General features: G+C 40.1%; 3 protein-coding genes and 1 pseudogene across 3 annotated transcripts; 3 read left to right on the forward strand and 1 right to left on the reverse strand.

Annotated features, from left to right (window-relative positions):
• Window positions 1–298: 298 nt before the first annotated feature.
• LOC119914244 (transcription factor 7-like 1-A) lies at window positions 299–21,635 on the reverse strand. Its single transcript, XM_038733404.1, has 13 exons — window positions 21,169–21,635; window positions 20,765–20,967; window positions 20,563–20,632; window positions 18,677–18,813; window positions 8,854–8,931; window positions 7,042–7,159; window positions 6,844–6,928; window positions 6,669–6,743; window positions 5,288–5,404; window positions 3,749–3,914; window positions 2,717–2,824; window positions 2,547–2,595; window positions 299–1,117 (listed from the first exon to the last, which is right to left on the reverse strand). The coding sequence occupies exons 2-13, from the start codon at window positions 20,939–20,941 to the stop codon at window positions 528–530; spliced, it is 1,770 nt and encodes a 589-aa protein (XP_038589332.1). The 5' UTR covers window positions 20,942–20,967; window positions 21,169–21,635; the 3' UTR covers window positions 299–527.
• A 17,369-nt stretch (window positions 21,636–39,004) lies between these two features.
• Window positions 39,005–51,668, forward strand: LOC119914790 (annotated as a pseudogene).
• Window positions 51,669–52,182: 514 nt separating this feature from the next.
• Window positions 52,183–55,539, forward strand: LOC119914791 (cytochrome c oxidase subunit 5B, mitochondrial-like). The gene is made up of 4 exons (XM_038734313.1): window positions 52,183–52,306; window positions 53,931–54,001; window positions 54,508–54,607; window positions 55,284–55,539. The coding sequence occupies exons 1-4, from the start codon at window positions 52,210–52,212 to the stop codon at window positions 55,394–55,396; spliced, it is 381 nt and encodes a 126-aa protein (XP_038590241.1). The 5' UTR covers window positions 52,183–52,209; the 3' UTR covers window positions 55,397–55,539.
• Window positions 55,540–57,968: 2,429 nt separating this feature from the next.
• On the forward strand, window positions 57,969–61,764 carry LOC119914917 (cytochrome c oxidase subunit 5B, mitochondrial-like). Its single transcript, XM_038734460.1, has 4 exons — window positions 57,969–58,123; window positions 59,297–59,367; window positions 60,358–60,457; window positions 61,504–61,764. Exons 1-4 carry the CDS (start codon window positions 58,027–58,029, stop codon window positions 61,614–61,616), a joined length of 381 nt encoding a protein of 126 aa, XP_038590388.1. The 5' UTR covers window positions 57,969–58,026; the 3' UTR covers window positions 61,617–61,764.
• The last annotated feature ends 51,584 nt before the right edge of the window (window positions 61,765–113,348 follow it).

Here is a 113,348-nt window from a genome sequence, read left to right on the forward strand (position 1 = left end):
GTTGGTGAGCGGGGACAAAAGACAAACCAACCTCACACACCTTCAGCTCTCTCCCTGTCAAAGCTTCTGTTGTAACCGACAGTTTCAAAGACACCAACACCACGCAGACAGCCATGAACTCAGTGAATATTTATTAACACAGAGGAGGAACCAGAAAATAGATTTACACTCAACTACTAACAGGTGAAAAAAAGAAGCATTATAAACAAACAAACAACCCCCCCCCCCCCCCCCCGTGCCACGCTTTGCTTTCAATTACAACAAGTTGATCATTCATAAAAACTAATTAGAAAAAGTGAACAAAAAAAAAAAAAAAAACCCTTTCATGAAGATAGAGAAGCAGTCAAATATTGACCAATTATGTCCTTTTCATACTCGTATAAAACGTGATACATCCATTAAAAAAGTTTAAAAAAAGAAAGCTTATCTACAGCCTTTAAAAAGAGGTACAAATCAGGTTTAGCTGTACGTGATTTCTGTTGTTTTTTTTATTTGATTTCATGAATTCACAAAGTAAAAACGGCCCCTCACAGCTGATTGGTTCTTCTGAGTGAGAACGGCTGAGTTAAGGCACCGTGGGAGCTCGCTGCTGATTGGTGGGCAGAGGTATGAGGCGGGGCGAGGAAGGGCTGAGAGAGCAGAGGAGGAGGAGGAGGAGGAGGGGGTGAACACCTGGAAGAGGCCATGTGGGGTGAGGAGATGGGCGTGTCGCAGGAGGACGACGGCGTGGAGGGTCCTGGAGTGACGGCGTGTCGGCTCAGAGGGTGGGCGGTCCTGTGAGGTTTGGTGGTGAGGGACAGCGGCTGCAGCTGCTCGGCGTACGGCGACGTGTGTCCACTGTGGCTGTAGGAGGAGTGTGTGTGCTCGGTGTGCGTTGGAGCCGGCGCCGCCGGCGAGGCCAGCGCGGTGGTCGGCGTCGCCGGGGAGTCCAGGGAGGAGGCGGGGCTGGCCTGGGACAGGTGTGTGTGCGTCAGGTGGGAGACGGTGTGCGGCTGTGTCAGGTGGGAGCGGGGGTGTGCGTGCGCAGTCTGTGTGAGCTGAGCGTGAGCGTGAGGCGCCTCCTCGGACGGCACACGAGGTCTCTTCAGCTGCGGGGGGAAGTCCTCTTCAGGCGGAACTGAGAAACAAACACAAACATACCGATCACTTTCAACTTCGGTCGTTTTAGACGCCCTTACTGTTCCTGTACAGCTGGTACGCCTCTGTCCACTATTACGATCATTAAAAAGCAGAATAAATAAAGAGAATAAATCGTTCGTCTCCTTTCAGCCTCTCTGGGTAGCGACTGTAACTAATACAAGATGCCTCAGGAACAGCGTTTGACCTGATCTTGGAAAAATACAGCCAAAGAAAACTAGAAAACGACTCTTTTTGCATTAGAGTCAAAGGAGCGCAGCCACGAAAATGTCCGACCTCAGTTAGCGCGAGGCCTATACTGCGCTGTGATTGGCCAGCTGTGTGTTTGGGGCGTGGCTTAGTGAAGGGTCAATTGGTCTGTGAGTTTCCTGAGACGCTAAACCAGTACAGTAAAATAGAAACGCTCTGTCACAAGGTGGTAATTCTCAATGAACCGGCTGTGGGTCGGGGGCCTGGAGAGGACAGGGTGGCTGGGTCGGGATCTGGATCCCAGGTCTGCCAATTAGTGACCTCTGCTCTAAAGCAAACGCTGCTTTGTTGTCTATTTTACAAGTGGGCTTTCACACCTGCCTCATGTAGTTCGGCTGAATCGCACTGGAGTTTGTTTCCCACCTCAGTGCGGTTCGTTTGGGCAGGTGTGAATGCAGCAATCGCACTCCCCCTTGAAGAGGTGGTCTCAGTACAACACGCCTCCTGTTTCTACGTCATTATGTCGTCGAATTGCAGTCTAATAATACTTGTAATAATAATAATAATGTTTTTGTTCTTTGTGATACACATCAGAGGCATTAAAGGGCTGCGTAAACTTCTGTCAGTCACTAGAATTTGATTTCCACACGTGGGTCCTGATGAATCTCCACAGCTGTCCAATCAGTGAGTTACCCGTCAGTCTGTGCAACTCCATGTTTCCATCTCTTAGTTTGTTTGTAAAAAAAACAAAAACCAAAACCATAAAATCTTTAGTTAAGTTTTTAGTGAGGTTATAAATCAAGTAAGAAGCAGCCTCATTTTCTCAGACCTCTAAAACAAGCCGACTTCTTTTTGCAACCAGTGGAGTCGCCCCCTGCCGGCCGTTTGAAATAATGCAGGTTTCAGATTTGGCTTCACTTTTCACACAACAGCTGTGCTGAAGCGTTCACACCACACAGCCTCCGACCCGCATTCTGCCGTCATTAGGTGCGTTTTCATTCACCTGTTTTTATGCACATTTTAAATGTGACCATTGAAAAGCTGGAATTGGGACATTTAAACCATTGGAGATTGGAGATATTCTATGTTTTTCCCATTAAAAGGCTGAAAGCAGCAATGAAATGTAGACTCCTGGAGACTTGAGGAATTTCTACAACCTGCAAACTAAATCAGGTCCATTATTGATCGAAGACTCTCTGACTGTGGCAGCATCGTCTTACCTTCAGGCTGAGTTTCACTCTTAGCCCTCTTCCTCTTCTTCTTTTTACCCTGCACAAAAAACAAAACACATGAAACTTTCCATCAGCTGTAAACGACACTGGGAGCAGTAATGCGGCGCGGCGGCGTGAACACACAGCTGTTTGAGTTGGACGTGAGCAGCTGTACTCACGTAGTTGTCTCTGGCCGACCACCCGGGGTACAGCTTGGAGTGGAGGAGTCTCTCTTTGCGAGCCAGTTCGTAATATTTGGCCTGTTCCTCTTTGGACAACGAATGCCACTGTGCGCAGAAAACGAAACACCGTCACACACACAAACTTGTTCCACTATACCTGTGGGGACATCTCACTGACTTAATGCATTCCCTAGGCGACTAACCCTGACTTTAACTTTAACCCCTAACCTGTCACCTGAACGCTAAGATTTATCTTAACCCTCAAACAGCAGTCTCTACCCGTCGGGACCTAATTATTGTCCCCATCAGTTGGTGTGCGTTCAGGATCTAAAAACATGAAACACACACACACACGCAAAGACAGATGCATAAATATTAACAAAGAAAAAGAAAATGTTTTACACAAACTGTTGTGACTTCTTTCTCTTGAATTTTACAACTTTATACAGAAACCTTGTCCTTGAAATATTATTACTTTATGATCAAACTATGATTTTTTTTTTTTGCCTCCTAAATTTTAAACTTTCTTCTCAAAGTATTTTGACATTTTTCGTGTATATTTTAAACTTTATTTTCAAAATATTACAACTTTTTTTTCTCCTGGCAAAATTTTAACTTAATTCTCAGAATATTAAGATTATTTCCTATTAAATCTATCTATTAATTTACCATAGAAGTATTAAAACCCAGGAACTTGAAATAGTACGACTTTCTGATAAAATATCATGACATGATATAATGAATATAAACAATTCTGAAAAAAATAATTACGATTTCTTGGACTGATATTGCGATTCTAGGGGACAATGATCATTTTTTACATAATTATTTTCATATAAAAACACATTTAACGATGATTATGGTCTGATTTTTGAAGGGATCTGCACCAAATAAAGATGTTTTTCTTAAGTTTGTAGAATATGATGTGTGAATTGTGACACACATTTTCCTTCAGATTAATTGTTCAGCCTTAAGAAATATTAATTATTTGAGGGCAGATCTTCGACTTGCACAAGTTGACACACTAACCCTCTGTCCTAGTATTTGGTTGATGGTCGCGCTCTCTTTAACTTTGCACTGAGCGACCACTTGGGGCCTCTCCTCCCTCATGTACAGCATGAAAGCATTCAGCGGCTTCTTGATATGAGGCTTCCTATCGTCTTCTTTCTCTGGCGGGGGTTCAGGCATCGACTTCCTGCAGGGACAGGGAAACAGACAGAGTAGAAGCGCACGTTACAGACACAGTAGGACGAGCTTAAGTTCCTGTTCATGCAGGCATCTTGGTAGAAAAACCTTTAATCAAACGACTTCCGCTAGAGAAGACACATATGGTATTTGTGATCTGATTAAAGGGATACGATTCTTATCCAATACGCTTTTTGTTAAATTCGGCAAATATTTCCTTATGGGTCGGTAGCTCTCTGTTTTTTGTGTGCTCTGACAGCCCCGGGTCTGTAAATTGAGCACAAACAAAGCTGCTCTGAGCGAGCAGCAGGTGGCGGTGGCGCGCTCGAAGCAGTGGGAGAGAGAATGTAAACAAACAGCGGTACGTTCGAACATGCTGGACTCATTACGGGACTTTAGCTGTGAAGATAACTGAGAAACAGCCACAGAGGGAAAGGTCTGAGGAACTGTGAGACAACTTATATGACCAGGCGAGGGGAAGACCTGCGTTAACATCTGTGAAGGGTTTCAATGCTGGATAAATCTACCAGATTTGAAAGGAATGAAAACCGATGCTGAGGTTGCTCAGTTTCTGCTGGACAGGTGAGGAAAGTTAGCTTTGCTGTTCCACATAAACAACAGCTTCAGTGTTACAGTCTTGTCTGTCTGTTGTCATGTTTGTGATGATCCCAGCTGGTTAGCTTTGTTAGCGTGTGTGAATAGAGGGAAACGGGTCAGCACCTTGTTCAGCAGTAAATGTACAGTAGAAGTTACAGAGGCCAGTGAATAAAGACTGCAGCTTGTCAGGACTAAAGAGGAGCTCCTGTGTGTTGCTGCTAACTGTTGAATAAAGAGTGAAGGAGGTTAGTCCCACAGTTCGCTTTGACTTCGGCTCTGGAGATAAACAGTCGCTCCTGTGCTTCCCAGCTCTTTTCAGTCACTGTATTTTTGTAAAAACTATTTCAAATAACTCGCAAGTTTTTTTACTCTGTTGTGTTTTGGATTCTGCGTTTGTGAGCTTACACACATTGTTCGATTCATGATGTTTGTTCACTAATTGTAACTTCCTCGATAATCCTACTGATAAATAAACTAGACTCCGTGTCATAGATTTAGGCTTAGAAAAGTATTTTGCTTCAGTACATATTTAAATATTGTCTACAGTGCTGCTAGAACGCGCCCTCTTATTGAGGCCAACGTGCTCTCGGGCAGCAGACGCTGTAGATTCTGCTATATTTCAGCAGAGTAGGGCTGGTTACCATGGCAATGTGCGTTCATGAGTTTGTTTATCAACAAACTCTCTGCAGAACCGCATAGCATCCCTTTAAGTGTGTGGTTTCTTTCTGCGTTGGAGGCATCAATAAATGAAGGAATATAGGAGTTAAGTGATTTAGATTTCGTTACCCAGGCTGGCTGCTGCATCCAGGCTCCTGCTTGATCCCCGTGGGGACGATGGCGGGATGGGGAATGGACGACTGGGGGGTCGGCACCAAACGAGGAGAGAAGCCGCTCGACACCAGGCTGCACACACACACGAAACGCTCATTTGATACCACAGATCAGGAGCCAGTCCCCATAAAGCAAACATCAGTAAACTACATTTATATTTATTTCTACACCGTGCAGCTACCTGCACAACATCAATCACCTCTGTGTATAAAAGGTGCGTATGTGTACACATAGCTCATCTATTCTGTTTTTATTTACTGTGTATATTCTAATCTGCTTTGTTGTATCTGTAGCTGCTGTAACAGGTGAATTTCCCCAGTGTGGGATCAATAAAGTCTCATCTTACGTATTCACCGAAGATGGAAAAAAATAAATACTACTAATAAACTTTACTTGAAAAGCCTGCACATCATATGAAATTATAATACAGTAACGTCATACGATTAATATATTTTTTATACTAACAGTATACTATTAAATGAACATTATACTTTTAATTTAATGTTTCAATATTATACTAATACACTAATTTAAAACTAGTTCCTCCTCCAGGTTGTGGATAGAGACAGATGTAGATTTAGCCAGAGTCAAGAAGTCATTGTGACAATAAGTTCTCCTTCTAGCCGCCTCCTCCTGAGCAACACGCTCCCCCTGTTCTGTTTTTATTAATTAAAGTAATTGTAATAAATATTGTTCAATAATTTACATTAAGTGTGGTGTGCACAAGGAGCACACACACACACACACACACACACACACAGCAATAAATTGTTACGTGAACAGGCCTAAATTTCTTTGTGCTTTCAGGGGAAAAGAAAAATGTTAAATAATATCGCTAAAAATCATGATGACTATTTAATAGCAGATTAATGGACACAAGTCAAAATATTTCAAAACAAAAGTTTTACGAGAAAATGTCATAATATTTTGAAATAAAGCTGGACAGTTAAGAGACACAAAGTTATGATATTTTGAGAACAAAGTTGTAATATTTTTAGAGTAAATTTACAATATTTGGGAAACAGTTTTAAGTATAAAGCTGAAAATGTATGAGAATAAACAATGGTCTATAAATTGTCAGGTGCTTTTATTTGAGAATGTTTTCATGGTGGTTTTCGGGATATGGCCCAAGTAGTTTCAACGGGCAACAAGTCAGTGAAATCATTTGAAGAAAGGCCATTAAAAGCATTTAAAAAAGTAAATCAGAAGACTAAAATGTAAAACTATATAAATCAACAGGAAACACAACTGGACAAGGTTCTTGAATCGAGCTACAGATCTGTATAAAAAATTACACCGAGATTTAAAACGACTTTAGAGCAAAACACACTCTCACCTCGACATGGAAGCGTTCATAGCGAGGGCCGCAGGAGAGAAGCTCCCTGCGATGGGATACATCGACTGTCCCTGCCTGCACGGACCAAAACACAAAGAGGCCGTCAAACGTCCTGCCACACGTAAAAATCAAGACAGCTGTTTGTTTACATTTACAGTATGTGTGTTTTACTCACAGCCATCCAAGAGGGTGCGGGATCTGAGCCATGCCTCCGGGAGAGACGGGGTAGCAGGCCGCGTGGGGGGTCCTCGACATACCAGCTGCACGGACAGCAGCACAGGTGAGACTCACACAGGTACGAGTTATATTCACCAGTGTGTGCGCTCCGACGCACGCTCGGAAACATTTAGGATTTTGAAACTACACTGCTTACCTGCGTCAGGGGAGAAGCCAGGAGAGGCCCGCTGAGGGGAGAAGGCCTCTGGGCTGTAGGACAGCAGAGGATGGAGGTGGGTCATGTGAGGGTGCTGCACCACCGGCACATTGTTAGACTAGAGAGAGACACAGCAGGTGATTAGTGGAGACGCAGTGGTGTCATCTGTCCACCAGGGGTCAGAACTTCCCCTAACAATTTCTCACAAACTGAAATACATTTTTCACGAACACGACAGATATATTGTCGTTGTTTTCACATGTTTCAGCAACAAGTTAAAAAGTTTGTGTTCCACTTGAAGTTCCCGACAAGACGTGAATGGCTTTATAAAAATGAAGACAAAGAAGACTTTTTTTTTTAACAGTTTTATTTTCAAGTATAAGTTTATTTTTATATTTGCTATTTTTATTTTATTTTTAAGCTTTAATTTATAACACACACTTACTGTTTTATTTTATTTATTTATATATTAATTTTTTAATATAATTTTTTTCCCCCCACACTTACTGTTTTATTTATGAATTGTATTAAATGAATTGTTCTTTTCTATTATATTTTGAGCTCTGGCAATATTGTTGTTTAACATTCATGCCAATAAAGCTGAGCTGAATTTACCTGAAGACCACGTAGCTTTACTGCTGCACTATTATTCCAACTCTGGAGTTTTTAACGTGAAAGGAAGTGTATCAGCAGATGCTTTTTAATACACTTTTAAAATATTTATGAAGAAGCATCAGTATGTCTGTTTACATCATTTCTTTTTAAAGATGATTTTAATGTAAGAGGAAACAGGTGATAAGTTTGTGAATGTCACGTTCTCTAAATGCACAAACTACATGATGCCTTTTCCCAGCGACTGTGATGTTCTTACATATTTTCTTTTTTTCTCCATTTATGACAAGAGATGCAAAGACAATAACTTAATTATTACTGCAAGATATTGCTGTCAGTAAAGACGGGAGCATCATGACTGAAAGGCTTCTGTTTAGTTTCTTAACTGTAGCAAGAAAGTATTAATGTTTTATTTACCTCCATCAGTTCATTTTGTGCTTCTTTTTCCCCAGAGGAATATGATGCTGCGGCAAAATATAATCATTCTAACCACAGAAAGTTATCAGGAAACAAAGGCAGGTGTAATTTATAGTAAGGGTGGGGTAGTTTTAAAATGCGAGGTTTTATTTACATCTACTTGTGTTTTTTTTTTTTTTAAAGGAAGTAAAAATATTCCAGGAAATCCCTGTTTGATGAAAAGCCACAATATCATCCGATAACATTCACTACTGCTCATTTCAGGATTCCCGAGACGTTTATCTCTCAGATCGGTGGTGTGTTTTTTTTAATCCACAGTTTGCTTTTTGACAGTTTAATTCAAATGTTATTTTTTTGAAGCACCATCTCATACAAAAGCAGATCCAAGTGATTTACATAAAAACAGCGAAAAGATAAATGATCTGTATCACAACAACAACAACTGCAAGAACTGAAGGAGCTGGAACTGGTCCTGGTCTGCAGGGGAGGCCAAACCTTTTTGATCGTGGGTCAGAAACAGAAAAGTAAAAAAGTAACGGGCCCAATTCTGAAATCCGTCTTTTTGGTTCTGGTTATCAACTGGAGGTAAAATGTTTTCATCGACTAGTAATCCATCCTCGCCGACAGTCGAATCAATCAAAACTATTCAACGACGTATCAAACAGTCAAAATCTGATTACTGATCAGCTGCATAGACGCACAGATTCATTCACTGCACTTCATTGATATCATGATGTACAGGAAGTACTGCATGTATGTCATAGCGTGTGTGGTTAATCTTACCAGGTGTGTCGGAGTAGCAGAGTCTCTGATAGATGATCTTCCTGGTACGTCTAGCAGAGGCCACTGAAAGGGCAGATACTGCAGACAGACAGACAGAGAGAGATTGATTAAAAACACACACAAACCAAAAATCCTCTTGCATGCACACATCATTTATTTTTTACTTGAGCACAGCGGGGGCGGAGCTTCATCCTGCTACAAAGTCATATTAACCAAGTTTACATGACCCCAGACTCACTCTGAAAGTCCACAGAGTCTGTCTGCTTCTCTGCTGCCAGAGCTGATCGCAGCCATTCTACTAAATGTTTGTGCTCAAACCAGAAGCGCTGCAGTGCGTCCCAGAAGAGTCCCAGCGCCCAGCAGCACAGAGCAGATGAACCGAGCAGGAAGTCAGACACAGAAACGGCAGAGGATTCGGTCAACTTTCAAAATAAAATACCTGTTACAAGACTTCCGTCCTGTTTATCAACAATAAAAACAGCTAAATCAGACAAAAAAGAAACAATTCAACTACGTAGCCAACTTAATCATAGAAGCACAAAAAGCACCAATCACCAAATCAACAAAATCTAAACATGTCGGCAAAATCAGGCGCTCTTATTCGAAATGCTCCCTGTGGTAGTTGCACCCGTCAAGGCGAGAAACGAAAGCGGGCTAGATGCTCCCCTGCTGAAACACCGAGAGGCTTCCTGTGGACTTTGACACCGTAAATAAACCGCTGCGAACACGCAGCCTACGCCCCTCCCTCAGAATTCCCATGATGCACGACGGTGAAGGGAGTTTTGTTAAAATGTGCTAATAAGTTTGCCATTTATTTGAAATACTTTATGATATATGTTTATTAAAAGGTGTCTCTAGTGTGTTTGTTGGTAATTGTCACTCTTGTGGTGGTTTACCATTGAAACCATGAGTGAGGAGACGGTTTCATTTGATAAGAGCTGCTGAATTCTCCAGATATAGCGCAGCGTCATGTACCGCTGGTGTTTGTTCATGTCCACAACAATCAATAGAGCTAAACTTAGTCCACCCACGCACCCACGCACCCACGCTACATCCGCTTATGGAGCACAGAATACATTTTCACACGCAGTACTGGATTCAAGAGACTGCAAGTTATAGAGTTAATCCGCTTGTGTGACAGGAGGAAGTAGATACGGTGCAGAATTTTACACAATTTAGTCTATTGAAATGAGTCATTCTGGAGTTTCGTGTTGAGTTCCTTCTTCTTCGTTGGTGTAGGCTACTACAAAGCATCCGATTCGGATTCTAATTTTACTTTTCGAATCTGTTTATCGAATCTCGGTTCTGATTAATTCACAACAGATCTCTTCAGCGCTCGGTGACCTTCACCCTCTTCCTCCTGCCTCATCTTCCCCTTCATGGCTAAAGTGAAAGAAGTCTCTGTACCAGAGGGGCGTCTCTGGACAGAAAAATATATATTGAATCATTTCACATCATTCGTTTCCCTTCAGTATAAAAAGGTGAACGTCAGCTCACCTGTGTTTTGTACTGTGTGCTGCTACTGTTAGCGTTAGCTGGGGAGAACGAGACACGTTGAACACGGCGCGTTCCTTCAGATTCGTGCTGAAGTAAACGCTTCGTCATGTTGGAGCTGCTTCCTCCCTCGCACCAAACCTCCTTACTGCGGCTGTTGCATTTTGCTCTGTCGTTCTCTTTTTTTAGTGAAGCTAAGCCAAACTTTGGAGCGTTTGCCGCCACGGTCCAGCACTGGAAACAGAAGGACTCTCTTCTTCATGCTTTGTTGACGTAACAAATGATGTGACGTTAGGTCGGCGTAGCGGCTCCTGGCAGATAAGGGACAATTTTACTGACTGTAAAATGCTCACTGCAGTTCAATCAGGAGCTGAAATATGCAGAAATTTAGGAACCGAGAAGCAGAATTCAAACGCACGGGTCTTATCAAAGCCACTTTTCCTGGAAATTTGGTAAATGTTCCAACTTTGAACCGGTTCTCGATACCAAACCCATGTCAGGACCAATCTCTGAGTGTGCAGGAAGATGTAGTTACTGCTGAGCCACACACACATCACTACCTTTGACACCAGGTGAGATTACGCAGTTCAACGTTGTTTATCACCCCCATGTTTACGTTCTTTCTGCTGTCAACCCCGACACACTTCAATGAGCAAAACGACTTACACAAGAGAAAAAAGAAGTTACGGACAAGGAGCTCTGTTGGGCTGAAAGTCAACTGGAAAACGTTACGTTTGGACAGACAGTATGTGTGTGGAAGCTGTGAGTCTCGAGTTAGACAAAGAAGAGTCCAATAAGTTGGCCTCGGCCCCACCCCCCATCTTTACGGACATATACACCCCACCAGCCCCCCGCACCACTGGGCTCCCACTGTTGATCGAGCCGTCTGAATCTGGGAGACCCCCCTGAACGATCACCTCCCACCCCAGATACAGACGGACACACACAGAGCCCCACAGAAAGAAAAAAAGAGGCCTTTGGTGATCATTCAACTGTGAGCGACGTCCAAAGACTCACTGTGACCTTTGACCCTAAACAAGAGGAGAGAATCCAAAAGGAGGAGACAGGAGGACTGAGGCTCTAATACCTCCCCTGACTACCAAGTAGGGTTTTAAGTGTATTTGGGATTATTAATTTTTCTATTAAGATATTTATATTGTTGAGAAAAAGGGACTTATAATAATTACTCATAATTGTTTTTAAATGTTCTTCCTCAGATTTGTGAAGTGATCCACTGTTTGGCATCAATGTTAGTTCTGACCATAAAGAAAAGTTTAACCATCCGATTTCTTTCTTACTTTCACTCAGGAGCAAAAAAAAAAAAAAAAAATCAGCCTTTAAACTTTAAAGAAATGATGATTTGACATTTATCCTGATAATTATCAATATTGAATGATAAGAAATTATTATTATGAAGACATTTCAAAATGTAGACTTACAGAAGCTACTTAGGGACACTTTTAGTCTAACTTTTTACAATAACATACACAACATCCGCTATGTGTAATGATCACAGCCAAACTGATCTCTTTTCAGAAACACGTAACATAAAAAGGTACAAGTTAGGTTTATTTGTCACATTACAGCGGGTTGTAAAGTGAGATTGAGTTTGTAACTCCCTTCTGCCACGTAGCAATAATATAATAATCAAAAGCAATCATAAAAATGTTAAAACAGAATTAAACTATATTCAACGGAGCAGTGGTGAGGATGAATTTGAGTTTAAAAGTCTGATAGCTTGGGGGGAAAAGCTGCTCTGGTGCAGCAGCAGAAACTTCTCTCTCTCTCTTCCCAGCAGGCAGCAGGGTGAACACAGATTATCCCTAACATTTGTCACGTGTAGTTATGCGAGCTTAACCAAGATAACATGATGCAGTTTAAAAATGAACTCTCTTTATGGTTATAAATAAACAAACGCACAGCTGTGTTTTGTGGTGTTGCCAACAGGGAAGCTGCAGAGTGCCCTCTGGTGGACAAAATATGCAACAACACTCATGATTGAAGGTCTATCTTTTTTTAACTGTCATTTATGGGCCGTTATAAACAAACACAGATCCCGATTTATCTGCAATTAGCACATAATGATCAAAAACTCATTTAAGTACATGCAAATGCACCGATTATTTAACGGGGAAACAATACACGTCTCCAGTCAGCACAACAAGGAAGCGAGCATGTCTCCTCATAGTCAACTCTTATCTCCAGCTCATCTCATTTTGCTCCAGACCGTGATGCAAACATGCATCTGCACGCGGTTTAAAACCCCCTGACATTTACTAACCCCAGCCTGGAGACACACACACACACACACACACACTGCAGCCTCATCCCATCCCCCCATTCAGAGGCTCGAGGAAGCTCTGGCTGAGAGCGCTAACTGGATCCAGCTGTTGGAAATACCAGGAAACTCTCTCACTCACTCACTCACACTCCTGCACAATCAGAGTCTATTACTGATGGAAGTATAAAATCACCGTGTGACTAGAGGGGAAAGTTACGAGGCTTACTGCTGTTTTACGAAACACACACAGGACAAAGGGCTGAGGATAAAGCAAACACAGAACAACATCACGAAGATGTAAACACGCATAGTTAATCAGAACTAAAGCTTTCAGTCCACGAAATCTACATTTCTGTGTAGGGCGGCAACTAACTGTTATTTTCCTGATCGGTTCATCTGACGATCCATAAAATGTCACACAATGGCGAAAAATGGCGATCAGTGTTTCCCAAAGCTCAAGGTGACGTCACTCAAATGTTCTAAAGATATTTAGTTTACTGTCAAAGACACCACAAAATATTCACATTTAAGAAGCTGAAATGACAGAATTTAGCCATTTTTTCCTTAAAAAAAAAAAAAAAAAATGACTGAAAACGTTGAATTGCTTATTAAAACAGCTGGTGATCCATTTAATTTAATCGACTTTTCGTTGCAGCTCTATTTCTGTGAGAATTTTTTGAGTTTGCTATTAATAAAACCTAAGAAGAGGAGCTGTGTCTAGTTCAGATCATAAGTCCCTTCTGACTTACCCATTATGTTTCTTATTGAATCAGTGGAACACGTTTTTTTATTTTCAGCACACACAGGCTTTTTCTTTACTGTCTTTCCCCCAACGTTTAAAAATCTGCATTTCTTCATGTATACAGTACATATCTTTATCAAACTGTGCTCGTCTAAGTTTTGGAATAGAAAACAACTAAGTGGTTACGTTTGTCCTGATAATGATCTCTCAAAGGGCCGCGGGGTGGTAAGATTCTTCTACAAATTGAACAACACACTCTGATCAGTTACGGCTGCATGAAACTGCAGCAGAAACCTCGTAATGGTTGGAAAGTCCGATCGAGCGGTTAGTTTTTGGAAACATTACTTTCTAATCAGGAGTTCATCTTTTGAAAGGTAGTTACCGAAACTGATTGTGTTGCATTCTACAGAATTAGAGCAGAAGCAGAAACAAATGCTCAACCTACATCGTCCACGTTTGCATTTGGGGAAAAAAACAAAACCTATTTAGTTCTTACTCGATTGATTGTTGCTGTGGGATCCTCAGATATCAAACTGATGCACGGTCCATCCGTATGGCTCTCTACAGCGTCCATAATGTCTGAGAAGAGGTTTTGCCCTCTTCTCGTGGCTTCTGATGTGAACACAGTTTCATGGTGTTGATGTGAATATATTTGGCCTTTTAAAGAGAAGAAGCAACACCTCAACTGGTATGAAAAGTTAATCAGTTCATCTCGCCCCACAAACAATCTCTCACACCTTCAAGCGAAACCCTTCACAGTTTTTATAGATATCCTGCGAAGTGATAAGCATCAGATGTGTGTGTTGTTTGCATGTATATAGGAGTGTGTCTGTATGAGGTTGTTGTTTTAGACAGGTCATCCTCTTGGTATTTTAAGACTCTGGAGACAATGTCGAGTAAACAGAGGAATTCTGGGATTGTTCAGCCTGCTGAAAGGGACCAACGTTAACTAAACAAGCAGAGCCACATTCTCACACACTAAAACACACACAACCACACACACAACCACAGGTGGTCGAGCTTCATCAACATAAAGCTTTTTTCCAGAGAATGAAAATAAAGCAAGACGCCTGCCATCTCCAGCGTGATGAACACATACCCGATAGCTTATCGGTCTCCCCGGTCCCCCTCCTGCCATTCACTGCTGCTCAGGTGTGACTTTGGTGTAAAGGTTGGTGCGTGTTTGTGTGTGCGTATATGCATGACCGAGTTTAGCAATGGCAAGGAAACCACACCAGAGGGTTTTTTTTTTGTGTGGTGATGACGAGGTAGAACTGTTATTGAAGGGAACAGACTGAGAGCCGCCGCAAAGTAAATATGGCGACATGCGCAGTATAAGTTTATACTTGTTATTTGAACAGTACAAAATGTTTTTTTATGAAAATATCAAAACTAAAAACACTGTCAGTAGATTTGTGTGTTTGCACCAATCAGGAAGTGAAACATGAGCGTCTGCAAGTCCTTAATTTCCGCCTGTCCGCACTGAAACTCTACCCCGGGGTTTTAAAACAAAAACGGGTTCAGCAGCGTTTTCAAACTTCCCCATTTCAGGTCTTTGGATTTGTTTTAGGTCTGGACGGCAGGCGGAAACGTAGTAAAAGGTCTGCGTTTGAAAACGGAAATCCATGTAGCCTGACTGATGTGCAGGGTTGGGCACCGAAACCCGGTGCCAATATGGAGCAAGTTCCTAGACGACCGGTATCTTCTGGACAGAAATTTTAGTTCCACTTAAATGTGTCAACTGAAATATTTTCCCTCTGGTGCCGTGAAACGGACGTAAGAAGCCCCACTACTACTACTATTTCGTTCCGTGAGCCGTCTCTGTCCCGAAGCTAACGCACACACGCTACACCCCAGCCTAACAGAAACAACAACAACAACAAGCCTGTCTGCCAATCACAGGTAGGAAAATAAATGATTGGCAGTCACACATTTGCAAACAGCCATGGCACATTCACTGACCTCCTGGAAACACTGGAGAAAACGGTAACTCCCATAATAATACAGTACTAACTAATTGCTGTTAGTACTGTAACTGTTATTTAGTGTTAAAAAACTGTATTTGGGTAGTTTTGTAATTTTGTAAATTTATTGTGTTTTGTATTTACTTATATGTATATTTAAGTCTACATTAAACAGATAATATATTGTTCAAAATTATAAAAATAACCAAACAAACACCTTTATTCCCCCCCTTTTATTGGCACCGTTTAGGCACCTGGACTTTTTTTTTTTTATTTGGCACCGGAATAAAAAAAAAAAAATCCAAAACGACAAAAGTTAAAGAGCGGTTAAAGAGTGGAGAGAGGAGGCGAGGAGCAGGCTGGACGCAGGTGGGGGAGGTTAGCAGAGGTCAGAGTAAGCAGACAGGTTGTCTACACGCTGACTTCTGCTTCCTGTCTGCGCACACGAGGACAGTAAACAGCCTGTATTATAGTTCAGGTAGCTTCCAACTAACGATAGCTTGTTTAGCTTGACTTGCCTACAGACTGACAGCCGCATATCCTCCTCTGTCTCTCTCATAACCACATCTAACTCTCTTAAGGCTGAAAAGTACACAAGGTCTCCTTTGTGTAGAGAGACATGCGAGGGGAGGGAAGGCAGAGTAAGAGAAGGAATATCTGTGTTGTCTCAAGGCAACATGCAGTCTAAGCACCAACAAGCAGTCAGTCAGTCACGGTGGAAATGTGTGTGTGTGTGGCGAGAAGCCACAGGCAGTGTGTTAGCTATAATGAGGTGTAACGATCCCCCCGTGGAGTCATGCATTAGGACCATTCAGACCCTGCTAATGACAACAATGGCCCACTAACACAGGGGGAGGGCCTTACAAAGCTGAGGAATGCAGGTGTTTGTGTGAGTGGGTCTGACTGTGTGTTTAGCCTACATGTGCATCTGGGCTAAATCCACAGAGGAAAGACTTTCAAAACAAACCAGAGGAGGAAAACAAAATCACAAACCCAGTGTCATTGTGCAACCAGAACACTAGCAAACCTGCACAGTCTTTATTTTTCAATAAAAATAAAAAATAACAAAGCTACGCAGGGTTACGGCTTGGTATCACCCACAATGTTCTGACACCATGTACCAAAAACAAAACAGTACTTTTTGTACCGTACTTAGATAAAAAGATGCATTTGCCTACAATAAATTAAAAACGGTTGGATGATAAAAAAAAACAACACTAAAATAAATCACAATTCATTGAACATTTCCCCTCGATTACGATTACTGAACGATTATTTTGTTTTTGAATGTTGTTTTTTTGCCCTCATATTTCACTGACAAGGTTTCTACTGTAAATATGCTCAACTATTAAAGCTGGGTTTATTTATTCACAGATTTCACAAATCCAATCTAATCTAAATGCTGTTAATAAGGTAATGTTGACGTGCAGATTACAGAGACATGGTTCTCATACATTCGGTGCATCGCCGGCGCTGCAGAATTATGACCGCTGATAAACTTTCACTCAATCATTTAATATCGATGCGGACCAAATGATTTTCACCCGCAGACTGTGAGAGCACGGTAAATCATGCCTTGCTTGCTTCCTCTCCTCATTCAAAGGACATCTACGTGACAGGTGCTGCTATAAGAGCAGCGGAGTTTGGTCTTTTAACTGCAGTGCAATGTGTTCGCGTAGCAAGTGACTGGACAAGCGAATGAGAGAGAGCGTGCGGCTGAAATCAAGCGAGTAATAAGTCGTCAGCCTGGCATTAAATGTACAGTGTAGGTCACAGTGTGTCTGTCTGTTGTTTCCACAACTGCTGGAAAGTGAAGGCAGTTAATGCTAGTTAACATCTCCCTGTGCTGCAGACTCCGGTCTGAAGGTCGAGCAGGACTGGATGGGACGGGGTCATGTGACTACACATGCAGTAGGATGTTTCAAAGGGAAAGTACATCAATACACACACACACACACACACACACACACACACACACACACTTAACATGATTATATAACTGAAATAACCAACATAGGGAAATTACGTTGGTTATAGGCTCTGAATTTTGGTTTTGATTACTTTTCAATTAATTGTCCAATCAATTAAAGTACAAGAACTTACAAAACCAACATAAACCTGGGAAAATTATGATTTAAAATAGTAGATATCAGATTAAAGAAAATGTAAACGTAACTACTGTGTGACACATTTCAGTAGCAGCTAAGAATTTAGAAATACTCCTCCCAACACCCGCCCTGTCACAAACCAAAAACGGGACTAGTTTGTTTTGATTACTTTGCACTTTTCACATCTGTCTTACTTAATGTACATTTTATTTCCCAACATGAACATCTAAATGTAAAGACACAAAGCCTCCTCCATACTGCCAGGAGTAAAATGTTTTTATGCATTATTATTTATTTGTTTTGAAAGCCTTAAAGTAGCAGTCAAATGTGAACATTTTGAGCATACAAACACCGGAACACGCTCACCCAGCATGTGTACGTGTTATTGTATAAGTATAAACTTCCCCTTGATTGCTAAAACACACAAAGTAAATAAAAAGAACTGAGGATGTGTGCTTGACAGACAGTGAACTGCGCAAACAGCCTCAGCACAACCTTGTGCTTGAGGTCAAACCTCCTCAACAGCCCCATGCAATAATATTTGTGCATAAAATACTCTTAAATTCCTTACAGTGCCAACGGGGCAATTTTTTAGATTAGTGGCTGTGAGTGTTACTGTATTAAACCATCACAAAGTATCCCTATAATCCAAGCTGAGCTTCCATAAAGCTTTAGGGCCAGGGAAATTGGGCAACACACTGTCAATCCTGCTGAGCAACAGCCAGCTAAAGCAGCTAATCTGCAGCAGCAATGATGAGAACTCATTCCTGCTGCAGGGAGGCAACTTCCACCAGACTGTGTCCAGGCCTGTCTCACCCTGTACCATCACAAACCAGCTTATCATAACAGGCTGCTGGCAGCTCTCTCACACACACAAACACACACCCCCTCCAAATCATATGCATGTGCACAAAAGACTGCTCTCATGACAATGGTGAGTCAGTGGTATCCAGGTCTCAATTTGCAAAACAATGTCCCCACAATGTGAAGCAGCTAGAACCTGTTGCCTTTTACTGGGCGAGCCAGAGTTCAAGTTACACCTGTGAATGAGTTAATTTACATGACGTCAGAGTCTCATAAACTTCTGCCCCAGCCAATAACTGCGACTTCACCAGCCCAACGGCCCAACTCTGCATAGGAAACTGAGGATTTGGGGCAGGGTGGTGCAGTGACAAATAAAAAGAAACCCGGGTGCAACCGTCTGCCACAGTAACCTTTGTGAGTGCCGTCTTACCGTCCTGGCACTTTGTGTGAGAGCTCCGTTGGTGAGGTAGGGACTACAGAGGTTCCCGAGGTCTGGGATCATGAAGAAGGGGTATCCAACATATGGAGAGTGCTGGAAGAGACCTCCATCCTGCCGTCTCCTCAGCACTGAAAAACAAGTTGATATTGTTAGCATAACGTCATGTAGCCATGGTGTATGCTTTGTTATTTTCTAATATCAGTCAAGGGACATAATTCAGAAAAAGCTTCTCATAGCGGAGATGTTGCCAGTAAGTGGCTATTGACAGGACTAGTGGAACCGGTTATACAATGATGGTGGTTGGACCACTGAGCAGGCCGAGCATTAACATTAACATTAGCTGCCTTTTAAGCCAGTTTGGCCAGCCAGTGCAATTTAACCTGAGCAGATAAGGCAGGGTCAGGAGTATCTGCTCTTTGCTTGGGTGAGGAAAGGATTTAAGGATGTTCTAAATGTGCGCGAGGACAGAGAATAGTGTGAAACGTTTTCTGAAATAACCAGTAACTATTTGAACGTGGACGTAGTCTCTGTGACGCCACCCATAGGTTTCCTGACTCGCCTAACTGCTGGCTAATCTAAAAATAGAGGTGGAGCTGAGGGGTCGATTGAAGCCTGGTTTCTGCGGCTAACTAGCCGTGACAGCAACCACCTTTCACTCAAAGTGGCCACGTTAATTATGCATAACCCTAAGCCTTAATTTAATTTAAATGGGTGAGTTATATAAATATTCACCCCTCGCACAGTTGTCACATTTGTACCAGGCTGTAAACATGTTTATTACTGCTGTAAAGCTGGGCAGCCTACAGATATGATACTAATGGAGAGAGCTGGATGTAACTTCAGGAGGTGATGTAATTATTTAGAGCTACCTATTGTCCTATTGTGTGGTTTTGTTTCACAGCCAGACGTTATGTTATTGTTTTACATTGAAGTATTGTAAATACATTTTAAAAGGACCCAGGGAAGCGTGGCTAATGGGGATCTAAACAGACAAACTGTGATTGCAGCTTTCTATAAGAGAGTAAACAGAGGAAAGTAAACATGGCAGTAGTCATCTATTTGGTAGGTTACCTGATTGTAACTCCTGCTCTGTATGTATGTGCTCTATATCATCAAGTTCAGTACACGAAAGAATGTAAACACAGAGCGATATAATTACAGTAGGACATGGTATAATCGTGTACAATATATACATCCACTGTTGTAGTGATTTCAACAGGGTGAAATCTGAATTATAAATAAAAACCTACAGCAGTATATCTATTAACCCCTTGAGTCAAGTATAAATCCAGACGTTGATAACACAAAGCACTTGTTACCCATGACAGAAATCAGTCATTGGAAAAGGAAGACAGGGTTTTTGGATTAAAGAGCAGCGGACCACAATCCACCCTGCCCAGGCACCACGATGGGTGCGGTGATCGCTGAGAGGAGAGGAAAGAGAGCCGGGATAGGAGCCATGTTGGCCCTGCTTGGCCTAAAGGTCCGGTCTGGACAAAGTGGGACTCATGTTGGCCAAGCAAAGGAAATCAGAGACTGCTGTGCCCACATCTTTACAGAGAGCAGCAGGCTCAAGACTCGGGCAAAATAAGAGAAGGTGGACTCAGTTTCCCAAATGTGAATAACCATCTTGTTTCCGCTGTTTACATTCTCCCAGATGCAAATAAAAAAAATGCACCTGTGAATGTTCATGGTGTATATATGTTTACAAATAACTGCACATTGTTTTATTTTATATGTTACCATATTTTAACATACACTTGAGGAGACTACACATTTCGTTATACAACCTTGTGATGGTATGACTAATAAATAACCTTGTACGTTGCAATAAGACATAAATTCAAGGGGAAAAGACATAACAGTGTGTTCATTACCTTCTTCAAACAGCTGACTCTGCCTGGCCCTGCTCTCCAAATCTGGATTGGGCTTGGGGCGTCTGTCTGCCTGCACATAAACCACACAAACACAGAAACGTAAACAAAGAGCGACCAACACTGTGGAGCTAGTGGGAAAAGCACACAAGCAAGCTGTGGACGATGAGGAAAAGTTGATAACACAGCTGGCCCCTAAACTCACCTCTGAGTCTGAGCTGTTGTTGGACTCGGACTCGTTGACCAGAGAGGACTTGACATCGTCCAGGTCCCGTTCAGCAGACGCATTCCTCTTCTCCTCCTGTTCCCCTTCGTCTTTAAAAGCAATCAGTTCATCATTTGCTCCCAAGTCGTCTCCGTCTCCTCCATTAAGCTGCGGCATGTTTGGACGTTAGCTGCAACCGCTAACTAACATTAAAAAAGGTCAAGAGTTAGACCGAGTTATGGCTAACTTACAGTTTGAAGAAGAAGGGGAAAAAACAGCCTACGACACTGGAAAACCTGTTATAAAATACTTAAAGTTAGCTAAACGCATCGCAACCCGCGTTATTCTTGTTTTTTTTGAAGGATTCTTTGAAAACTAGCCAACAAGCTAACTTAGCTAGCTACCTGAGGCGTTCACTGACGCGTCAGTTTCTGGCGTCGAACTCCTGAGGTCTGGAAGTCCTCCTTGAGCGTGTTTCCACCAAGAAAAGAGTCCATAAAAAGCAGTGCATTGGCAATATATGACCCAAATGGTTAAAAAGGCGATCATATAAAACACTCATAACCAAATCAGTACCGCTGACATTATAAAAACCGAGCGCCGTCCGACTGAAAAGTTTACGTCCCCTTCTTGTGCAGTTAGGGAGAAAGTAACGTTTGAGGCCCTTGTTGATTTAAATCCTCCATCGTTATTCCAGTTTAAAACGACCATAATTCCAACTAACGGCGATTGAAAGTGGCCGTTTCCGCATTTTACAAGCTTTGCTGATTCAAGACGTTTTTCTGGTGGGCTGCGGTGTGGAGGCGTGGGAAACAGGCAGACTGGTTGGTGCTTCTGAAGTGGAGTGGAAGGAAAAGACTGCGGGGCTGTCGGAATACACACGGAGGAGGAGGGGATCCTTACAGACCCGGGATCAGTTTAGCGAGCCCCGCTCCTCTAGTGGCGCAGCAGGAGAGCAGTTAGCTGAACTGATCCCAGACCAGGTACAACAGGTTGATCCCATTTGTGTGCAGAGGCGGCACAAAGAGGAGGGAGGGAGGAGTTTAAGGACAAAAAGGAGACCTTTAAGACGTTAAAGGAGCAGTTAGACACTTTTCTGACCTTTACAACCCGAGGAGGGCGAAAACAATCTGTTTCTTTCAGCCTTTGGCGACTTCATATGTTGTGTGCAGAGATGGAGGAAATACTCATGTCCTTTGCTAAACTGATGTCTCCGCACACGTAAATATTATTTCATTTAATTTCATATCATATCATGCACAAACCTGGCACATTGACACATATTTGTTGTTAATTGTTAATCGTATATTCTGTATTTTTATATTTTGTCAATTTATATATTTATGTACACTATATCCTCTTCTGTTGCAATACATCTGCACAACACAAACCCGGAATAATGAACATGTAAATATCTGAAACGTTGTTCTTTCTCTGCAGAATCAGAATCGGGTTTATTGCCAGGTACATTTTCACATACGAGGAATTTGCCTTGGTATAAATGGGTGCTTACATGAACATAAATATATGAAAAGTAAGGAGATCGATAAATGTACAAGTATTAACATAATGTATGAGTGTGTGTTTGGGGAGGGGGGCATGAGAGTTCCTTAATATTCTCTATTTACCTGCTTTCTATTCTATAATATCTTCTATTCCTTAATATCTTCATACGCAAAGTGAGCAACTGTAATGTCCCCTCTGGGGTCAATAAAGTATTTATTACTCTGATTCTGATATTGTTAAACGTCATGTATTCAAAATTGTACTTAAAGTTCCTATGAAAGGTGTTATTGCTTTCACATATTTAAGTGTTTCCTGTATCCTAAACACACAAAGCTATGTATGGACTTGTCATGGCTATTGAGTCATGGTTGAATGTGTGTTACACCAATAGAGATCCTCACCCTTATCGCTCCATGGGATCGTCGCAGATTGTTGTAAAACTATAAAGTAACATTTCGTTTTGCTTCTCTCGTCTCACACAATAAACGTCACCAACATGTTAGCACTGTAATGCTAAGCTAACATTTGTTGCTCGCTTGCCACTAGCTAGGTAACTTAGATGTTTCTCACCTGATGTGTTTAATCCAACGACTAAGTTTGTGGGTATGGAATTCCACTTTCCCACTAATTTAATCGGAAATTAATAAAGGTATTTGTTATCTTATCTTATCTTTCTGAACTGCGGCACTGCCACGGCTCTAAGAGGAGGCGGTGCGAGGTCATGAGGTCTTTATTAACCACTGCAACGATTTGTCGATTGATCGATTAGTTGAATTAAATGAATCGCCAACTATTTTGATAATTGACTTTTTTTTGAGTAATTTTTTATGGGAAAAATTTTCCTAATTATCTGATTCCGGCTTCTTAAATGTGAATATTTTTTGGTTTCTTTCCACCTCAATGACAAACTGAATATCTATGGGTTTAGGACAAAACAGGGACATTTGAGGACATCATCTTGGGCTTTGGGAAACACTGATATCAACTTTTTTCACCATTTATTGACATTTTATGGACCAGAAAAAAGTAATCGACAGAGTTGACTAATATTAAAAATTATTGTTAGTTTCAGCCCTATTTTATTGACGCCCAGAAAAGAAATTCCCATTAAAGCAGTTGTCGCAACTATACTTAAAAGCAATAACAAAGTGTTGGCTGAGAGGCTGAGGTTGGGCCATGTGGTGCTGTTTTCGGACTCGCTGCACAAATAATTCGCGGATCTCAAAAAGCATAGTCAATTGGTTTTTATTGATGAAAATATGCAACTTAATATATTGTCAAAACCATATATTCAAAATAATCACAACAATCAAAACTGTAAAGAACACCGCGGTCAACAAAAAAATACAGCGTCCCATTCACTCACCCTCTAACTGCCTCTGGCCTTGAACAGGTGCGTAAATTAACTATACAGAAATCACCACACACATCCACGTGACTTACCAAAAAAGTGCAACAGCAAATAAACAGTTAACCTATATACACAATTAATTCCAAATGTGCAATAAATCAGTTCATGACTCCTACGGCAGTATTAGAAACTGTATAAAGAGGTAAAAACTAGAACTAGTTGAAAGGCTAAATACAGCAAAATACCATATACAAGATACAAAATAAAAAAATTCAAGTAAATCACAATCAAAAGCTTTATACATTATTATCACATGCTTGAAGGGTGTTCAAGGAATGATGGAAAGTCCAAAGTAAATGAGGAAAATATATGCGTTTATACTCACTTCTATGCACATCTATACAGCTGCATGTTCGGTAGAATGAAATCCTTTCCATCAATTAGAATCAGTCTCACATGTACTTCTTGTGTTTTAGCTGCAGAGCACAATAACAGGTCAGCCACAGGTCAAAGCCATGACCAGCTGTAACAACTGTGGAAGGAAAACATGTGTTATGTCCATCAACACAACTGCAAGAGTTTACACATTATACTGAACTTTACAGAGTGACAAGCTGAGAGAGTAAATTAGAGGAGATTGAAACAAGGCAAGAAGGAAAAAGCTGATGTCATTTGGATTTATACCTTCCTGTACTGTATATGTCCAACCGTGGCCCATGGTGCAACAGCATGACAGCAGGAAACACTGACAGAACAAACATAAACTAAGATTCAGAATCGGATTATATTTAAGGCTCAGAGTTGTTAGTTTTTATTATTTTATTAAACCATTTGAAGCAGATATTAGCCCCTATTAGCATAACACAACTGAATCTGGGCGGGCGTTTATATGGACGACTTGAGATCTGGCTGGTCGTTGGCAGAGACGGCCTACTGGAGATCTATAAGATCTGGCTTGGCGTCAGTGGAGACGGTTGACTGGAGATCCGGCTGGGTGTTGGCTGAGACGGCCGACTGGAGATCTGGAATATCTGGCTGACAGGCCAGGGTGTGGGTTGGAGGCTAGCTGGTGGGGTGTGGGACTGAGGCTAACAGGCCAGGGTAAGGGCTACATTACTTCACATACTCGCCTGCATACTTTGCGTGTACCTGGAGGATTAAACTTGAATCCACTAGGGGCCGGATCATCCCTCGCCAACGATCTCGGACTAGCTCCAGGGTTTTATTGTAAACATCCCGCCTTAAATCCCCTTTTTTAAAGTCTGCTGCTTAACTTCTTCTTCTTCTCTTGCATTTAATGGCGGTTGGCAAACCAACTGCCTACAGCCGCCACCTGGGACTGCTGTTTAGAACAGTAGACTGCTGCTGCTGACTTGTGTGCAAACGTGTAGTTAAAAGCAAGTATGTCCAGGGCTTTACCTGCTATCGGTCGTAAAATAGCTCCAACCAGTAAAATCGTTTTAAAACCACATTATGCCTTATTTTTATATTTAATTTGTTAAATACACACAATGTCTACTACAGCTTTTAAAATAAGCTTTTAAGTTGTCTTTGCTAAATTAGACAAGGTTCTATGTATGCAGACAGGTGAAATGTATGTCCAGTATTTTTAAGTATTTCCTAAAATAGTTAAGTTACTTGAAGGACTAACTTTAAGTTACGTAGTTTTGTAATATTAGCTATTTCTAACTTTGAGTGTTTCTGGGTATTCTGGAGTACTACTGCGTATGTGAACTAGTAGTATGAAGCCTTTAGTATCTCCAGAGGAAGATGTGTGAAATCTGATCATTTGCATCAAGTGATGTCACTATTATTGACTACTATTTGGAAATTAAACAAATCTGTTTGTGTGTAGTTAGAAAGAAGTGAGCTCACCAGACCTCTTTAGCCTGCTGCTTGTCTTTGCTTCAGGCTACATTACTACTAGCATAACACACCCACATTTCTAACTGAACTGTCAGGGGTCGAGTTGCACTGGGGGTAAGGTAGATGCCAGGTTTTAACAAGGAAGATGAATGTGTGGAATAAAAAAAAGATATCCCTGTTCTCTGTTCTGCTGCATCGATATTGATACCTTTCTTACGAGTGCGATAATAAACCTGTGGGACGCACATTTAACTTTACCTGTAGACGGTCGAGTCGTTAAGCCAATCCAGCCTTTGGGCTTTCTTAAAAGTGCTCTTTGTGCTCCAGTCAGCAAAAGGTGAAACAGTGTGAGAGAGAGAGAATTACCACATCTGGAGTCAGGAATACACACCCAGGTCTCCAGTTTCATTTCCACCATTACGAGCAGGAAACAGGGTTACAGACCTGAAACCTGCAAGCGTTCACAGTTGATTTCTGTTACTCTGGGGTTTAGTCTCTACTGTAATGGTTTCACTTTGCGATGAAGCTAAAAAAAAAAATCCATCACATTCCTGATGGGCCTCTCCAACCCTGTCAGGCAGATTGAGATATGCCCGGTCTGCTGGAGGGGAATAATGAAAATGAAAAAAAACACAAACTGTGGCTAGACACTGAGACAGCCATTGTAAGCTAGTACTGCACATACACACCAGCAGCTGTGTATATCAGCAGGAGGGGATTACATAGAGGGTTCAGTCTCTGGCTCTGGGCCAGACTGTAAAGATTCTCTCCCACAAACTGTGCAGGACCTGGGGGAAGGAAAGAAGAGGCAAAGGGGGTGTCACTGCATGCCTCTGTTCAATCGTAACCTCCAAATCTGCCTCCTACTGTAGGATGTGTAGCTGACCTCAACCACTGTGTTTGGGGTTTAGAGTTTGTGTATGTTTGTGGGTGTGTGTTGAGGTTTGAGGGCCTGTCGGTGGGGAGGAAATCCCTCTTTTGTTTCCGAGGAAGCCAAGTGTATGCTTTGTGTGTTTAATGGAGGAAACCCAAAGACGGTACAAGCGGAAGGATGAATATGTGCCTCACTAAGTCTGACAGCTGTGGGGAACCAGACAAAAAGAGAAAGTAATGGTGAGAGGCGCTTTGAATGTCCATGTGTTCCAACTGTGTCTCCTCTCCAGTACATAATTTTAGGTGAAACATAATTGCCGCCTCCGTTATTTTCAATGGAAACATTCTCTCCTGTTTTGAAAGCTATGATTTTGCATCTCATGTAGTTAATATGGAGATGGATGGTGGTAGTACAAAACTCAAGGTTCATTTCATGAGAGTACATCCACACTAAAGCTGGATTCATGGGCAACACGAGCAGGAGTCCCGTAGGTTTTGACTTGTGGTTGAGCGTTGGATTTCACCTCCGCAATGCTAGACACATGGTATATGATCAGGCTGTATCCTGCTATGTTCGCCTCAGTGACTGTGTTTACATTCTTTCATTTACTGAACGACGGTGAGCTACACACATTACTGGAGTTACATGCAGGTAACTTATAACATTACTAGATGGTATCTCAGCCGATGCTTTGTCTCTTGGCATGACCTCTGAGCCCACACATAGGTGCAGCTTAGCCCCTTTACGCAGTTCTTCTCACCCAAACTGATCTTTAGTGTAAAAGGCCCCATCTACACCACTATTCCAAAGATTTGGCGAAAGAATAAACCACACCAGATTTTATTTTGCATGGACCAATAACGAGCTGGGACTGTTACTGAATGTAACACAGGAGTTAAAAGCGGCGGAAAACAGACGGGGAGTCGTCACAAAGTACATACAAAATATTTTAATAAAAATACCAAATCAAAAACTCTGTCAGTAGCATTGTGTTTCGAGCCAAACGTGAGCGTCTGCGTCATCGTTTCTAAAGTCCTCCGTTTTTGCTCGTCTTCACTAAAACGCTACACGTACTTTCAAAATGAAAAACGTGGTCGGCACGTTAGGAGTAACGTTAGGAAATAAAGTCTTGCTAGCAGCTTCTCTGCGTACACAACACACTCCTCTCCCTTGTTTCAACAGGCAAACAAAAAAACCCTTTCTACATTCAGTTAATTAAGTAATTAAGTTTGCATTTCAAAGGTATTTTTAGTTATTGGTTGGAGGGTTACAAGGCAATGAATCCTAATTCCCACCACAGGGGACCCCTGCACTGAGTTGCGAGTAGCAGCAGTAATAACTATGTCTGTGTGTGTGTGTGTGTGTATATAAACACCACTTCAGCATAGCAAAGCGATAATCAGATCTGTATCTTCAGGTTATGTCTTTACAGTAGTGAGGGACAAACGCTGACAAAGTAAATAGAATGTGTTCAAATTAAATGCACCCTTTGCAAAGTGAATTCCTAAAAAGATTAAATATTGTTCATCTTGAGCTTGTGACCCAGTTGTGTCTTTAGTGTTTGCAGTCAGTGGAAAATTAGAGAGGTGATGGTTCTGATTTAGGTGGTCATATGTTTAATTTGGGAAGTTTCAGAGAAAGGGCATGAGTGGTAATATAAAAAGCAGAAGTGAAAAGGGTTTGAAAAAGGTCACAGATATGACATTTGGAGTTAGGAAACACTGGTATCAAGCATTTCCCTGCACTTAAGGTTGATGTATCACTGGCTTGATTTTGAAAAATTAACAAATTCCTGAAGAAATGTCCATATACAGACGTAATTCAAAATGTAGCTTGCAGGGGCCAGAGGAGCCCTGACACACCAAGATAACTACTAGTTATCGCTGAGCAGCCTTTGGGTCGTCAACATCAACAGTAGTTTTAGGGGATGTGAAGTACTAGACTGGTCGACATCATCATGCGACTGGTTGTGCACGTTGAACTGAAGTCAGAGGTACAAAGTGTCTCACCAGTCAGCTTTTTTGGCAATTAATTTAAGGTAAACTGTTTACGACTGTTGAAATGCACACAAGGGGCCGCCATATTGGGGCGTGTTGTTTCAGATACAGGTTGAAAAACAGATCCCTGAATTTGAAGAACACTGCACAGTAGCTTAGGTTGCTTTGAGATGGATTTCATAACCCTGATAAGTTATCACAGAAAGTGCGTTCTCATCCACCTGTTTTTATGTACACTTTAAATTCAACTAAAAAATTAGCGGAATTGGCATAAATGCGATAAAAAGTAGAAATGTCTCAAAAAAAAGATATCCTTAATGGCTGAGGTGGAGAAGCTGGTGTGTCAATAAAACGCAAAATGAAACAAATTGCAAAGGAAACAGACTTGATCTTTTAACCCGATCTGTGTGCAGCGATGAGGAGGCTGTAACTTTCCTCACATTAACACATGAAACTAACAGAAATGTCAAATTATAGATAAAATTATCAGATAAAATTTGCATTAAATGTTGACAGTTGACTAGTGACACTCATTTTATCTTTTTGTTGTGTCCCAAGCATTAGCTTGATCGCTAAAAAAAGTTCTAATGTCTTTCCAGATTAGATCTGATATCAAACTAAGCCAGTCAAGCCAGTACTGGTCATGTTATCACATTACTTCTGATAGGTGGATCCAGCTACAGGCTACACACATGTTACATTTTGTTCAGCAGAAGTAACTAAAAGCCCTGTCCTTGCAGATCCTAGAAAGAATGAGGAAATTTAGCTTCAGGCTGTGTTAAAAGAACAATTAAGTGGCTTGTGTATGTGTGCATGAGTGTGTGTGTGTGAGGCTGCATGTGTGAGTGCATGTTTACACAGCTCAAAGCTCATTACAAGCACAGAAACAGAGGAAATGAGACGCTGTTAAAGCCAAACTCTCACTGTTAAACCACCCCCCGCCCCCCCCGAGGGAGAGCCGCACTTCATTTACAAACCCTCTCTAAAATTACAAAACATCTCCCAGTGTTGGGAAGTAGGGGAGAGCGGGGTGAGTTGAGCCAGGTTTTACTTGAGGTGTGTTCAAAGTGAGGACATGACTAAAATATGTACATATATTTTAGGATGTGGTGCATCCCTGGGAATAATCAATTTGGATCTAAAAAACAATTTTCAATATATGGCTTTCCAAAAACAGTGGACTCTTGGCTCAACTTGCCCCATTTGAGGGATAAGTCGAGCCACATGGGGGTCGTGGACATCAATGTCATCGTGCAAACTCAAACGCCAGGTCCAAACATTCAATTGCACTTAGATAGTGAAACACTGCAGCTGTGTCTCCTAGTTGTTTCATATCAATGTGCCACTTTAAAGTCATCCTGTTTTTCCTGTCATGTCCAGTGCCACCTGATGAAAAGACGTCTTGAAAAGAAAGTGGAGTTGAAGCCTGTCTGTCTTCCACTTCCATAAAATGCAAAATGTCCCATCATTTCGCTGATGCATAAGAATGCAATGTTGCAATGTAAAATTACTGTCAAAGATCTGACTCAACTTCCTCCAGGTCTTTTGGCTCAAATTAACCCGTCCCTGCAATTTTAACAACATTGTGTCATCCAGCAGTTTAAAGGTAACGTCACGCTAACAGTATGGCCTCATATTGTAACTTCTTGAAGCACTAACACAGGCGTAAGATTTTCTCAAACTTGTCTGTAATTGTTCAGACACAAGAATCAGGACTTCTTGAACATATAAAAATAATTTTGAACGGAAAAAAAATGTTTTTTGATCTTAAATGTGCTTATCACTCATTCCAGTGGCCTCTCTTCATCCCAGGATGAGTAAAATGGATGATTCTTCAAAAATGTGTGGTCACATGACCAATATCTCTATAGCTGCTGAGAAACAAGGGGTGGCTCAACTTCCTCACAAGCAATGTACACATGAGCAGTGGATGCCATTCGCTGTGGCTGCGACTTGTCAATAACAAGGTAGCAAAGCCTTAAAACGAACCCTGCTTTGTCGTCTATTTTCCTCTAAATGGGGCCATAATTTACTAAATGAACATCATGCTGTATTAAAGAAGACATGAAACTAGTGACTGAGACCATAAACTCATTAGGAAAAGTTTTTACTGTTTACTATGGTGTCTCCTTTTATTTAAGAAAAAGATCTTCCACCACTTTTCTTCTTTTTGGGGTTTTCATGTTTCTGCTGTTCGCTCTCTGTCATGAGATATGGCAGGTTCTGACTTTTTGTTACTTTGCTTGGGTTTAATGGAGGAAAACATGTATGTGAGTAAAATGAAATGGTTCAGCAGTGAGGTCACTGGGCAGCTGCAGTGAAAGGTTCTCGCTGGAGGAAGACAGCTGCTTAAAAAGGGGCTCTGTCTGCACCTGGAGCTCAGCGTTAACATCTTCCAAAATGTCAGCTTATCATATATAATAGAACGTTTGTTTTACTTTTCTGGCTCTGTAGAGTTATAGGATTACAAATTCTCCGACTTTACCAGCAGAGTATATGGTGGTATTGGCCAATTCTACAAAACCCTGGTTCGTGTTCACTGATGTTTTTTAAATTCTTGCTTTCTGCAGTATGTGCAAATGCAACCAAGGTATGGTTAAGGATATGGAAAGACTGTCGTAATGTTTAATAAAGAAAACACTTACGGTTAAGGGGGTCAGTTTACTTCAACCATATTGCTGGTATGAGATTTCTTCCTCTATTTTTCCTCTCAGATGTTTTGGGATGTATTTGCTGATCCCAATCAAGGGTTAAAGGGGCTTTATGTAGTTAGTCTTGTTATATTACAACTTTTTTTCTGGACATGTCAGAGAACACAGATATGTGGGAGAGATTCTGAATGTGCAGAAAGATTTTAACATGAGCAGAAAACCTGCTGAAACACAGGAGCTATTAAAGTCCAGGAGTTTAACTAACTGAATTAAAATTAACTAATTTATCATTGAGGTGAAAACAATTACATTTAAAGAGGTTACTTCCCCAAACAGAGACACAAATAGTAGGGAAGACTAAATCAATCTGCATGTGTGCTGACTCAGCAGGGATGATATTACATGAGAAAAGTTCATCTACAGGACAAACATATCTGAAATCAGCACAGAATGACTGAGAGCTGCACTTACTTAGATTCTGGCTATAGATTGTAAATTGTCACCTGCCACCTGAATTTTGTGTTTCTCTTTACATAAATAAAAAAAAAATCTGGTGCAGAAATATTCATCAGAATGCAGGAAATAAAGTGTTTAATGCTCAAATTTTTCATATATAGTGAAATAGTTAAATTCTCATCTCGTCTCGATCTTGTGAACCCAATCTCGAATCTTGTCTCGTCTTGTCTCGTGGGTTAAGTGTCTTGTCACACCCCTAGTAGTTTTTCAATAAATAACTTTTTACTGCCTTTTTTTCTTTTTTTACAGGCAAGCTAACACCATCGTATCATGCACGCTAAATGCAGTCAATGTAATGCTGTCATGCAACGAGCATGGACTAGTACAACCTCAAGCTGAATAAAATATTACCGTAACGTTGCAGTGTGTGTTTACCCGAGTTACCGGCATGTTGTGTGAAGCTGTGTGTTGGATACCTGGTTTGAAATCTTAAAATCGCACCGCTACAGCTGAAATCTACATAGCTCCTTTAAGAATACAGGCAAATTTGTGATTTGAGGCTTTGCGGATGCAGACATTAGATGTGCATATGCGTCTATTCACACTGTCGACCTCACAACAGCAAGAGCAATATTCTTTGTTTCTTGTATTTGCTACTGCTTTACAAGAGAAGGCTCAAGGACAGTGAATACAATGCTTTGGTGCATCACCAGGACTTTCAAATACTGGCCTTCAAGTCAAACACAAAAAAACCCCACAGAGCTCCTGTTTATGTATCTGAAAATCTGTCCCTGACTAAAACCCTAAGGACCTTGATTATGCTAGAAAATAACTAGTTTGTACAATGTCCGACGTCCGGCAAAAGTGTTTATAGCTGTTCAGAACACCCACGCTTGAGAGGGTTGAAAAGCCTGCCATCACAGATTTAAATAAAAGATAATGGAACACATTTTCATACACTCTCTCCTCAAGGACATTCATAGTGATAACAAATTTTAAAAAGAGAGCTGAGAGAGGAGTTTAGTAGCTTACTTTCTCACACCCGCACAGCTGACCAAATCCCTGCATGCCAGTGGGTGTGATTGTCAGATTGTTGGTTTCGGAAATAAATATGAAAAGATGTCTGGGGGTGGGAAGGGGTTTCAGTTCAATGAGCACCACATTGTTTGAAGCATACTGACGCCTTTACTTTCCACACACTACTTCCTGCATTGGCACTGAACGCTGGACATAAATCGCGAGGTGTGTTTGTGAGCGTGGGTGTCGAGGTTTGTGCAGCCACACACACACAGACACTTCACAATCAACTCTAAAAGCCTCCTGCAGCTGAAGAGCAGGAGAGGTGTGAAGGGGAATGTTAATGGTACCTGTGACAGCCAAAGCAGATAAGAAAGGAGAAGCAGCCGGCGGGAGAGGAGAGTATGGGGGGTAAACTCTGGTGGGGGTTTGCTAAAGAGAGGACAAGAGGAAAGAAAGGAGAGAGGATGGACGGAGGGAGATTAGCCCCAGGGGGAAATTTGCTCATGAGCTTCAGCCCATCAATCACCCATTCATTTACTAACAGGATCGTCTGCCAGCCCTCACACACACTGAGAGGTGTGATTTGTGTGTGCGTTATAGGGAAAACACTGTGTAATTAAATTAAACGCCAACAAAGTAGTTTAACACTGGAGAAGTGGATTAACACTTGAGAGTTCATTTGGGTGGCCCATTTAGATAGATTCGCCTGTGATTTGTTTTGTATAATATTTCTTTTTAAATGTCTAATTGGAAATATACAGTTTCTTGAGAAAGCATGACAAACCATCGGTATTTGACGCCCAAGGTACCCTTTAGCGTCCGTATGAGTAGATTGAGATGATTATGGATTAAGGAAAATCAAACCAAAATTACTCGGTTAGGTTTAGCAAAAGATCTTGGTTTTTAGGCGTCAAAATTACTCAGTTAGGGTTAGGAAGAGATCTCGGTTTAGGTTAGGTTTAGGCACCAAAATTACTTGGTTAGGGTTAGGAAAGATCTTGTTAGGTTGAGGCGCCAAAATTACTCAGTTAAGGTCACGAAAACATCTTGGTTTTGGTTAGGTTTAAGAAAAGATCATGGTTTTGGTTAGGTGTAGGCACCAAAAGTTCTTGGTTAGGTTCAGCAAAAGATCGTGGTTTTGGTTAGGGATAGGTGCCAAAATTACTTGGTTAGGGTTAGGAAAAGATCTTGGTTTTGGTTAGGTGCCAAAATTACTTGGTTAGGGTTAGGAAAAGATCTTGGTTAGGTTTAGGCGCCAAAATTACTCAGTTAAGGTTAGGAAAAGATCATGGTTTTGGTTAGGTTTAAGAAAAGATCATGGTTTTGGTTAGGTTTAAGAAAAGATCATGGTTTTGGTTAGGTTTAGGCACCAAAATTACTCAGTTAAGGTCAGGAAAAGATCTTGGTTTTGGTTAGGTTTAGGCACCAAAATTACTCAGTTAAGGTCAGGAAAAGATCTTGGTTTTGGTTAGGTTTAAGAAAAGATCATGGTTTTGGTTAGGTTTAAGAAAAGATCATGGTTTTGGTTAGGTTTAGGCACCAAAATTACTCAGTTAAGGTCAGGAAAAGATCTTGGTTTTGCTTAGGTTTAGGCGCCAAAATTACTCAGTTAAGGTCAGGAAAAGATCATGGTTTTGGTTAGGTTTAAGAAAAGATCATGGTTTTGGTTAGGTTTAGGCACCAAAAGTTCTCAGTTAAGGTCAGGAAAAGATCTTGGTTTTGGTTAGGTTTAGGCGCCAAAATTACTCAGTTAAGGTCAGGAAAAGATCATGGTTTTGGTTAGGTTTAAGAAAAGATCATGGTTTTGGTTAGGTTTAGGCACCAAAAGTTCTCAGTTAAGGTCAGGAAAAGATCTTGGTTTTGGTTAGGTTTAGGCGCCAAAATTACTCAGTTAAGGTCAAGAAAAGATCTTGGTTTTGGTTAGGTTTAAGAAAAGATCATGGTTTTGGTTAGGTTTAAGAAAAGATCATGGTTTTGGTTAGGTTTAAGAAAAGATCATGGTTTTGGTTAGGTGTAGGCACCAAAAGTTCTTGGTTAGGTTCAGCAAAAGATCGTGGTTTTGGTTAGGGTTAGGTGCCAAAATTACTTGGTTAGGGTTAGGAAAAGATCTTGGTTAGATTTAGGCGCCAAAATTACTCAGTTAAGGTTAGGAAAAGATCATGGTTTTGGTTAGGTTTAAGAAAAGATCATGTTTTTGGTTAGGTTTAAGAAAAGATCATGGTTTTGGTTAGGTTTAGGCACCAAAATTACTCAGTTAAGGTCAGGAAAAGATCATGGTTTTGGTTGGGTTTAGGCACTAAAACTACTCGGTTAGGGTTAGGAAAAGATTTTGGTTTTGGTTAGGTTTAGACAGAGATCATAGTTTTTGTTCGGTTTAGGCACCAAAACTACTTGGTTGAGTTTTGGCAAAGATCATGGTTTTAGTCAAAATGGGTGCATTGCTTACATCAGTCACATATGTAAAGTTATGTAACTTACAACTCAACTTTTACTTTTGGTTACAGACAACGGATGGGATACATTGGAGCTACTTGAAAGTCCAGGGCATCTCATACGGATGCTGAAGGGTACCTTGTGCGTCAAATACAGACATTTTGTCAGGCTTTCTCAAAGTGTTTATATATGACGCCCTGGGATTAGACCAGGCTCGTAATGTTCTTATTTCTTATTTTTTCCTAAAGCTAACTAAGTAGTTATGGTGCCCTGCCCTAACCAAATTGCGACCATTTGACAACTTTAACAACATGTTAAAAAGGCGTTTCATAGAGACGCTGAAGTGTACCTTGCACTTCAAATACTGACGCTTTGTCAGTCTTTCTCCAAGCGTCGGTATTTGACGCTCTGAGATGAGAATGTGTTGAAAAACAACAAACATCTCCCCAAATGGTGAATTTATGTCAGTGGTGACAAATAGTTACCTTACTCCACTACATTTATCTGACGGCTACAGTCTGTTTAAATGTTTCACCCTCTTCCAGTCCAGTGAAAACCACGTATCTCCAGATGTGGTGAATGTTTGTAATAAACTGTATGATGAAACTTTCCTTTATGGCCTTCTTAAGCTAAATAAAGTATTTAAACCCCCTTTGGATCAGCTGGATAATGCATCGTCTCAAAGCTGAAACAGGCTGTTTTTTCAACTTTTTAGAGATACGTAGTTCTCACAGGACAGCAACGCTACAACCACATGATGATCCTATAGACCATGATGCATTGTTACAGATTAAACTACCCAACTGCAGCCAGTACAGGAGGACAGAGTGATTCCTGCTTCAGTTTCCTGATGACATCGATCCTCTATATACTGAACATTATTACGTATGAATCTCACATGAAATTATATCATTAAGTACACATGCACTCCTAGATAGTATATTTAAAAGATGACCCATTTGTGTTATGGGCTGGATGTGAAAGATGTCCACAGGAGGCAGTCTATACTCTGATTGAATAGTGTTACGGATGAAGGTGTTGTCGTCACATCTGTGTGTCAATTCATTCATAGTTCAGGAGATATTCTACAGTTACTGTTGACAAATCCTGTTAAAAGACAAAAAAACAGGTCAGTGAGCCTCACTGCTGCGCTGGGTGACATGTTCCTTCATCACCACGAACACACACACACACACACACACACACACACACAGTAGTTTAATTTGACTCAGTCCCACATATAGAAATGAAACTGTACTTGTGAGTTGTTTTTAAAGATGTACATCTTCAGTATCAATGAGCTTGGAGCCACAGACAGGAAGTGAAAAAGTACCGAGATACTGACAAACAAGATTTGTGGGATTTGTTGACAACAACAAAACATAGAGTGTCACCAGCTTTATAGTTTTATGTTGAGGCACACTGTGTCTCCACCTGTAGGTCTTTGTGATGAACCATTTTATATTTCCTATGTTGAAACCCCCCCTAGTGGTAAAACATATACTTGCATACTTGTATGCAGTGTGATAAATTTCCTAAAGTGATGTCCCCTGAGCCAGTGTTGGTTGGGATTGAATACTCCAAGTTTGAGGAGAAGTAAGGAATTGATTAGCCTAACATAGCATGAAGACTGGAAACAGTTAGGAGACAGCTAAGATAGGCTAACCAAGACCTGGCTCTATTTCTTTATTTAAGCATGAAGCTACAGTATGGAGTTAGCTTAGCAGGAAGACTGGGAACTGAGGGAAACTGCTAGCCTGGCTCTGGCCTGTAATGTATATTTTTCTAACAATGTATCTTGGGTAAAAGCTCTGTGTAAATGTGTGAACAAACTAGGATATTAAAAAAAGTGGCTTCGTTAAAAATACAGATAACAGCAAGAGAAAATGATAAGCCTAAAACAAGGGATTTGTGCTTCTCTGCCTCACTCCTTTGCTCTGGCCAATCCTGCAGAGGGAAACTCAAGGCCTGTCAATCAAATACACTTGTCAACAATCATTTCACAGAACAAAGACCGGTATCTTCACCGGTATCGCCAAATTCCTGTGCCAAGTTCTCGTTAAGTTTTACAGAGGTGCAATAGAGCTAAGCCAAGCTATCAGACTCTTAAACTCTAATTCATCCTCAGCACTGCTCCAGTGATTAGTTTATTAAGTTTATTTATTTAAGTTTATTTCTGTTTACCATTTTTCATAATTGATTCTGTATGTAGCAGAAGTAAGTAAGTAATTAAACTTTATTTATATAGCACCCTTCACAGACAAGAGGGGTCACAAAGTGCTTCACAGTAAAAAAAAATTGAATAAAATAAAACAAATAAAAACAACAACACCACTTAAAATACTAAAAAAAAACAACTATATGGCTAGTTAAAAGCTTGTCTAAAAAGATGTGTCTTAAGGAGTTTTCGAAAAGTTTTCACAGAGTCCAAGGCTCTCAAGGCTAAACAAAGAAAGCACGATCACCTCTTGTTTTATAACGTGTTCTGGGAACAGTTAAAAGGTCTTGACCAGAAGACCTCAGAGAGCGACCAGAAATGTGTGCATGCAACAGATCCTGGATGTAAGAGGGAGCTTGACCATGCAAGGCTCTGTAAGTAATGGTTAAAATTTTTAAATGTACTCTAAAACCAATCGGAAGCCTGTTGGTTTTAGACAAAAGCCTTGCAGGTGCATTCTGTAGAACTTGCAGTTGGTCTATGGAGGGTTTGTTTAGACAAGTGTACAGTACATTGCAATAATCCAGACGAGAAGAAATAAAAGCATGAACAAACATCTCCATCTCTTCTTTAGAAACCATAGATCTAATCTTAGCAATGTTCCTGAGATGGAAAAAACTGGAAAGAACCACAGATTTAACATTACTGTTAAAACACATAGATTTGTCAAAAATGACAACCCAAATTTTGCACATTACCTTCAGAGGATGATAGAGCCCCAATGGCCTGCCTGATCTTAGGGGTAATGTTGTCTGGGGCAAAAATCACCACTTCAGTTTAGTCTGTATTTAGTTGCAAAAAGTTGTCCAAAAATCAGGTTTTCAGACAGAGTTTCAAAACTCAATTTCACTCTATAACTTGTTATATTGTGACAATAAACCTACCTACCTACCTATAATTACGAGAAAATAAGTCATAATTACGAGATCAGGATCTTATAATTAAAGGAAAGATTTAGAAAGATTTTGTAATGTCACGATTAAACGTCATAATTACAAAATAGTAATTTCGAGAAAAGTTCAGTCATGCTGACCTACACTACAGGAACAAACAGGAGGTTTTCTTTCAATAGTCAATAAATATGGGCAATGCAAAACTAAATCCATCCATCAGGGTGGCAGGGGGCTGGAGCCAATCCCAGCTGACATCGGGCGAGGTCCACCCTGGACAGGTTGCCAGTCCATCGCAGGGCCACACATAGACAAACAACCAGGCACACTCACAACTAAGGGTCACCAATTAACCTAGCCTGCATGTCTTTGGACAGTGGGAGGAAACCGGAGCACCCGGAGAGAACCCGCACAGACACGGGGAGAACATACAAACCCCACACAGAAGGGCCGGGGCAACCGGGGTTTGAACCCACAATCTACATCTTCCTGCTGTGAGGCAACAGTGCTAACCACTGCACCACCGTGCCGCCCAAAAATAAACCACACAGTAAAAAAAAAGAAAAAAAAATAATTTCACTTGAATGACTCACAACAACTAAAATGACACTGAAAACAATGTGACAATGTGAAAGGTGTCTCTGGTAGTGATTTGAACGAAGCTAGTGCCAGGAGTTGATTAGCCTAGCTTAGCATAAAGACTAGAAGCAGGGGGAAAATACCATAAATCATAAATACATAAACTATGTTTGAAGAATTCAATGCAGTTCACTTTGTGCACCTATGTCTCTCCGCCCAGACATCACAAATAAGCACACCCTGTTTTCTGTCACCTAGGTCACACTCACACACACACACACACACACACACACACACACACACACACACACACACACACACACACACACACACACACACGCACAAACCTACACTCACACACACACACACACACACACACACACACACACACACACACACACACACACACACACTCAAGCCACATTTGATATGCTCATTTTCTCAGTGCCCTCCTTGACTCTCAGCGAAGGCAGTATAGAGGAGAACACACCCAGGAATTGAGGAATATGAGCAAATGTGTATTTCCTCATTCAGAATCATATGGATACTCTATTGTCTTGTTAATGAATTCATGCAAGTCTCTGGTAAGTAACTTCGGCAAGAATGTGGTTGATCAGGCTTCTCCCCCGACTGGTTTGACACATCAGGAGTGGAGGAAAAATCTGGTGAGTTGCAGTCGTTCTGCTGTGTCACTGTTTCTCCTTCAAAGAAGAGAATAATAAGATCACCTTTTTATCCACCTGTGTTCTGGATTTACTAGAAAGCTGTCAGCAGCAGCACTTTGTCACACCTGCGGAGGCTGTTGGATCCTGCCGAGGCTGTTGGATCCTGCCGTGCGTTTGATTACTGGCGTTCTGTTTGTTTGATCTGTGAATGCCGACACCTGGAAAAAAATGGCAGTGAATCTGAGTAAGAACGGCCCTCAACTCTTGGCCGCTTATAAAGAAGTGGTGGACGGCAAGTCGGGTACAAACTGGTGAGCCTTCTCTTACTTAGAGAAAATAATTCTAGTCTATTATTTTGTTTCTAATTTCACTTCCTCATTCACTGAAATCTGTAATCACCGCAGCCCTACATCATGGTACTCTGCTTATCCTCTGGTTCTGATACACTGTTGTGTGTTTTCAGGGCGCTGTTCACTTATGAAGGGAACAGCAATGATATTCGTCTCGCAGATAAGGGAGGTAAGATTAAAACAATTAAACTAATTTTTAACATTTAACCTTTAGTTATGGTAATTTTACTTTTATACTAATCACTCTCATACTGATTGTGTCACTAGTATAATTGGTCAGAGAGAAGACAAACATCTAAAGCATGTATAACCAGACATAACAAGCCTCTGTTATGTTACTGATGTTTTTACAACATGATAAAGGTCAGCGATTTCCTAAACTAGAGAACAGTGTATGTATATAGCCTAATATTTGTGTAAAATAATTTGATCCAGTGTGTATGGACATGTATTACTGACATTGTGGAGACATAAATCTGTTTACATTGTGGGGCCTTACTTGTGATTACTGTTCTGGTGCTGCTGGATCTTTTGATGCGGTAGAACACAGCATCCTAACAGAAAGGCCCCATCCACACTACTACGTTTTTGTTAAAAAATGGAGGTTTAAAACAAATACGATCTCCATCCACACCAGCGTTTTAGCTGCGTATCAGAGTTGATCTCCGTCTACATGAAAAATGACTGAAAACGCACATCTATTGCCCGTTCAGGTACACTGGGCATGCGCGTGCCGGTGTAAACATGAAGCAGATGGTCTATTTCGTAGTTACAGAAGATTTGGCGAAAGAATAAAGAAATGCAGACGAAGAATCAGACCAGATTTTTTTTGCATGCACCACCAACGAGCTGGGACTGTTACTGACTGTAACACGGGACTGTGGTGGCGGAAAACAGACAGGGAGTCGTTGCAAAGTAAACAGCGACATGCACAGTAGCATACAAGTGTAGGCAGATAGGCCTAAGTGTTATTTGCACATACAGAATAATTTAATAAAAATACCAACTAAAAAACTCTGTCAGCAGCATCGTGTTTCTGCTTTGCATGACTCAGAGAGCCGAGCGTGAGTGTCTGCGTCATTGTTTCTGAAGTCGTCCTTGTTATTGCCCGTCTTTACTAAAACGTCCTCCTGAGTTTCGAAACGCAAAACGGGGTCGGCAGCGTTTCCAAACTTCTCTGTTTTACGTCTTCGTTTTCGCTTTTTTAGTCTGGATGGGAGGTGCAAACGTAGCAATAGTTTTTCTGTGTCGCTGGGTCATTACATGTCTGAAACTGCTGCTCCGTCCTGTGGTGTGCCTCAGGGTTTTATTTTGGGCATTGTTTTATTTTCTTTTTACAGGCTCAGCCTTGGGTAATGTCATTAGCAAATTTAAGAACATTTCTTATCACTGTTACGCTGATGATATCCAGCTTTATGTGTGTGTGCGTGTAGATGGTGGATTAGAAGAGATGGTGGAGGAGCTGAACAGTGGGAAGGTGATGTACGCTTTCTGTCGTGTCGAGGACCCCAACTCTGGTCTGCCCAAATATGTCCTCATAAACTGGGTGAGACACACAACAAATGCACTCGTACAACCAAACAGGCAAAGACAAAAATACAAATATTGATATACTTGCATCAGTTTCTGGAGTTTATGTGTTTCCACGTGTGCATGTCTGTGCATGATGTGTGTTTTTATACATGCATGCACACAATAGACAGGCGAAGGTGTGAAGGACTCGAGAAAAGGAATGTGTGCCAACCATGTGAGCTCAATGGCCAACTTCCTGAAGGTGAGTCTGACTCTGATATTCTGCTACTGTTAAAATAAAAAAGCTGCTGTAGATGAAGGTGGATTAAATGTTTCCAACAGAGTAATTCACATTAAGCATTAATCATAGACATTAAAAGTGAATATATTAGAAGAATGACAAATATTAGTGGCCGCAGTTCTGAGATTGACCTGTGGATTTGGCTCTGTGATTGGACATTACCTTTCTAATGTCATTTAAATGTAGGGTTTTGCCTCCAGAAGTACCGTGTAATGGCTTCAAATTCTTATTTTGTTTAAAACTAATGTGAAGCAGCTTAAATGTTCATGTGTAACTTGTGTAACCCGTCCTCACCACACAAATGTCCATAGAGATTGATTGTTACGACCCATATTTACAGGCCACAACCTTTCGTGGCCATGCTAACTATGATGGCAGCAAATGATGTCAGGTGACGAAATATAAAGAGCAAGAAAGTCCATCTAAGCTGATAGATGGGGTGGAAGGAGCGGTCAAACAAATTCAGGACTTTCACCCAGGAGAACGGGTACCATGTGAAACCAAGTTGACTTATTTAAAGATTTAAGTTAAATAACATTACTTAACGTTGTTATTTTAATCCAAACCACAATATTTCCAAACCAAGTAGTGTTGTAGAGTCAACCTAACTAAACTGCGACGGTTTCACAATGTCAACCACGTGTTTAACATCACGCGACTTAATGGTACACTTTGGACAATGATCATGTCGTTTTGAGAGTCACTGAAAATTGACTTTTTTTTTTTTGTTTAGGTATGAGGACACGTTGGTTCTTACCATGTTTTAAACTGTTTTTTCCTTTTTTCGAAAACTGGTATTTGCTATCCATAATCAAACTTTTTACCAGTTAAATTTCCCGTCACCTCAAGTTGATTTTTTTTAACTATTAAAAAAAATCAACAGAAATTAAATATTGTTTCTTTAGGACCAAATGTCCAAACTAAGTGGACAGCGATGCTAGAAACTCGGTAAGGCTGTACTCACGCAGCGCTGCTTTGAGTTAAATGCTAAACATCAGCATGCTAGCTTGCTCACAATGACAATGCTAACATGAAGATGTTTAGCTACTATCATGTATTAGCATGCTAACATTGGCTAATGAGCAATTAACACAAAATACAGCTGAGGATGATGGGAATTCCATTAGTTCTGCAGGTAAAAAAATGTTTTTATAAGTTAAAATCTCCTCTCCACATGTGTTTTAATCTTATCTTTGTTTCCCATTAACAATTTAAATACCTCTCTCCCAAAATATCCATTTGTAGCTTTATCCTCTAATGGCACTTTGTGTGGGCCAGAACTGACTTATGTGTGACCACAGGGAGCCCATGTGACTATAAACGCCCGCGGAGATGACGACGTGGAACCGGATGTCATCCTGGACAAAGTGGCCAAAGCGTCTGGAGGCAACTTTAATTTCCACAAACAAACACAAGAATACAGAGACGCACCCAGAGGACCTGTGGTGAGCAGACACACTAAGTACTCAATTAACCACATCTACAGGAAACATGGTGGTCTTGTTGAAACACTGAAATAGTCAATAGTATGTCAGGGTATCGGGCCCAGATGCAGGCACTAGCAAGACAGAGGTATATTTCGTAAAGGTTTTATTAAATAAAATGCACAAAACACTGGGGAAACACAAGAGGGTAAAGACCTCTGCAGAAGCACAGGTAGACACCACTTATATACACACAGGTGAGACACAATCAGGGGAACGAGACAGGTGCAAACAATCAAGACAAACATAAGCACAGGAAGTAAACACGTGAGGAAAAACAGGAACAAGAAAGAATAAATAAATGACACAAAGAACAGACAGGAGGTGAAACACACTAATTCACAGCAAAATCCAAAATAATAAAGAACACCAAAAATGTGACACAGTAGGCTAACTCAAAGCAGGTGTTTATTTTATTAACATTGAACTGAAACCAACATCTTCTGGTAACATTAACTAAAGTGTTTTTGTTGTCTAAACCTAACCCCACACAGGACTCTGGTGTCTTGAGCTTTGTATTTTCACGATTTCGCCGCCAGCTACGTTTCTTTCAAAATATAATTTTGCACAAATAATTAGCGGTCCATTAATCTAATATAGAGGAGACAGGGTTGCCAAATGTCACGTGTAGCAGAAGACCTATAGACCAGAAACTAAAATATGTGTTTCTCTGATATAACAGGGTTCTGTGTATCAGAAGACAAATGCTGTGCAGGAAATTCAACAAATCAAAAAGGACGACTTCTGGGTCCAAGCTGAGGTTTCTCTTCATACTTCATCATTCATATAACCACCAACAATGCAACAAGAGTATCTGTAGTTTCAATTCAAGAATAACGCAGCTCTCTTCTTCAGAGGGATGAAGAGTCCGTCGACAGGAGGAGAGCAAACGAGCGGAGAAGGAGAGACAGGTGTTGGAGAGGGAGAGGCGGGAGATGGAGGAGAAGCAGGCCAAGGAGAGGGAGAGGAAAGCGAAGGAGAGCTCAGCAGATTGAGCGGGACAAGTAAGTCAAACAAACAACAACAACGACACACACAGAATCAAGGAACACGAGCCATTTATCAGTGCTTATTGTGTTTGGCAGGATTTATCAGAAGCAGAGAGAAGAAGAGGAAAGACAGAAGGAGGAGCAGCGACAGGTGAGCTGATTTGACAGAAAATGAAACAACATCTTTAGCACAAGATGAGAATATATTTTAACACTATTTTGAAGAAATATTAAATTCAGAAGTATGTAAGTGGGGGGTCTGAGGGTCCTCCCCATAAATGTTTAAGCAGGAAATTAAATTTCCACATTTATGGCAGCAATGTCTCGATTTATATAAGGGGAAAAACAAAATTAAGGTGGCAGGTGACAATTTAAAATATAAAAATATAACAGAATATAATCATTAATCAGCAGCTTGTTTTTTCTTTTCGTTGGACAATGCACATTTGTTTCTTATATAGATTTAAAATGCATTGTATCTTTTCTTAGTGTGCAAATAAACGGTTCCCAAAACATTTTCATTTGTTATTTAACATTTTTCAGAACATTTTTTAACAAATGCTTTACAAAATGACGGAGACAAAATCAGCCACTTCAAAAAGTTCCCAGCGCCCCCGGTGGAAATGATGCCTATGTAAGAAGTTAGTATCTGCACTTTGAAGGGAGTTTAACCAACCAAGTCAGGGTTGACAGACTCTGACTCGGATGAAATCTAAAAATAAACTTGTATGTAAAATATTCTATCAAATGGTGTGTGTTAATAGTTTATTAACACTGAGTACAAAAGTGGTGTGCAGCCACTGGCCATTCACGTATACAGAGTAACCTTTGATAACCTGCTCGGATCAGTGTAGAGATGCAGCGTAAATTGCCATGACAACAAACCTTAGTTAAACTTATCCACCTTTCCTAGTCCGGATTAATTGGGAAGTTACACCTGACGCCACCTGGATATGCCAGTTCCTTCGCTTCGTAGTAAAGGCCTCATGATTGGGAACATCACTAAAAAGGAATCTGATGGGTCAAGAAACACTTTAAATTCTCTTTTCTTCAATTCAATTCAAATTCAATTAACTTTATTGGTATGAATGTGTAACAACAATATTGCCAAAGCATCATACAAACTACATAAGAACAATCAAACCTATACATTTCATTAAACAAGTAATTAAAGCGTAAAGTAATTAAAGCGTATGTGTGATTTTGTAAAAAAAAGAAATTTATATTTTAAAAATTAAAATAAAATAAATAAATAAAACAGTATTTGTGTATGTGTGTATGTGTGTTAAACATTAAAATAAACAAATCTCTTTTTATTATTTATTAATTATGGTGTGTATGTTGTTAATACAGAGATGATACACCCAGGAAGTGAATTATAAATCTGTTTGTTGTTGGGAAACGTGGCCGGGGATGTTTTGTGTGAAGAGGGAGTTGCAGTCGCCAAGACGGGTTGAAATAAAAGCGTGATTAATCATCCTCATCTCAGCGTGAGACACAATCAGGCCTCAGGGTCGGGTTGTGTTCGTTCACAACTAGCTTGATTGATGTTGTTGTTTGAGATCCAAGTTGGGTCAGTATTTTCCTGTTTAATATCTACAGATAACATCATGTGTCTGTTTTAGAACCAGCAGGAAATCCAAAGCAAGAGGACTGGCATCAACTTCGCTGCATCTGTGCAGAAAGCTAATGTGAGTGCGATTGATGAATTGATCTATTATCATAATGAGTTATCTTTATTATAATAACATATTGAATTATAATGTTTCAGGCGCTGCTGGTCACAGCTCTCCTGAATGATTTATGTTCTGATCACCACTTTTATGTTATGCCAACTTTGTTTCTCAGAAATCATGTTTGATGAATTGCTCTAAATATCAGAATACCCATGAGCCTCAGGCCCCATCCACACTACTGCGTTTTAAAATGGAGACCTTATACTACGTTTGCACCTCCCGTCCAGATTAAAACAGCGAAAATGTAGACCTAAAATGGAGAAGTTTGAAAACACTGCCGGCCCCCGTTTTTTGTTTTAAAACTCCGGGTAGCGTTTTAGTGAAGATGGGCAAAAACCATAGACTGTATATTAGAAATGGACGTAGTCATCGTGACGTGACCTGTTGGTTTGTGGACTGCCGTTCTGAAGCCTCGAGTTTGGCCGATAAGGCTCCGCCATGTTGAGTGACCATGTTTGGACGAGGCGGTGGCGCTAACGGCCGTGTGTGGTCCAAGCTAGCTTGCTTAGCTAGGTGCATCTGTAATTCACGTTAACTGTCCTTTTAACAGGGCTGATCATTTTGCTAGCGAGCAACAGGCTTAAAACTAAATGTACTCACCAGAGAAAGTGAACAGCCGACTCCTAATAAGCTTATTCACGTATTTACTTTGCGATGTCTGTTTTCCGCCACCAAACATGTGAAGTGTGAAAGACGTGAGCATTTACTGGACAGGAAGAGTCTGATAAAAGAGGCTATTGAGTTGCATTATGGGATAATGTAGGATCCCGCATGTTTTGAGCTTGACCCATATCAGACACTAAATGTACTTGTAGGCCGACATGGCTTTGCTGCTTCAATGTGAAATCTGTGTCTAGTATGTTCCTCTACTTAGACCTACTAAGTGAAATACTAAATTTATTATTGATTGATTGATTGATAAACATTCGATTAAGCTCTCGTTGTCATTCACAGGAGGCCAAATCACTGATTTCTCAGAGATCATTTAATCCCAGAGATGTTTTCAAGCAGAAGGAGCAGAGCTTTGAGGCCAACGACAGACCGTCTCCTGCTGCATCCAGACCTGGTAAACAATTCAACTCCAGTGTAAATAACATTCGCCGAAACATGAAGTGATTGATTATATTCACGTTTTCTGTCTCTCAGGGAAGCTGCAGAGTCAGTTTCTTTCTCAGAGTTCCTTTGAGAGAGAAATCCCGGTGCAGCCGGCCTCCACGCCCCCGCTGTCTCCTGCCACACCTGTGCTGTATGACTCACCTGCAGCAGCTGTCTTTTCGACACCACCAAAGACAACAGGCTCAGCTCTTCAAGCAGCAGGTCAGACACACCACACATTCTCCCTTTCTACCGCCTAATAAACAATATAATCAATCAATTTGTGTTCGGGCGATTAAGTGTAGATGTCCTCTTGACATCCAAATACAGTATAGATTAAGGGTTGGAGATCAATTCGAATCGCTGCTCCGACATTAATAACAATATTTGGAAGGAACGAAAAAGGATTGTGCAACACCCTGACAGTGTACAGCGTGCATTCACTGGAGTAATTCCTTTTCAACAAAGGCAAGAGTCGGGTGCATTTTGGATTTAATGATTTTCTTTGGAAGGTGAAAGTGGAGTAATAAACCTAAACACCATCATGCAGAGAATAACACTAGTGATGTGTTACCAAACTCCAGCTCTAGCAATCGAGCCAGCTAACCAACAAACACTGAAGTATTTTATAAAGCTTGAACCAACTGTTTGAACTATAAAATTTCAATTAAAAGAGTCCCTTTACTGGTGTTATAAACACTGTGACACTTGCATCGGATAGCTGTTCTCGGTCCGTCCCGGTACATTTTATCTGCCCCTATCAAATAAACCATAAATAAATATATATATATAAATGATAATGGTTCAAATTTGGGTCACATTCCAACACAAAAGTTATCCTGTTTTCATGAATTTAGGGGAAGGATTCAATAATTCTTAATTCTCAATAAGTCTTTTCTACTGGTTTCCTCAGTGGTAGAGGGACAGAGGTAGGACCTACCGGCTTTCAGTCATAAAGTACTTGTCCTTGTCAGTGAACTTCATAATAGTCTTTTATGAGTATTAGTCATTTTTGGACTCGTGTTGTTTTATATTTTTCTTTATATTAATCATATTTATGCAGCTTGTATTATAGTATTTTGAGTAAGAAATACTGCAAAATGTAATAGAAAATATGGAAATTGGAATTACTGGTCATGTGTCCTACACAGCGCCTATTAATAAATATAGTAAAGTCATATCAGTGTGCGGTTGTTTGTTTTCGGTTTTCATTACCAAATCCCTCGACCTACCAGCACCTGACTGTGGTTGCTGTACACGGGGAATTTCTTGTTTTAAAATATATATAAATGTTTAAACTTTGCATGTTACACATTCTCCACAAGTCAGTCGTTCTGTTCATTTTACAGAATCGTTGAGCACAAAAGTATAATTCACTCAGATTTCCCGGCATAGTAAAGGAATTAAAGGCCTGTCTCCAATATAGGCAGGGTGAGTTCACTTATTTTAAGCAAACAAGAATCCGGGCTGTTAACTGAAGTTTTACGGTAGTTTGGACAACGTGTTGTTCGGCCATGTTGGAAATTAGAAGTGTTGCTCTGAGCATGCCACGCTGGAAGAGAGGGGGGAGATAAAACAGCACATTTTTTCTCCTGTTCAAAGTGTTGACCTCATGAAAACAACAGTAATAGTAAAAATAAAACTACAGCAGAAGGCACATACTCAGTGGCACAATGTTATCTGTGCTTTACTGAAGTATTCCAATTTCATGACATTTCTACTTCTACTCCACTATATTTCAGAGGGAAATACTGGATTTTTTTTTATACTAACAATTACATCCAACTGTTTTGATAACGTGCAACAATAACTGATGGTTTCAGCTTCTCAAATGTGACAATTTCCTGCTACAAAACGAGAAATGTGTGGGTGTTACTTTGAGCTGTTTAATTGTGACTGTAATACAGAATACACCGCTGAACATGCTTCCACATTACTGCAGTTAACTTTGTAAAGCTGTTCTCTGTTATCGAGAATCCCAAAGATTCTCATCACACTAGTTAATATTTATATATCAGGTAGATCAAAATGGTGACTAAGTAGCCAGACGTGTCTCTTTCTGTCATTGATCCACACAGCCGCTCCTTACGCAGAAGAGGAGGAGTGGTCAGATGAGTTTGATGAGGAGGCGGATGAAGCCCACCCAGGTATGATGCCCTCTGTTAGCCAATAGTATCAATGAACTCAGTGTTTTTGAGCGTTTATATAATCAAAACGAGTAGAAAGAACACTTTCTCTTATAACACCTCTAACTCCCAACCTCCAACATGCACTTCCTGTGCTCTTCTTCTTCTATCCCCTTACAATAATCTTGTATTGATTGCACTTTTTGTTAACTTTCCATAGGTGTTTACCCCATTGATGCGATATGTGATATTAGCTCTTACTAGTATTTATTGCTTTGCTGATGCTTGTATGTTGTTCCTCAAATGTAAGTAGTTTTGGATAAAAGCTTGGTATAGTAAAATTAATAATTAAGTAACTGGACTGTTGGTCGGACGATGCAAAACATTTAAAGATGTCACTTTGGGCTCTGGGTAAATGTTATGTTGTAAACCAAACAGTCAATGACTGATTAAGAAAATAATAAACATTGAATTCATAATGAAAATAATCATTAGTTGCAGTCTGATGTAAAATAGTTAGAAATTAGCTCCACGACAACCAGTAAAATCCTGCTTAATTAAACAAATGAATGCATTAATAATATAATCTAACAGTATTTGTATAAATATACCATTACTACACACTCTCAGGGGCCATTTCTCTGCACTGAGTACTTTCACTTGATACTTTAAAGGCGGAACGAGTAGGATTGTGGTTTATAGACACAACAGTCAAAGTTGGCCCCTCCACCCTCCTTGGCTCCAACATTAGAACAAAAACATACAACCAACAGTAAATGTTAGCTAACGTCAGCTATTCACTAACTCACTACAGACCTCAAGGGTTATTTTCTCAGAAAGTAAAGTTATTTGCGTTGGTTGAAAGTAGGACTTAGTATTTACATACACTGGTTGCTACTAGTTTTGGAAATTTTATATTTGTTATAATGGAAAAGCTAACAGCAAGCTAACTAAGCTAACTGCCGGCACCTACCCGTCCAACAGAAATCCCTCTTGACAGTTCGTCGCCCTTCTTCCCCATCCTCTCCGTCAGTGCTCGCCAGTGGGTGAAAGCCAACCTCCGATCCAATCTCAGCTTTACGCGCTTAGCGTTTCGCCTAGAAACGTTTTCATTCTTTTCTGCGCTGTGTCCGCCATTTTCCTACTTCCTCACACCCTGCACGCTTTTAGATAGAGGACACCGACAGAGGGCAGCCATGAGTGATAATCGAGAGAGATTCATTGTGTATTTGTCTACACATTGATCCGACTCCTTCTGCCTTTAAGTCCATTTTCCTAATCTTATGTAACATTTTGAATTCAGGACTTTTATGTAGACTATTTTTAAAATGTGGTTTTGGTGCTTTTTGGTGAAGGGTACTTCCTCCACCACTGTCCTGGAAGACAGATTTATTTTACCTTTAATCACTGTAGTTAACGCCTTGTCATGCATTAATCTATGGATGTGAATGATGCGTCCTATCCACAGAGGAAACTTCAGGTCAGTACACTCTGTACCACTCACCACAACCAGTTGGCAGTGAGGAGGAAGTGTATGAAGATGTTTACCAGCACAGCCCAACAGTGAGTCCAGTCATCCAGTACGCTTATTTACTGTCTTGCTGAGAGTTGGATGTTTACATTGATACCACTGTCATGTCTGTACGTTTAAATATGTAGCTACAGCCAATAACCTGTTAGCTTAGCTTAACATAAAGACTGTAAACAGGGGAGAACTGCTAGCCTGGCTCTGTCCAAAGTTAAAGCAGCTGTAATGGATATTTTTATATATTTCCCTCAGGAGTTGGTAAAGACCAAAAACAGAGCTAAAGCAGAATCAGGTGACACAAACATCACTCCAAATGAATGATCATGTTGCTCTGTATCTCCAGTATGTTTCCATCAGGTTTAAAGCCTTGTCGAAGACTTCCTGTAAAAAACACAACATGTTGTTTTTACATTTCTGTTTGTGTACGGATTAAACAAACAAGATACAACATGTTAGTTAGTATATAATTTAGAGGTGATGGTAGGTGATGTATGTTTTAAACTTTGGACAGAGCCAGGCTAGCTGTTTCCCTCTGTTTCCAGTCTTTATGCTAAGCTAAGCTAACCACATCCTGTCTTCAACTCTCTACTGAACACACGAGACATTAGATTGACATCCGAACGTCTCACTCTCAGAAAGAAGAGATTAAGCGTACTTTTTTATTTTTTAAATTGCTGAACTATTTCTTGAAACTTAGATAGAAAGCAGGATGAATTTAAATGAGCAGGACAACATTATCTGATGTTTAAAATATTGTTTTAAACATCAGGCTGACGATGTGAATGCGGGTGGTCCGGACGTCTCTGCCAGAGCTCTGTACGACTACCAGGCTGGTATGTACACACACACACACACACACACACTGTTATGGGATTAATAAATGATTTTGAATCTACATATATGTTGATGTTGCTCTTCTTCCATCACCTCTCCTCCACAGCGGACGATAACGAGATCACCTTTGACCCTGACGACATTATAACGGGGATAGAGATGGTGGATGAGGGTTGGTGGAGAGGTTACGGACCTGACGGAAGCTACGGCTTGTTTCCTGCCAATTACGTTGAGCTTCTCTAGCTTTCATCGCTTTGTTCATGTTCATTTTTACAAAACCAAAACCCCCGCCTGAGATGACCGACAGGAAATGGATTAAGATAACTCAATATTTCGCCTACATCGACTTGTTTTGTCATGTTTTTTGTAATAATAAATGTCTGTCAAATGTCAAAATATCTCACTGTTAAGCTTGATGGATTAATAAAATTATCATTCCTCAAGTCTAGTTGTGTAAGTGTGTGTAGACTAATGGGAGAAATGAAACTAACAGTACCATACATTCCTATACATTCATTATTGCTAGATACAAATGTACAATAATTAGTAATTACATTATCTATTTTATTAGTAATAAAGTAATACACAGTGTTTTATTTATCTTTTCAAGTAATTTCTGTAAAACTAGTCAGCCTTAGATTTCACTCATACTTACATACTTTTTATTAGTCTGCATTACAATTTCAGTAAATACTTGAGTACTATTACAGTGTGGTATTAGTACTTTTACTTAAGTAAAGGATGTGAATATTTTCACCACTGCTGGAGCAACGCGATAGTAGAAAACTTTAGCCCTCCAGAATATATTTTAAAAATGTAAATAATATAAAGAAGAGTGAATCAGGATTTATTAAACAGCTTGTAATCAAATTATCTGTGTAAAAATAAAAAATAAATTTAGAAGAGGCGATGGAGTCGGCTCATTATGATTGGGCCAAATTTGACGTCATAGCCCTGCGACTAGCGAAACAGCAAAGAGGAGAAATGGCTGCAAGGTTACTGCTCCGCTCGGCTTCCAGAGCCGCAACCACCTGCCGGGCTGCCCCGGTGCCGGCTCTGACCCGCGGCATGGCGGCTGGAGGTGAGGACGGAACCAGCTCAGACTCGTAAATCCATAAAGACCGATTAAATGTGATTAAAATATGGGTTTATCCACAGCAAGGACAGATTACTCCTCCACAGGCCAAACCTCGTTTAAAAATCTGGCAAATTAATTAGAAATCGTGTGTCGTCAAAACTGTAAAGCTCGTAAAACATAAACCTTTTCCACAATAGAACATGGTTAAACTTTCTTTAATTCGGCACACATTAAAATCTTTCATCTCTTTCCATTGTCAAAACAATCGCTGACTTTATGTGTTCTTTGTATGTGTAATTATATAAATATTGTGACAGGTAATCTAGATTTATTAATAGAGAAAGTTTCTATCAAGAATAGGTTTACTCATCTGCGAGAGCTCTTGAAACTCCCAGCTGTGAAGAAGTGCTGGTATGGCAGGACGATATGGCTAAATTTGTATTACTAAAAACATTTGGTGTTGCTTTATTCCTAACTTCATAGTACTTTCCCACTTTCCCAAAACACTGTGAATTTATTACGTCATTTGGTCCTAGTTTTAGGTAAAATAAAGACAATGTTAAATTGGTCTATTTAGTTTATAGTTTGAAGAAAGTTATCTTTTAATTTATTGCACAGCCGGTCAGCTGAACTTGAATGGATAATGTGAATTTATCTACAGGCAAGCTTTCAATTCAACAAACATGAAAGATGATAAGTTTCCAATAATCAGTGACTGGTGAAATAATATTTACTTGGTTTTAAAGAAATTCAGGCTTTCTATATAATTAGTAACAAGTTATCAACTGTTTTCCTGGAAATGATTCAGAAATTACCTACATATAAAGCGTTTATGATGCCAACATATATACGACATGGCACAAGTAGAAAAAATTACATAAACAAGCTAATATTCACTGCATTGAGCTGTATTCCATTTCGGGCTGGGCAATAAATCAATAATGATAATTATCGCAGTATAATTTTCCTAAATAACAATATAACAAAGGTTCAATATATCGTGAATAAATATTTGATTTAATTCATTTGAATCAGGAACAAATTAGCACTTATTTTTTTCTATTAAGATATTTATTGTGTTGAGAAAAAGGGGCTGAAAAAAGATTTTACTTAATTTTACTCAAGCATATAATTAAAAAAAAGATTTTATCAATTGTTTTGAATGTTCTTCCTCAGATATTTTAAGTTATCTACTATTTGGCAAGTGTTTGTCATGTTCTGACCATAAAGAACAGTTTAAAACCACAACTAACCATCTGATTTCCTCAAAAAGCAAAAATCTGCCTTTTAACTTGATAGAAATAATCATTTGACATTTATCGTGATAATTATCAATATCGAATGGTATGAAATTTTTTATCATGGTAAATGTTTTGGCCATATCGCCCAGCCCTTATTCCACTGTTATACATTACATGAAAATACTTTTGTTTGTTTTTTTAAATGACATCATGTTTTCATTATACGATTCCACTGAAGGTCGGTAGATGATAATATTTAAGTATTGCCCAGCCCTGTTTAATAGGTAAAATAATTCTGTCATACCTCCTTTAACAAGGTAGCAAGTTCTGTATTTGCTTTGTGGTGACGTGTTGAGTTTATTTATCGTTATTTGGTCTCTCATCAGGGATTCCCACTGACGAGGAGCAAGCCACAGGACTGGAGAAGAAAATCATGAAGGCCATGAAGGACGGAAACGTATGACATCTCTGTTACTATTAAAGATTACATTATAATTTTAACTCTGTGAATAATCCCTGCAAAGGAAGTCCCAGCGATCAGTTTAGAACAATTTACAGATCAAAGACGGAAAAACAAAATGCTTTTGTAGACATAATAAATATTGTGCTGACAAACTTTGAGAAAAGTTATTTTGAATTTTTCTGAAGTTTAAGAATAAATGTCACTACAAAGCAATCACCAATTGTCAATCAAGTAAATGAAAATGACAGATTTACGGCCTTTAACACTTAGTGTTTAGAGATTCCCAACGACCGTAACGTTGGCTGCCCAGCCGCAAAGACCCAGATCCAAGCTAACAAAGCAATCAGCTCACTTCCTAAGCCGAATTAAATGAAGTGTTTTTTACTTATTTATAGATCATTCTAATTTTGACAACTTTTCTGACAAACTTTTACTTTTAACATAGTCAGAAGTAACTTTTATTGATTCTTCAGTGACCCTCAACCTTCCCTCTCCCTCAGGATCCCTACAGCATGATGAAGCCGAAGGAGTACGCTGGCTCCAAGGCTGATCCCCATCTTGTTCCCTCCATCACAAACAAGAGGATTGTGGGATGTGTCTGTAAGTTATCTGTTAAATGGCATTAAGCACCTTTTTTTTTTAACACCTGGTTAGATCAGAGACCTCAGTGGAGAGACAATCTTTGTAGAATTTAATCCATTTAGCACCTTAGTTGGCATAATGCAGACTGCTTAGAAATAAGTTCTGTTTCTGTTTGAGGGGTGAACTGACCCTTTAAATCACAGGAAAATAACATGCAGCAGAGGAAAACAGTTTAAAATGCTATAATAACCATGAGACACAGATAAAGTAATCCTGCTCTTGGCTTATTAAAGTAACTAGAATTTATATTTTTATAACAACAATGTACTAAACGATGATGATGACTCGAAAGGTGTCTCTGGTAGTCATGAACCTACAGGTCGGTTTTACAGAGCTTTATAATGAGATTCAGCTCATTGTTTATCTATCCGGCCGCAACTTTGCTGTTCTGGTTCACTGTCAGCGCTCTCAAAGCGTCGTATTCAGCGAAGAAGATGCTCTGCAGCAAACAGCAGACAGACACAGTTAGAGAGCAGCTGGTGAACGTAGTGGAGCATTTAGCAGCTAAAAAGCCAGAGATTTCCCCTCTGGAAACCAAACACAGAGCTAAAAGACTGAGAACTGATGACAGGCGACAGATGAACGATGTTGTGTTTCAACAACTAGTTCTAACCTGCTCCTTATTTCTCTGCAGGTGAAGAAGACAACACCGCCGTGGTTTGGTTCTGGCTTCATGATGGCGAGGCCCAGCGCTGCCCGTCCTGCGGTTCCCACTACAAACTGGTGCCCCATGAGCTCCCTCACTAACTTATATACATACCTCTGTTATTATTTACCTCTATTACGCAGCTGTGTGTCTGCACAGTGTCGGCTTCTCTTTGAAATATTCCTCTTACCTTCAGAACGAGGTGACGAACGATCAGACGGCGACGTTTTCAATCTTCGATCTCCGGGAAAGTTAATATTTATCTTTAGAACTTTTTGTCTACTTCCTGGTCTTAAGTTGCGAGTCCTTGTCTGATTGGTCTTTTGACTTGTTCTGTCACAGTACTTGATCTACCTGCTTAACCTCATCAGTCTTTGCTTTACATGTTACCATTCACAGAGGGATCAGATGTGGTTTGGGACACAACTGTTTTAAACATTTCCAGTACGCTGCAGTTTACATTGACACATGTACTGTACAACGTTACACTCGGCCCGCTTACTCCTTTTATTTGAAACAATAAAATTTCTGAACTCCTATTTATGGATGTATTACACTCTTTGGACATTTCCCTCCCTGCAGTGTCAAATTGTTGGTTGGTAAACTGGCATAAATGTTAAAATTTTAGGAGCTTTGTTCTCACCTGCAACATACTACAAAGCAACAAGAACAGCACTTTGTGTAACAGCAGTCAGTCCTCATTAACCTGAACCACCTCAGGCTGTCGGAGCGCTGTAAGTTCCCCTGTAAGTAGGTCTACTTAACAACATACACAGTAACAAATAGACTATATGCCTACCTGTTCCTGACAGTACTCTTTTCCCTGGACCTCTGTTTGTTTCAAAGTAATAACGTAAATGTAAATGTTCCTCGCAGTTGTTCAGGAACTGTGTGGTTTGTCTGTCCTCATTTTGTTATTATTATAATCCCTGCAGTGTGGGTAAGTAATATATGATATGAACAGAACTCATAACTCAGTCTTCCCCCAAAGCTTTAGCTTTGTTGCTCAGTATCAGAAGAAAAAATAGTTTTTTGATCCCCGAAGGGAAATTGTTGTGTTACAGTTGCTCACTTTGCTAATGAAGCCATTAAAAAAACAGAAGAAATAATAAGTTGTCAAGTAGAAAACAGAAAAATATAAAAATCTAAATAGCAGAAGTAAGGTGTAAATAGTTGTACTGATAATATTGAGAGATGGAATAGGTTTTAAACCATTAAAATTTCAGTATTGGGTCAGAATATTACACATTAGTCGAGTATTGAACTTTAAAGGTCCAGTTCATGACTAAAGACTCTAAGGGAGGAGTTAAAGATATGATATATGCTGTACACACAATAGGTGGTAGTTAATTAAAAATACCTGTGGTATGAATTATTTTTAAGCTCTCTCCTTATTTCCTAACTTTAAATCTTGTTCCCTTGTACCTACACGTATGTATCTGTTCTGTACACTGTTGACACTGTAAAGAATTACACACCAAAACATCTACTGTAGCTACTGTTCGATATGGATTTTGGATTTAATGAAAATTATCTCCAAAACACAGATGTGTAAGTGGAGAAGTTAAAATACCATTTCAGGAGTAAATACATCAGTAAATGGGCAAATGTTGGCAAAATCAAAGTTGTATTTTATTTGAACAATATTTTAAGTAAATGTTCTGTAAAAAGTAAGAGATGACTCGGGGCACAGATACAATGTGGTACACTAACACAACAAAAACATCCTTAAAACCAAAAGAAATATCCAAAATGAGATGAACCTTAATGAACTCCGGCTTACCTGAGCAGAATTTCTCTGTATGAGAACAGTTCCAAAATAAATGGTAAACATTTTCCTCTGCATTTTTACAGACAGAACATTAAGTTTCAATATTCTGTTTATATCCTTTAAGGAACGATTTCGCTGTGTAGAACCGGTGCATCAATTCAAACAAAACTTTAATCACTTTATTAGTAAGCAAATAATTAAAAGGGAATGACCACACTGTATCCCAAAGGACGTTCTCTATTATGCTATTCCAATATGATGATATGTACAGAATAGTAACAACATATTTTTGGAATAAACCTCTTTATTATTTATTCGTTGCTCTGTAGAAAAGCATAAACCCTCCACAGCAGTGTAAAATGAACTGATAGTGTGATTAAGTGGCTATGGGACTGATTCCTGAAGGAACAGAATCAAAAACAATGTGAAGATTGCATACTCCTTAACTAATATGGGAATATACCTGTACATTATTTATTGGGACGGCATTTTTTCCTCTCTTCTTTATTGAATCTTGAATTCATCTCTTACAAAAGATCTTTAGCTGAAACAAAAGTACATAAAACGACAGAATAACAGAACAGGACACCACTATAAACAAAGGGGTATCGTGCAACAAACAACAAAAGCATTAAAGAAAATTGTTTAAATCTTTAAATATTTTAACTGTTTTGATTGCTTTACTATTTTTTTTTAAACCAAATAAAGTTTCAATATGATCTTAAATGTGGTAGTTGTGGTTTCTTCTTAGACCGTTTGCACTTGTGAATGTAATATTTTTCATATAAAATAAAGGTGTTTAAATAAAAAAAATATAACGTCGCTTTGTCATAAATTAAAAGTTGAACCTGTCACGAGTTTTAGACGCGCTGTAAGAAAACACGTCTAAACCCAGCGACACGGCAATAAGTCCCAGACGTCATCAGCGTGCGAGCAGATAGTGACAGGAAAGAAGGAGAAATGGCTGCAAGGTTACTGCTCCGCTCTGCGGTTAGAGCCGCGACAACCTGCCGGGCTGCCCCGGTCCCGGCTCTGACCCGCGGCATGGCTGCCGGAGGTGAGGACGGAACCAGCACGGAGCTATAAATTCTGAAAAACTGGGGAAATATGAGTTTATAAGGGCGGTTTGTCCGCATCGAGCTCAGGCGGAAGTCCTCCACACGCTTAGCTGGTTAGCATTAGCAACGTTAGCAGACCTGCTACATTGGCTGCGAGAGGTCAAACAAGAGATTCAATAATTTAATGATTAAATCTGCTGTAGCTATAAATAAACTTTACCCAAGTGTGTTTATGTTTACGCTGAATACTGTTCAGTGCAGGGAACTTTGGAAACGTTAGTGTTGCTAGTTATATTGACCTAAACACAGATTGTTAGCTAGTTAGCTTAGCTTAGCACAAGTGTCTCCCTATTGATTAACGTCGTGCAGCCATAAAATAATCTGTGCTCTGTGAAGTTTCGTGTAGTTGGACTTAAATGACTTTAAAGATGTTAACTCATAGTGAATAAATAATATAACTAGTTGTGACCAGCTAGCGAAATTCCCACACCTTTATTTTTTTAAATTATTTTATTGTTTATTGTTTAACTATTATGTTAGCTGTTACAGTTCTGGGGTTATAGGTATATAGTTTTTTTTTATAAATAACAGTAATTGCCTATTTTTTTTTTATTACCACATTCATTCATACACTTTTAATTATCTCTTATGTTCTGTGTGTGTTGCATGCTACAAACTTTTTTTTTGTTTTTAGTTATTGAACCTTGTGTTGCATAATGACAAAATAATCAACTTTGTACCTTGTAGAGATGATATTTATAATTCCACATTAAGATTAATAAAGCACTCTTATGTCTGTGGTAATACAGCATATTAGAGCTGAAACGGTTGGTCATTTAAGTTGATCGGCAGAAAACTAATTGGCAGCAATAATGATTCATGTTTACGCCCATTATCAAGCATTAATAATAAAAATTATCTGGTTGCAGTTTCTCCTGCATGAGGATTTGCTGCTTTTCCCTGTTTTTGTATCACAGTAAACTGAATATCTTTTGCAATAAAACATTTAAAGACGACACGTTTTCTACACTAACCTGTGAGTCTAAATACTTAATAGGTTAATCAAAATGAAAGTAACTTTCATTTGCAGTTGTAGTCAAAGGAAGGTGACTCAAGGTGACCCCTCACTTGTTACCGTCAGTCTTTCATCAGACGTGTTATTTTGTTGGCAGGGATTCCCACGGATGAGGAGCAAGCCACAGGCCTGGAGAAGAAAATCATGAACGCCATGAAAGTTGGAACGGTAAGGTCATTAATCTATAATAAGCATGTGTCTGCCCTTTGTTTCTATCCGTCATCAAATGAACATGGTTTAAATTTTCTGCTGTAGTTCTTAAACAACCCCAAAATGGTCAGTGGAAAATATTTATAAAGTGAGGAATTATTTGGATTTATTATCAAATTTGACAGAACACATGAGCAGGCCTCAACCACACAGCCAACGATGTGTTTGCTGATAAACATCAGCATATACTCGATATATGACTGCAACTCTAACAATTATTTTCATTGTTGATTCATCTGTTTATTATTTTCTCGATTAGTCGTTTGGTCTATAAAATGTCAGAAAATGGTGGAAAATGTTGATCAGTGTTTCCCAAAGCTCAACATGACGTCCTCAAATGTCTTGTTTTGTCCACAACCCAAAGATATTCAGTTTACTGTCACAGAGGAGCAAATAAACCCAGAAATATTTATATTTAAAAAGCTAGAATCAGAGAATTTAGACTTTAATTATTAATCATTGCAGCTCTAATCGATACATCCACATCACTGTTACTGTGACCTGGGCCAGATAATCTGCCTGTAGTGTCGGTGTATTGATCAGAATCTCTTGCAGCCCTATTATCCAGCTAACAGACTTTACAGAAGCTGCTCCACTTATAAGTAATTAGTCTTTTGGGAAATTAAACATATCCAGAGCCAGTTAATCATTACTCTGGCGGCTGTTATCTGTGCCCAGCAGGCGTGTTGTGGGACTTAATGGGAAATTAAAATTGATCAGTTAGAGTAATTCATCTGGGTGAGAGAACCGGGCTGTACCTGACTGGACTGGGTAAAAGAAACCACGCCTTGATACTGAATCTAATTTACACGGTACGCTTAAATAAAATGATATATGAAATATAATACTGTTACATGCAGGTCGAGTCAGATTTAGATAATACTTCATCCTCGTATTATCGACACCCAGAAGATCACTAACCCAACCTCACCCTTCCCTCTCCTTCAGGATCCATACAGCATGATGAAGCCAAAAGAGTACGCTGGCTCCAAGGCTGATCCCCACCTTGTTCCCTCCATCACAAACAAGAGGATTGTGGGATGTGTCTGTAAGTTACCTTTTTAAAGTCTTCAACATTATCTGGCTGGTTTAAAAAGACTTTACTGTACCCCTCATTGAATCCATCAATGAGCTTAAAACTTAGATTTGGTCTGTGTTGATAAGTCATTTCCTGGTGGAAATCTCTTTAAACCAGAATTGTGAGACAAAAAGAGAGAATTTTTATGACTCAAGACGTTATATGATACACGTCTTTACAGGATTTTGGCAGGCATTTATTTGTAGAGGGAAAGAAATTTTATTTTTTGAAAATGAATCGGTGAAAAATGTTCACACGGGTAAAGAATCCAACCTAACTGTGTTACCTAAAACGCATGAAGTGTGAAAGTTGGTGAGAACATGAAGCTTAAAGGGGGTAAAGGCCGGTAGTGATAATTATCGCAATATAATTTTCTTCAATAACAATATAATAAATGTTCAAAATATCGTCTATAAATATTTGCTTCAATTCATTTGAATCACAAACAAATTGGCACCAAATTTTTCTATTAAAATATTTTATTGAAAAAAAAAAAAGAGTCCTGAAAAAAGATTAACTAATAATATTTGTAGAAAAAGATAAGTTTTAAATGTTCTAACTCAGACTTGTGAAGTGATCCACTGTTCAAGTGTCAACCATAAAGAAAAGTTTAACCACATAATTAACCATCTGGTTTCTTCAATTTTCACTCAGAAGCAAAAATCTGCCTTTAAACTTGAAAGAAATAATGATTTGACACATATTGTCATAATTATCGATATCCGATGATATGAAATGTTTTTATCGTGATAACATTTTTGGCCATATCGCCCAGCACTAGTGTGAACTAGCAGCACAGTCACTTCCTGAAACTTTTTAATGCAGGACCGTCTCTCACACATGCATTAGCACCATGAAAGTATCCAAGAATGTTGCTCCTCGTCAATCTAGTTCCTTTTTATCAATTAGTTTTTTTTACATGATTCTAAAATATTTATCCAGGTGTGTTGTATTCAGTAACATCGGAGCTTCTTTGTGTTTGTGTCTCTCACCTGGTCTTATTTCCTCGTCTGCAGGTGAAGAAGACAACACCGCCGTGGTTTGGTTCTGGCTTCATGATGGCGAGGCCCAGCGCTGCCCGTCCTGCGGTTCCCACTACAAACTGGTGCCCCATGAGCTCCCTCACTAACTTATATACATACCTCTGTTATTATTTACCTCTATTACGCAGCTGTGTGTCTGCACAGTGTCGGCTTCTCTTTGAAATATTCCTCTTACCTTCAGAACGAGGTGACGAACGATCAGACGGTGACGTTTTCAATCTTCGATCTCCGGGAAAGTTAATATTTATCTTTAGAACTTTTTGTCTACTTCCTGGTCTTAAGTTGCGAGTCCTTGTCTGATTGGTCTTTTGACTTGTTCTGTCACAGTACTTGATCTACCTGCTTAACCTCATCAGTCTTTGCTTTACATGTTACCATTCACAGAGGGATCAGATGTGGTTTGGGACACAACTGTTTAAACATTTCCAGTACGCTGCAGTTTACATTGACACATGTACTGTACAACGTTACACTCGGCCCGCTTACTCCTTTTATTTGAAACAATAAAATCCTCATCTCAAGTGTCTGCTGTGGATGTGCTTTACTTGTTGCAGGCTCTTTTCTTCAGTTGCCAAGAAGGTTGAATTCAGTCATTTAAGTCTTAGTCTTAGAGTTAGGCTACACACAAAAGAGTTAACTGAGGAGTAAAAAAGGTTTCTGCGAAGGCCGATTCATTCATGAACAGACTTGACTCCGACAGTGAAGTGTAAGAGTTACATCAACTCTCAAGTGACATGACTAATCCAGTGTATGCTCTGAACAGCCAGCCAGAGACAAGGATTTAATCCTCATCTGCCTCGCTGTTCATTCTTTAAACACATCCCTACATTGAAAATTGTTTTCTTTTATCCTTCATTCACTAGCAGCAAATTGGTGTAATTAACAACCATCTATTAGGTATGTTAAATGTATAAAAAGGTATTCAATCAGAATATTAGCTGAGATGGAAACAAAGAAAACTCTCTGCACACATGAGACATTCATAAAGAGAATGTATGACCACGTTGAGAAGTTTAGACAACGCATGAAATGTGATTGTAAGTTAAAGCTTTGCTTTATTCTTGTTTGCAGCCCTGATAAATGCAAAAAGAAAAAGTGATGTGTCCTATCAAATGTAAACTGGGCTACAACTACTCTCAATTTTGATTATTCTTATTGGTCATCGTGATCAATAATATCTTGTGTCCTGCATTCATCTGGGACATCAGAAACCTTTGCAGCTGGTATGAATTTAACAATTTTAGTCAGTTTGTGAGGAAAAGTCAAGGATTTATTACTCTAGTAGTTTTTTACTTTAGTAGTTTTAAAATAAATCATAAATAGGTGAGACAAGTGTTCTGTTGGAACATGAGTAAAGGAGGGATAGTAAATGGACAGAGCTGTTAAGAGGAAAACGTATGTGGTCTGAGTTTAAAAACATCTCTGTCACCAGAGGGCGCCAGTTACAAATATATTGAACTCATGTTTCTGTATGGTGCTCAACTACACAGCTGTTCCCTTTAACTGGTTGGTTCATTTCTTATCTCATAGTGATTGTATTTGGTATTAATAATCTGACTCTGCAAATCAACTAGTAACAAAAACTGTCAAAATAGATGGAGTGGAAAGTACAATATTTTCCTCTGAGATGGAGTTTATTTAAGTACAATAAAAAGTAATATGGGAATGTAGAAATAGTGACAGACATGGGAGATATTGGTCACACACAGACATTGGAGCAGTAAGATAATGCACCAACAACATGGACTTCTCAAATACCCATACACCACTGAGTCTCGTGACCTTTACAAACAGACTGCAGGGACTTTAACAGCAGCAGCTCATCGCCTTTCATACATGATGGACAGACAACTCACTCAGCTTCATATGTCACCTAAACACACCCAAGAACCTTCTGACCAAATTCTGCGATGTTTGTTCACTTTAAATTGCCCCTTCATAAAAAGCATTAAATTTAATGATCAGCTCTGAAGTTCTTGTTTTAAAATGTAAATTTTATTCAGCCCTACAACCACAGAATGAATAAAAAAAAACAGAAAATAGATCTAAATATGAGGCTTCTCTTGTCTTTCGTTGCATAGTAAGACAGGATAATTACACGCTGCCAGTGCATGTTGACCTCATGGCTTTATGTTTTCTTGTTTCCTCTTAAAATAACTTTACAAAATGCAAAGTGCTTCACTTCTCTCAGCTTTCAGCAAGAATTTGACTTGGTCTGTAGTCGGTAGTAGTGAGCACCTCAAACAGGTACAGGGGGAACATTAACACAAAGAGAGACATTTTCTGTGATCTCCGGCTGGAGCTTCATATTATCTTCAGATAGACGTATACATTCTGCACAGAATTGGTGGATTTTGTCCAGGATGAACAGAATAATAACAAGCAAAACCTGTTTCAGTGTTTAAATGGTCACCTGACTGACGTTTTAAGACAGACTTGATAAATTGTGAACCTATTCTTCTGCAGTTTAATTGTGCATCGTAAAAGAGAACACAAAACTAAAACATGTAAGGAGGCAGCAAAAAGGTATGGTACACTATGTATGTGTAGTTGTGTGTCTTGTGAGGCAACAGATCTAGGCGGATATTTCCAAATCAGAGGCCACACTTTACACAACAGGGCACATCGACTGTATTATAAAATCTGAGTATGACACGTAATTTCCTTCATTCTAGTGACTTTTTATGCAAGTAAATAACCACAAAACATACCTAAAAGCAAATCAACTTGTGGATAAATTGTCTACACCAGACAACAATGTTATTTATTCATTATCGATTCCTCTGGTGCAGACTTTTCTCCCATTTGTGCCCTCCTGTTGGCTTCATTTTAGAGACAGGAATTGTCCCTGCATATTTTTTAGAGTTCGTTTTGCTCATCTTCCGCCATTTGGCTCGGCCTTTTGCTTTTCTCGACAGCGTGACTTGAGCTGGCATCCGGAACAAAACACGGTGGGAAGATAGCCCAGTGCCTCCAGGTGCAGAAGGTGGGCAAAAGATGTAATTAAAACAAGCATTTTTGTTTTTCCTTTTGGGCCATATAACCTTTACCATCTCCTGGCTTAGTAGGGACTCATGTTTCTTGAATTCATCAGCTGAAGGGTCCACAGGTGCAGCTCTTACACAGAGACTGTATGTCCATCCCTATCTGGGGCCAGATGTATAAAGCATGTGAGCACCAGTAACTAATAGTTCTTGGAATTTCATTACTGCTTCCTACCGTTTGGACCATTTTACGCTTTTATTACCTTTTTAGACCCTTTTATGCTTGACCTGAGCTGTCCCCCTGCTTCTACAGTTAGTACATCCTCCAGTCTGCGGCGTACTTCTATGCACCTCACCGATAAACCACAGAATGACAGCCAATAATTACCAGCCCATATCCAATCATTGTCGTTACATACGACCTCAACATCCCCACTTTTTATTTCTGTATGTTTCTGGTGGAGTGGAGGGCCGTAACAGTGAGGACAGGAATGGTATGCCTACAGTAGAAGACGCTAACTGTGTGTTAGCAGTTATATGGAATCAGATTTGTGCCAATGTAGTCAAACAAAACATCAGATAAAATTTAAGAATTTGAGAGGGAATAAAAGTGAAACTGAGAAAACTGAAAAAAAAAATTCATCTCAAAAGTACAACATATAACTTGCAAGAAAACTATTCAGTTTTCATGTGACCTTAAGAAAGAAAAACGCTCCCTTGGAGGGCGGAAAATATGTTATCTTCCGCTGCCTGCCAACCAATAAGCAAGTGGTACACTGTAACTTTGAGTTGCTGGATGGTTGTTGTGCTTTGGGATGCACCAATCGAGGAGGAGACAAGCCTGGGCTGTGTTAGGTGAGGGATTCCCCACAAGGTAACGTAAACATACCGCAGTCGAGCGGCGGCAGGGACCTGGCGGTTTTTAACGATAGAAATGCGGCAGCGGATACTGTAACGTTATATGGATCAGATATGCCAAACACTTGCAGTTTGTGTTCATATCTTTCTGTTTCTTAAGTAGAAAGGTGATCCAAATAAAATTTAACTGCTTTTGCAGCGTCTCTACGGGGGAGTCGCGGTGTGAGCCGCTGTGTTGCTCTGTTGTTTTGCCCTCCAGGTCACCGCGCATGTCACGTGACTGAAAACTATGAATAGGTCATTTTACGACACATACAGCATTTTCTTTGAAACACTGAATTGTCTTGAACTTAAGTGACATTTAAATTCCTAAAACAGTGTGTAATTGACGATGTTGAAATGTCCATCCCACACTTGCAGCTTCTCCAGCGGCAATCTATTGTTTCCCTCTGTCACTCACCTCTGCAGCTTCTCATTACTTACTTACAGCCTCTTTCAATATATTCAGTGGGCTGTGCAGCTCTCCTCCCACCTCATACGTGTCTGCTTCTTTCAAGTCTCCATCTTCTGTAGCAGCACTCTCATCTCGGCTGTCAGTCAGAGGCTACTGTCACTCGCTGTGTTACATCTGTGACAGCCAAGTGTACTGCATGGGCACAGCACAGCTGGAGGCATCATGTGGGTGTGTGCACTGTGAGCTTTAAGTACATTGCTTTTGCTCTTTCACCTAATTGGCAATAACATATTTTCTGACCTTTTTCCATGTTCCTGAAGCAAACTCTTCTCTTTAACAACATTTATGTCGTATGTCCAAGTGGTAAGAGTATCTCTGGGTTGTTGGATGATTTCTCAGCCCTTTCTGTGGACTCTCTGTGGATTGTTGCTGTTTTGCCAGCACACAAACCTTTTCCTCATTTCAATTCCTGCCCATTTTTGCTGAACAGTATTTTGGCCTTCAATTGAATTGTAAATAGGATGTTAATGAGTAGAGGAAGAGCTACAATGGCTTGAACCAAAAAATACATTCTGGGTAATTAAGCATGAACTTGTGCTTTCACAAACAAGTGATAAGACACTGACATATACATAAACACACAGTCATGCAAGGAGGGAGCGGGGATTAGAAAGGAAATGTGGCCGACAAGGGTAGTTGAGCATCGCTGTGCTTCCGGTTGGCATGGAAACCCTATCTCACGAGGCGTTACGGCGTTTCAGAAGTTCCAGCAGCTCATTGCAAGGTCAAAAAAAGCCATTAGAGGCGCTACAGTGAAGAAGTGGAATGTCAGCGTATTTGTCATTTTGGTAACACCTTGGATTAAAGCCCCAGCTTCAATTTGCATCCAGTAACAGTATCAGCAGTAAAAGTACATAAGTATTATCAGCTTCATGTAGTTAAAGTATCAGTTTAAAAATACAGACGTATCATAGCATTTTACTGTTCTAACTGCTCGAGGTGGAGCTAGCTTTAAATACTATATATACAGTTAGCAAGTTTTCATTTCTTTATATACAATTAACGCTAGCTAGTTTTACTACTTTATTTACAGTTAGCTAGTTTTCATTTACAGTTAGCTAGTTTTAATTTCTTTATACAGTTAACGTTAGCTAGTTTTTCAACTTTATTTACAGTTAGCTAGTTTTATTTTACAGTCAGCTAGTTTTACTACTTAATAAACAGTTAATTAATTTAAACTGCTTTATACTGTTATGTAGTTATAACTACTTTATATACAGTTTTTTTTACTATTTCATATACAGTTAGCTAGTTTTATTTTACAGTCAGCTAGTTTTAATACTTAATAAACAGTTAATTAATTTAAACTGCTTTATACTGTTATGTAGTTATAACTATTTTATATACAGTTTTTTTTTTTTAACTATTTCATATACAGTTAGCTAGTTTTAACTACTTTAATAATAGCTAGTTTAGCACTGTGGTTCCCAACCTAGAACACTGAGAAATAGTATTTGACTGGTTTTCATTTATCCCATTTAACCCTATGTGTGTTTGATGTCCTGTGATTGCCCGTGCTTGACGTGTTTGTCTAACATTATGGAAATCACTCAGTTTAGTTACAGCCTACACAGTATTGATTGTCTGACCTGATTAGTTTAACCTTTGTCTACTTATCCTCCCTTCACTAATTTATTTCATTTGTGTTTTCCCTTGTCTCAGGGCCAGTTCGTCTTTGTCTGTATGTAAAGTGTTCCAGTCATTTTCCCCAGTGTTTGTTCCCAGTGTTTTTGGACTGTTTCCCTGGACCTTGCCTGTTTCTGGATTTTCTGCCTGCTGTCTGTTGGATTTGTTTGCCTCCTTGTCCATCCCGTAGCCTTTTATACACTGAACTATCATTAAATCATTATACTGCAATTACCTCTGAGTCTGCATTTGGGTCCTATTCGTTGTTGTTATCCTGCTTACAGTAGTGTGACAATTTTAACAACTTTATAACTTTATATAGTTATCTAGTTGTAACTATTTTATATACAGTTAGCAAGTTTAGCGCTTTGTTCCCAACTTAGAACATTAAAAAATAGTTATTGACTGGTATTAATTTATCCGATTTAACCCTATGTGTGTTTGATGTCCTGTGATTGCCTGTGTTTCACGTGTTTATCTCATAATATGGAAACCACTCAGTTCAGTTACAGCCTGTAGATGACCGAGATGTTGATCCACTGTTATGACAGTTCATGTCTTTGGTGTTTCAAGAGATGAAGAGAAATGTCTGGGTACCGGGAAGCAAGTAATCCACAAGCATCAGTATACCAGTATAAACAGTGGCATCATAAGCAAAGGAATATGGTACTCTAAAGAGGCGCATGGACCCCCACACTTCAATGCTGGCCTTCCCTCATGAGTTATTTCAAGTCAACATTGGTCAAGTACTGTGAGACAACATTTCAGTCAACGCAGACTCCTTTATAATGTCCCTGAGCAGGTTCACATCATGCTGTTACACCCAATTTAAGCTCCTGTCAGACCAAGGTACAAATATTTATCACAGCGAAATGGATTTAAAGAGGCCTTGGTAGACTTTACCCCTGAGTTTATTAAAGAGTAATCAAAAAGCACATTTCATTTCTTCACATGCACCTTACTTTGGGGGCCTCAGGTTCGACCAATCCTATGTACTCTCTGCCACTTAGAACAAATTTTAAATTCAGTCAGGACAACTTTCATCAAAGACTAATATTGAGGAGTTATATTTGGTGGTATGGCTCTGTTCTGGGAGAGCACACCTCTCTGCCCTTCCACGTGCCTAAGTGGAAAAGCCATAAGGCAGGGAGAGCGCCTTCCTGCCCATCCATGTGCAATTTACATGTTCAATCAGATACTAGATGGGCACTGAAGCATGGTGTTAAACGGGCCTGGGGCTGAAGACCGTACTGTTTATTATCAGTGTCGCCTCCTACACACGAACACACACATGCGGGCTCACACGCACGAACAGTGGCAAGCGCAGAGATCGGTCGTGGACACATTGAAGTGAAAGTAACTCCAAACCACTGCAGTATGTGCAGCAAAACCTCAAGAGTAAAAGACAACTTCGTTGATACATCCATTAAACTAGCATAACATGTAGATGGGGTTAATTGATCCGCTCTGACCACGTCTCTCATCCTCTATGTTATTAAAAGCACACTGTGCCAACACTTGCTTGGCAAGATAGATGTTCAACGAGCTAAATGAAAGCTGTCTGTAGTCTGATTTTGATTCTGTTCGGCCAGATTAATTCCCCGATATGCTTCTGATAATGAGATATGCCCGATCAGCCAATACTTTTCATATCGATAATTTTTGTGCATCCCTATTAGATACAGGGTGACCAGACGTCCCCGTCTGGAGCTGTCCCCGGAAATGTCCCTGTTATCAACTATGTGACTGTATAAGGTGTTCACATACCTTACGTGGCCAGAAAGACCATACAGGTTTCGTGACAAAAACCGTCCGCAGGAGCGCTTGCAGCATGTTAAAGCTGTATCGCCCAGTTTCTTTACGTCTACAGCTTCTTTTATCTGGATCAAACAGACATAACGAGCAAATAAACATTACTTTATGTCCGTGGTAATAGCAAGGGTATGTCTTTGTGATACTTAAACGTTTCTTTTAATAAATAAGTAAGTAGGTAATTTGCAGTTTATAGTATAATCAGGCCTGACATTTACGTGATTATAGAGAAGCCTGTTGTTGCCGATGGAATATGTGGGTAGGGATAGGATGTTTAATATCCTTGTTTACATTTGGAAAACGGAATGTAGCCTATAATTAACATGACTTACTGCTGAGTTATATATAAAATTATTTATCCTTATGACTCTACATTATTTAACTTGCTGTGTATAACCAATCCAGTCCTTTTTAAGTGTTGAAATACCTTTAAATGGCCAACACATAAACAACACATAAAATGCAGTATTCTATTTGCCAGAATGTGATTGCAGCCTCTACTTATTGAGACTGAAAGGTAGCCTAGGTTCTGCCTCAAAATGACTTGATTTCATTCAGAAGAGTTATATGTGACAGATTAGAAAACCGAAATTGAATGCTAAGAGAGGAATCAGCTGAACCTGTCAGCTGGTGTGCTGCTGAAGATGGGTGCTATCGCTGAAATGCTGGAATGAGCGGTGCTTGATTTGTGCATGTCTACTAACGTAACTGATCTGGAAGTACTTGCACTCAAAATCCTGCTCAATTAAGGGATGTAATTATTGCACCCATGTTGCCACAGTGCTATAGGCTACAAGACAAGTACTACAATTTTATTTCAACCAGACTCATAAAGTTTGATGGGAAAAATCGTAAAATGTAATTAGTTTTGGTCTTCCAGTCCCTGTGAAAAATATTGAGCAGCAGATGAGGCCAAGTGAGCGATGACTGCCAACACCTCCTCAGGACTTTAAAAAGAGTAGAAGCTGAAGTTGGCAGCTAATGAGGTGGAGGGAGCACAAAGAAATGCATAAAGAGCTCTAAAAGGAACGTGGCAAAGCAGGTGGAGCAACAGAATCAGGTATTATACACAGCTGAGCATCAACAAGTTGACATTTTAACAGGGCTGACAATTTTATCTAGTGAACAACAGACAGACAAACTAAATGTGCTCACCAGAGAAGGTGAACAGCCAACTCATAATACGCTTTTTCAATGGCGCTTGTTAAATTTGCACAGTGCCGAGGGTACGAGTCACACTAGCCTGATTGACAGGTTGCCATGGTAACAACTTGTCAATCACAGATAATCCTGCCCTGAAGCATACTCTGCTTTTTGGTCTATTTTCCTCTAAATGGGACCCTAATTTAAATGAACATCATGTTATGTTGAAAAAGACATGAAATGAGTGACTGAGACCATAAACTCAAAGTTATTAGGAAATTAGGAAACTGTTTATTGAGGTAATAAATCAGCTGATAAGTAGGGTTATTTTACCATTATTTCTAAGGGAGCCTCTTTTTGCAACCAGAAGAGTCGCCCCCTGCTGGCTGTTCAATAAAATGCAGGTTTAAGGGACTTCGGCATTGGAAGCTTCCCGCTTGCAACAAATATTGGTGCGTTCCAGTTGACATGGGAAGTCGGAATTTCCAAGTTCAAAGGTCAAAATTTCAAAGGGAACGCCCCCTTAAGTCGAACCGCACTACCCCGACTTTGTGATCCAAGATGGCTGACGGGGTATCAACAGTTAGTGAAAGCTGTAGTTTATACTGTTTATTAGCACTTCTGTGTGCTTCTGACTCATATAAATGTTCGTACACAAAGTGCTGTCCAACTGCTGTCTGTGGACGTGTTGCTACAGTGTTTAGTGTGAGTAAATACCCCACAATGCGTTTTTTTAATCAACCGGCGTATCAATAGCTAACCTGGCTAGTTGTAAACAAACAACTGGCCGAGGGAGGTTTTCCGACTTGTTAACTGGAACGCCGTCAACTCGGGTGTGACGTCATTCCCAGCTCCGACTTGGAACGCAGCTTATGCAACGTACGGTAAAGTTAGAAACAATCAATATGCAACATCCGGTTAGACTTTCAAAATAAAACACTAGAGTTTCCAAACATCGCGGTTTTGAAATGGCACGTTATTAAACTTGTGAAACGTTGCAATTTGGTTAGGTTTAGGTACAAAAAGTACAATGGTTATGGTTAAGGTTAGGAAAAGACAATGGTTTTGGGTTAAAATAACTACGTATGTCAGTTAACACGTAAGTTAACTTTACGCAATTTACGTAACTTGCCCAACTTCAATAAAAAATGTATATGTCGATTTTTGTTTCACACGGGACACGAACCCCAGTCTCTTGGTTCAAATTCGGGGTAAATATCATATACCTACCTTTACCTTCAAAAACTACAGCGCTTCCCCCAATGCATTGAAATACGACGGTATAGGGATACCCAGTGCGTTACAAACTGACGCCGATGGGTCTTGACCATGCGTCCATATGTGACGAGTCTGGGAGTGAAAACAGGTTGATAAAACAGTCTGTGGGATAACCTATGGATGGTGATTTCATTTCCCAAAAGAGCTGATTGATTGGTCAGAAGGCAATGTTTTTATAAAGCTGCTCCGGAGCAGGTTACCCGTTTAGAACAAGTTGTTATCTACCCCTTTAGGAAATGAACCACCGTCATGGCACTGAAAACGCAGGGTTAACCCTTAAGTACCTCAATAAGCTTAAATCCTGCTTCTTGGTACAGGCAGGGTACAGGCCTCTGGTGTCAGATACCTGAATCACTGTGTTGTCTAAGGCCAACAGGTTAAACAGGAGCAAAGAAAAAGAATGAAACATCTAAGTTAAAGCCGTAGATGTTTCACAAACGAACTCGTCAACCAGCTAAAATTCTTGACAGGCACTGGCCTCGTCTCCCATCAGCCTTTACTCCTGTCTCTCTCTCGCCTCCTTAATGGAGCGTGAGTTATTTGCCTTCAGGCTGATGCGTCTGACACTGAGTTACCATCTGGAGATCCAGCCATCGAGACGGACCTGTCGGAGGTTCTTTTTGGAGTCTTTTCTGGGTCAAAGCACTGCAGAGCTCCAGGCACTAATGCAGACAGAGTTTGATATATGTTGGACAGTCAGCCTGCCCTTCTCTCACCCTGCTGTCAGAGGTGGTGAGCTGCAGAGGGAAACAAGAGATATCACGTTATGTGTGTTTATGTCTGGGAATTTATCACATGGTAAATACATGTTTCTGGTTTAACACCCTTTCACGCGACGAAGAAATCCCTTTTTTTAAATCAATATAATGACAACACGTTCACATTGAACATATTAAACACTGACAGCAACATCTGCTTTTCTGTTTTTTCTCGTTATGTTTAGACGACAAACAAAGAACACTAAGGACTGGGGAAAGATTGGGGAAACTAAATCCTCCCTATGCTGTTTCACTTAGATGTGACATCAAACTACCCCAACAGTTTATGCAAGTACAGCTGAAACGATTAGTGAATCAGTCAGTTAGGTGACTTTAAAATTAATTGTCCACTAGTTAGATAACCCAGGGCTCTAATCTAATTGTGATGACATTTCTCACTATTTTCAGAATCTTTATAAACCAATCAATCGATTAATGGAGAAAATAATCAGCAGATTAATCCAAAATGAAAACAACTAAACACTGTAAATAAATCATTACAGCCCCACTTAGTTATGTCCACCTCTTTTTAACTGTATGTTTTTTTAAGTTAAACTTATATTAAGTCATTGTGTTGACTATTTGAGACTTTTGTAAGATACAGTATTTGAGTATTGATTGAACTTGGGTAAGTTATCAGTTGAAAAATAAAGGTGGGTGTACAGGGATGGTATCAAGAGAAAAATTTGCCTAGTTGCTGCGTCTTATTATACACTGCAGATAAGTAGGCTATGTATTCAAATCCCAACTAAAATATAGACACTTCCAAAAATGGACTAGTGCCGCTCAGGACAACAAGACAAGAATATATTTTAATAGGCCCACTCTTTAGAAAAAAATGTCCTCCCCCAGAAGATTTTGAGCATTAAACATTTTCTGCACCAGGGAAGCACAAACATAAAAAGAACATAAAAATATAATAGAATCTAATGCAGTAATCGGTAGCTTATTATTGTTTTTAGCCTTGGTTACTTTTTTTGGACAACAGTTTTCTTCTATATTTACATTGTATTGCAGGTTTACTGTGCAAATAAACCTCTTTCATAGCATTTTTATTTGTTAATTAACATTTGTTGGTGCAAGCTGTTTTTCAGATCATCTTCAACAAATACTTTCAAATAGTGGTGGGTAGCCTACATGTCCCAGCGTCCACAGTGCAAATGACCCTCCTCCCTGCTCCCTCCCTACAGGTTGAACTACTCCATGCTTACCAATTCTCCTCCACTCTCCTCCTGCTCTCTCGCGCTCGGCCCTGTCACTTTGTCACTCTGCTCTGCTGTCACACCTCTCCTCTGTCTGTCAGCGGCCACAGCTCTCCTTTACTCCATCAGGTAGCTGTGCCTGCTCTACGCAGGGTACTGGAGGTGATGTAGAAGCTACTGCAGCCCTGGTAGCAAACATATCGGTTGTTTTCGCGCATTTGGCGCAGCTGTCCGAAGATTTTTTGGGGGGGGCCATAACTCAAGAAACGGAGAGCAGAGGGTGTGGGGGCTAGTAAGAGATGTGATTGGGCCGGCCCAGTGTCAGTATAGAAAACTGTCCGTGCATTATGGACCTGTCATTGGCCCATTTTTAAAAAACAGCATTTGCCCGTTCAGCCAGATTACCAGTCCAGCCGTAGTGGAGCGGGAACTTGACAACAGCCTTTTACATGTAAATTGAAACAAATGTGGAATTTAAATCCTATTAACTTGAAATGGGAAGTATTATAATTGTTGTTTTAACTTGAAACTGTGAGTTAGAATAATGCAGAAATTTATGTCGGTTAAACTAAAGTTTTTCTTGTATTGATAAAGTAAAATAATAATTTGTTTTTACTCAAAGTATGAAGTTGAAACAAGTTATAAAAAGTTCAATCAACTAAAAAAAACAATATTGAGACAACTACAACACATAGTTATATCATCTTTATGAACTTTAATTTGTGTATTGAAACAATAGCAATCTTAACTTGCTATGACATACTGTGCTTTTACTATTGCTTAATTTCATTACAGATCAGAACAGACTGTTGACAGTTTGCTAACCTACAAATTAGGAAACATTAGTTTTGTTACTTACTCCACCTTTAAGTTAAGGATATGAGCTGTACTTCCTTCACCACTTAATTACTTAAGGCCATGCGAACTTTGCGCTCCCCTGCAGCAGATGAGTATGCACGTATACAGTCTTTCTATTGTCACTTAAATCATTTTTAGCTTGTTTTCTACTTTCTTAACATATGTTTGTTTTTGTTGTAAGCCAACAGACTGTTTAACAATTTGTGCGACTTCAGTCAAGGACATTTGATCCGTTTTCTCAATAAAAGAAAAATAAAGAGTGAAGTGGGAGTTGAGTGTCACAGAGGGGTGTATCCTGAGAGGAAAGAGGAAGCTGCATGTGTTCATGTAATTTACATACAAATTATCTTTCATTGTGCAAGAGAGGGAACAGATGGAGGGGAAAGAGAAAAAACAGGTATGATAATCCTCACGTAGGCTCAAAAGCCCTGCAACAAATACTAGCTTTTACAAACCCGATTTTCATTGTTGGCTTCATCAGTCAGTTAAAATTATGGCTTCTTGTCATTCGTGTTGTTTTTAAATGATTGTTCTTTACAGCTTTATTCAGCAGACATGACAGCGCAGGAAAAAATACGTCTGCACACTGCTTCTCAGATTCTTCAATGTCTTTTGTATCTGATCAATCTGATTTGTACTAATAGGTCAATAGGGCTGAAATAGACCACAAGGCAAACAAGGCTCCTTCATGGACTCTGTTGCGCTAAAAGACTCAGTTTTGAATTCTAACAAGCAGGTAGGGTTAGCCTCCTTTGTGTTGCGACGCTATTTCCTACAGCAGCGTATCATATACACGCAAAATCGCCGTTTTGCGTACAATAGACACGGCTTTTCCAAAGCGTGTATATGTGACACATTACATGAGATCGGGTTGGGCCATTCAGTCCTCAGCAGGTAACAGATAACCAGCTGTGTCTGTCTTACCAGATTTCCAGTTTATGTAGATAGAGCCTTGGCTTAGCTTTTATCTTACAACATATTTCAGTCTACCTGCTCTTTATAATCTCATTTCCAGCAGCAGCAGGCAGTTTCTTACGCTATCTTCTCAGCTGCAAACAGCAGACAGACACAGAGGCATAGTGGAGAATTTAGCAGTTAAACAACAAAACATGTAGACTGTCAAGTGTCCCAAAACGACTTAAGACTTATGGTTTGGGTTAAAATAAGAACAATAGGTAAGTCACGTTAAGTAAATTATTTAACGTAAAACATGTTTGACTTTCCTTCACACCAGACTCAAACCTCGGTCTCCTTAATTAAAGTCCTGAGTTTACTTCACTCATCCTTCAAACCCATCACCTCCTTGCGTGGACTTTGACTCTTTATACTACACCACCTGACTTCTTCTGCCACTAGAGGTCGTAAACGTCTGTTTTTCTGGTGAGGACGGACTGAAAGAGCCAGATATTTCCCTTAGGAGCCGGTGGAGACCAAAAGCCGAGCTAAAAATGTTATGTTAATGATAATTTTGCTCCCTATCTGCTGGATAACAGTAAACTGTTTGCTAACAGATTACATAACAACTAATGTGTCAGGGTTTGTGTGTCAGCTTAATGTGGAATTCTTCTTCTGCCTCCAAGTGGCTTAAAGATGTAGTATCTATGTCTTAATCCTCATTGGAGAGGAAGCCCAAACCATCATGCTTTATTATCTTTATTATCTCCCATTAACTCTTGGAGAACTCTTTATCTTGCTTCTTTTCATTGCTTCCTTCCTTCCTGCCTTCCTTCTCTTCTGTCTTCATGTGCCGCTATAAACCAGGGCAGATGAAGATGGATGTGTTTGCTGGAGGGAGTGTACGCAGTGTATGAACAGCACCTGTAGCAGGCCTTTCTCCTCTAATATGATAAACATGATGGGGGGGTAAATACTGCATTGAAATGAATGATGTCTGTCTGGATGTGTATGGTTTGTGTCTGTGAGAGAGGTATAAAATGAGATGTATTGAGACCACAGTTGTGTTTAGTAGAATCTCACTCACTCACTCATTTTGCAGGATTAAGGTCTAAGTAATGCACCATTTCGGGGAGTAGGAGAGTGGGAGTAGTCGGGTTTGAATGTGTCCTTCAGCTCTGTTTCTTTCATTCTTTACACAATTACAGTCACTTTTCACGTCCGATTTCATCACCTTGAATTTCTTTGAGGAGAGACGGTATGAAAGTACGCAGCATTGTCCAAGGTCATAGTTTTGGTCCAAACATTGGCAGGGACATACAAAATCTGCAGGGGGAGGTGTGTAGAAACAGCTGTTCACAGCTTGCAGCTCTCTCTCTCAGCACTTTCTATTTTTCTGAAACAACAGCTAAGCAAAAGTCACATGTATCTCAGCCAATAATTTGCGTTATCCCAGCCCAGTATCCCTAGGAATTATGGCCATGTTGTCACGTTTTATCTCCAGTGCCAAGCTTCAGTGTCAATGGAAATGGTGTTTCTTTGAATGTAAGGGATGAATATTCGCCCATGTTTCGAAACTGAAAAGAAAGATTGAAACTCAGTGTGTGAAAACTTGAAATCTAATAAAAAAAAGTTTTGCAAGATCGAAACTAAGTTTTGAAGGCTTGCATAGTTTCAAACCCAGAAAACCAGCCAGATCAGTGACAAATTTGAAACTGTGCTCTTAAGTTTTAGGAAAACGTAAAAAATTGTTCACACAACACCATAAAAAGAACTCAAAATTACACTATGCAAGGCTTCAAAACTTAGTTTTCATCCCATATATATGTAGAGGGGTGGAGTCAAGTCAAGGTGTGGAGTTCACGTTGTGTCAAAGACCTGCAATTAAACCCAGTGTTGGAAACTTTAGAAATATAATACATTAACAATTACAAGTTACCCTATTTAAAATGTAATAGTAGTTTAACTATTTCAATTGCTTTATCAAAGTGATGTCACTTATTACATTTAATTACTTTTTGATTACTTTTCTAAATTACTAATAAATGTTTTCAACTAAAGACATTGACCAGGAGTTTAACTGGCAGACGGGCGGCGCTGAAAATTCAAACATGAGAACCAATCAGAACTTTACTAAACAGCTGTGGCTGGAAATGGCAACATTTCCAAGGAAAACATGGTGCACATGAAAAACATGCAAAGCAATGAATATTATTCAACATACCTGAGCTTTTTACAGAACATATTCAGATGAAACTCACAATGTAAACATGAACATTTAATTAGGAATTAGAGATAATAATGCAGATTGTATTTTATGTGTCTTAAGTTCTCTATCAACACTGTGTGGGTTTGTTTTGAGTGGCAGTTTTGCTCTAGAATACTTTGTGACCTCTGACTACAAAAGTTGTCGTGTGTTATGGGGCACCCATGAACTGGTGTAATGAATTTGATTTTTCAACACCTACAGATTGATGACATTAGTTAAATAGGCAAGGATATTGTAAGCATTGTAAGATTTTAGTTCACTGAGCCCGTGCCTGTGCTGTACTGGGTTTTCTTTTGGACCTGGAAAAAAAGTTGACCCCCCCCGGTTGTCACTGTATAATTAGCACCCTGCCTGTAACCGTCTCTTGCTCCCCAGTCTTGCCATCCTACCATAACCCACCTTGACAGAGACAGATTAGGGGGTCGGTCTGCCGTGATGCCCAAGGTCATGCTTGTCAACAAAATGTCATATGTAATTAAATAAAAACAATTAAAACACCATGTTGTTTATTTACTTGCTGCTGCTTGTGGTGGTTGGCAACATCATGCTTAACTGGAAAGAGTATGTTTAAGACATTATTTCAAAAGGCTTCTTGTTCCTCCTGCTGGACGTCCACATTCATGTTCATTTGTCACAACATAAAGGGGCTATCAGGTAAAGTTCATGATTTAGGTTGAAATGACTACTTTGTTCATGGGAACCTTTTATCATCAACAATAAAAATGTGCTCAACCTTAGTGAACGTTTGTGGTTATTGTTTGGAAATGGGACAGAAACAGCTGTCTCTAGTTACAGTCTGATGTTTTGTTGACCCTTCCACTTGTTGCTTTATAACGACATCACTTGACTTCCCCCTCTGTTCCCGTCATCATTCCTTCAGCGACTGGAGGTCTTTGGCATTTGATTGTAAAGATGTTGTTTTGGGGCTCTCGCTGAAATGACTGATGCTGTCAATCTTCCTCTGAAGATGTTTGAAATCAAACGTGTTAAGCTACATATTTACGTTTTATTGGTTATGTATTTGGCCCTGAGGTTTGTACTGCACAGCCCTGACTCGAACTTGCGACCTCGGGCACGGGAGGCCGACCGCTAAAGAGGAGGCTAAAACCCACCGGTGCTAGTGTCTAGTGATTTCTAGAACCCCCCTTACAGTTTCTGTATTTATGAGGGAAATAAAGAGTAGGCTGTAGGCTTACCAATTCCAAATAGCAGCTGCATAATGACAAGACATTAATCTACTGTCATATTCTTTAATTACAATAAAAATATCCTGCTCAGAGCTGCCACTTCAAAACATCATATTATTATTTTAACAAAGTTAGCAAAGTTTGCCGTGTTGCCAAAGTATTTCACTGTCTTTGCACACACATCACTCACACAGCGTCATTATTACCTTCACAGCTAAAATACAGCCAGTGACTGCTTTTACAGTCAGCCAGAGTCAGTATTCAATCACGGGAAATGTAAATGGCTGCAGCGGTTCACTTCAAAGAAGCTCCGTCACAGAGCCGTAGCGAAACCATGACTTTGACAAGGGGAAGGAAAAGTGGTTCCTATTAACAGAGTATAATTAGACCATCTTGGTGACAGTAAGATACTTATGATAAAACACACACTCACTCCAAATTACTGTGTTTAGATATCGATCCTTTTATATGAGTATCGATCCTAGAGCAGGAAATGTTGGTATCAGAAATATTGATACTTTAGTAGATCTGCACATCACTACTAGCGTCTGTTGCTAGCGCGCCTCTTAAGGCATTGGGGAGAGAGTGTAAGGGCCCGTGTCCACTAAAGCGTTTTTTTTCTGACGCCAGCGTCTTTTTCCAGTTCATTGCAATCGGAGCGCCGTGTTTTTAGAACATGGTAAAAACGGCAGCAGCGGGATGAGGCGCTGAGTGAGGGTTTTTTTTCGGTTGCAGAGAGTTGAGAAATGTTCAACTTTGGGTAAAACGCCACGCTCGTCGTTGAGAAACAGCGGATCCACTGAACCCCACGTACAGTGCATTACAGTAGTCCAACCGAGTGGTAACAAAGGCGTGGATTCCTGTCTCAAAGTGCTGCCTAGAAAGAACTGGCTTTATTTTGGCCAGTTGCCTCACTTGAAAAAAGCTTGTTTTTACAGCTGTCCTTATTTGTCTGTCGAGCTTAAGGTCAGAGTTGATCGTTGGCTTGATATACTGACTCAAGGAACCCAGATCGACACAGGGGGTCCCAGTGGTGCCACCAAAAAGCATCACTTCTGTCTTAACTTAAAAAGTTTTAAGACACTTATGTAATGGTCCAACAGTTTCATTCTTTTTAAGAGGCACATAGATCTGACTGTCGTCTGCATAACAGCGGAATGACATACTATGCTTCCTACGTATGGAACCAAGCAGGAGCAAATAAAGAGAGAAGAGGGACTAGTATTGAGCCCTGTGGGACCCCACAGGAGAGAGAGAGAGAGAGGAGCAGAGGAGGACACAGAATCACGACAGCTGACACAGAAAGTACCTTCGAAGTAAGACCTGAACTATTTCAGTGCAATGCCCTTGATGCCCACCCACCGCTCCAAACGAGAGATCAGGATTTCATGGTAAAGATCAAGAAGCACAAGAGTAATACAATCCCCGGAGTCAGTAGCTAAAAGGATATCATTAAAAACCTATAGAAGAGCTGATTCTGCGCTATGTAGGGTTTTAAAACCAGACTGGAAGACTTCAAGAATATTTTGCTCATACAAGAAGGCCGACTGCAAACTATGTTTTCAAGGATTTTTGACCTGAGATCTGCAGGATCCAGACCAGATTTTTTAATTATAGATTGCACTACTGTATGTTTAAAATGTTCAGGGACCACCCCTGGGGAAAAGCTACTATTTAAAACGGCAATAATAGATGGCCCAATAGTAGGGAAAACCTCATTAAAAAGTCGAGGAGGGATAATATGATTTGGAGAACCTGAGGGCTTCAAATGACCAACAATCTCCTGTAAAATGGACAAAGTTACAGGTTCACAAACTTGTCAAAGACAGCAGAGGACAGAGACTAAGGGGTCATGAACAGAAGGTGAGATCTGAGCCCTAATGGAAGTGACCTTATCAATAAAAAAGTGAAGAAACTTTTCACAAACAGCATTGGAAGCGTCAAAAGACACAGTTTGTGGGACATTGAGAACTGAGTCAATAGTCTTAAACAAAACAAAAGGCTTGTTACAGTTTGACAGAATAATTTCAGCGAAATATTTACTTTTAGCTTATTTCATAATTGTCTCATAATGACGCCAGCAGGCCCTTAACATTTGAAAAGACACATGCAGTTTATCCTTTTTCCACGTCACTAACTTCTGACAACACGGGTCGTGTCATTCAGCCAGGGGTCAGCTTTAGTTTTAGATTGCCTGGTTTTAAATGGAGCCACAGAGTCTATAACAGTTTGGCAAGTGGAATGAAACCATGAGCTGAGCTCCTCTGAATCATTACATATAGACTCTGAACTGAACAGCAGTGGAAGGGTTATTTAAACGGCAGCGGCGTGCAGTTACAAACATTTGATTAATCGTGCGAAATCACTAAATGTATTGCACATACATCTTTTTCTAACGTGTCATTTGTAATATGGTATTAGGTTATAACTGTTAGTTTGCTGTCCATGTAGAGTGACCCAGATTAATTAGGACATTTATTTATTAGCAGTATTTGCACTACAAATGGTAGTAATGCCTCTACTGGTGCAGTAACAATTCTGGGACAAAAATTACTATGTTGTTTCCACATTCCGACATAAAAAGCACACGAACCCACCGAAGTCAGAAGAATGACTTCACAACTCAGGAAATGGGACCATCATGTCACTCCAAGCTCTTCAGCTCAGCCGCACTGATGCTGTCCTTACCTGAAGTTTAATACTGCGGGATTCATGTTGAACTGCAATTAAAAACATACCATACAGAAGGTGTCCGGTTATTAAGAATCGAGCCCAGATATCACCTCACATCTCTTACTTTGATTGAATGATTATAATCCCTGGGAGTTCTAGGAGAAACTTCTGGGAAATATACGGATTTTCTTTAATATTGTTTCTTTACCTTTTGTATCTTACAGGTAAAATATCCTTTATTGTGAAAAACAGAAGCACCTCGTCAGCCACCAATCGATGGCTGAAGAGCGTCTTAAGCTTCCTGCCTTGGGTGTCAACAGATGTTAAGGGGACAATATGAAAATGCAGTTTTTGTATGACAGTGTGATGAACTAATGAACTTCTTTTATTTCATTTAAAAATATTTATTAGAATTTAATTAATTAAATATCTTTTCATTTAATTCTTATATTTTGCTTTTTATTGTCCTTATTTATTGTAAAAAAGAAAAAAAAATTAATCAATACAGCTTTCAGTCAGCCAATAAATATATTCATCAAAAAGAAACCCAGTTTACTTTATATATTTCTTTTTACAAAGACCTCTGACGTAAATTGTTGCACAATAGGGTGAACGATTGGAGAATTGATTCACAGTCATTTGCGCCACTTACCGTAAACCTCCAGGGATCGAGTTGGAGCTGAGAAAACATATTTTATGTGTCTCTTCTCTGAGAGCTCATTATTTACACTTTACCTCACAGCACAGAAGACTAAGATGTGCCGCTACAGCTGGAAGTCTGGCGCTTATGTAATGGACCTGCTGGAGAGAGTAAGATACATGACTGAATGAGGAGGCTGCAGCGCTTTACTCTCTCAGATTTACAGGCTCGCTGTATAATAACTAGAATAGCAGTATTCATGCAGTAGATGTACCTGAGAAATTACACATTTACAGACACACAAACACCCACACACACACACACACACAAAGGGGAATATGTGTACTTGCAAACAGTGCTCAGAGAGCTAGAAAGCACCATGGTGAGCCTTCATCTTGAAGTCAGTTTGAGTTGGGAGAAGTGCCCCTGGCTACAAAGGAATTGCAGCAGATCCTGAAGGAGGTTTTTTTTTCTTCCCCTACTCCCCACGTCTTGCTTCAAGGATTTTCTGAAAGTTTTCAACTCTGCCTAGACCTGGCTCTTCAGAAAGTTCCTCCTGACAGTGAGGCTCTGTTGCTGTTCCACATGGATGACTGTAATATTATGTAGTTGTTCTCAGTGCTGCAGCAGCTCATCCAGAGAGTCCACTTGACAGTTTTAATTGGTTTTACTGGAACATGTGAACACTAAATGAATATTACAGCTTCCTGAGTAAATCACCACGGGGCTAATGAGCAAAGACTGCTAAAAAATCAGGGATGATCTGCATTAAATATTTGCTGTAGAGCTCAGCTCTGTCAGTAGGTGCACCCTCAGCTCAAACCTTTCCTGACAGAACATTAGTGGGGGTGAGGGTCAAACTCCTTCAAGGGGGTGGCTGTCGGGAGACATGACACTGATGAACCACCACTCAGTGTAGCATAAAGAGCAGTAACCCCAGTTTGTTACTTTATTTGCACACAATCAGGTCACAGATGTAACCATCAATTTCGCCAAGGTAATTATGCATAGACTGATGACATTTCTGGGTTGAAAAACCCAGAAGGTCATTTAAAAACGCTTACTGGTGTTCTGACAACACAACATATTGATGTATTGACCATTTTTAAAGATCTGTGTGACCCCTTGTACTGAAAAGTGACTCAGGGTGAAGGACAAGACATCTCATGACACAATATAGGAAGAATAATGCACAGCTTGAGACATCTGCACTCCAGCGTTCATGCATGTATGTGAGTCCATTTATAGATGCTATGAATAAATGTACAGAAAGACAAGCATGGGTGTCATTTAAAGTGGAGACACTGGGGACATGTTCACACCACATTTTGAAATGGCTGATTTTGTCCCCATGACTTTTTGCAAGCATTTGTTGAAAATGTTCAGAAAAATAACTAAGCACCAAGAAACGTAAACTAAAAAATTTGCACAATAAGAAAAACATGCAATGCAATTTAAATATATATATATATATATATATATATATATATATATATATACACACACACACATGTACAATTTCCAAAACAAGGTAACCTAAGCTAAAAAACCCAGCTGATTGCTGCTTTATATTCTGCAGCCTTATGCAGAATATAATGCAGTAATATAAAATATTATCGTTAAATGCAGAGGGTGGATTTCGCAACATGTATGTGTATGTGACAAATAAAGTACCTTTACCTTTAGCCTGCCAGCTGATTTTCTCTTTATATAGATAAAGACATTTACGGCATAAATTGGAGCAGGAAACGTCTCTATAATGCAGTGTTCAATGCTCAAAATTTTTGTGGAGGAGAACCCCCAGGCCCCCCCCCGCTCATTTTCTATATTTCATATTTCTTAAAAATAGTGTTAGAAATCTTCTAATCTTGTTTTTGACCATCTTCAAATCTCGTGACACACTTATGCCCCCACCACTTCTCAACACAAAGTGACGCACTTAGCTTAAAGTTTATTTCAACAGAATTTCCGCCACAAAATCTGGTGGGATCAATTGTGAGAGAGGACATGGACACTCAGGGCTGAAGGTAATGAGCGTGCACTGCTGGAGTCTGGGACTCACAACACTGGGCTTCACTGTCTTTCTGGTAAGTGTATTTAAGGGGGCGCCCATGGAGAAGAAAAAAAACGATTCTCGCCTCCAGAGAGTGGGCTGTGATAGACGTATCAGCAGGGAAGGCAAGAGGCCGCTGTAGAGTCGCCGAAGCTTCAGGGTGAAAGAGCTGTAGCTATTTCCAGAATCCCCAAAGACTCTTCTAACCATCTGAATGAAAACACATTACATCTGCTGAATAATAATTAAAATTTTTACCCTGTTTCCCACTCTGTTTCCGAATCAAAACAAAGATGGCAGCTTGGCGGCTACCTACAAAACCATTAGGAAATAAAAGCTCAAACGTGCAGCAGCTTTCTCACAACATTTTAATGAGTCATCAATCTGTGCCTCAATTTCAAATGGCGGTCACATCAGTTTGGTCTGGCACCAGGACTGCCTGTGTCACTGCAGCTGGTGTCTCTAGTCAGTCTGAAAGTAAATTTACCCAAGATTAGGACACAAAGACACTGAACTCGTCCACTCGTAGCGGATGGATAAAGCAATCCATCTTTTTCTGGGACAGAGCCTTGGTCTCAGACTCAGATGTGTTGATCCTCATCCAGACTGTGTCACACTCAACTGCAAACCTCTCCAGCACACAGTGAAGGTCTCAGTGCAGAGGAAGGACACATTGATCATCCAGTAGCAGGGATACTATCTTTTTTGTTATATTCAGTAATTAAAAATAGTAAAAAGCAAAAAAAAAAGGGCAGCGTTTTAAAAACAGAGGCTGTGTTTATCAAGAGTCTCAGAGAAGGAAATCACTTCTAAACGGCCAACAAATTCTTATTTTTGCTCCTACTATGAAATTACAGATATTTAGAGCTCCAGAGATGTCCTAACGTGTCCCACATTCTGTGGGAGGAGAGATATTATTCAGTGATGACAGTGAGGCTATTAAAAGATAACCTTTTCGACAAAAATCTAATAATGAGCTTGTGCAGGACGCAAAGGAGTCCACGTGCTGGCTCCACAATAACCTCAAAATGTAACTTTGCAAGAGTGATAATTCTGTCAAAACCGTCAATTTCTGCAGTGCTAAATCGAACTTTGATCGCTTGTTCAGCTTCAGATTAATTAATTTCCAAACTACTCAATGTGAAATCATGGAAATAAGCTGCCTGCATGTTTTCAGGGTTTGTCAGTCAGTCACCGCTTACACCTTCCTTTCCAAGCGTGCAGGAGAGGCTACGGAGGCCGACACGCTCAGTCAGATTTTGAGCTAAATAATTCATGTAAACAATTATTTTCTTACTTCTGAAAAACCAGTTGACTGCTACTGCTAACATTACTTTTACGTAGAGCAGTTTGTCTGTTTGGGCTACTGTAAAAACATGGCCGTGCAACATGACGCCGTCCATGTAAGAGGACCTGCGGTGTATGTAGATAGAAATGACTCATTCTAAGGTAATAAAAAAAACGGTTCATTATGTAAGGTCTTTATATATATATGAAAACATAGTTATAGTAATTTCTGTCAAATCCTTATAAATATTACACTCTGAACTAGGGGTGCCCGATATTGGTCAGAAATATTGCTATAAAGATATTAATTTCGATATTCTTAAATATGTGTAAAAATACAAATTGATGGGCCCTGTTTAGGTGTGGACCCAAATGACAGACATTGACTAGGAGGATGCAGTTTAAGACGATATATTAAATGAACAAGAATAGGCTTACTGAGCACGAGGCAAGAGTCCAAACACAGGTTAACTCCAAGCAGGCAGGCAGGGAAATTAATCACAGGTGAGACAAATTAGGAATCAAGACAGACAGGAAACAAAGCTAGACAAAAACACCAAAATTACAAAATCAAACAGGAAGTAAAGCTGCCGACACTACACAAGGCAACACATTCTCACTCCCGACTCGTCACATATTGACGCTTGGTCAAGGCCCTTTGGCGTCGCCTTTTAACGACCTGGTACCCTTTTTGCGTCTTTTATCGATGTTTAGGGCTCCGCGGTCAAGTTAGCAACGCTTAGCAACAACAAATATTCAACTTCCGGTAATGTTAGCAACAACAAATATGCAACGTCCGGTTACACTTTCAAAATAAAGCGCTAGCGTTTTGAAAAAATCGCCATTTTGAATTAAGGTTAGGAAAAGATCATGGTTTGGGTTAAAATAACTACGTACGTCAGTTAACATGTAAGTTAACTACAAATATTTAATGTTGACTTTTTGTTTCACATGAGAAACGAACCCCGGTCTTCTGGTTCAAAGTCGGGGTTTGGGCCCTCCATCCACCTCGACCACCTCCTTACTCAGCCTTGATCTCTTAAATACCTACCTTTACCGTCAAAGACGGACGCCACAGGGCTTCCCCCACTGCGTTGAACTGTGACGGTAAATGGTTCCCCAGTGCGTCACAAACTGACGACTATGGCTCTTGATCATGCGTCCATTTGTGACGACTTGGGAGTGAGAACGGGTTGAACTTGCACAAGGATATAAGTAACTGAATACAACAGAGAACAAAGAAGCAATTATCAACTAACAAAACCTAAACAAGAACACAGAGTCAACGAGTAAAACAGAAAAACAACACAATAATACCCAAGATCTTGACAGTCATTATATCAAATGGGTTCTAAATTAAACTCAACTGAGCCACACAGGCAACGGATAGTTCACCCCTACTCTTTAGACTTGACTCTATTAACACAAGAGCTGACTTGCTAACATTTGTAAAGAGTGACAGGAACATTACTTAACAACCAGTGAGCCTGTGCACGTCTCCGAGTTTGACATATATGCATGGAAATACACGGGCGTGCAAATATTCTCACACGCACACATAAACACACGTACATATTTTCAGATCACAGATACACAAACTGAGCTCTCGCTGATAAGCACGTCGGTCTGCAATTACTGCAGATGGTCTCCATGACAACAGCTTTTTCCTGACAGGTCCCAACTTTGATGCTGCGATTACCGGGGCTGCCTCAGTGCACCAGCTAACAAGGCTGCGGTGGAAGTCTCTGTGTGTATGTGCGGGGGATTGTAAGGTGAGATAAAGTAGGAAGGTGTTGGTTCACAGCCAGAAACAACTTGTCTCATTCTCTCTCTATTGTGTTCTTCTTCCCACTCCCTCCTTCTGACTCCGAAAGAGCAGCGAGCTCACACAGAGCTAACAAGAGATAATGTGAACAACAGACAAGTTTGTTTGGCTGAGCGAACATGAATGATTGATTGTAAATTTGGACTAAAAGCTACAATAACTGATTCTCACTCAGGTTGGTTGCATAGAAATATCAAAAAAACAGTAGCTGTGGGATGCAGTATTGGATTTCTAGCATGTTTACTGAAAAGCGACACACAAATTTACCACCACAAAAGACACATTTCTCTGTTCGGTTTGGTTGGTGATACTGAAAGTAATTAAACGTGAGCTCAGTGCTGTAAAAGGAGAATAGTAAGACTAAAGCTTCATGTGACAAACGTAAACAGCAGTTTGCTCATATTGAAGAAAAAGGAAAGCTGCACACTGACCCTGATGCACTTCATATGAGTGGCGATGTCCCACTGCAGCACTAATTTGTCCCTGAGCAAGACACTTAACCCTTAGTTGCTCCAGAGGCATGCGACCTCTGACATGTATAGCAATTGTAAGTTGCTGTTTATAGCAAAAAAAAAACTGCCTTCTTCAGGATAAAACACCTACTAGGACAGGTGCAGCAAATGAGAGCAATCGACTTAAGAGGCCAATTTAAAGAAGGTGCACATAAATAAGTCAACCAGTACAAACCAGAAAAATACAGGACAAAGGGCAACGTAGAAAACATATTCAAAGAAAAATAATCCTCAATACAAATCTGTATCTGTGCAGCAGGCAGACACAGTTAGAGCGCAGCTGGTGAACACAGTGGAGCATTTAGCAGCTTAAGAGGCAGATATTTCCCTCAGGTAGTGCGTCTTCCTTCCAGCTTTAGAGTGGCCTCCTCAGCTGATAGCCCTGATTGGTAGCACCCGTCCCAGTTGGTATAAATGCAAGACTGCTGTTTTTCATCCTGAAGAAGTCCGTTTGTCGAAACTTTGATCTTGAAATAAATGCATCAGGGTGCTGCTTTCCCATTCTTGTTTTGATGTCTGCCTGCGAGCCAGCACCGCACCACAAAAGGTGTGTTTTCCCTCTGTTTGCTCACATCACCACGGCCAGTAAGAGAGTCAGGGTGGTTTATGTAACAAAATGTTAAATTGAGATTGCTGAGGTAAAACTTTTGTGAAGATGAAAGCAAAAACAATTACATTTAGTAATGCAGGAAGATAACTGAATACACTGACAGGATGCTGCTGATAGAGATAACAACAAATCAAAAGAAGAGTTCAAGTGAAACTGAATTTTCTTTTAGGCAGACACATTTTCTGTTGCATGCCTCCTTTCTGCTGCATAAAAACAAAACACTATTTCTATTTCTCAACCCACAAATCAGCTTATCATCACACAGAATAACATTTACATTGTCACGTTTCTTTGCTTCTTAATATTTTTGTTTTACAGTAAATAGCTCACAAGTCCCTTTTCAGTTTAAACACTCCTCAGCCTGGATTCGATATCCATCCCAGAAAGGTATTTTTCAATACTCTCTGGGGTTGGATGCATGACAGGCCATGTAATTGGCCTGAGAAATTCAGCCACACAGCCTCATGGGAGCTGCCTCTGATTATTGCCCAGCATTACAGTCGGCAGCTCCGGCTGAAACTGGCTTTCTAAAACTCGTGTTGTTTTCTCTGTGTGTGTGTGTGTGTGTGTGTGTTTTCAGTGACAGACCAGTCAATGACCAACTTATTACATCTGGAGAGAAAGGCAGCTTACGTTACAATGCATCTTAAAAAACATCAAGACCATGTCGTTTCCACAGCCGAGGACGCAGGAGAAGATGAGAATGTCATTAAAAAGGCCGCTTTCTAATAGCACTCTGCAACAGCTGTGTTATTGATCAGACTGTGAACACCAAGACACCAATTGAGAGCCTCTTTCTCATGCATGATAAGCACATGGGGATTGATTCACTCGACTACTGACGGAGCCATCAGCTTCCTGGAGCTTTGTTGTCTCCAAGACGTGACTGTGAATAATAATAAAGCAAGAACAGTTTGTAAATCAACTAAAAAGGCAACATAAAGTATATTTGCCTGCCTATCATATAGTAAAACCTCTTCTGTATGTACATTAATGCCAACATATGTCGCCACTGTTAATAGGTAGCTGGTTATGGTAAACAAGCTCTGAAATTCATCTTCTCTGCACAAAAAGCTATTCGGGAAAACATTAAAAATGCCATAAATGTGAAAACATTAGGAAATGCACAACATTTATTAACTTTTGCAGATTTATTACCAATGCAGATAGACCAACACGTTCTCACTCCCAACTCATTACAAATGGACCTTGGCGTCGCTTTTTAACGCCCTGGGTACCCCTTTTGTGTAGTTTTTGCACGTCTAGGGCTCTGTGGTCAAATTAGCAATAATAAATATGCAACATCAGTTAGACTTTCAAAATAGACTAGTGGTTATTGCTGTGAAATGTTACAATGGTTAGGTTTAGGCAAAAAACTACGGAGTTAGGTTTCGGACAACATCGTGGTTTGAGTTTTAAATAACTGTGTTTCTTACGTGACTTTAGTTACGTAACTTACGTAACAACCAAAAACAATCAATGTTGATGTTTTGTTTCACACAGAAATGAGCACTGGTCTCCTGGGTGAAAGTCCAGTTTCTGACCCACTTACTCAGACTTATCTGTTATTTATTTACGCTACAGCACTTCCCCCAGTGCATTGAAGTATGACGCTAAGGGGCGCTACAAATTGACGCCAAGGGGTACTGACCATGCGTCCATATGTGGCGACTTGGGAGGGAAAACAGGTTGGCTGGACGGGAACACAGTTAACGAGTAACGTATATTTATGTGTGTACACTAAATATCAGTTTGTCACGGTTAGCTACGGTTTAAGTGCATCTGGAACTCTTGGAGCTCAGAAAATTTCAACTTTGACTGGAAAGCAGTGTTAGTCCAGCACACAAACCACAAAATGATCGATAAATAATCGACATGCAGCACATTTGGGATGTGGAGGAACGGGAGACTTGCATCATGGATGTAGAGCCGAGAAATCTGCAGAAACTCTGTGATGCTATCATGTCTATATGGACCCAAGTGTCTGAGGAATATTTCCAACACCATGTTGAAAGTATGCCACGAAGAATTAAGGCAGTTCTGAAGGCAAAAGGGGGTCCAACCCGGTACTAGCAAAGACTTGAGCTCTTTTAAAAGGTCATCTTTTCCTCTACTTCCTCTGCGATGGTTTAATGACAGCGACTGGAGAATTAGCTGCACCAGCTGTTTATCTCCAGCAACCAATGAACTCATGTTCAAACAGCGTGGATGGAAACAAACGTATTGTATATTTGTGCTACTTTTGGATGGAAACTTGACGATTGTGCCTCTCGGCCCAGTTGCAAATGTTCCTTGGCGTCGTAACGGTTCACTGCCCACGTGATTCAAACCTGAATTGTCAGTAATAATCACTGAACAGGAAAACAAGTAAACTGAGGTCAAAGCAGAGACGCAGCCTCTTAACTGTGATGGATGGTTAAAATAGACAGTTTGACGGATAATTTTACTCTGTATCTTTGTTTTGTCACTGTATCCAGACCACAAAACCACTGCAACTATTTCTCAAACTCCCATCAGCCTCAATTCTAAGCCTCATTATCTCTGTCTCTCTCAAGATGTTTTTACCTTCAGCAGCTCTGACATTATCAGAGATGGACCTTTTCAAACAATAATAGCCCTTTTTTTGGGGCCATTTTGGTCTTTTTGATCTCAGAATTTCAATTTGCAGTCAGTCTGTGGAGCTCAGCAGAAACCTGCGTCATACTTCAGGAAAGAGCAAATCTTTGTTATTGTGGCCATGAGTCATTCATCAGTGTGGCTGCATGCTGATCTGTGTGAGAGTGTAAAATACTGAGGGCTCTTCACTGGGACACCAAAGGCTGCCATTGATTGGCCATGACATTTTCTTTAATGGTGATGGCATTCTGTTTGTCTCTGTGTGCTGCAGGTGGCTGTGAGCGAGAGTGGAAGTGTCTGACAGCAAAGTCAAGTTGGAATAAAAAACGCATTTCACCTTTGTCACATCTGACAAATCTATCAGGTAACCGAGGACAATCATAGGATCCTTTCCATTCAGCTAAGCTCGCCGCTCTTCCGTCCTCCAGCCTGAGACGCATTAGTGGATCGAAGTCCGCCATCATAAAGGAGGTCCCACTCACCTAAAGCAGCTATAATGGATATTTTTATAATAATATATCAAATGGCACTGTGACAATATGAAAGGTGTCTCTGGTAGTGATGATCCTCTGGGCTTTATGGAGTTTTATAGTGAGTTTCAAGTCATTGTTTATCTGTTCGGCTGCAAGTTTACTGCTATGGTTCAGTCTCAGTGCGCTCATAGCATCGTTTTCAGAGGAAAAGCTATAAAACCGACCATGCACAACCAGCTCAGCAGCAAACAGCACACAGACACAGTTAGATACGAGCTAGTGGACACAGTGGAGCATTTCGCAGCTAAAGAGCCAGATATTTCCCTCAGGAGCTGGTGGAGACCAATACTATCTTAACTTTTTTCATATAGGTGTCAGAGTCTCATGGATGAGAGGCGAAAACCTCTTTAAGCATCCTTAACCAGGTCCAGTTGTCCTTGGTTTTAACCTTCCTTTGGACAACTATAACGCTACATGTCCTGCCCCACATGTCAAGAAGTGTTCGTTCATGACAAGAAGAACTTTTCAACTTTGGAGATTGAAGTCCGGCTTTTAGCGAGCCATAAAGTCTTTCATTTTTAAAAGCGTCAGCAGCAGTGTCGGGAGTAACGTGTTAGGAAAATAACGCAATTACAGTAATGTATTGCTTCTTGCTGTAACGCAGTAATAACGCATTACTAAAAGAAATTGTTAATATTATACCCGTTACAATCTCAGTAACGTGCGTTACAGCGCATTTTACCCTGAAATTAAGTGGGTTTTTGTATAATTCACCAACACCAAGAAGCATTTCGGCAGCAGAAAAACAAATCCATGAGTGTAAGAGAAATGTTATTTTTTGTTGCGGGAATCCGACGGTTGAGACTGTAGGCAGGGTGCAAACTACAGGGAAAGCTCAGCTCCTCTTAACAAGACATGAGCTCCCCTGATGGATAATGTATAAACACATTTCTATAGGTTGTGTTTGTGCTTGAACGAGTTACTTTCATGATCAGAGAGGCTGCTGTCAGTTCATCCTGACCGATCCTGTCAGTGTCGGCAGATTCAAATAATCATGTTGTTACGCTGCTGTTCCTCGTGCGTAAATATGAGTTAAGGAATCACAGACTGAATAACTTTGGTCTCTTATTTTACAGTTAATGTTAGGCCTACTAGTTGTCTAATGTCTATAGACTAAAACCAGTTCAATTAACATTTCATAAAAATGGGGGGGGCACCAACTATTTCAAAAGATAGATACCAGTAAAACTACAATACTCTCTCTTGCTACTGTGTTTTTAACATGTCAACAAACAGCAGGGCTCCACTAAACACAGCGAGAGAGAGGAGTTCATTTACACACTTGGCGCTGTCAGGGCTCCAGTGTTCGTACGCTTAGCTTGCTGTTAGCGATGGTGCAAACCTGTTGCAGACTATTAGCTCTTACACACAGTACAATACCCAAAACTGTGTAGCAGTGTGACAAACTTATTATAAAGTAGCCTGGCTACTGACTGTCTCTGTACATTAATTAAATTACACTTTTCTTTCTTCTGCAGCTTGTCGCTGCCTCCAAAGAAAACACACATTCGGCACAACACCGGTGTACTCCGCTCTGCTCTGCCTGTTAGTCCCGCCCCTTAACCAGTCACAATCTTAGAAACGTGATTTCCATCTACATGGATGAATCAGAGGCCTCTCCTAAAATAAACATCATAGTCTGTCACACCTCAGGGTCGGAGGTCACTCTCTTAAAGTGACAGAGCCTAATATGAGAGCACTTGTATGCTGCTATTCACCTCTTAACTCAAGCATTTTATACATGTGCTCCCTGCCAGGGGGGGCCACTGGTGAATATTGCGCCCATGACAGTGACTAGTTATCTATAATGTATTACATTTTGGAAGTAACTTGCTGGTCAGCAGTGGAATTAAGGGAACAGGGTTGGATCAGTGTGTCTGTCTGAGGAGTTGCGGCTCTTACAAGTTTCACATGTGCAGAAGCATCGTTGATCTAAACCGAGACAACAGCCATTCATCTGTCTCTGCTAGTACATCAGCAAGCTGTTACTCTTCCAAGTGCCTGAAGGCATCCAAGAGATTAGACTTGCAGCTGACCTTATTATATACAAATTAACCTTCAATTAGTGCATCATTTAAGTCGTTTTGCAGTTTGTGATGTTCACACTGATGTTGTTGTGTTATACAGTAGCATCAATAACTAATTTAAAGTTAATGAAATATACAATCCATTAGTGAAAAACTTGGGTAGGGATAACAGCAGACTAATCGACGAGTCCTACGACAGGTCTGAACTGCTCCTAAATTGTGTTTGTGCTTAATACAAAGTTCAATATACGAGAAAATTTCTCCTAAATCACTCGTACAAGCCACTTAAAAACAAATCTGTACGTACAAGTGGGTTTTGCATGTAGCCAACTGATCATGTTGCTCCATAACTGCTGGATGAGTAAATAAGCAACTGTTTGCAAACTGAAATTCTGGTACTTATTCTCATAATATTCTTACCTCGAAACTTTTAAACATTTTCGTCTGGCCTTTTTTTGTGGCCAGTCTGAGGCACACCTGTACAGTCCCCATGCTGTCTGATCGGCATCTTGATACGCCACACCTGTGAGGTGGATGGATTTTCTCGGCAAAGAAGAAGTGCTCACTAACACAGATTTTTGTGCACATAGAGAAAGTCATAGGTCTTTGAGTTCAGCTCATGATGAATGGGGGAAAAAACTAAAGTGTTGCGTTTATAATTTTGTTCAGTGTATGTGATCAACTAGGAAGGTTTCATGGAGATATCTTTTAGTTAAATTTTTTATCCCATTCACCTGCAGTGAAATAAGTTCAGAGTTAATATTTATACAATTACACCTACAGGTTTGATTTAGTGACACTTTGTTTTTACAGTTACACTCAGTTTTGACACCAACTGAGAGGTCCAATATAATGGATTTGGCTCTATCAGAGTAGAATTAACTCTGCCTTCACTCATATTTCACTTACAACAAAACTCTTCTCAGTTTGCTTTTTAGTTTGAGGCAGAAAGGTTCGGTGCCCCGCTGTCTGAGGTCGATCACATCAGTTATCAGGACGGAGCATCTGTAGTATGGTTTCGCTCTTCAGGAAGTGAAAGACAAACATCTTGTGCCTAGTAATTGGTCTCTCATTTTAGCCCCCTTCTGTTTCTATTGATATGCTGCTGTTATGGTAACGAAGGAGACAGGGAAGAGACAGCAGCAGGATCCATTCGCTGAGATAGATAAATACAGGCTGTTATAAGAAGAGAAAATATGAGCATGTAGTTTTGCAGTTAAAGCAGATGTCAAGAGAAAGACCATTAATTAATTGTTCCTCGTATTGTCTGTGTTCTGACTTGGAACTTCCATGTTCTTTATTTGAGACTTCACTTGGGACGTATTGGATTTGAGTCGTGTTGAAAAGTGGTGGGATCATAGGCGTTCAAATTAGGGGTGTGAAAAGACACTTAGCTCGCAAAACATTATGATATGTGATATTAGGTTCAGGAGAATTAGATGAAAAGCATGGTTTTAAAGATATCCTCAATACTGAGATAGCCTACATGAGCGGGGGGGTCTGGGGGAGGAAAATGGTCATTAAACACTTTATGGTGGAAATGTTTCTATTTATGTAAAAGGAAACACAAAAGGTACACTGCTCAAAAAAAATAAAGGGAACACTTAAACAACACAATGTAACTCCAAGTCAATCACACTCCTGTGAAATCAAACTGTCCACTTAGGAAGCAACACTGATTGACAATCAATTTCACATGCTGTAAGGTTGCAAATGGAAGAGACAACAGGTGGAAATTATAGGCAATCAGCAAGACACCCCCAATAAAGGAGTGGTTCTGCAGGTGGTGACCACAGACCACTTCTCAGTTCCTATGCTTCCTGGCTGATGTTTTGGTCACTTTTGAATGCTGGCGGTGCTTTCACTCTAGTGGTAGCATGAGACGGAGTCTACAACCCACACAAGTGGCTCAGGTAGTGCAGCTCATCCAGGATGGCACATCAATGCGAGCTGTGGCATGAAGGTTTGCTGTGTCTGTCAGCGTAGTGTCCAGAGCATGGAGGCGCTACCAGGAGACAGGCCAGTACATCAGGAGACGTGGAGGAGGCCGTAGGAGGGCAACAACCCAGCAGCAGGACCGCTACCTCCGCCTTTGTGCAAGGAGGAGCAGGAGGAGCACTGCCAGAGCCCTGCAAAATGACCTCCAGCAGGCCACAAATCTGCATGTGTCTGCTCAAACAGTCAGAAACAGACTCCATGAGGGTGGTATGAGGGCCTGACGTCCACAGGTGGGGGTTGTGTTTACAGCCCAACACCATGCAGGACGTTTGGCATTTGCCAGAGAACACCAAGATTGGCATATTCGCCACTGGCGCCCTGTGCTCTTCACAGATGAAAGCAGGTTCACACTGAGCACATGTGACAGACGTGACAGAGTCTGGAGACGCCGTGAAGAACGTTCTGCTGCCTGCATCAAAGTTGGATAGACTGTAGTGTGGTTTTCCACTTTGATTTTGAGTGTGACTCCAAATCCAGACCTCCATGGGTTGATAAATTTGATTTCCATTGATAATTATTGTGTGATTTTGTTGTCAGCACATTCAACTATGTAAAGAAAGGAGTATTTAATGAGATTATTTCATTCATTCAGATCTAGGATGTGTTATTTTAGTGTTCCCTTTATTTTTTTGAGCAGTGTATATAAATATAATAATAAGAATAAATTAGAATAAGAATATAAGTCAGTGCAGCTCTCAGGCATTCTGTGCTGCTTTCAGATCTGTTTCTCCTGTAGATCATCTTTTCTCATGTAACACATATGTAGGCATGATTTAGTCTTCCCTCCTCTTAAGTCATGTTCAAAGGGAGAGAATGGAAAACTTGGCCAAAAAGTCACCAGCGTCCCCAGTGTAAATGACACCTATGGTTAAGGGCTTTATTTGGTATTAGTTATTCTTAAATTTGAACTTGACTTGGTCTTGGTTGGGGCTTGACTCGGGACTGCAAAGCCAAGACTTAAAAAAACAACAACTTTACAATGACCTGCAGCTGAGGAGGAAGTCTGAACATTTTTAGGGAAGGACTCACATGGTTGATTTTGGAAAATAATTAAGTAAAGACGTGTTTATTAACTGCAGACATGTATTATGGATATGAATATCAATGTTAATCATTTGGAACAACAACAACTTTTGGATGAAATTACAGGGCTGTCCACTGAATAAGAAACAGCAGACACAGTACCCTTGATGAATACTCTGAGGAGGCTTCTGTTTATCTGCAGATGTTATTAACCTTTGTTGCTGTTGTGATGCATTATAAATATCTTGAGAATAAGCGATTACTCATCTCTCAGTCCTCCGGGTCACACAGGGGCAGTAAAGGAGTGTTCAATAAGGAATAATGATTAAATGAAACATATTCACTTGAATGTAAAGGAAGGTTTTACCACATAAAAGAATGTTAGAATAGATTAATTTTCTTAAAAAACACAGCAGCTGTTTGTTAATCCCGTAATCCCAACCTTCTTGTTGGTTTTTGAGCATCTTCACGGTTAACAGCTCACCAAATCTGCAGCAAAAAATATACGAACCACACACAACCAGTCATGTCTACGGGCAATTTTAGAGTCAGCAATTAATCTAAACTGAATGTCTTTGGACCGTGGAGAAAACCCACACCTAAAGAACAATGCAAACTCCACACAGGCAGACCCCAGCCATCTGAAACTATGCTGCCAAATAGTGAACAGATGGGACTATTTTAACAAGTTAAATGTAGAATCTCAATCTGAACAGTAACTAGTAACTAACTCTACAAGATTCCTGTGTAAAAAACCCCACATGCATCTAGTTTGCATTTCATTCAGTGCAAAAGAATCCGGATTAATTCAAACAGAGAAAGTCAAATATATAATATATAATATGATCAAACTCAAGAGTTAAAAAACAAACAAAAAAAGCTTCTAAGTATCCTAAAAACATAAATGGAAACACCAACTAGTGAACAGATGGAAGTGAATCTCCACAGCCGGTTTTGTTGCAGGATAATTGGCACCAGTTGGAGTAGGATGTCATGCAAATTTTGTCAGCTGAGTATTTTAGCACCAAGCCTGCGCTGCCAAACAGCTGCCATTTTTAATGAATACCCACTGAAATTGTGTGCACGTAGCATGTAATGATGAGCCCGCTGCCATGTCGCCACTCTGATATTAACTCTGTCCTTCCACTGACGGTGCATGGGAGAGCAGCAGTCAGTCGCTGCAGACGCTGTAGCTTTTGTCTCGTGTAATATTTGTGCCGTCTGTAACACATTTTCTGTTAAATGGACCACGTGGGTCAAAAGGAGATGTCTGTCCACCAAGCTGTCTGTCAATTAACCTCAGCAGCTGTGGTCATTCATGGGGGGATGAGTTCTAATGTTCCTGGTGACCTGCTGATCTTACATCTAATCACGCCAGTATTTCCACATAATTAAGTACCTCAAAATGAAATTACATTAACTGTGTGAATTTATGGTCTCTAAAAGGGGACTTCTAATATGTGAAAACAGCATTCAGGGCTCGACAATAACGGTGGCCCAATGGCCCGGGCCAGTAAGAAGAAACGTGGGGATAGTTGAACTAACAACTCATTAGAAACTCAACATCCTGCAGTTGCTCTGCAGCTCATGGCGCGCACCGTTATCCAATCCAGATTTGTAGTTACGTGAGGAGTGGTTGTCAAAAAAAAAGGTCTGGCTCCCTTAGAAATAACTGTAAAATGTTGCTACTTCTCAGCTGAATTATTACCTCAGTAAACACTTTCATAATGAGTTTATGATCTCAGTCGCTAGTTTCAGGTCTTCTTCAACACAGCATGATGTTCACTGAGTAAATTATGGTCCTATTTAGGGGCAAATAGACATAGATAGATAGATAATGCAGCACATGCTTTTGGAGGGGGCTACATTGTGATTGACCAGTGATCAGGTTAGAGGCGACTTGTGTCCGCTGCTGCTGTGTACATTTGTTTTATTAAATGGCTGTCAGCAGGAGAGAGAGAGCAGGTCATGTTTGAGTCTGTTATTGTGTTTTGTTTTAAAAGTAAATTGTTTTGTTATCCTTTTTATATTTTTTTATTTTAACTGGGATTATATTTTAGTTTAGTTTTTTTATATCCAGGGTTTATTTAATGACAGATAAAACATGTTAACAGTATAACATAACTTATGAGTCTTTGGTTTTGTTGTAACACTGATAAATAACTTTTGGAAGGAAGGACAGTAAAAATTGTCTTCGTGCCAGTAAGTTTCAAACCAACTGGCCCTACTCCCAACAAAGATCTTTTAGAAGTGAGATGCTTCACTCTGTAGCTAAAACAGAGCGTTCAACACAAAGTGAAAAGAGGAGCTGCAGCAATGTGCAGTATGACAAAACAATATGGTGTTTTTTGAAAATTAAACCATGTAAACCTGTTCTGGTACAACCCCTAAATAAAATTATGAACCTGAAAATTAGCATAAGATGACCACTTTAAGGGAAATCTAATGCTACAGCAAGCAATATGTTGTCCTTTTCCTGTTTCAATATGACAATGGCCCCGAGCACAAAGCCAGCTCAGTAAAAAAGGTTTTCCCAGTTTGGTGTGGAAGAACTTGACTGGCCCGTACAGAGCCCTGACCTCAACCCTATCGAACACCTTTGGGAACAGAGATAGTGAGCCAGACCCTCTCATCCATCATCAGTGTCTGACCTCAAAAATAAAATCTTGTAGTAAGTCTTTCCAGAAGAGTGGAAGCTGTTATAGCTGCAAAGGGGGGACTGACTGTGTATTTGGAATGGGATGTCATAAAAGTAATGTGTAGGTGTCCCAGTACTTTTGTCTATGTGGTGTATCTGGATCCTCTAATTGTCATCACTGGTGCAGGCAGGGTGGCAGGAATAGTAGATTGCCAAATGCAGATGACTGCAGCAGATCTGGGGCCTCATGTATAAACACTGCCTATGCACAAAAAGGTTAAGTACGCTGGTTTCACGCACACATGGGATGTATGAAAATGAACGCTCAATGTTTCACCAACCCTCCGGGAGCACAGCAGAGAGGGCCTGAGTGTGGTCACGGACACTCATGGCGAGTTGTGAACCTGCCAGCCTAAAGCCAGGATAATGTCAGGTGGCAAGATGCAGGATCGCCTTTCATCGATATTAGACGTGAATTTAGTCCATTCCAGACTTTAACTCGTTTTAAGTTTAGTTTTCGGGTGTAAACACGCTGCAGTGAACAGACTGTGCTGTCAGGCGCACAGAGCGCACTGAGACTCCGCGGTGGCGCACAAACAGATCTGCATTCTGACCTCGACTCACCATCTTCACCACCTGCACATATGGACTGTGTAAATTAAAAATGTCTTGAAATAAAGCCAGGGACAGCTCTCCCATAATCGCTACTCTCCATCCTCATCATCAGTCCTCATGATGCAGCCAAACCGAAAAACCGACATTAAAAAATGTGTTCACCTGTCAAACCTCCATCTTCAAATGATCTCCCAGGGTGGGGGAGACCACTGACTGAAGCCATCATTTTGGCAAGGTGTGAAGCATAGTCTGTATGATTGCTATAAACACACAAACACTTGCTGACACTCGTGCGTAATGCTGCACGGCTGCGCAATGGCACTGCAGAGGATAACGTGAGTGGAAGGATTAGAGAGTGTCCATTAAGATTTCCTGGCCCTTGATGATGACTGGCTAATACTTCGATTTAGATTCCGTAGAGTCGCGCTCTTGGATCTGTGTGCTTAAGTGGGTCCAGCATTTGATAGACCAACCTGGCGAAACCAAGCAATCCCGGTACAAATACAAGTAGATATAACCACTGTTTCTGGCAGTCAGCTGTTAGCAGCGGGAGCCGACAGGTGTGTGTCTGATCAACAATAGCCTATAGGCCTATAGTGTTTACCTTTCTACCTACAGTCTTTGTTTAGAATAATATAATTCTATAAAACTCTCTGAGTCTTCTTTTGTTTGTGAACAAGCTGCATCAAACAATACGTAGGCTACTTTCTAACTTCCACCTCACAAGCACCTCGATTTCTGTATCAGAAAAACTATTTCCTTGTCTTTTTTGACATCCACTTTACATTTTCTTTATTTCAGCCATTGTGAGTCTCTCAGCCAGCTGCATTGACTGTTATTGTATCACAAACGCCATCAAATTAATTATTTCTCCTCCTGATCAGCACCTCGATCTGACGCTGGCCTATTTATGGTCATTTGCATAGTAATTTATGTGAGGAGCCAAGGCCGGTATGTGGCTGTGCTGTGCATGTATGTGGCTGTGCATGTATGTGGCTGTGCATGTATGTGGCTGTGCGTGTGCGCTCAGTTTCACGTTGACTGGGATGTATAAAGGAAAGGTGCGCAGGACCTGGCGTACGCCTGGTTTTATACATGTGGATATTTCTGTGCATACATACTTTTAAAATTCTGTACACCATCTTTCAGTATGAAAGCTGCGCAGTCTTCATCTTCAATGTTTTAATTTCACAAAATGGAGGTACAAAGGCTTATGTGATGGTGAGGCAGGTAAAGGTCAAAACAAGGAGCCAGTCCAACACAGAAAATCAATGAAGAGCACGCAGGAATCCATAGTCCCATAACACGCAAAAGGTCAAAACCGCAGGTCAGGCAATGTAAAACAGGTTCCCAATACATGTTTGAAGTAAAGATTAAACAGAATACAAGTACAGCTGCTAGCGAGCAACAACCTGAAACACAAGGTAATATAACTAACAGGTTGGCAAGGAACTGGTACATATGGTGAGCGGCTGATGAGGGAATGAGTTGCTGGTGAGGAGTGGGCGGAGTTAGCCAGGTAACTGCAGGGCTGATGAGACATATGGGAACAGGTGTTTATATTAGAGGGGGCAGCACAAGGGGTCAAGCCACAGGCCCTGTCAACCCTGTCAACACAACCCTGTTGGTTTGACGTGCTCTTGACAGCGTGTTTTTTCGTTTTCATCCGGACAGAGAATTTTTTTTTTAAAAAGGGAGGAAAAACTCTAAAACTATAAAAATACGTGTGGACTAAGCCACAGTTGGAACAGTGAAGCCGACCAAAGCCTTCATGGGGGGCTCCATGTAGGCCCAAAAATGATGTCAGAACCCTGTGACATCCTGTTGCACATGAGAGACGTAGTGGTTAGATTGTAAACTCTGTGAATCAAAAAAAACTATTCGGCCATCAGTGTCGCTGCGCTGGTGTTTGGCAGATGAGCCTGTAGGTGGGCTGATTAAGCAGTCACGATCTGAGGCAAACACACTGAGCCATGAAACTTTTTGTTGGCGCAGCTATGCAGCTACCAGAATTACGATGTTTCTGCTTTGCTTGACGTCATTAAACCACGGTTATGCTGCGCGATCATGCGAGATAACATCAAATATCATTAAAGAATTGCAGAAGAGAGCTCAGTAGTTTTTAATCATATCTTCTGTACATGCATCACCTTTTAGTTTTAAGTTTAGTTTTCTTAAACTTAACTTAAAAGACAGCAGACAGGCTGCACCAGCAGACAGGAAGTAGCCTGATGGGGATGGGGATGGAGGGTGGACTGAGAGGCAAACCATGACACTAATTCATAATCAGCTGACATTTAATCATTCACCATGGCAATCTGTAAAGAAAAAAAAGATGTCATTAGCCTTTGTTGCTATTGTGATACTTTATTTTGTCTTGAGAACAAGTGATTACTCATCTGTCAGTCCTCAGGGGCAGTGAAGGAAACAAAAGTAATTTTTGAGAGCTTTCATTGAAGGATAATGATTTTAAAGCACAAGGTCAATTGACCTTAAACATATTGATTTAAATGTAAAGGAAAAGCTTTTTGCCACGTATAATAGAATCATGACATTTCGCTCAGATTCTTCACAACACGCCAGCTGTGTCTTAATCCCATAATCCTCGACCTCCTTGTGGGTTTTTGTTTATTACCAACCTGCAGTTAGAAAGCAGTGGTAAAGTGAAACTTCAGTTCTTGCTGTCATTTGAGAGTAATTTGACAGCATTAAGTGTGCACTAATTAGTTCTTTATGTGCAGTAATTGTTAATTTGATAGCATGAATTTGAGAGTACACATTTAGTAATTTGAGCGCACATATTATGAATAAGAGTATAAGTGCACTGATTTGCTTTTTTCCATGACACCTGCTAGGCTCTTTACGTGCATTCATGCTGCATAAAAATGTTTCATGTGCAACGATGACTTTTCAAATTTTAGATATACACAAAACAATGAAACACTGCTTGGTTTGTTAATCTGACTTTTGCATAAAAACACATAGTTAGTTGCCTTGCAGAAATCATTGTGGTAGTTGAAGAGCATCCTTCCCTTCAGGCCATCTTTAAAGAGTTAGATGGCACAGTTGGTTCAAAAAATTATTTCATAGCCCTCTCCACCTGGAGTAAGAGCCCCTCTGGCACAGACGTTAGGTCCCTCGCTGCAGAGTGAGTCATTGCAGACATTTATTTGTGACATTTTCACTCAAATCCCTAATCTAAAAGGTACATTTTTTTTTCTTTTGTTATTGTCAAGATAAATGGCTTTTATGTTGCTCATTTTAAGTGGTGGTATATCTGTAATGCACTGTGCCCATTCATCTTTTATTATAATTTTTCATAGCTTATTGTCAATTTTCTATTTCAGGTTCATGACTTACAGTACTTTTTCATCTTTTTACTATGCACCAACATACCAAAGTAAATTTCTTGTAAACCTTCTTGGCAATGTGCCATTTTTCAAGAGTGAAAGTGAGTATGACATATTACTGACTAGGGGTGGAAAGGCATGAAACATGAATGGTTCTGAACGCACCACAGTTCTCGGGTCACAGCCGCATAGGTTGATTATGCAGCAGTTTACTACGACCCAAACTTACATTTTTAGTCAGGAGATGTGGTATAAAGCGTGACAAAGACCATGTAAAAAGTGGGTGGGGTGGATGGATGAGTGGAGTAAACTAAGGACTTTCACTGTGTGAAAGAAAGTCAAAGTGGAAATGTTGGTTAAAAGTTAAATAACGTTTTGTAGATGACTTTCATCACATGACTTACGGGATGTACTTATTTTAACCCAAACCATAATCTTTTCTTAAAGATTCATTTATTCAGACATTTATTCATTTAGCTGACACTTTTATTGCTAGATGCATCAGAGGTCGCTGTGAGAAATGGGGAAGAGATGATTGCATGATTCAGTGTTAGGATTCAACTGTCCACACTTGATAAAGTGCCAAAGCTTTCCAAATGGAAATCACACTTGTGATAGTCAGTTATAAAAGTGCCAGGCAACGGACGATAATTTGTTATATTAGTCTAATGAGACTGTATTTATTCATAGGCTGTTCTAATCAGAACGCCCTGTACTCAGTTGGTACTCTGTTAGACTGCTGCAGCTGATAGCATCCAGGTTACACAGTATGGAAACATGTGGCCACAGCTGCAGATAGTCAAGAAATTTTATTCAGAGTGAATAAATACTTTGTCCTCGTCACAATTAAGGACAAGAGACACCCAACAGCAGTCCTGGAATGGTTAAATAAAGCACACTAAATGTGCAGAGAAATAGATGAGCTGTAGCCGGGGAACCAGACAAATCTGCAAGCTCCCTTTTTTCCACCCAAAGTGGATCCAAACTGCACCTATGGAACCTGATGGCATAAACACACCGTCGCTCAGTGCTATGTCAACTGTTACGTTGCTCTGATTGGTTGTAGGTTTACATATATTCATTTAGCTGACAACTTACATAAGCGATTTACAATTGATTTAAGTGCCAGGCCTCTGGAGCAACTACGGGTTAAGTGTCTTGCTCAGGGACACAACGGTGGATGGTCACAGTGGGAACTGAACCCCGGTCTCTCACACCAAAGGCATGTGTCTTATCCACTGCACCATCACCACCCCTATCCGATTGCATCCAGAGGCATTTTGTTCTGCGCCTATCGATATCAAAATAATATAAGAGGAGCAAAAATGAATTGGTGGTGTAATGGTGTGGGGGATATTTTCTTGGCACTCTTTGGGCCCCTTCGTACCAACTGAGCATCGTTTAAACGCGACATCCTACCTGAGTATTGTAGCTAACCATGGCCATGTCCTTCTCTTTATGACCTCAGTGTACCCTTCTTCTCATGGCTACTTGCACCAGGATCATGCACCATGTCACAAAGCTCAAATTATCTCAAACTGGTTTCTTGAACATGACAATAGCCGTGTTTCCATCGACGTTTTTTTTAATGCACATTTTTAAGCATCGCATTAGAAAAGGTTGATGGAAACGGCAAAATTGGAAAAAAATCCTTAAATTCGCAAAAAAGTTTTTACACTCATTTGAGGTGGTTTTACCGAATAAGTTCTGACGTAGCGAACTTGTAACCCACGACTAATCAGCTGTTTCTGCTGTCGGCGTCTTGCCCGGTTGTGCAGAGTTCTGCACGCCTGCCGAGAATTTCCTGCACCTCGCGGCTGGTAACGCTCATTTGTGCTGAGAAAAGAGGTGGATGCAAATCCCGGCAGGTAGCCTTCATCATTCCCCTCTTAAAGGTCTTTTTCAGATACTTTGCTCTGCACACTGATCAAACGGGGTTATCACCGCATATTTTTTGCTGAATCTTTGCTGAGTGTAATAAAATATTAACGACTCTCAGCTTTCATAAAATATATACTTTGAGTCATTTATCACCATTGATGAACCCCACAAAGGATATTATAGAGTTTAAAAGCATTATTTGGAGGTGCATGCCATTCTTGGCAGGCATACGAAACTCAGCATAACACCGGATATTCCCATAACGTGCGGAAGCAACTTGCCCGCTTGAAACACATGTCTGAGGACCTCTCTCTGTTTTTCTAAGATCAGTGGTTCATGCGACTGGTTTTGTTTCTGGTTTGGAACCCATACCGCTTGTTTATTAAAGCCATGTGTAACATCAACTACTGACGTAACTACGCTCGCCGTAGATTGGTTTATTAGCTCCAAACCAGCTGATGGAAACGCACCTATTTCGCAATTTCTTTGTTTTTTCTTTTTTGCGACATGTCAAAAGTACGCTTAAAATTCGCATGACAATTAGATGGAAACATGGCTAATGAGTTCACTGTACTCCAACGGCCTCCACAGTCACCAGATCTCAATCCAACAGAGCACCTTTGGGATGTGGGGGAACGGGAGATTCACATCGTGGATCTGCAGCCGACAAACCTGCAGCGACTGCGCGATGCTATCATGTCAGTACGGACCAAAGTCTCTGAGGAATGTTTCCAACATCTTGAATGCAACAAAGAATTAAAAACTTGATCTGACGCAGCTCCTGTGTGTCATTTGTGAACCTAAACCGTGAAACTCTGGAAGGAAGCACTAAACCTCATTTGGACTGGCAGACCGAATGATCTGGTGTCAGTGGTACCTGGCAGTCTGGCCACATTTGGAGCGTCTGGCTCACAATTCCCACCTCCTCCGCCGGGGCTGGCTGACCCTAACTGATCCTTCTTTAACCTAAGCTGATCTGATTGGCGGATCTTGTTGGCAGAAAGATTTTTAGCCAGGCAATGTTGTTGGCATGAAAGTACCTTTCACTACCCACGGTACGTGCATTAAATAATCCCTGACAGAAATAACTGCTTGAACAGTTTTTGTGCTTGTGGATTAATTATTCCATTGTTGTTCAAGTATCAAAAATATCGTGAATTTGAAGGATAGAAATATACTGTGTGGTTTCACCTCAGCTAAAAGTCTAGAGGTCCTGCTAAATATAACTCTCATTAGCTAATTAATTAATGGTGCTGAAAATGACTTTAACACATGTATTTCTTCTTTGCAAATTGTCTAAAACCAACTAATTAGTGCAGAATTACTGCACTTTTACTTTTTGCCTCTGAATCCATTATATTCTTATTTTGTTCAAACAGAATCTCACAGATCAGAAACACTCTATCAACCTGTGGAGGTGAGGAGGTTCAAAGAAACGCTGTGCGGAGAGGAACTACTGACAGCTGCTGATTCTTAGGACAGACAGGCCAGACATCTAGAGTACCTCAGACACAATGCATCATTTATAACATGTTGAATAAAACACCACACAGTAGTCAGCTCATACATGTTAAAGAGGTGGTATTATGCTTTTTGGCCTTCCCCTCTCCTTTATTAAGTTATATATCTTTTTTTGTGCATGTAACAGGTTTGCAAAGTGAAAAAGCCCAAAGGGAGTTCCCATCTCCCACAGAAAACTCTGCTCTGAACTGCCTGAAAACAGCTTTTTTGTAGTCCAGCCGCTTCCCTTTCATCCCTGTGACATCACAGGGATGAAAGCTAAATGAACCATGCAAACCTGTTCTGTTACAACTCCTAAATAAGGTTTTGAACCTGAAAATAAACATAATACCACCTCTTTAAGTCTTTTTCCCCTGGCTTGTTGCAGGTTTAAATCTCCCCCATCATATGCATCATATTGTTCTTTCTGCTGTAGTATTATTACCACGTAAGTTTTCAGATTTTACTTCTTACTCCACCATGTGTGACTGTGGCTATAGGAAACCTGTATGAATGTCTAGAAAAGCACAGTAATAATAACAAGCCACATACACTGAACAAAATTATAAACGCAACACTTTTGTTTTTGCCCCCATTCATCATGAGCTGAACTCAAAGATCTAAGACTTTCTCTATGTACACAAAAGGCTTGTTTCTCTCAAATATTGTTCTCAAATCTGTCAAAATCTGTGTTAGTGAGCACTTCTCCTTTGCCGAGATCCTCCTTGTGGCAAATCAAGATACTGATGAGACAGCATGGTTATTGCACAAGCGGGCCTTAGGCTGGCCACAATAAAAGACCTCAGGCTGGCCACAATAAAAGGCCTCAGGCTGGCCACAATAAAAGGCCTCAGGCTGGCCACAATAAAAGGCCACTCCAAAATGTGCAGGTCTTCCGCGTTTGCATCGCGGTGCATCTGGAAGTCATATATTTATTTATTCTTTTTCTTTCTCCCACCCCTATTGGCTACTGGGGTTCTTGCCTGCCTGTTACAGTCGTGGCGTCCCACTCTCACTAACATTCTTTAACAGGCTTATGTACACACACATGTACACACACATACATACAGACACATTCATCCACACGCACACAGACACACACAGTTTCACACAAACAAATGTAGCTTGTCCCTGGTAGAATTATTCCTGATGCTTTTCTTTCAGTTACTTATTTAAATTAATTGTTATTATTCCAGCTCTCCTGGCTGTGCTGTGTTGCTTATTTCTTGTTTTCATTTTTCTCTTAGTTGTCTTACTATGTCAGCTGTTTATTGCTGCTGTTCGGCTGGTTGTCTTTTACTATTATTATTGTTATTGTTTGTTTATTGTTGTTTTTCTCCTCCCCAAGCCCCCCTCTCTGTTCTATTGCAGGTTTCGTTGCTTTCTGCAATTGGTGTTTCCCACAGCTCTTACAGGTGTTGTCCTTTCTCTGTGCTGTTTGTGCCCCCCCCGTCTGGCCGGTGACAAATCAACACATAATTAAATAAATAATAAAACAGACAAAGGAGTATATTAATACTCTCTTGTTAAAGTAAAATCTGTCTGGCACAATATGGTATCCAGCTCATCATTCTCTATACCAGGCTGCTGGGCAGGACAGGTTTTAAAAAAATAAAAACGGTGGGGGGGAGGTGACAGCTCCACATTATTAATGCTGAGGTGAACAGAGTGGGCGGGGGATTAAAGCACATAATTACTGGGAGCTTGATAATTAATTAGCAGCCGTATTGCATGATTAACACTATTAATAAGAACTGAAGGCTGCAGAGATTCCAGCGTGTTGTGGTACAAGAATGAGGTGGCTCTGGACAACCACACCACAGCTTTGAGAATACACAGTACATAATCCTTCATTTATTCTAACAAGCATTGTGTGTGTATCAGAGCCGGATAGATACTATTTTCTTCCTGTGTACAATAGAGTTCCATTGTTGTCCAAAAACTATTCAAATAAGTTAATGAGCCGCACTGTTGCACTGGGTGACATGCAGTGGTGGAAAGTAACTGAGTACATTTTACAAGTATTGTACAATTTTAAGGTACTTTTACTGTAGTTTTTCCATTTTCTGCTTCTTAATCTACTCCGGAAGAAAATACTGTACTTTTTGTTCCACCATATTTATTTAATAACTACTTCAGTTACTTTCCATGTTCAGATTAATAATAAAAAATATAATCAACAAATAAATTATGATGTAACGTTACAGATCAAGTTAAACCTTTTTTAATCCCCGCGGGAAATTTACAAGCCAACCAGCAGTCTATAAAGTACTTGAAATGAGCTTCACCTTTACCAGCTGCCGGATAAAAGTGATGAACACATGAATGCATCAATAATTATAATTGAATATATTATTCTGAAATGTAAATGCATGACTTTTACTTGTAGTAGAGTATTTCTACTCTGTGATATTGCTACTTTACTGAACTAATAAAATGGAGCAAAGATGTGTTGAACACGTGTTATAGATAGGAAATTTACCCACTTTCAGTTAAATGGTTACTCATAAAATAAATCGGCAAAAAACTAAATTTAAATTTGTCAAATGTGCAAAAATTTGTTATCACAGGTTAGCAGACGTGTCCCGGCTGTGGATGCATTTTTAGGTAAGTAAACGCTGTTCAGTGTTTTCTCCTTTGTTGCTGATGATAGTTGTTTAATACAGAGAGAATAAAAATGGTAAGCTATTAAAATATCAGGTAAGGTGTAGGGTTAGAGGACATCTTCAGGAAATGAATGTAAAGCTACATCCAAACTAGTATGTTTTTTTGTTTTGAAAGGCAAAGCTTTTGCAACGTTTACGCCTAGCGTCCACCCTACTCCGGCGTTTTCAAACCCCTGAAACGGGGACTTTTGAAAACGCGTCTGACTACGTTGTAGCTTCAAAAACTCTGGGATAAAGTTCTAATCTGGACAAGCAGAGACAAAGCTGCTACTGCAGCTGGTGCATTTTGCTGTGGTGGAGTGTTTGCTGCGGTCCGCCACGGTCCAGGACTGGAAGTAGAAGGACTCTCTTCTTCACGCTTTGTTGACATAACAAATAAGGGAACGTTAGGTCGGCGTAGCAGCTCCTGGCAGATTTGAGACACTTTCATGGACTGTAAAATGCTCACTGTAGTTCAGTCAGGAGCTGAAATATGCAGAAAGTTAGGAAGCGAAATGTCTTATTGAATCCACAGTTCTTGGAAAATTTGGTACAGATTCCAACTTGGAACTGTTCTTGATAAACAACCCTAGTGTCAGGAGCGTTAGTATATGGACAGATTATTTCTGAAAGGATGCTAAAACGCTTCTGTGTATGGAGATCGTTACTGGAGAAATGCTGCTTTAAAAGGAAAACTTATTAGTGTAGAAGTAGCCTGAGTCAATGTGGAGTGAAAACATAACTTTGTGTGTGTGTGTTTGCGCGGGGATGTGCGGCAGGTTGGAGGGTTGAGGATGGCTGGAGGGTGACGTCAGGACAGAACCTTTGCAGAGGCAGATGGTGCTTCGCTGATGCTTTCGGGCCATTTTCCAGAGGGCAGAGTGTCAAACAGGTAGCTGTGTGGACGGCCAGGACAGGCAGTGAGCTCCTTAAGACCTTTTATTATTTTCCCCTGGCTCTGTGCAGGTCTATTATAGAGTGCAGCTAACAAACACATTCTCTCAACCTCTCAGATGTTCTCGCTACATTTTTGTCTTATAAAAGATGAAACAGCACAACAAGCCTAATGTGTAACAGCTTTCACTACTCATGTATACAAAGGACCAGGATTGTGTGCGACATGATGAGCTATACTCAGTTGAAGCCTCTTAGTTACACTAGAGATATTTTTATTCCATTTGAAGCTGTTGCAGATGGTTTCACTACCTGGTGTGTTAACAGTAGCACTGCTGATTACCCAGGGGAGATGGATGTGTGGACTCTTGTAAAATTCAGCCCTTATCTCCGTGATGTGTCGAGCTGAAGGATGTTGCCTAAACAGCAGACTGGCCACTTCTCTCTGTAAGAAGAACCCATCATCTGTTTGATGAGGATGTCATTTTTAGCGGGTAGTGCAGGAGGAAAATATTTTTAGATGGGGATTCTGAAGGTCTGGAAACATCTTGAAAACCATTACATATCTTTTGCAAAAATCATATTTACTCTTACCTCCTGGAGTAATGTTAGTTATGTTACTGTTTCTGTGTGTGGTTGCATGCAAGTGTGATTTTCCCGCAGGAGTTTCGGAAGCTCATCCACTCAGAAAGAGTTGATTTTAGCAAAAACCTAATTAATTTTGAATTGGTTAATCAATCCATTTTCTGTCTCTTCTCTGGGTCCAGGCTGTAATTTATTATATTATTAGGAATTGTTGTTATATACTGGTATACTGCTACATCTTGCGACTAGATCACACCAGCCGTGATGCCAAATCAGTGTGTATGGTGCGATTGAACATATTAGGGCTGGGCAATATAGCAAATAAATATGAGCACGAATGTTTTTCCCATACTAATCAATATCGATATTTATCATGATGTATTATTGGATAATTCTGCCACTTTGAAGAGTACCCTGACTGAAACCTGAAGAAAGAGGGTTCATTTGTTTAACTTTAGAATATAGTTTATTAACAAAAATAGAATGACATATAATAATGTAAACATTTAACTGTGTAAAAAATTATTTAAATATTAAATAATAATATTAAATAAAAGCTGTGACTACCATCACAAATTATTAGCCAACATTTAAGACAAAAGAGTCACAAAGGATCCGGCAGTATAAGTAAGGTAAAAAGTTTTTAAAAAGTACTGATTTTCCATCTAAAATGTTTTAAAGGAAGAAATCTGAGAAAAGGAAAATATAAACATAATAAAATAAAATACCACCTCTAAAAGAAACTATGCAAACATGCTTTAACTAAATAGTTCCAAATGTAAACACTATTAATGCCACATCATTTGTAACCCAATTACAGTTTTATTTTTTTTGCCAGAGGGACCATAGTCTGTCCACAGTGTCTGGAAACAAAATTATCACCAGTGATAAAAGATTGAAACAAAAGCAAATAAGCCCTGACAGTGTTTGCCCTATTGTCTGTTGTGATGCACACCCAAGACATGAGTGCATCCTCATATTAAATCACTGTCTCTGCCCCTTTTAGCAGACTTAACAACAGATGAGTCAGCAGCAGCCCAGTCTTCCCATAACTGCAGCCTCCCTGTCCCAGTGAAGAAGATGAGCAGCATGGTGTTAATGTCACGCCAGTTAGCATCATTCCAGGGATTTCTCTGTGTCTCTTGCTCTTTTTATCATAACAAAAAGAAAATGAAATATTTATTAATGACAGAAATTCACACACAAATTATTTTGTCCCATAATGATAATAATGAAGTAAAAAAAAAAAAAAAACTATCTTCTGTCTTTACTGGATGCTGGACAGTTGGAAACTGTGAGTAACTTACCTCAGCCTGCATGTAAGTTACAGACAATATTAACATAACCCAGTTTGATACGTTCATTTAGATTGAGTTATAGCCATTAAATGACATCTATAGATACAGACTTTATTATTCCCATCATGAAGGGCAATTTATTTGAGAAGCTTACACACACACACACAGACACACACACACAGACACACACATCTAATGTATGTAATCAAGTTGTGGAGATACAGAACTGTAGGTAATTTTGGGTCAATGTTCTGTAGTGTTAGTGTCATTTATGGTATCTGGCGTATTTAAATATATACATACTGTACAGTATGTATATCACATGCATTGTGTACATCCTACAGAGCCAGGTAGGAGGAGGAAGAAGTGTGGAAGCAAAGGATGAAGGGAAAGAAAGTTACAGTGAGGATGAGAGATGCGTGGTGGAAGAAGACAGAAGTCGTAAAAAGGATATTGACCCAGGTTTGTGGTCAGCTGATTTCACTGACAGGGACAGGGAGGCTTTTGTCTTTCATTAATGTTAAGAGAATTTTATCTCTTAATTTTACGATAAAATACATCAAGACTGTAAAAGATAAGGACATTTTTTATGGTGGCTTTTAATCTCACATCAAATAGTGAAGTGTTTACTTGCATGTACAAATCACCAGCAGTAAATATTGTGATAATACTAGTATTGAACTACAAGATGCAAGACAGCTGCAAGTCTTTCATTTGAGTTATGTAAAGCTTTTTTGTCATGGGGCCCAAAATTCCTGGCGGCGCCCCTGCTGGGATGGTACCTTGTCAGGGGATTGAAAGGATTTGATGTGTTTCCCATTCTGACATCGATCAATTACATATTTTGCAGACCATCTTAATCTGCACTTGTATGATATCCAAACCAGTTCCATATATTTGGTTTTCTGTTATCCTTATTGTCAACATTGTACTCAGTTTTGGAGGATGACACAAGGTAACGTTCACTGTTCATCCCTCGCCTGTTCTACTCGTTTTTCTTACCACTGGTAGCTCAAATGCCTCGCAGAAGGAACTAGGCGTCTACTTTAAATTGCAAATCAAAATCTGCAGACTGACCGGCTGCTGTCGCGTTTATTTCTGTTTATTGGCTGTTAGATTTATCAAAATCAAGTAAAAATGTCCGAAGCTTATCACCATAATCGACATAAATTTGACTGCAGTCCCAGTTGGAGATTGTTTTCTCTCCCAGCCTTAGAACACATGACATGAGA

The sequence above is a fragment of the Micropterus salmoides genome, unplaced genomic scaffold, assembly GCF_014851395.1.
Source record: "Micropterus salmoides isolate LMB-PRFRI ecotype aquatic unplaced genomic scaffold, ASM1485139v1 Ms_hic_scaffold_20, whole genome shotgun sequence".
In the NCBI taxonomy this organism is placed as follows: domain Eukaryota; kingdom Metazoa; phylum Chordata; class Actinopteri; order Centrarchiformes; family Centrarchidae; genus Micropterus; species Micropterus salmoides.

What these genes read in the sequence shown, in the direction of transcription:
- LOC119914244 (XM_038733404.1), bottom strand. Translation starts at nt 20,941, where the DNA reads ATGCCGCAGCTTAATGGAGGAGACGGAGACGACTTGGGAGCAAATGAT. An exon ending in CTGCTACTCCGACACACCTG is followed by an intron (nt 7,160 to 8,853) that starts GTAAGATTAACC and finishes GTCTCTCTCTAG; the next exon opens with TCTAACAATGTGCCGGTGGT. An exon ending in GAGTGAAACTCAGCCTGAAG is followed by an intron (nt 1,118 to 2,546) that starts GTAAGACGATGC and finishes TTTGTTTCTCAG; the next exon opens with TTCCGCCTGAAGAGGACTTC.
- LOC119914791 (XM_038734313.1), top strand. Translation starts at nt 52,210, where the DNA reads ATGGCTGCAAGGTTACTGCTCCGCTCGGCTTCCAGAGCCGCAACCACC. An exon ending in CCGCGGCATGGCGGCTGGAG is followed by an intron (nt 52,307 to 53,930) that starts GTGAGGACGGAA and finishes GTCTCTCATCAG; the next exon opens with GGATTCCCACTGACGAGGAG. An exon ending in GAGGATTGTGGGATGTGTCT is followed by an intron (nt 54,608 to 55,283) that starts GTAAGTTATCTG and finishes ATTTCTCTGCAG; the next exon opens with GTGAAGAAGACAACACCGCC.
- LOC119914917 (XM_038734460.1), top strand. Translation starts at nt 58,027, where the DNA reads ATGGCTGCAAGGTTACTGCTCCGCTCTGCGGTTAGAGCCGCGACAACC. An exon ending in CCGCGGCATGGCTGCCGGAG is followed by an intron (nt 58,124 to 59,296) that starts GTGAGGACGGAA and finishes TTTTGTTGGCAG; the next exon opens with GGATTCCCACGGATGAGGAG. An exon ending in ACGCCATGAAAGTTGGAACG is followed by an intron (nt 59,368 to 60,357) that starts GTAAGGTCATTA and finishes CCTCTCCTTCAG; the next exon opens with GATCCATACAGCATGATGAA.